The following is a 144179-nucleotide window of genomic DNA, read 5'->3' as shown; positions in this document are numbered from 1 at the left end:
TGAACAGCTGGGGCCCATCACTTCTCATTGCAGGTCTTGGGGAGATGTGGTTGACAGAGTGATGCACAGAGCCTGTCCCAGTTAATGACTTCACCATTCTCCATCATTATCCCCATCATTAGGAAATTAGGAGGACAGAAGGTATTTACTGTAAACCTGCCACCTCCCAAGGAGAGATAAATAGAAACTGATAAATGGGCTCTTCTGGTGCTGTTCGTCTATTAACCTTCTGCTTCCCAACTCTGGCATATGCATGCCATCCTGCCATTAATATCCAGTAATTGGCATGGCAGCGGGCAATACGATCATACCTTTACTCGGAACGCTCCCTGTGTGGTGTGCCTGTGCAAGCACACAATTACAATCATAATGAAGCTTTGCTAAGCAATCCAGTTGAAAGGCATTAGGCAGTTGTTCTCCAGCTACAGCACCAGCCTCCCACCATTGTTCATCTCTTAACTCACTGCTGCCCTAGGCAGTAGCTGCTGTGGCCAATGGCTTCGTGTACCTGCTACTCTTTAAAGACACACTTGGTTTCTGGCATTATAAACACATTATTCCCCAACGTTGGTGCTCTTCACAAACAAAGGTATGGCAAACCTATGGACTGAAGCCACCTTACCTAATTAACTGCCTACACCTCATGAGGGCATAAAAGAATTTCACCCGTATTGTGGCTACTGAAGACCTCTCATTTGTCTCTGCTTAACAGCAGAACTGTTCTGCTATGAGATGCTGGTTCATTAGCACATTTCTAGGTAAATAAAAGGAAGACAGGCTGTAGTTCTCAAGTTGAGTCTCTGCATGATAACGGGACTGACAGGAGGGTGACAGCCATGGCCCTAGTCTTACCCTCTACTCCAGAAGAGCCTGAAGACATCACAGAAAACCAAGTCCCACAAGTACAGCCACCTCACCCAGTCATCCATCCTCGCGTTGTGTCTGCAAAATGATGATTTGGTCCTCACTTCCCCGGTCTGTGTCTCCCCAGTTAAACTGTAGTGTTTGCTACCCTGACTGCAGGAGGCTGGTGGCTTTAAAGCATAGCATGGGTTGTGTCAGATGAATCAGTCTTATCCTAAACATAGCTCTAAGAGAGGAAAATAAAATCAAAGGTCGGTTCTATTGGGGTGTGGGGGCAGGGTGAGAAGAAGTGAAAGCAGCAAAGAAATAAAAAGCAATAAAAAGCACAAGAAGAAAATGACATGACAACCTTATTACTGGTGTTCAGGAACCATAGCCTCTCTGTCAGAATAATACCAGATCACCCATTTGAGAACTTCATAAAACTAAATGACCAATAGATTATAGCTCAAGCCCTCCTCGCACATGGCATAAAACAAATAATAATATATCCAATAAATATAACAAATAGGGTGATCTTCCCATCTCCTGCAGACTCAGGACAAAACATGCTACAAAATCTTACACTTCCTCTTCAGGAGGATTCTAGCAGCCCGCCAACCCCTAAGTCCAGTTCAGTCTGCCCATCACCTGTATTTAAATATAGAATAATCTGCATACATCTAGATAGTCTTGTACATCTGGAGGCTTTTATTCTGTATGTATACCTGAGGATAGAGTCTTAAGACAGCCCATACCTGTACTGGAAATTTTGGGTTCTTTAACCACTCAGGTATGTTGTGTAAATGTTTTTGTTTTAATCCCAAGTGTGGGCTGTGGGACTGCCTTAGTTTATCCACAGCTGATAATTGCTGGTGTGGCATGTGGTCTTTGCCAGGTTTAGAGCCCAGAGAAGAGAGGAGGGTAGGGTTTCAAGGAGACAGGCAGGGGAGGAAGGAGGCTGCTTGTTTGTCCTGCAGCATTTGCCTTTTGTTGTGGCTGGACTGCTAGATAGACTGATGACTGAGACTGGTATTTTCCCAAAGAACCGGACGACCCTAATCAGCCAGAACTAAGTCTAAAGAAACCTATATCACCTTTCCCTTCTAACCTTCTTTCTCTCCTACCTAGGGTTGGGGGGTTGGGGGTAAAGGATTAAGGAACCCCAAATAAGGTAGAGTTTAAAAACAGCGCCTACACATACCTTTCATACTCTGATAATAGTATTTGCAGTAGTGACCCAGTACCCGGCAGAGGTTGCTGCCAATTCTGTGCTTCTTATGTCTCTCTGCTTTTATGTTTTCACAGAGATTGTTCACACGATATCCTCTCAGTCACAACAAGGCCTGGAGGAACAGTCAAGAGCTACTACATCCCGTCTGAACAGCATGAGAACCAAGTCACCTCCACACTCACAAACCAAACACTCAGATCTTTACTCTCTCTAGAAGGTGTCACTGGCAGTGTGTCCCCCGTGAACAGCCCTCCTGCAACAACTGTGTTGCCCTGTGAGACGCACAATGTTTCAGAAATGAAGGTGTTTTCCTCTCTGGGAATTGAATCAACTCTCATGAATGAGAAGGGAACATTTAGCTAAACAAAAAAGTGAGGAGAAAGAAAAAGATGAGAAACATTTACAGTGTAAGTTACCAAGACTGTTAAACACGATGGGAAGGCCATAGGAAAAAAAGGACAAAAAAGAGAGCAAGGAACATGAGGAAGACGGGCATGGTGTGTGATGAGCTAAATGCTGGTGCACTGAGGCTACCCAGGAAGACACAAAAAGCATGCATTAAGTACTCAAGTGTGAAACTCACCTGAAATTAGAACTGTGTAGTGAGTGTTGGAATGCTGAAAATGTAATTCATGGACTTCCCCAGGAAACAGTACGAATGGAGGTTCTCGACCCTGGTGGATTAGAGTAAAAAATAAACACTTAAGACCTGGGCATTGCCCCAGGCCCCTTACATCAGAGTTTATGGGCCTGGCAGTGGCTAGAATTACGAAGTTAGATTTAAAAAAAAAAAAAAAGTGTTCCTCCCCCCCAAAAAAAAATAAATGGTTAAAGATGTAAGAAGAAACTTAGAAGAAAAAAATACAGCACCCCTTTTGTACTCTCATAGTCACTAGGACGAGATGACTATGGCAACTGTCATTGTATTAGAAGAAGTCCAAAGCTACAGAACTTCACTGCCATTCAGAAACAGCTGTCCAGCTGCTACAGAAGCATTGCCTATGACAGTTCCAGTTCCGGTTACCAAGATAGAAGCCACAGGCTGGTTATACACCCTTAAAAATAGATTCCTGAAAGTTAATTCCTTCTAAAACTTGGTGGTGAAACATACGGTATTCCTACAAGTCAGGTATTTTCAACACTTGAAAGAATTTCAGGATAATAAAATTTTTCTTCTTGAAGATTTATCTAATAGCTTTTTCCCCCATGTTTTTTTTTCTTAAAGGAATGTTAATAACATAATGGGAGAGAGAACTTGGACACATATTACAGATTGGAAGTTAAAGCATAATGCATGCATTTACATGTCTATTTATAATATTCCATAGCTGGTGTATTAAAAGCATTTTTGTTCCTCCAAAATTATCAGATATTTTATTGACTGGGGTGATATAAATACTCTGCTTTTGGATGCGACTGGAAATGTGATTATGACCTCTAACAATGGTAATTTAAGTATTAATTTCCATCCATCTCAGCAACTGGCAGCATCCATCAATTACACTATTAGCTGCCCGGTGATTGCAGCTGCAAAAATCAGAATTAGCGTCGAAGCTACTGTCACTCACCTGAAATTTTACAGTCCTAATTAGGGAGCCAGGAAACCTGTCAACAACTAAATGTCGAATGATTGGCCTGGAAGGACAGCCTTTCCCAGCCCTTGCCTGGAATCACTCACCCAGCAGTCGTGTGTCATTTCCTCCTAATTTAGAACTGAGAGTGTCAGAGAGAGAATTCTCCATTTTGGCAGCACCCCCGGTAAGATGGCCACTGGGCAGACCCCACAGTATCCAGGAAAGCTGTTCCACGCTCCCTTCATCTTCTCTCTATTCCACTTGCTTTTACAAACTCTGGCATGGCGAGTATTTTACCCATTTGCGGGAACAGCTTTTGAAAACTTTAGCATGCCAGACACTTAATGTCTTAGTTTCTTTTTTCAAAGAGTTTATCTGATACACAACTCCAGGTTACATACAGTCCACGAGTGCACGGAAGTCAGGCAGGAACTTAGAGCATTAGCTCCACCATCTTGTGCAGAGAGAGAATAATTAAGACCATGGCTCCCTGCTTACTTTCCTGTCCTCAGCTACCTTCCTCTATTCCTACAGTGGCCTAGGGTGGGTCTTCTCGCCCCAATTAATAATCCAGAAAACCCCCTGTAGACTCAACCATGGGCCAACCTGATCTCTGTAATTCCTCACTAACAGTTTTTTCCCCTTGTGATTCTAGGTTTTTATCAAGTTGCAGTTAAAACCAACCAGCCCAGAAGGGTGTTGTAGCTATACCAGCAAGCAGTAGAATACAACTGCTCTCAGGGCAGTTACATCCAAAGTGAGGAGTAAGCACACTGGCAGGCAACGGATCAGAGAAGAGAACTGGAATTTTTAACAGGATCCATGAAAATCACTAGCACAGTCATGTAACAGGAAGTAAATGTTAAATGACTCCAGAGATCCATTTGCTAGAGCAGGTTGCCCAGGGTTATCTGAGGTCAGTTGCGCGATAAGGTGGAGTCAACATTCAGAGGCCATCATTAAGAGAGAAAGTGTTAGAAATAGAGTAAGAAAGCAAATGAAAAACTGTGAATATGAAGACCAAAAAAAGAAAAAGAAAAAAAAAAGAAACGTGGAACAAAATGGACAAAGTGAAAAATGACATCACAGATGAAGGAGAGTGAGATGTCTCTGGAGAATTTTTAACTGATTGACATTTTTAAAAGATGACTTACCCTGGACGCTCTGTAATGAACGGGTTATAATCCTTGAGAATTTACACATTTACAGCAAGACTATAGGCAAGAATGCTGATAGTAATGTTTTTGTGGCTGCAAAAACTGGAACTAGAATAAATCGTTATCAGCAGTAGAATAATAAATTGATACATGACAACATGATATATTGTAACAGATGACTGTATAGAAACGAAAATTACAACTGCGGTTGGGGCCTACGTCTGAACACGAGTGAAGGAAAACATTAAGTTATGTGTACAAAACTCAGATTGCAGGACAATCTATGCATCATGATTCCATTTATGTAAATTCAAAAGTATATGCAGTCTGCACAATGCATACATAATGCATTAAAATGCATACATACATTGGTGAAAAGGTAAATTAGTGTAAGTTACAGAGGTCACATCATCGTAGAATCTCCTGTGCAGGGTGGCCCCCAGCCACTGCCAACCAACAAGACGAACTGCTTCTCCCATACTTCCACTGCCCTGGGTAAGAGTCTATCATAGCAAGTTAAAGTGAGACCCTTTCTTTTCTGACCCTGAAATAACTTTACATGCCATGAGAGATTCTTTGAGAAAGCATGTATGAGAAAGAATTTTCAGGAGCTGAGGGCAGCCCCAAGCCTGGGAACCAGCATAGATCAGAACTCCAGTCCTGTGGCCAGAAGATGAACGGAGCTGGCAAGCTGCAGGATATGGAAGGGGCCCTGTGCTCACGGGGTCTCTGATGAGAACACAGCCCAGCAAAGGAACCCTTAATTTAATCTTTGTCAAACAGCAAAGAACCCAGCTAAGGTACCCCTTGTACCCTCAACACAGCCATTTTAATGTAATGAATATTGTGTTTTAATCACTTGACTTTATAGTAATCTGTTATATAATAAAAAAATACATAAATAACATACACAAGCTATAGAGCAGTGATTATTGTTAGGAGAGTCAGGGGAAGGAAGAGGATGTAATCAGAGGGTCAAAGTATAAGCATCAGACTTACTAATAGTGTGTTATTAGTATCTATATGAATTACCATATTATATATTCATGTCCTCTGGGCATAACACATAGGTACATAACTGTCTGTCTCTTTGTTCCTTTATTAAATACACAAAATTTTTCTAGGACCCTTGGTGGATGCTAAGGTGGTCAAATGCTGACACCCTGTATATGAAATGATATCATATTTACATGTAAACTGTGTACATTCTTCTACACACCCTGTATCATCTCCAGATTACTCACGGTTCCTTAAAATGCTAGTATTATATAAGTAGGTACTAGACTGCATTGTTTAGGAAATAATGACAAAAATATGTACACGATCAGTACAAATTATTTTTTTTCAAATATTTTTGCTCTATGGTTGGTTGAATCCTTGCATGTGAATCCTGCAAATACGAAGGACTTGTTCTTATGATCTTATCTTCAATATTTCTTTTCAAAAATTAGATATCTTGTAGAAAGTGTGGTGTTTAGTATTTTAAATCAAGTCTTAGAGCATATAACTTCAATTCACCCAACTCATCCATTTATAATTATATTATAGTTTCCACTCTTTGGGGATATAATATTGCTATCATTTTTTAAAATATATTTTGCATTATCTATACAGGCTTTGTACTTCTTTACACTATTCTTCCTTTCCATTGAGTAGAATCTTATTCCTTTAAGTCCAATTTTAAGACTTGCTCCTCTAACAGGGAGACTTTCTTAGGGTTCCTTTACATGTCTGCTGTTAGAGACAAGTGCTTTAATATGCTGACTTACTACTTTGGTCTCTTCCAGCCCAGTTGTCTAGAGTTGTAGTTCTACATATTCAAGTGTCTCCAGAGCTGAAAGAGGACCCAGTTGTCCAATTGGGTTTCCATTTAGTCAGAATTTTAAAAGCCTTAATTATAATGCTTAGTCATGTATTATGTATCATGACCCATGTAACTATGCGGTCAAGTAATAATTGACCCCCAGTATTTATACAAATCATTTACTCAACTTCTATAGTGAGAAATAGTGTCTGGTGGAAGTACGTATTCAGTCAATGTTCACAAAATAATAAGTAGAGTACACAGAACTATGCCATCACTATCGTGATAACCAAGAAGTTATTCCAACAGGAAGAGAGCATGTCCACGCTTTCCTTTTATCCAGAACCAACATGTTTCCCATCACTCATCACTAGTCAGAACCCCAGTTGTGACTCCATCAGTTCAGGAAACGTGTTTGCTTCTCCCAGGCACCTGCTGCTACTTCAAGCATAATTAAGCCCCATTGCACGCACAATGCTGTGATCACTAATAAGGAGGATGCGAAATTCCAGTCGGCAGAACCCAGAGTGAGCTTATCTCCTAGTAATGGGAGATGCATATGCTCACAAATAACTGCAATAGTTTTAAGGTGGTGCACAAAAAAGGGAGAATGACTAGATAAAAGGTGATGATTGAAGACGGTTTCTGAAAGATTTGGGGCCTGGGCTTTGAAGCAGGTTCAGATTTGAATTTCATAACCACATGTGTTCCTTGACTTTCACAAGTACTTTTTAGCTGTCTACCCATCGCTTTAGCATAGCTACTGCTTTCTCATTTTTATTCTCTCAGCTTTGCTGTCCAGTGAGTCATCTGGGTTCCTCACTCTCGCTGCCCAGAGCCAGCTTTGCAGGCAAACTTTTAAGTGAACTCTAACTTCACTAGTATTCTATAGCAACTTCCTGCTGATCTGCAGTTGAACAGGTAGTGTGTTTCTGTACCTCCTGAATTGCTAGCTAAAGGTTCATGGGCATCTGTTTGTGTGAATTATTTGAATTGAGCACGGACAACTGTAACAAGGAATATTTTTTTAGAAAGGACAGGAAAGAGAAAGTAATAAAGAACAGAATGTTATGTCTATTTTCCTCCTTACCTCAGGGGATAGAGCAGATATTACTTAGTGAAGCATGGGACATCAGCAGTGCCACCTTAGCAACTGACGTGGCCAAGGGTGACACAAAGGTCTAGCTCAGTGCATTTGTCACATTCAGACAAAAACAGCCTGTGATTACACCAGCCCAGTGGCAACATAGTATTCTGAGGATGTTAAATACAGGATGTTGGGCTATGTTGGACAACTACATTTAGGGGCATAATTAGCAGTGGTGATGTCATCACACATGTCCCAGAAGGATACAGGTGTGCAGGAGCCCACAGAAAAGCATTTGAGTATATCTTTGGGTATTTTTAGCAAGCCTCGGTGATCACAGAGTAACTAAACTCCTAGACTTAATTAGAATTGAGGCAAGAAATTGCACCCAAAATTGAAGCATTGAGAATTCTCGACAGAGGAATATCGAATGGCAGAAAAACACTTAAAGAAATGCTCATCCTCATTAGCCATCAGGGAAATGCAAATCAAAACGACCCTGAGATATCACCTTACACCCATCAGAATGGCCAAGATGAAAAACTCAAGTGATAACACATGCTGGAGAGGTTGTGGAGAAAGGGGAACCCTGCTCCACTGCTGGTGGGAATGTAAACTGGTACAACCACTCTGGAAAGCTATCTGGCGCTTTCTAAGACAAATAGGAATAGTGCTTCCTCCAGACCCAGCTATACCACTGCTAGGTATATACCCAAAGTTTGTTCAAGTACACAAAAAGGACACTTGCTCAACCATGTTTATAGCAGCTCTATTTGTAATAGCCAGAACCTGGAAACAACCCAGATGTCCATCAACGGTGGAATGGGTACAGAAATTGTGGTATTTTTATACAATGGAATACTACTCAGCAATCAAAAAGGAGGAAATCATGAAATTTGCAGGCAAATGGTGGGATCTAGAAAAGATCATTCTGAGTGAAATATCCCAGAAGGAGAAAGACAAACATGGGATATACTCACTTATATAGACCTATAAGATATGATAAACATAATGAAATCTATACACCTAAAAAAGATAATCAATTGAGCGAACATGGGGTAAGATGATCAATCCTCGTTTAGAAAGACAGATGGGATGTGCATTGAACGTATGACAGGAGTCTACTGAGCGCATCTGAAAGACTCTAACTAGCAGTGTTTTCAAAGCAAAGACTCATGACCAAACCTTTGGCAGAGTACAGGGAATCATAAGAAAGAAGGGGAGTTAGTCTGATGGGGAAAGGATAGGAGCTCCACAAGGACCAAATATATCTGGGCACAGGGTCTTTTCTGAGACTGACATTCAACCAAGGACCATGTATGGATATAACCTAGAACCTCCACTCAGATGTAGCCTGTGGTAGCTCAGTAACCAATTGGTTTCCCAAAGTGAGGGGAACAGGGACTATTTCTAACAGGAACTCGATGACTGGCTCTTTGGTCTCCCCACCCCCGAAGGGAGGAGCAGTCCTGTTAGGCCACAGAGGAGGGCTTTGCAGCCAGTCCTGAAGATACCTGATAAAACAGGATCAGATGAATGGGGAGGAGGTCCCCCCCATCAGTGGACTTGGAAAGGGGCACGGTGGAGATGAGGGAGGGAGGGAGGGAGGGACTGGGAGGGAATGAGGGATCGGGACACGGCTGGGATACAGAGTTAATAAAATGTAACTGATAAAAAAAAATAAAATAAAAAAAAAAGATTAGCATAACTTCATCAAAATCTAAAGAGATGGTATCTTAGTTAGGATTTTATTGCTGTGAAGAGAAACCATGACTTTAGCAACTCTTATAAAGGAAAACATTTCACTGGGGCTGGCTTACAGTTTCAGATGTTTAGTCCATTATTACCATGGTGGGAAGCAATGGCTGCATACAGGCAGACAATGTGCTGGAGAAAGGGCTAAGGGTTCTACATCTGGATTGGCAGTCAGCAGGAAGAGAAAGAGAGACATTGGGTCTGGCTTGAGCATGTGAAAACTCAAAACCTAACCCAGTGACATACTTTCTTCAACAAGGCCACACCTACTCCAACAAGGCTACACCTCCCAATAGTGCCATTCCCTATGGGCCTATGGAGGCCATTTTCATTCAAACCAGCACAGATGGTAACGGCTAGAGACTTCTGTAGGTGTCCTCCTATATTTGTATCAGATTTAGTAGATTGCTGCTCCTTGAGAGCAGAGAAATACTTTGTACACCCTACAGTTACTAGAGCTTTCACCACCACATTGAACTGACGCCTGACTTCATTTCTAAAATAGTTTTCATTGAGCCTGTGAAAAAGTAGAATTTGTGCTGCTGCTTCTCTTCTTTTTCTTTCTCCTCCTCCTCTTCCTTCTGCTCCTCCTCTTTTTATTCATCTTCTTTCTCTTCTTCTTCTCCTCCTCCTCCTCTCCTCCTCCTCCACCTATCCTGATTCTCCTTCTGTTTGTTTTATGAGACAAGGCCTCACTGTGCAGCCATGGCTGGCCTGGAGCTTACTCTGTAGACCAGACTGTCCTCAAACACACATAAATCCACCCGCCCCTGCCTTCCAAGCACTAGAGCTAGGGGTGTGCACCACCATGCCTGGCAGGTTTGTGTGTCTTGGATGCATGCGTTCCCTCTTAGGTAACTCGGTTCTTAGTGCAGGAAATAAAGATCAATAGAGGTTTTCACTGGCCAACCAGTCTAACCAAGCTAGGGTCAGTAAGAAGCATTGTCTCGTAAAAGAAGTGGACAGGGATTAGAAAGACACAGAAGACACCTAATACCTAACTATGGCCTCCACATGTACACACATGTGCATGTGTACACACACATGGTGGGGGAAGTTTCTTGTGATGTATAGAGACCAAGGTGATTAATTTACTAAAATTGTGTACCATGAAATAATAGGTATAGACCTACTTATAGCTATACCCTTCAGGGCTACAATCTTGCCCTGAAGAAGTAACTCCACAGATAGCTTTACAGGATTTTACAAGATGATATGCCCCTGCTGTGGAGTTACTCATGGAATTCCAGAGTTTCTGGATGCTCTAAGCCATATGTCTTCCCTAGGAGCCTATATAAAAATTAATTTATATAAATGTTTATGAACAAAGTGTGTAGCATAGATAACAAGATACATTTTGTACCCCTACTGCTGAAAGAAAGAGGAATACTAAGAAATCTAACAATATATATTTGTTCTGACTGTGAAATGACTTTTTCAAATGAAAGAATAAGCTGCTAGAATAAAAGAAATTCCCATGTAAAAATCACATAAGCAACATTTTTTTAAAAAATTACAAAATAAAGTAACTCTATGCTTTGAACTAGAGTAGAGTGTCTAACCAGGTTATAAGGCAATAGGGCACCTGTGTGTACCCCTCCATTCCCTGTACCTATGAGACATCCCTGCTTTGCCACACATCCACCAGAAAGTCAAAATATTAAGAATCCACTTACAGAGGAAGGTGACTCATCTGAAAATATTTGCATTACACTTCCCACTGAGCAAGAGAGTAAGGAAGGACTCCAGTTGCTTAGAAATAACTCTACTTTGGCAAAAGCCAACTGAGAGCTCAAGCAAAACCCAGCTTGTCTGTATGGCAACTTCGACCCAAGTATGCAAGTTGATTCCGAGTTCATCCTGAGTGTCTCTGTCCCTGTGTCTTTGCTTTTGGAGAGGTATAACACCTAGATGAACACCCCCATTAATTTTTGTTTTCCAAATCCTAATTCCACTCTTTCATGACCAGGGAAATTCTAATCAGTCTTTCCTTTGGGTTAATTCTTTCTTATTCACTGTCATGACAGTTTTAAAGGCTTAGATGCATCATAATAGATGTCTCTAACTCTGGACCAGATGACTTTTCCAAGCATTTGCTGAGGAGCCAGTAGAGACTCCATGCCAGACTTTGCTTCTTGGATCTTGCACAGAGTATCCTTGCAAACAGAATAAAGTCTTTCTGCTGATCCAGGAAAATACATGTGGAAGATTGGAGTATTTATTTTTCTAAGAAAAGACAAAGGCTTCGAGAAGCTGTTGAAGAGTCTGAATTACCATGGGGCCATGAAGGGCAATGTGCTGAATCCAGAGACAATGGTAGTAGTATAGTAATGGCCCAAGTATCACATTTAAATGAGCTAAATATTAATAAAATAATGACTGGCACTAGTTTAAATTCTTATTTGTTCAATTTTTAGTTATATTTGTGTATTTACTGTGCATGCGCATGTGTGCATATGTGTGGGTATGTGCATGCTGTCTCACATGTGCAGGACTTGGTTCTCTCTCTCCACTTTGTAGGTTCCAGAGTCAGAACTCATCTCCTCCCACTGATTAGGAGTCAAGAGTCTAGAAGCAGAGGTGCCTGAATCTGTTTTTCAAAGATCATGGGACTCAAAAGCATCCGAGAAATAATGTGCCTCAAAGTGCTCTATACAGAGGTGAAGGGAAAGAAGTGGCTAAGGAGACCTTACCCCACAAAAGAACCTCCTGTCTCAAAAAAAAAGTCATTGAGATGAATCCGTGTCTGGAGATGGAGTCAAAGCTTCAGAAGAGTTGCTACGCCCTTAGCCTCAGTCCAAGCCCAGGCTGCATGGCTCTAGTAGAGAGCAGGAAAAGACAAAGAGAGCCTGCTAGGGCAATTCCCAGTTCTGACAATGCCAAGAGGGCCATGCCTGTGCATGGTGTGTCTTCCTCCAGGATACTGAGGGAGATACACGTCTTTGTCTGGTCATCTGCTTGAGCTGTTCCCAGGGTTGGGGATAGATGCCCTTAGCAGGAGCAGCTCACTATAGGTTCTGCAAGAGCCCAGGCTTTTCTCTCAAGGAGGGCAAGAGGTTTGGCAAGTGGGCTGGGAAGTGATGAAGTTAGTCCTTACTCTCGCTCCAGGCTTCCTAGCAGGAATCGGACCTCAGCAGCCCTCTTGCCTCTTATGCCTCCCAGGCAGGCAGCATTTCCTGTGCCCTTTCAGGGCCACCAGGGTTTGCTTGGTTCCTTTTCAATGTTCAGCCTTAGAAGCTTGAAGACTTTGTGTACTTGCTTTTGTTTGGTTGATTGGTTGTTGGTTGGTGTTTGGTTTGGTTTGGTTTGGTTTTGCTTCTTTCTCATAGTATTGGGTAGATTTTTACAATGTCTTCAGACTTCTAGCTACTAAGCAAGTTCTTAAGAGTTGGGCCCAAGAAGATGGAGAAGAGTTGGAGACAGGATCCCCTTATTTCCCAGGATCAATGTTGACCTCTCCTCCTGGCCCCAGAAACTCCCTACTATCCCAACAGGTCTCCCAGAACGGTTCTGAATTGTGTTCTACAACCCAAATGTAAAGAAAAGACAGACCTGATGTCCTTGTCATTGTTGATGGTCCCTGGAACAAAGAAGACATAGTGCTCCCCACTGGCCTGGTTGACTTCCACAGACAAACTGCCACCAGGTGGTTCTGTTCCAACTTTGACCACTTCACAACTAGAACCTCGGCACTGCCTGCAACCCAAATAACATTGCTCCAAACACCTGAAACATTCTCTCATTTCTGTTTGGGACCTGCACTGCCCCCTGGAACCCTACTGCATAAATAGCCACATCTGATTTGCCTCAGCAACAAGCAAAATGAAGTGTTCTCTACTGAGCCTGCTTTTGTCTTGATAACCCTTCTTCCTCTTTCATCCAGTTCTGTTCACTGATAAGAGGTCTTTAATAAATCATATGCTCGCTGCAAAAAAAAAAAAAAAAAAAAAAAAAAAAAAAAAAAAAAAAAAAACAAGCTTCAGCATGCTCTAATGACTTTCTAAATGCTTCATTTTTCTTTTCCAAAACAAATTTCTGCCATGTTTAAACAAAGCTGAAGTTTCTAGCCTCATCACCCTTTTTGTTCTGTTTACCAGCCTCGTTTTACGGTGTTTTTGATTTGTCTGTTCTAGCACTTGTCATCCAGTCTTGCTAATTTGTGGATGGCTATATCACTCAGGTAAATCTTTAACCTCATCTCGAAATGTACAAAACTCAAGTTTGCAGGTCCATCCTTTAGCACTGTGATTCCACATCCCATTCTGCACTATGACACGTTTCTACTAAGGACCTGTTCTTTTTGCCTTTCCTCTCTAAGAAATCTTTGTCCAAGCACATTAAAAAGTTTCTGTGTGTTTGTGAGATGCCATGATCTTACATCTTACTCAGGTGTGACCTGAGTTTCATTAACTTAGCATGGAAGTCTGAGTGCTCATTACATGGACAGTTTTAAACATCACGACAATTCCTCAAATACTATTTTCTCTCCTTTGCAACTTTCTTTACTTTCTACTCCTTTCTTCCCCTCTAAGTAACTGTTAGGCATTCAAACACTGTTGTCATGCCTTTTGATAGCTCCATCATGATTGTATTCCAATCATGTTCTCTTCCCCTCAGTTCCTTGTTAGTTTATTCAAATGTATTAATGCTCTTTTATGTTGAGCCAAGTATAACATTTACTCCATCCGCTAAATAGGTTGTTACAACTACTACATCTTTTCAGTTCTGAGATTTCAAATTTGTGTTTGTTCATATTTAGCTGTTCCGGTTTGCTATATTATGGTTTTATGTTTTCCCTTTCTGGTTTTATCAACATGAGTCTTCCAATTACTCCTTCATGATATTGAACACACTTCTGTTTAAAATTATGACGTCTTTCAATGTGGGCATGTACAAAGAACTCTTCATTGTCTTGTGAGTACATAACTACCAAAAGTTATTAGCTATGTGGTATGAGCAACAAGGTAGGTTTCTGATTGGGAGCTTTGTGACCAACAAGCATTGTTCTCCTCCATTCATCCAAGTTTTCCTTTACAGAGTAGAGAATTCAGTAGTTTTTAATATTATTTATAGACATTGGAAATCAGTCCCACTATCTGATTTTAGGGCATTTTCATTATGTCTAAATTGCAAACCTCATGCCTTCTTTCAATTAGCATAACATTTTCAATGTCTAGTCAGGTTTGGTAAAAATCAGTTTTTCATTTTTTTTGTGTCCAAGTAATAGTCCGTTGTATAGCTACCATGCCTGGCTTACAATTTGAATATTCATTCATTCTTTCTTTCTCTTTTCTTTCTTTCTTTCTTTCTTTCTTTCTTTCTTCCTCTCTCTCTTTCTTTCTTTCTTTCATTCATGCATTTGCAATTTAAGCATCTTTGATGGTGTGCCTTGAGTCAACATTGACTCTTACCATGGACAGTTTTGTTGACAGTCCCTTCTAAAAAGCTGGAAGCTGTCTTGGTTTTATAACTGCATCTTTTGAACAAGACTGCACCAATCTTTGCTGGATGCGACAGCACTCTCACCCAACTCCACAACCACATGATAATATCTTGCCTTATAAATTTTAATGGACTTGGAGTTCATTAATTGTTACTTGCAGACTTTCTGATTAGCACAAAAGAAGCCATAACAATTTTATTGCTTTTATTAAGGTCAAGGGCTACCTAGTTAATCTATAAATCACCCAGCTTAGTATTAGATATAGATCTGCGAGTTTGTAAAAGCACTTCAGAAACATAAAACTCAATAATTAGTCTACATTTTCTTGGACTTATGTTACTAGACCCAGGGCACCATTTTATGAGAGAGCCTTTTATTTTTCATGGAGGAGTTCTTAATATTACGCAGTTATTGTGGTCACAGTTTTGTCTTAAACATCTATGACCATAGTTTTGGGAAAAGGATTATAAACCAAATTTTAGTAGTAACATGATTTGTGCCATTATTCTGCTTTGATTCTTTTAACCATGAAAGAGATCAAAAGTGGAAGCAAAACAATAACAAGAGGAAGAGGCAAATAGAGAATAAAGAGAGCAAGAGAGAAAGAAAAGAAATGAGGATAAACAGAGCATTGCCTTTTCACAGCTCTTAAATAGTTTTATAGTGAAAACTGAAAATGAGGCCACTTTTACATTCCTAGTAGAGCCTTTTAGAATAGACCACAAATGCACATTTTCTTAGAGGCACGTTTTTGCTTGTTGGCATGTGAAACATTGGCCTTTGTTTGTACTAGCCCCATTTCAGAAGAATCAAAGCTGATATCTAACATTCGAAATGACCAACAAAGATTGATTTCTCCTGAATTAATAGCTAAAAGCCAGCCTAGGTTATAATTAAACGCATCTCTTTCAAAAATTAAAACAGAATAAAGGACTATGTGAATTGTACCTAGAAATCAAGCCTAGATATTGAACATAATGCTGACTGGAAAACATATTGGTTATCATTGGTAAGGTATACAGACCTAATGCTTTTAAAATGTTATAATATATTATCAACATGCATCAAGTATTTATGAAAATTTTAAGTCTCCATATGTAACTTATGTACATAAATATATATAATTAGGTATGTAATTTATAAATTTTGCAATATGAAATAAATATTGGCATCATTTCAGTTGCCCTAAAAATGGCTACAAATGCAATGTAGCAAGAGTGTCAGAAGAAAATCTCTAGTGACACAGGGGTATATTGTGAATTTTCTTCAAGCTTAAGATGAAGGGTACTGAAACATTTAAATTGATAAGGGCATTGACATTTAAATCATTCTGTCCACTAGATTATGAATCCACAAGCCTTCAATAGCAACATTGTATATTTTTCTACTTTAATGAAATTCACAGAAAAACAATAAATATTTCTATCTATTTCATTTCTGTTTTTCTCAAGTGCCGAACAGTTCTTTCTATTTTCTATTTCTTAAAATTGTTTACTTACATGCTTGGCCATGTTTTCAACCATCATTGCCATTTTGACTCTACCAAATTTTGTTGGAAATGCCATACACTTGAACAGTTGTGTCCATTATTGATGATGAAAGGGAAGCTAGGCCTCAGTTGAAACCTTCATTTGCAGTGCCTAGTTTTCTCAGCTTGACAACAGATAGAGTCATTTTGGAAGAGGGACTCCCAATTGAGAAAATATCCTCATCAAATTGGCCCACTGACAAGCCTGTGGTGACTTTCTTGACTGGCAATTGGTGTGAGAGGACACATTTCACTGTGGGTAGTGCCAACTCTGGGCTGGTGGTCCTCAGTGCTATGAGAAAGCAGGATAAGCAAGCCATGAGGAGTAAACCAGTAAAACACCATTTTTTCCATGGCCTCTGATTCAGTTCCTGCCTCCAGGGTCCTTGCCTCCATTCCTGCTCTGAATTCTGGACTCCAAGCTGTAAGATTAAATAAACTATTTCTTTTTTTTAATTTATTTATTATTTATACAGTTTTCTGACTGCATGCTAGAAGAGGGTGTCAGATCTCATTATAGATGGTTGTAAGCCACCATGTGGTTTCTGGGAATTGAACTCAGGACCTTTGGAAGAGGAGTCAGGGCTCTTAATCACTGAGCCATCTCTTCAGCCCCAATAACATGTTTTAAAGCACTGTTCTTCAGAGCTCTGAAGACATTGCCTCATTGCCTCCCAGGAACCAGTGTTGGTGATCAGTCTGTTTCCCAACCCCTTCTGATTTTCATTTCCTCCCCTTCATCTCTCTTCTTCCCTTCAGAATGAACATTGTGGCTATTGGCTAGGATTCTCCATTGTTCTATTCTTTTTTATATTTTCTATATCTTCAAGAGTTTTGATGTTTCTGTACAGCCTGTGTGCATTTTTCAATGCAGTTTATTCAGGAACCTTGAACAATCATCTAACCCTGGGGAAAGCCAGCCCACAGCTTAAATAGCCTCTGGGTAGCCAACCCAGGCGTGCCACGTGGGCAATGCAGATAGGTCCACATACATGGAAGCAAGCCAGATCCTCAGCCTTAGCCAAATGTGGAGTTGTTCGTGACAGAGAGCACTCACCATCGGGAAGGTGGAAGGCGGAAACCAGCTCCATCTTTAAGGCACAGCATTCCGCAGCTCTCTGAGTCTCACAACAGTGTGATGCAGCCATGATCATTCAGGCCTTTACCATTGAAGCAGGACATTCGCCCCAAGCATGGTTGGATACCATAAAAAGCTAAAATGATACGCTCAGGATGCGAGGCTAAGCACTGCACTCAGGGTCAGCCGCTTTCGACCCAGAGAAGAGCATGTCTGATTGCATGCGGGTTGATACCCCAGGTCCCGCCTCTGAGAAAAAGGTATCGGACGGGTCTGATGCTCTTTGGGTGGATGACACCTAAATGAACATCGGTACAAAGTCCCAATTTATTTCTAATATCAGAGATCAGACCTCTACTCTTGCCTGATGCGTCTAAAACAAAAAAGGGGGAACTGTAGAGAGCTGCGGAATACTATTTCTTAGCCAATGTTTTTTTAATCACAGTAATAGGAACTGCAACTAAAATAATATCTTTTTATTTTTTTATTATTATTAGTTACATTTTATTAACTCTGTAGCCCAGCTATATCCTGTTCGCTCATTCCCTCCCAATCCCACCCTCCCTCCCTCATCTCCTCCCTGCCCTTTCCAAGTCCACTGCTTGGGGAGGACCTCCTCCCCTTTCATCTGACCCTGTTTTATCAGGTATCTTCAGGACTGGCTGCCAAGTCCTCCTCTGTGGCCTAGCAGGACTGCTCCTCCCTTGGGGGGTGGGGAGGTCAAAGAGCCTGCCATTGAGTTCCTGTCAGAAATAGTCCCTGTTCTCCTTACTATGGGAAACCAACAATATCTTTTTAAATTAATTTATTTTTATTCACTTTACCTCCTGGTTGTAGCCCCAACCCTCTTTCCCTTCCAGTCCCAATCTCCCCCCTCCCCCCGCCACCTAAAAATATTCTAATACAATCAGAGGTTCTAAACAATGAATATAGACATTTATCTGAATTTCACCGTGGCCACCAGACTATGGTGTCATTAGTTATTGTGATTCAAAGGCTTCCTCATTTTGTTTTCCTGGTTGGAACTCAGAGTTACCTTTTGGGCCCTCCAGGACTTAACAGTCATATATTACACTTTCATTCATTCCTGTACATTCCTGCCCTCTTTTATTTTATATATGTAATTACATATCAAATGCCAACATACACCACTAGATGTAGGGAGCAGAGGGATTCCCGAGTGAGTACACTCTAGAGTGAATGTGCTTTGATGACATGGGCATGGTCAAGCCAAAGCCCTTGTAACCTCAGGCTCACAAGGCAGGCATGGCTTTGGGGCAGAGGGAGGCTGTCAAGTGTGAGTGTTGACAGAACATGCAGGAAATGTCCACTATTGCTTCCTACCCCCTGAATATTTATGACATGAATAGGGATCCCCTACAGAGATTAGCTAACCCTGTCTCTTTGTTTCAGCGGAATACTGTAAATTCTGCTTCCTTGTTTATCTGCATGTAATTACTCTGTATACGATAAGCACGCTGAGCTTGCAGGGTGTCAACATTTCTCTATCCAAGAGTCCAGACCACCTAGCCTCAGCTCTTGTGAGCCCATGTGCCTGTTTATCATTTCTTCATTCTCAGGAGTGGCCGGCCCATCCTTGAAGGCCATGAAGGATGCAGCAACTAAAACCACAAAACTGTCTTTAATTTCTCCCCTTAGAATTAGAGATTTATTGAACCATCTTGTTGTCGAATCCTTTTCAACAATAGTTTTACTCAAGTATCCTAGTACCTCGTTACACTGTTTTTAATTCACCATCCCATGATAGCTTCTTTTTGGCTTCCCACTAGAAAGCTAAATTCATGTCATCTGTTTTCACATGTCCTTTTAAATAACAACTTTTGTTTCTGTTATAATACGGTAGGCTATTGTATTAAAAATAACCTCATAGCTTATCACAAAATGGCATATTTCATCTAACAAGTGCTTATAATGGGGCTGTTAAACCAACAGTAATGTATTCATCACAGTCTCTCAAGGACCCAGTACTAGAAAGTGAACCTTAATATATTATTTTAAAATCTTTCTGTCCAGGAAGTTGCCTCCTGTGTCAATGAGTTCAAGGCTCTTCCCCACTTTTTCTTCTATTGGGTTTAGTGTGTCTGGTTTTATATTGCGGTCTTTGATCCACTTGGCCTTTAGTTTTCTGCAGGGTGATAAGTATGGATCTGTTTGCATTTTTCTACCTGTAGACTCCCAGTTAGACCAGCACCATTTGTGGAAGATACTGTCTTTTTCACATTGTATGGTTTTGGCATCTTTGTCAAAACTCAGGTGTCCATAAGTATGTGGGTTTATTTCTGGGTGTTCTATTCGGTTCCATTGATCCACCAGCCAGTTTCTATGCCAGTACCTTGCAGTTTTTATTACTGTTGCTCTATAGTACAACTTGAGATCAGGGATGAAGATACCTCCAGAAGAATTTGCAGGCAAATGATAGGAGCTAGAAAAGATCATCCTGAGTGAGGTATCCCAGAAGCAAAAAAAAAAAAAAATACACATGGTATATACTCACTTATGAGTGTATAATAGATATATAATATAGGATAAACGTACTAAAATCTGTACACTTAAAAAAGCTAATCAAGAAGGAAGACTCTGGGTAAGATGCTTAATCCTCATTCAAGAGGCAAAGAGGATGGAGATCATAGACGGAGAAAACAGGGAACAGGACAGGAACCTACCACAGAGGGCCTCTAAAAGACTTTACCCTGCAGGGTATCAAAGCAGATGCTGAGACTCATAACCAAACTTTGGACAAAGTGCAGGGAATCTTAGGAAAGAAGGGGGAAATAGAAAGACCTCGAGGGAACAGGAGCTCCACAAGGAGAGGAACAGGACAAAAAACTCTGGGCATGGGGTCTTTTCAGAGACTGATAATCCAACGAAGGACCCTGCATAGAGATACCTAGAAACCCTGCACAGATGTAGCCGATGGCAACTCAGTCTCCAAGTGAGTTCCCTAGTAATGGGAACAGGGCCTGTCTCTAACATGAACTCAGTGGCTGGCTCTTTGATCACCTTCCCCTGAAGGGAGTTCAGCCTTACCAGGCCACAGAGGAAGATAATGCAGTGAGACCTGATAAGCTAGGGAGGGGCAGATGGAAGGGGAGGATGACCTCCCCTACCAGTGGACTGGGGGAGGGGCATGGGAGGAGAAGAAGGAAGGAGGGTAGGATTGGGAGGGGATGAGGGAGGAGGCTACAGCTGGGATACAAAGTATATAAACTGTAATAAATAAAAAATAATAAATTATAAAAAAATCTTTGAAATGAGGAGAAAGTATCATAGCAAGACATGTATGGGTTCTTAGGCTTCACAAAGCATGTGACATAAATTACTTAAGTAAAATAATTCTCACAATCATGATCAATAGCTGAGGGGATAGGTCTATGCAATCTTACTGTACCTGAATAATGAAGAAAGCCAGAAATAGTTAGCGGTCTGCATATTCTATTGCTTTTCATAAGGATAAGTACATGAAATAATTATCTCCCTTATTTGAATATCATAAGTTTGCTACAATAGTTTAATATTTATAGTGATATGAGGGTAAAGTAAAGTTGCAAAAATAATGCTAAATTAATCAAAATGGTATGTCTAGCCATTATAAAATACATAAATTAAGTACCATGCATGGAGATAACCTAGAACCCCTGCACAGATGTAGCCCATGGCAGTTCGGTGTCCATGTGGCTTCCATAGTAATGGGAAGAGGGACTGCCTCTGACATATCTGATTGGCCTGCTCTTTGATCACCTCCCCCCGAGGGGGGAGCAGCTTTACCAGGCCACAGAGGATGACAATGCAGCCACTCCTGATGAGATCTGATAGACTAAGATCAGAAGGAAGGAGAAGGGGACCTCCTCTACCAGTGGACTTGGGGAAGGGCAGGCGTGAAGAAGGGGTAGAAAAGGTGGGATTAGGAGAGGAGGAGGGAGAGGTTTATGGGTGGATACAAAGTGAATAAAGTGTAATTAATAAAAAACAAGAACTTGAATTGGCAGCTCCAGCTCCAAAGTCAAAACAGTGCACCTAAAATTAATCTCAAGATTAAAAAATATCACTATGCACATGTATCCCTTGTCAGTGACATGACAGAAGAAAATATATCAAATAACTTTTTAAAGAAAGATGAAGTAGGATTATTTCTATATAATTCTTTCAAGTACCTATCATTTAGGAAACATTCATATAATAGATGACTATTTACATAGCATTCAATCAGCAACTTAATTACAAATATATAGCCATATTCTTTAGTGTTTCATAAATAAAATACTGTACAGAGTAGTAATTACTTGTACATATCACTTACTTATTTCTGTGAAGAGTATAATTCACACACAAAGCAAAGGACTTAACAGACTAATCTCAAATGTTTGAGGACTCTCATTATGTCATTTTTATAGATGTTAGTGGCAGTCAATTATTTAATTATTTAAACTACTAGAATCAAAAGCAGTAAAGTACCAAGGTTACTTGCAATAAACAAATACCAACATTCTTTCATAAAATCATCTGTAGACACAGCTTACAAATCCTATTTAAGAATATCTTGAAGCACAATAAATAGACAACGTAGGAGCAGGAATTTCATGGCTTAGTGAAAAGCTTTATGATTTAAAAGTTGTTTTTAGTTCCAAGATCCCTTTTCTGTCTGAAGAGAGTCATAGCATGAGGGGCATCAATGGGCACAGGCACCCAGTGAGGCATGCGAGTAACCAGGGCATACCTAAATTTACTAGCATTCCAGCATTGGGCAAAAAAGCAAGTATCATTACCACAATTACTTGGCTCTATCTGGCTAATAATGAATAAAAATGGGGGATATAAACAAACAGATGTGGGCTTATAGGAAATATTATGAGAAGCCTTAACCCCTCGTTGGAACATCCTGCGTCAGTTCTAGAACTAGCAGTGGTAGTGTCCGAGGTCTGAGTAGGTTCAGGAGACCATTGCCCCCAGGGGCGAGACGTGCTCCATGCCCATTGACTAACTCCATGTTTTCCTCCAATTTTGAAAGTCATTTAAGGTTCTTAAATTATTTTTCCCTTTTTTTTTTAATTTTTCATCAATTACACTTTATTCATTCTGCATCCCCCCATAAGTCCCTCCCTCCTCCCCTCCCAATCCCACCCTCCCTCCTCCCTCTGCTTGCATGCCACTCCCCAAGTCCACTAATAGGGGAGGTTCTCCTCTCCTTTCTGATCTTAGTCTGTCAGTTCACATCAAAAGTGGCTGCATTGTCCTCTACTATGGCCTGGTAAGGCTGCTCCCCCCCAGGGGGAGGTGATCAAAGAGCAGGCCAGTCAGATTATGTCTGAGGCAGTCCCTCTTCCCATTACTATGTAACCCAATTGGACTCTGAACTGCCACCATTGTTACTACCATCTCATTGGTGGCTGTTGGAGCTACCACCAGGGCATTAGCCATTAGTCATACTGGGCAGACTGCTCAGACCCTGAATAATCATTTAGCCAATGTAGCTCATGCCTTAGTTGTACATAAAGGAATTAATGCTCAACTAAAAGGAAGCTTGATTGTGGTCAATCAGAGGATTGACCTCTTGCAGGAGCAAATTGATACCCTATGGCAAATCGCTCAACCTGGCTGTCAATGAAAGTATGCTGGACTTTGTGTCACTAGCATACAACATGAGAATTTTTCCCGTGCTGCAAATTTGTCTAAACAATTGTCGAGCTATATTTTAGGTAATTGGACTGGAGAATTCGATACTACGATGGAGCAGCTGAGAGTGGCCATTGTCACAGTAAATTCTACCAGAGTGGACGCAGGACTAGCCACAGGATTATCAACATGGATTGCTGCAGCCATGAATCATCTGAAGGAATGGGCGGGCATGGGAGCGTTAGCAGGCCTTCTGGTGTTGGTCTCCTTGGTTTGCCTGTGGTATATATGCAAGATTAGAGTCTCACAACAGTGTGATGCAGCCATGATCATTCAGGCCTTTACAGCCATTGAAGCAGGACATTCTCCCCAAGCATGGTTGGATACCATAAAAAGCTAAAATGATACGCTCAGGATGCGAGGCTAAGCACTGCACTCAGGGTCAGCAGCTTTCGACCCAGAGAAGAGCATGTCTGATTGCATGCGGGTTGATGCCCCAGGTCCCGCCTCTGAGAAAAAGGTATCGGATGGGTCTGATGCTCTTTGGGTGGATGACACCTAAATGAACATCAGTACAAAGTCCCTATTTATTTCTAATATCAGAGATCAGACCTCTACTCTTGCCTGATGCGTCTAAAACAAAAAGGGGGAACTGTAGAGAGCGGTGGAATGCTATGCCTTAAAGATGGAGCTGGTTTCCGCCTTCCACCTTCCCGATGGTGAGTGCTCTCTGTCACGAACAATTCCACATTTGGCTAAGGCTGAGGATCTGCCTTGCTTCCATGTATGTGGACCTATCTGCATTGCACACGTAGCACGCCTGGGTTGGCTACCCAGAGGCTATTTAAGCTGTGGGCTGGCTTTCCCCAGGGTCCGAGGATTGTTCAAGGTTCCTGAATAAACTGCATTGAAAAAAAAAAAAAAAAGAAAAAAAAATTTGTTTACAAGACTCTTAAAGCATTTCATGATGTATATTTTATAAAATATTTTTATAAACTTGTATTATGTCTAAATTAGTTTTATTGATTAGTTCTATATTGTATTTCTTTGTAATCTGTGTCTTTAGATTTGTTTAGATCATTCCATTATAGTTTTCTTTATTGTTTAATATTTCCTATATATAATTTATCAATTATTTGCTTATGTGTTTGTTGCTTAGTTGGGGCTTTTAGAGCATCACCAGTATGTAACAGATGCTCAGTAAACATTGGAGAAGTCAGTTATTAATGTTCTTTCACTTTATATCCCATTTTTTAACAACCCAGCATAAAATTTGGTAGGAATTAATCATGATCTGGAATAGAACAATCATGATACAAATCTATGTATCATGATCCCATTGGGTCCCATGGAATGATGACCTGATGTTCTAATCTCTATAGGTTTGCTGCTACCTGTGTTATAGAGCTTCATTTTTATGTTTCTTTGTAAGCAACACTGTCTTTATTAAATCTAATAAAGATGACAATTTGAACTTAAAAAAATAAATAAATAAATAAATAAAATGTAACTGATAAAAAAAATAATAATAATAAAATTAAAAAAACAAAAAAAAAACAAAAAAAAAGTTGTTTTTAGGAAAAGAAAATCTTTCAAAAACCAGTGTTCGGTTTTATTATAAGCAAAAAAAAAATATGAGTTGTAAATGTGACTGTTGTTTCATTCCCTCAGACGAGGGTTTGAGATGAGAGTTGTAACAAAGCTGTACAAATACAAAGCCTGGGCTGAGCCCAGAGCATTTCTTTCTCTGTTCTAGTTATCCCTAAGCCTAGGCCTGGAAGTGTCTAATCTCTGTACAATCTAATCTTCTATAAACCTGAACCTTGAGGGCTTCAGCTTCCAGCTTCTATCTGCTAAACTAAGCCTAGAATGTTTGAGCCTCTGAGGCTTACTGCTGAATAAGCTTACACTTTATAGCTCTTTCTGAACTCTGGCTAGCTGGTTGAACTCATCTGTTCCGGCCCAAACTCCTCTCCAAGCTGACTGATTCAGTCTGGCTTCTCTATCAGCTTCTAACTGAATTACCCTGCTTGACCTCAAACTAATTCTGGCAATATGTTCTAACATGATGGCTCCTTCTCTTTCTCCAGCTCATTCTCTCTGCTACCTGTCTCTGCAAAACTATCCCAGTAAAAGCTGCCTCACACTTTACTCCCACTAAACTACTTACTTCTCTACTCCCATTTTCTCCCTGTGCTGCTGTTAAGCAGCCTCTCTTTCCTATCCCATTCTCAGGAGAGTTGGGTCTATCCTATCTCTCACCCATTCTGTCAGATCTTTCTCTGATTAGTCACTTTGTTTGCCCTATAATTAGACGTCACTTCCAAACATGGCTGCTTCCTTCTACAAACTAATCCTACCTTCCTCATGTGGGATTAAAGGTATGTAAAAAAGGTGTGTCTGTATTCGAGCCCGATCATTCTGTAACCCACGGCACGTCTACATTCCAGCCATGGGAAGGAAGCCAGGAAGCAGCGTTCCTCCGTGGTTCCTGCATCAGGTCTTGCCTCCAGGTTTTACCATGAGTTCTTACCCTGACTATGATGGTAACAGAGTGTGATCTGAGAGTCATAAAAGTGAGATAAAACCTTTTCATCCCCAAGTTGCTTTTGGTCTTGGTTTTTATCACTACAATTGATGCCCAAAGACACTCAGTGTTCAGTGGGCTAGCAGTATCGCTTTTATGTGTGAATACAGGACATCAAATTAAGTTTTCAACATATACTGTTTACAAAAAAGAAAGCTCTTCTTGATTTTAAGCTCCGCTTGTTCAAATATGTTCTTCACAGTTCAACTGCAGCATTTAGAGAACTTTTGTTACACTTTTTCAAATAATTGGTGGCATAAAACCTGGGGATGCACGTATTTCCAGGTCTTCTAAACTTGTCATTTGGTAGGCATCACTCTCGTCTTCTTTATTCCTCGATGGTGCTGATAATCCAATACCTACACAGACACATCCCTGAGGGGGAAAAAAGCTCTTCCCACTAGATCCTAACAGCAGTACGCTCACAAGGGTTTCCACAAGTACAGCAATCTACACAGAGCTGCCTTTAAATGAAATCCAAGTGTTAGAAATGTATTAAACATGATGAACAACAAAACAACAATAACAAAAAAACACATTTGTTTTCACTATCACACTGAGGCATCAAATGAGAGCTTCTCTCTTGTAGTCTTTTCCAAATGTGACTCTGAATGAGGAAATGAGAAACCAGAAGAAAAGCTCTTGACAATGAATCAACTCTACAGTGCTCTAAATAGTGTGAGAACGGAGACACAGAGCACAAACCTGCATCATGGAGATGCCCCTTTTGCAAAAGTATAGCTTCTGAAACATGGGAACCCTCAGAGGACCAGAAATTGGCTGGATAGGATGGGATCCAAGTGTGTTTGGTCCTCACTCCCTTTCTATCAGATGAAAGCAGAAAAGACCACCATGAGAGAACAGAAAACTCATTCTGCTTGACTGTCCTGTTAATCTATGAGCTCCCTTGCTCTCTTGGTCAGCTTTTTCAGAGCCTGCTGCCTCTGCAGCACTGCTGACCTGGTAGGTCTGATTATGAATGATCAATGTGCCTATTTGCAATAAAACTCTTTGCACAGACCTGGACCCTCAGCCCTTATTCACTCATGCAGATAATAACGGCAGTTCAAGGCACTTGCCCATAACTCCAAGCTTCATTAAACAAAGGGAATGTCACCAAAAGTCTCTTTAACTGCCTTTATGTTGCTACCAAGAAAAAAAAAAAAAGGAAATTCTAAGAAAGTAGAATTTACAGTGATAGTGAAATGAGGATCTGTATATCTTTTGGGTGTTTTGCGTGTCCTTCTTGGACACCTAGCATTAAAAATCCAGCACATCAGTGGTTAGCAGAGAGGAATACGAACAAAGGGAGTGTGTCTGGGTCACATTCTTCTTCAGAAGTTCACAATGGGAATGCTCAGCTCTTTGGCAAAGAATGGGATGTTGCCACCCCCTCCTCATTTATTACGGACACAGGCAGTGTCAGGTGGTGTCTCAAAGAGTTTGAGGTTGGCAAGATGATGGGGGGAGGCTCAAAGGAGCTCCTCACAGACTTGAAATTAGGATCGCTCTTCAGTACCTCACAGCCTGAAGTCTGCTCTCCCCTTTCAGAAAGACCTGAAGGTTCTGGTACCCATTTTTTGCAGATGCACAAGCAGACAAGTACCTGGCATTTGAGGAAGAGATGAGCTACAGCGTTCTAATACAGGATTCTTGTCTTAAGATGCATATGCCAATGTGGACTCTCGTCCGACTCTCTCCTAAGTGGAACTCATGCTCTAATTACCTCTATTCGTACGAATGTTTTCTTAAACTTTCGAAAACATCCATTCCCATCCTCTTATTTTTATATTCCTCTCCCTTAATACTAAACTACAAGGGAATCCTTTATTTCCTGTTTGGATAACTGCTATGATTCAAAACCAAAAAGGAAATATAATCTCAAAGGACAAGACAGTTTTAATATACAAGTCAAGTTCTCAGTTTCTTTTACATCAATGAAATGTTAGTTTCTGGGAAATAATTAGTATTTCTGTTTCAACTCTCAAGCAAAAGGAAATTCAGTAATAATTGTGTCCATGTGTTCATTGTCTGTTGCTATCATTTTTTACTTCTTAGTCTCATTCATTCCTGAACAATGACTAAGCATAGTTTTAGAAGTTAAAGAAGAGACTCTCAGAACAAGTAAACACCTCTTTACTACAGCAAAAACATTAACATGAACCCTGTGAAATGTTTTCCTGCTTTGAGCGCCCAAAGATTACCTATCAGATCTAGGTATAGATGGCCACATAAAACATGATGGATATATCATTTTGTATACACTCACTACTAAATGTTAAGAAAATGAGATGCTGGTGTTTTCTGCCTACTCAGAAACTGGCTGATTAGCAAAAGACCCATTGTAGGACCATAGCACAATCCAATTTAAAAACTACCTTCTCTCTGATCCCTTCTCAAGCCCTGAGACTGTGTGCACTCACCTCAGGCAGAGTCCACCATTCAGCATCTCAAATCAAATCACCCACAACTATTTCTGTATAAAAAGAGAAAAGCAGAGAAGTCTTTTATAAAGTACGGGATAGTAGAGAGGTGATATCAGTATTAATGAAATTGCCCATGGCAAAGATTATCCCTAAGAAAAATATGCCAAAGAGATAATGACTAAAGGATGTGAACATGAGCAACCTGCAAGAACTAAAATAATAATAATAATAAGTTAGAGTTATAGTCAAGCACCTGGAAGAAAGTAAATCCTCAGATGAGGAGTATGGCTCTGGACATCTTCCTGAAGGTCAAAACACCAGACTGATCACTAAAAGCACCAAAACTATGGGCTGCTCCAGAGGTAACAAGCTCCCTGTGATTAGAGGGACACTTTATAAGATACTACCGAAATGGGTGAGAGACTTTTGTTCATTAAAACTATATCATCTATTTCTAACTCATTCTATAATGAGTTAGAAACTAAGAAACTTTATAAGGCAAATGAAAGTGTAAATTTTCTCTTTTGCTTGCAAGCAAACAAATTTATTTTTATTTGACTGCAAGCTGACACTTTCAGGGCAGACTGTAGTCCTGTTGGATAGTTTTGTCATGGAATTTGGTTCTTTTCTATATAAGGAAAAAGAATTAGAACTTTCATTAAGAAACATTTAAAATCTAAAAATGATGTTCTGTTATAACATAAAATGAGTATTTGTAGAAATTCCCTGTGGCATAAAGATGTTCAGGTTTCAAATCACAGAGACTCTCACTTACGTAGAATAAGTTAGGTTTCTCCTTTAAAATAGGACGAGGAACCTATTGTTCCAACTAAAAACTCAGGGATTAAAATATTAATAACATATTAATAAATATTCTCAATCCTTACACACATTCCAGCTGGAAATAGGGTTGAACTATTCAAAGCCACGCCCCCGGGAACTCAGGGCATATGCTACTGCCCAGCTGTATAATACTTCAATGAATTCAGTCTTCTCAGCATGACCCTTCCCCACCCCACCCCCACCAGCTAGAATCTATGTCTTAAGAGCTGTGGTTCCCTTTCCTTTCCTTTATTTTTGATTTGGACAGTTCAAACTTCTGTCTTTGCTCTAGACATTGAGTTATATTTTTGGGTCCCTAGAATTGTAACTTAATTCAACACATGTTACCATGATATAAATTTCTATGAATGAACTTGCTCAGATACGGTATATAGAAACCATTATGTCTTTATCTCTTTTTCTGTTCTGTAGCACTTGCCACAATGACTTCTGATATTGCCTGTTCAACCAACTGGTTGTAAAATTTTAATTAGTCTTTTTTCTACCTGTGTATTTCTCATAAAAGTAAAACAATATGAATATCGAATGGCAGAGAAACACTTAAAGAAATGCTCAACATCCTTAGTCATCAGGGAAATGCAAATCAGAACGACCCTGAGATTTTACCTTACACCCATCAGAATGGCTAAGATCAAAAACTCAAGTAAGAACACATGCTGGAGAGGTTGTGGAAAAAGGGGAACCCTCCTCCAATGCTGGTGGGAATGTAAAAGTGTACAACCACTTTGGAAATCAACCTGCTGCTTTCTCAGACAATTGGGAATATTGCTATCTAAGATCCAGCTATACTACTCTTAGGCATATATCCAGAAAATGCTCAAGTATACAGCAAGGACATTTACCTTTATTCGTAATAGCCAGAATCTGAAAACAACCCAGATGTCCCTCAATCAAGGAATGGATACAAAAATTGTGGTACATTTACATACACAATGGAATACTACTCAGCAATTAAAAACAAGGAAATCATGACATTCGTAGGCAAATGGTTGGAACTAGAAAAGATCATCCTGAGTGAGGTATCTCAGAAGCAGAAAGAAACACCTGGTATATACTCACTTATAAGTGGATATTAGACATAGAATATATGATAATCATACTAAAATCTGTACACCTAAAGAAGCTAAGCAAGAAGGAGGATCCTGGGTAAGATGCTCAATCTTCATTCAAAAAGGCAAATGGGATAGACATCAGAAGAGTGTGAAAACAAGGAACAAGACAGGAGCCTACCCACAGAGGGCCTCTGAAATACTCTACCCAGCAGGGTATTAGAGCAGATGCTGAGATTCATAGCCAAACTTGGGGCAGAGTACAGGGAATCTTCTGAAAGAAAGGTGAGATAGAAAGACCTGGAGGGGACTGGAGCTCCACAAGGAAGACAACAGAACCAAAAATTCTGGGCCCGGAGGTCTTTTCTGAGACTGATACTCCAAATAAGGACCATGCATGGAGATAACCTAAGCCCTGCACAGATGTAGCCCATGGCAGCTCAGTCTCTAAGTGGGTCCCATAGTAATGGGAACAGGGACTGTCTCTGACATGAACTCAGTGTCTGGCTCTTTGATCACCTCTCCTTGATGGGGGAGCAGCCTTACCAGGCCACAGAGAAGACAATGGAGCCAGTCCTGATGAGGCTAGGGTCAGATGGAAGGGGAGGAGGACCTCCCCATCAGTGGACTAGGGAAGGGGCATGGGAGGAGAAGAGGGAAGGAGGGTAGGACTGGGAGAGGGTGACAGAGGAGGCTACAGCTGGGATACAAAGTGAATAAATTGTAATAAATTATTATTTTTTAAGTAAAACAATACCAAAGATGATGCAATTTGTAAAATATCATGCACAAAATATTGATTTTTTTTCATCCATTTCAACAGTGAGTGATCAACTTAATGACTATTAACATATTTGAAATACACAATTACCTACCACTTGAAGCCAACCACCTTAGATTTCGGGGATGAAAGAAGAGATCAAGAAAGCATCACACAAAGGGGGAAGTTCTGGGCAACTTTGTGCTTCCCTTATGCAGACCCTGCCCACCTGCTTCATGGGCAATGCAAGAGTTGCAGGGCATGAGCAGACAGACAATGTCTTCCTGTGTGAGAGCATTTAATCAGTATTGCTACCTCAAACAGGCAGAGTGTCTACTGTGGTAGAGTTGTTCAAAAAGTTACGGGTGGTAAGGATGTACTGTGGGACACAGAATTATTCTGGTTGTTTTCATCTAATAAAGGAATTTCAACTCGATTCCCCAGACAGAAAAGCGGGAAAGAAGGATCACAGCCTCTCCCTCACGGGAAAGACTGGCTTATGCAACTGATAAATTTGGGAGGAGTAAATACATCAACTCAACTTTGTCTGACTTCCTGTCTGTCAGAGGCAGCTTGGGTGCAGAATGCAAGCCTGCGAATCTCCCCATGCTCAAGAATCTGTTTATCACATAGAGTGCGGTTCCTACGATGTAGTTAAGAAGTTCTGGGAAGACTAATTTCTACCTTATAATGAACATTAATTTTCTTGTGACTGGCAGAACTATTCTCACCTACATCATAAAGGAAATGTAAACAAATACTTTCCAGTGTCATCATCTCAATAGTTTTGTTAGATTTCAATTTTTTTTTCTCATTCATTCTTTCATTAAATCCTTTTCATCAATTTCATAAGTTGGGCAGGGCAAATAGTTTTCCCTCTATTTTGATGATAAGAAAGATTATATGCCATCTTTGGGTTACTCAGACAATAGTTAAAAGGCTGATCCTGGTAAACAAATGCTCTTCCTCCTATTCCTAGATAATGTTTGTACACTTAGCACATTCTCATTACATCATATTCTTATAAAAGCTGGATTAACCGCAAGTGGCTAAAACTGCCTGATTTGCCCTTTGTTCGTTTGCCAAGAACATGTTACTATGTGTGATTAAAAGTATTTAGCTGAACATTAATATTTAGGATTTAAATAACAGTAATAAAAAGGTTCTGTGTTAAATAGACGAATAAATGGTGGCTAAGTCTGACATAGGCATAAGGATAGAAGGAAATGTGACTCTTGAGGAAAATAAGACACAAATCTCTAGAATACATGCTTGATATATACCATGGCAGAGGTACATATATTACACCAGAGGTTGAAACAATGGAGCAATTCATAGAGTCATGTTTTGAGGTTATTCTACAAATGTTGTACTCTATACCCATTCTAAGTTTCTTTATGTTGGTAATAATTGGAACTAATGAACCATGAATGGCCCATTGTAAGTATTTTTCAAAGGAAGTCACCTTAGAATCCATGAAAACCAACAAAGAATTTAAGGTTTTAATACTCCAGAGACCTTAAATGTAACACCCATCCTTACACATTTTTATTAGAGCGGTGACATCCAGATGGAGTAGAGGGCAGAGGGGAGGTCCATCGTGCCATACACACATATTCTGGGTAGTAAAAGAAAGCATTGAAGCAAGGCATTAAGTAGACACATTTCTACCCTTGACACAAGTTGCTGATGAAATGTCCCTTAGGATAAACAGCACCATTGGCCTGATTTTGACCTGAGTGATCGGGTCTTTTAGCAATGGGGTACTTGGAGTTCTGTCATGCAAATTAATTCTTCAATAAGAACTGAACACATTGTGCAAGCAACAGACAAAGGAGACAAACAGAGGCTGAACAAGTTGAGGATCTCTGTCAGAAGTGGTGAGCATTAGAGGGAGTTTGCAGAATGAACAGAAACTACTTAGGAAAGACAACATGGAAGTCCAAAATACTTTGGCACTTTAATCGAATATGCTGCTTAGGGGTAAAATCACAGTCTGCACCCCAACACCTGCTGGACCTAATGGACTCTGAAATGTTGTTTCAGAATTAATCAAGTCATTTAAAATCATAGCCACAGTCTCCATTCACTACTCCTGTGCATAAATGTGCTGATCCCGATACTAATCCATGTCGGGTGACTTGAGCAATATATCACCATAATTGCCATTTTAGGGCTGCAAATTGGAGCTAAAATAACCAGATGCAAAAGAGATGGCCATATCATACCCTCAAGATGGATCTTCAAAGTTCAAGGAGAGTTCAAGCATGGGAAAGGCAATAGAAAGGGGTCAAGTGTAAGGGGATTGTTCATGTTCAAGAGGAATTAACTTCACAAATATATTGTTTCTGAGGTGGTAATTGTCCCATCTTACAGTTATTCATACCTCATTTACTCGTTGCATTCTTCTCATGCATTTAATGAAATGAATTTGATTTTGACAAAATATTCTATTTCAAAATTGCCATTAATTTTCAGGATTTTTTTTTATTTTCCTCTAAGTTATCCATTTAAAGGGATTGAAACTGGTGTGGGGAAATCTACTATTTCCATAGGTAATCCTTGACAAGACTCAATGTTAGCTTTAGATCATTCCATCATTATGCAGTAAACTAAGTCATTAATTTTTTTAAATGGGGGCTACCTATACCCCAAATATCTGTAATTCAATAGGCTAAGACCTGTCCCATGTGATCATGTGCAAGAGATTAAAGCAGTTCTCCAGTTGATCTGTTACATTTTTCTCACTGGGAGCATGAAAGTATAACAACAGGGCCTACTGAATAGTTAGTTACTTGTCCATGTAAAACAGGGGCTGATTGGGAAAACTGGATGCAAGGCAGTATCCTGATGATTAAGTTGCTTTAAAAAAAAAAAAGCCATGATTCCACGATTACTTGTTCCTTTGATTGAGGTTTTATCTAATTAACACTCACATAAAATAACTTCCCAATAAAAAGAAAGTCAATTTCTACTTTTATTTCTAATCCACATTTACTAGGACTGTGGTCAAAGTATCCACAATCTGAAGCCACTTGATAAGCATTCCTTTCTTCACTAGCCAAATTGTGTGACAGTAAATGGCTCATCATTTCCCAAGAAGCAAAACTGGTTTACATCTCAGAGCCACTCCAGGGTTCTGCTTTGTCTATGACAAGCCTCTCTTTCTCCTTTCTCTAGCAAGCATACTTATTGTCATTCTTTAATACCCAGCTGAAATGTCACTTCTTTTATCTGACCTGTCACCCACCTACAGAAGTCATTCCACTTTATGCTTTTCAATAATGCAAAATAAAAACTTCAATACTAGGCCTTATTATAATATATTACCAACATTTTCTTGAAACTTCTGAAATACTATATTAAATATAGGTTAAAGCCATTTATAAATAAAATATTGTTAGATAATAATAAAATTATTGTTATTTTGTTATTATCTTTTTTTTCAGGGTGGGCATATCAATATTTACTGAAATACTGGAAAAAATCCATTTTATCAAGAAATTCCTGGCGAGAACTGACATGACAATATGTATTTCACTGATACAGTAAGAAAACATCAACAAGTAAGCGACTTTACACTCTGAACACTGCATGGATCCAAGGCAGTTGTAGAAGAGCCACAATCCAAAGATTGAGACATTACAGATCGTCTGTTTACAGAGACCAACTACAGGAAACCCAGCTCAGCAGAAAACCTTCCCACTCCAGTGTGCCTCTCTTAGCAAATCCCAGAATTGATAAGGCAGCTGGTTAAGTTAAAACTGGCTACCAAATGACATCAGACAACCGGCCAGTTCTGAAAGGGCCCAGAAGCAGGGCCAGCATACACTTGCTCAACTGCTTTTGTCCTTGGTATGGATGTCACTGTTGCCTGTCTTTCTTACCTTGTATTTTACCCTTTCATTCTCAGGGTAAAAGCTAACTAGGTAAACAACATATCAGTATTTGACCATTTTTATGCTTAATATTCAGTGGGGGTGGGGCAGGATACTGTATATTTAAAATAAGGAAACATGGATTTTTTTTTCAATGTTAAAAAAACCCTCCAATAACCATCCTTCTAGCCACATTAACAGGCAGGACAGAGCTCTCTCATTAATCTTGTTATTACCTCTTAAAACAAGCAATATGGGGCAATCTTTGGGCAGAGTGCAGGGAATCTTAGGAAAGAAGTGGGAAACAGTAAGATCTGGAGAGGACAGAAACTCCACAAGGAGAGCAACAGAACCAAAAAATCTGAGCACAGGGGTCTTTCCTCAGACTGATACTCCAACCAAGGACTATACATGGAGATAACCTAAGACCCCTGCACAGATGTAGCCCATAGCAGTTCAGTATCCAAGTGGGTTCCATTGTAATAGGAACAGGGACCGTCTCTGACATGAACTGATTGGCCTGCTCTTTAATTACCTCCCCTTGAGGGGGAAACAGCATTACCAGGCCACAGAAGATGACAATGCAGCCACTCCTGATGAGACCTAACTGACTAGGATCAGAAGGAAGGAAAAGAAGACCTCCTCTATCAGTAGACTTGGGGAGGGGCATGCATGCAGAGGGTGGAGGAAGGGAGGAATTGGGACTGGAGGAGGGAGGGAACCAGGGGGGGGATACAAAGTAAATAAAGTGTAATTAATAAAGAATTATAAATAAATATGTAGATAAATAAATAAATAAAACAATATGTCACAAAATGTTTAATACAAAAATGACTGGTAGGGATGGAATAAAAAATTTGAAGATGTAAGAACATTTGAAGAAATAATTTTTAAATTTTCTCAAGATGAAGGATAATTTTAAGTTTCAGTTCTGAATTTTAAAAAAAAGCAGGATGAAAATGAGTAAAATAACACCAAGGTATATAATAATCTAGTGGCTCAAACTATTGTCATAAAGAATTATGAATCCAGCCAGCATAGGAAGAGAGTATTATATACCACAGAGTGACATAGATCAGAATGAGCTTCAGTGCCAAAACCCTGAGCAACAAAATCAGTGAAAATTTTAAAGTGATAAAAAAAACAAGGTAAAACAAAATTAATTTGGAAAAAAAAACCTAAAGGCAAAAATTATTGTAGCGCTGCATGTAATACCCACTCCAGAGGCTAAGGGTAAATAATGAAGTTTCACAATAACAAAGCAGAGCTGAGAAGACACACACCTACAATAACGTCTGCAAGTTTCAACACTCCAATACAGAGAATAGACAGATATGAAATATTAAGAGTCTACAAGACAGCCAAACAACTTGACATACTTAATGTTACATAACAGAAGCCAGCTGGGCAAGTTTGAATAACCAAGAAAGTGATGAAATAATATACACTATGACCATAATGTAGCTGAACGGAAAGTTGGTGTTTAAAATCTGGAAATTTGAAACTCGGATTAAATTCAGGAGAGCACACACAAAAGGAAGGGATGAAAGTAATAGGTAGATTTGATGAAAGGAGGGTTCCAGCTAAAAAGGAAGAAGATGAATGAGCTAGATGGAAGTAGAAAATGACTATCATTTATTATATAAATGTAAGAAACTGTCAAAGAATAAAAAAACTAAAATTTGTTTTCTTAAAAAATCTGTAAATAGGAAATTATTTGGAAATTAAACAAAATTTACCTAAATAAATTTTTAGATTAAAGACAAAATTGAAAGGAGAAATCATAAACTATTTTCATTTAATGGAATTGAGAGCAAAACACATTTGCCCCAGCAGGATCAAATCAAAGAGTAGAGAGCAAAGGGAACCCCTGTGCATTCCAACTGGTCCTGCAAGGGAGTGAGTGTGCCTTCTAGGGAGAGTTTGCCCCAGACCCAGGGCCTCTCTACACAAGCAACCAGACAAGATCCCTGCCACCCACACCCCTAGTGTGGGCACCATAGGGATTCTTGGGATAGCGACCCCAACGCTGAAGCCTCTGCCTTGTGGGACTACCAGTGTAATCCAGGCAAACAATCCCTGGATCCCAGACAGAACTGCATAGTAGTTTGGCCTGTAGGCCAATGCAATAGTCAGGGAATCCACACATGCACACTGTGTCTGCTAAAAGCACATGCGAATAGCACCAACATCACATTTCTTACTTAGGTAAAACTGAAACCACAACTCATACTCCCAAACCAGTGAACCTCTCTCATCTTCCTGAAAAAACAGTCCAGAAAACAGAAGAGACGACCTTAGCCTGAACTACAAACTCAAGGAGCAAACAGTGAGGGTTATAGATAACCAGATGGCCAGAGGCAGATGTAAGAACACACCCAACAAAAATCAGGACTTAATGACCTCACCAGCAACCCCACAAATCAATGGACACTTCAATTTACTAGATACACAAGAAAACGACTTCAAAACTATGTTTTTCCAGCTATTAGAGGCCCATAAAGATGAAATGAACAAAGCCCTCAGAGAAATAGCCACAGAAATCGAGACGAACAAAGAGGAAATAAATAAAGAAGCGAGGTCAGGGATAAAAGGCACATACCTAAACATAGTAAAGGCAATATACAGCAAGCATATAGCCAGCATCAAACTCAATGGAGAGAAACTTAAATCCATCCTACTGAAATCAGGGACAAGACAAGGCTGACCACTCTCTCCATATCTCTTCAACATAGTACTTGAAGCCCTAGCCAGAGCAATAAGACAACTAAAGGAGATCAAGGGGATACAAATTGGAAAGGAAGAGGTCAAAGTGTCACTATTCGCAGATGATATAATAGCGACCCCAAAAATTCAACCAGAGAACTCCTTCAGCTGATGAACACCTTTAGCAAAGTGGCAGGATACAAAATCAACTAAAAAAAAATCAGAAGCCATCCTGTACACCAAAGACAAAAGGGCCAAGAAAGAAATTAGGGAAACAACACCCTTCACAATAGCAACTAATAACATAAAGTACCTTGGGGTGACACTAACCAAGCAAGTGAAAGACCTGTTTGAGAAAAACTTCAAGTTTCTGAAGAAAGAAATTGAAGAAGATATCAGAAGATGGAAAGATCCCCCATGCTCATGGATTGGTAGGATTAACATTGTGAAAATGGCCATCCTGCCAAAAGCAATCTACAGATTTAATGCACTTCCTATCAAAATACCAACTCACTTCTTTACAGACCTTGAAAGAAAAATTCTCACCTTCATATGGAACAACAAGAAACCCAGAATTGCTAAAACAATTCTCTACAGTAAAAGATCTTCAGGAGGTATCTCCATCCCTGATCTCAAGCTGTACTATAGAGCAACAATACTAAAAAGTGTATGGTACTGGCATAGAAACAGAAAGGAGAATCAATGGAACCAAATAGAAGACCCAGAAATAAACCCACACACCTATGAATACTCAATTTCTGACAAAGAAGCCAAAACCATTCAATGGAAAAAAAGACAGCATCTTCAACAAATGGTACTGGTCCAACTGGATGTCTACATGCAGAAAAATGAAAATAAATCCATATTCATCACCCTGCACAAAACTAAAGTTCAAGTTGATCAAAGACTTCAACACAAAACCAGATACTGTAAATTGGTTAGAAGAAAAAGTAGGAAACAGCCTGAAACTCATTGGCACAGGACACCTGAACAGAACACCAACAGCACAGGCTCTAAGAGCAACAATCAGTAAATGGGACCACATGAAAAGCTTCTGTAAAGCAAAGGCCATTGTCATCAAAACAAAATGAATGCCTACAGATTGGGAAAGAATCTTCACCAACCCTATATGTGACAGAGGGCTGATATCCAGTATATATAAAGAACTAAAGAAGCTAAAAACAACAAACCAAGTAATCCAATTAAAAAATGGAGAACAGAGCTAAACAGAGAATTCTCGATAGAGGAATATCGAATGGCAGAGAAACACTTAAAGCAATGCTCAACCTCATTAGCCATTAGGGAAATGCAAATCAAAACAACCCTGAGATTTCACCTTATACCCATCAGAATGGCGAAGATAAAAAAAACTCAAGTGACAACACATGCTGGAGAGATTGTGGAGAAAGGGGAACCCTCCTCCATTGCTGGTGGGAATGTAAACTGGTACAAACACTTTGGAAGTCAATCTGGCGCTTTCTCAGACAATTAGGAATAGTGCTTCCTCAAGACACAGCTATACCACTGCTAGGTATATACCCAAAATTTGCTCAAGTACACAAGAACATTTGCTCAACCATGTTTGTAGCAGCTTTATTTGTAATAGCCAGAACCTGGAAACAACCCAGATGTCCATCAACAGAGGAATGGATACAGAAATTGTGGTATTTTTACACAATGGAATATTACTCAGCAATCAAAAAATGAGGAAATCATGAAATTTGCAGGCAAATTGTGGGATCTAGAAAAAATCATTCTGAGTGAAGTATCCCAGAAGGAGAAAGACACACATGGTATATACTCACTTATAGACCTACAAGATATGATAAGCATAATGAAATCTATACACCTAAAGAAGATAATCAAGAAAGCAGACATGGGGTAAGATGATCAATCCTCACTTAGAAAGACAAATGGGATGTGCATTGAATGTATGACAGGAGTCTACCACAGAAGGCATTTGAAAGACTCTACCTAGCAGTGTTTCAAAGCAGATACTAAGACTCATAACCAAACCTTCGGCAGAGTACAGGGAATCATGTGAAAGAAGGAGAGTTAGTATGATGTGGGAAGGATAGGAGCTCCAAGGACCAAATATATCTTGGCACAGGGGTCTTTTCTGCAACTGACACTCCACCAAGAACCATGTATGGATATAACCTAGAACCTCTATTCGGATGTATTCCGTGATAGCTCAGTAACCAATTGGTTTCCCATAGTAAGGGGAACAAGGACTATTTCTGACAGGAACTCAATGGCAGGCTCTTTGACCTCTTCCCCTCCCCAAGGGAGGAGCTGTCCTGTTAGGCCACAGAGGAGGACTTTGCAGCCAGTCCTGAAGATACGTGATAAAACAGGGTCAGATGAAAGGGGAGGAGGTCCTCCCCAAGCAGTGGACTTGGAAAGGGGCAGGGAGGAGATGAGGGACGAATGGTGGGATTGGGAGGGAATGAGGGAGCGGGATACAGCTGGGATACAGAGTTAACAAAATGTAACTAATAGTAAAAAGAAAAGAAAGAAATAATTAAATAAATAATTGTTACGGAAGAAATGAAGTCCATGGCTAATTTTATGAAAATCAATTTGATGTCTGAGAAGATGGCTCATTGGGTAAAGTTCTGAATATACAAGCCTCAGTTCAGAACCCACACAAAAGCCTGGCATGGTAGCATGGACCTGCAGGCTCACTGGCCGGCTGGTCTACCCAAACAGTGAGCTTCCTATTGAGTGAGAGACCCTACCTCAAAAAATAGGGTGAAAAGCAAGTGAGCAAAGATAGAAGACATCCTGATGTCATCCTCTGGCCTCTACAAGCATCTAAATGGGCAAACATACATGTACACACCCCTATACACACACACACAAACTATATGCAAAAGAAAATTAATTTCAATATATTCATATTTTTGCCTCATAAGCAAAATGAAAGATGAACATTATTGAAGACACATAGCTCCCAAAGAACAGAAAAAGATACATTTCTAGGTTTCCAGAGGGTTAATTGCTAAGGAGTAAACTTCAGTATTTTGAAGAAATGATCATGTCTGCTCTATAGCACACAAAACACTTTAAGTTTATAAAAACAAGCCAAGAAGAAAAGAAGTTAAAATTTGTAAAGACAACATATTTTGATAATAGCAAATTCAACTTTAAATTCAAATTTACAGTGTTGAAGTCCAGTTCTTAATATGTTAATAGTGTTGCCTGCTCCCAGCAAGCAAAAAATGAGGAAAATATGTATTCTACCTACTGGTTAACAAGGCTGGCTGAAATATGTTAAAGTAAGAAGTAACAGCTTACTTTTTTAATATGAGATCAAATTAGTGAAGAATGAAATGTACTTATTCAGGTCAAATAAGGATGAATGTCCCAATCGTTGCATATTCTATTGAATCTGTGGAAGAAATTTTAACTACTACAGTGAGACAAAATAAATACAAATATGGATAGGGAAAGGGAGACATATCTTTTCTGCACACACACACACACCCACAAAAGGACCTCCGAAAGACAGAAAAGTGGATGAAAGTATTAAGAGAGTTAAATAAGATAGTCAGTTAAACATGTATGTATAATTTATGTATGCACACACACACAGCTGCAGAGACCACTCAGAAGAGAACTGGCTGCTTTTCCAGAGGAACCACACTGAGCTCCCAACACCAATATTGTGATTCACAGCCAGATGTAACCCTAGCTCCAGGGATCCTGACACTCTCTTTTGGACTCTGCAACATTGCACACATGTAGTGCACACAATATGCAGACAAAACAATCATACATATAAAAGATAAATAAATATCGTGTATTTTTACATTTATATGCATTTACAAAAACTGGGTCTTCAATATACAGTCAACACACTTAGAACTATTTTGTGTTCACATTGAATTCTTAAAAATTACAAAGATAGTCAATGTCAGATATTTTAATCACAGTGGGCATGGTGATACATGCCTTTAACTCCAGCTCAGCAGGCCGATCTCTGTGAGTTCAAGGCCAGCCTCATCTACAGAGGGAGTCCAGGACAGGCAGAGCTACACAGAGAAACTCTGTCTCAGAAAAAAAAAATTAAGCACAAAAATATAACTACATAAGGCAATGAAAACACCAATTTCCTGAATTCAGTCATTCCACAACATTTACATATTTTAAGGTATCATGTTCCATATGAAATATGTATGCTTTCTTCTTGTCAAATAAAATTATTCAATTTTAAGTAACAACTAAAAACATCAAATTCTAGAAATGATGTTGACAAGGTCTGGTGAACCCCTCCACATGATGTTTAAAACTTTGCTACATACCTATGTCATGGCAGCATAAAATTTAACATTGTTTAAATCTTTCCATATGCAACGATAAATAAAATTTGATTTTAAAATAATCTCCATGTATTACCTCACTTTTTATTTGTTCATTGTACTCTGCTCTTTGAGGGAACTTTAAAAAACTCAGAGTGTTGATAAAATAAATTAGATAAACTAGAATTGTGAATTTGAAGTCGGCCTGAACCACATAGTAAGTCTTTATCTCAAAACAAACAAAGACGACATTTGAAACAATAAAATTCCTATAAAGAATTTTAGTGAGTATGTGTAGTGACAGAAACAATAATTAAAATGTTCTATTTTAGTGTAGCTATAGTTTAATAAATAAAACAGTATAAGTCAAGGATCGGTGAAAATATATAATTATTTAATAAACTTATATGCAAATTTAAGTCATTGATGAGAAAAAGCAAGCAGAAACTTGGGAAATAATAAAGAAATATTTCTGGTTCTACTTGCTTATTAGACAAAATGAAACATATATATATATATATATATATATATATATATATATACATGTATATATATGTATATATATGCTGTTGGTCTCAGAGGCACTGAAGAAATAAATACAGTGACACACAGCCTAAAACTAGAACTCACAGGATGCTTTCTAGTTGGAAAAGAGTTCTAACCAAATAAAAGTTTGAAATTTCTCACGTTAAAAATTATCTAAGCAGCAGTAAAATACATCCTAAGTCAAGAACTATTTAGCATACTAAATAGAATTCTAATTATAGTCAGAAATTAATTTTTAAGATAATAAATTTATTATTTCTTTTTCTTTTACCCCAGATTTTAATCCAAGCATCCTAGCTTGGCTCTGTTAGTCCCAATGTGTTGTCCCCCTGACTTTCCCCACCAGCACATTTCATTTTCATGTGTTTGTTGGCTAGCAATCTCTTCCCACGGGGCTCTGAGCTCCATGTGGGTACAGTCGGCAGGAAAAAACAGCGCTGTCTGCAACCATTACCTTGCTGGATACCATTCGAGACTCGAGGTGGCAGGACATCCATAATCCCAGAACAACTGTGACAAAATGGGACAATCCCTGGAAGCTTGTGGGCCAGCAACAAACAGGAGACCCTTCCTGAAACAAGATGAAAGCCAAGGGACACATCCGCAGTTGACCTCTGACCTCCTCAAATGAGCACATGCACACTCACGCTCATACACATGAACTTTCACACACATACACATCATACACGCCCATAACTTTTGCTTCTTTGTTTTCTTTTCAAGACAGGGTTTCTCTGTGTAGCCTTGGCTATCCTAGGCTCTCTTTAAACACCAGGCTGGCCTCAAACTCACAGACATCCGTCTGACTCTGCCTCCCCAAGTGTGGGGATTAAAGGAGTGTGCCATCAAATCCAGCTCACAGTTTTGTTTTGTTTTTTGTTTTGTTTTGTTTTGTTTTGTTTTGTTTTTCATGTAAAGGCATTACATTAAGCTGTTGAGCTCAGTGGATAGGAGGCTTTAAGTGCTACCACTATTACTAAGTCAAATAGCTTAAAGTAAGAATCAAGGATCTCAGTGACAGTGAAGTGTGTTTGCATTCATGTAGTAAGAAAGTATCAATATTTTTGTTTAAGTAAATGTAAATTATGAAAACAGTTCTGAAATATATATAATTGATACTCAAAAAAAAAAAAAAAAGAATTAAGGATCTCAACACGACAGGAACCCTGCCTGCTGCACGTGTGTTCTTCTCACATTTAGTCTTCTCTGCATGTTGAGGTCTCTGCTTTCTGTAAAACTTAAGTTTGGAGTGAAATAAGCCTTATATACAACAATAATTCAAAACTGGACTGCCAAATCCCCAGGGACCATTGATAGAAGTGATAGGAGATAAAGGAGAGGGTCAAGAATAACCACAATGCATTACAGACATGTTTAAAACTGTCTAAAATAGTCCAAAGAATTATTTTTAAAAGGAAAGTAAAATCCTCAAATATTTAGAGAGAGAGAGAAATAAAACTTTAAATAATTTTAAGTTTAAATAGTTCAGGTAAATTATCTTCTTTTTCCCCCTGAATTATCCAAATTACTGTGTCAAACATTTACCACTTTGATGACTATTCACATTGCAAACAGTTTGAACCAAGGTATTAACAGTCTCTTACAATGAAAAAAAAAAGAAAAAACAAATATATATATATATATATATATATATATATATATATATATATATACAAAACCTTCCATCATTCCCGCCCACCTCCACACTCACAGTTTCCTAAAAGTAGTAAAAAAAAATAGTTACACCAAGGATTGAGAGTGCTTTAAAAACAATGTATTTGGAAAGGTCTAAACACATTGTAGTATCAATAGTTAAAATTTCTTGAAGGAATGGCCATGGATTCCTGATTGCTTTTCCTGAAACTCATTGTTAGAAGGAGACCATCTTATTTAAAAGGTAACAATGTAACTGTAATTTCCCTGCAATGTCCTGGGAATAAAGAGCCAAGGCTATGACTTAGTCCTAACTGTGTTTACATTATTTTGTGCTTTTAAAACAGTAGCTCAGGCAGCATTTCCCTGGAGTTGGCAAAACCCAGTTGTCATAGCCCACTGGGGAGGAATCTCTGCCTGCGAGGGCAGAAGTGAGGGCAGAAGGGCGACTTGACATAATCGCCACTGCTAAAATGTTTTATTTGCAAATGGTAATTTCTCCTTTCATAAATATCAGCAAATATGCTTCTCTTTCCTGCTCCCTCTCCCTCTCTCTCAGGATAACAGGCAGATAAGACTTATCAGTAAAGGTCATCCTCAATTTCAGCACAGAAATGATCTGTCTCCGCTATGTAATAAACATTTATCCGGGCCTTTATTAGCTATATTGAAGCTGACAGTTCGGTTAAACCATTTTCTTTCATTTTGCTAGGTCATGATGGTTAATGCTGCTAAAAAATCTCATCACTGCTTTTGATCGCTGTATTGTCTTCCCCGTGTTATCAGGATTTTGTGAAGGTAAGCACCGGCAGGAATGACCTATTAAAGTGACATCCCATTGAAATCTTTGGTTAGGATTTTTTGTTTGCCTGCTTGCTCACATTGTTTCATCTTCAAAACAACATATAGGCAAAACATAAATTTTTCTCAGAAGACGTGTGGGCAGTCGCCATGTGGGGTCTACTCTGAATCATGCACAGCAAAGAGTACAACGGATTAAATATAAATGCAAGACACAGGTAATCTTAATTTTATTCACATCGTCTCCCCAGAGCATTCTCAAAAGACAACCTCACATTTGGCCACACCCTGTTCTCCTCTTCAGGGATAAATTTTCAAGCTGTAGGTACAATAAGAAAAGACAAAACAATGAAGAATTCACTGCTAGGCTCCCCATCTGTAGATAGCCAAGAAGGGCAGCAGACACACAGACTAGAAGAGGCAGTTGCATCCCCCTCTGTCCTTTTCGTTCACCCAGACCACCTAACCTCCCCCTCTCACTGAGATCAATTTTTGAGAAGAGAGAAACAACACAATGGCCCTGAAAATATCTCTCTTGGTTAATCGTCTAAAGATTCTCTAAAACTAGCCAAAGATTGGTTGTTAATTTCAAGAAACTACAGTACCAATCCATTAAGAAACATCATATCTATATCTATATACATACATATGAATTTTTAAAGATGTTTTCTTCTGGCTCAAAAGTATTTATGAAGTTCTCAGTCTCTACAAGGCACTGTGGGATGTGGAGGAATATGAGGACATGTGTGACTCATGTAACTGTTCTCACGTAACTCAGAAACAAGGAGGCACAAGTGGAAATTGAAACATCACAGCATGGCATTGAAGCACGCAGAATAACCACCTTTCCTGTCAGGAACAGCACAAAGAACTATAAGGTTCAAAATCTTATTGAGCTGGCAGAGTTAATCAGGTGAGGCAGCAAGAATGGAGGAAAAGGGGTTCAAAGTGAAAGAAAGAGAAGGAACCAGGATGGGCCTGTGACTGGGATTTGTGCATTTGAAAATCCACAGACATCTTTAAGTTTTTGATGCACAGCAATCATAAGCATGGGCAACAAGAAATGGAAGAGATAAAGCAATTTCTAAAACCTGAAAGCCACGAAGATCAGTGCTAGGTCTCAAACCCAGGACAGAAGGCTGTGGAGCCTGCTTACCATATCAAAGCAGACCTGGCTGCCAGGTTCTCCCAGCATCCATCAGTCCCCACCTACTGCAGGACATCTGCAGGGTATGGCTGGCATACCCTGGTCCCCTAGCCTAAAATTCTCCAGCACAGAGCCTGGGCTGCCCTCCCCCAGTTGCCCTTCCCTACATAATTCAACCATTTTGGTTACCCCTCTCTCTTTTGAGGATCCTGGCTGCTGCACCTAGCTCTCCTCTCTCTCCTCTCCTCACACAGCTCGGGTCAAAACCACTCTGGATTGTCCCAGACATCTCTGACACTGACTATCCTCTCCCACCAGACCTAGGAGCAGGCATGTCCTTTCCTTTCTTTCTTCTTTTCGTTCAGTCCGCTCTTCGATGGTTAGGTAAGGAGCCGAAGTGAGCGGTCCTTCCTGTACATGTGATACACAAGAAGCAAGAAGCAAGATGGCACCTGAACACTCGCTCTTAGTCTTTTCTCCTTTTCAGAAACATTTTTAGCATCTCCTGAAAGCAAGGCAGTACGTGAAATGATAAACACAAGGCCCAGGACCAAAGAAGCAAGAAAGACCAGACAGAAGCAATACTGGTCACATGGTGATGAGCTCAGCTTTTCAGAGATCAGTCAAGGCTTATGAAATGGCATCAAACATGAAGTACAGGACTAGGACACAGTGTGCTGCTTGACAGAGTGATGACAGCAAGGACTCCCAGGACAGCGAGATCTGCGAAACCCAAAGGACAGGAATGGCAGCTCATCAAAAACGCAAAGCACTCTGGGAATGTACGTGTCCTGATGAAGGAGAGCAAAGGGACCTGTTTCGAGCAGAGGGAGCAAATGGAAAGATGGGGGTGGGGTGCAGAGAGAATGATATTGTTACTGACGACAAAGGTTTTCAAACCTTCTGGATAATGATCGAAAATAATCACTTTAAACAGTCCCAAGTGACAGTGTGGAACATGAAGTCTCATTGGAATAAGGCACCAACACCTGTCCATGGGCATCCAAATCTGCCTTTGGATCAAAATGAATAAGTTATATATGAGGCTCACAATAACACCTTTTGTCAGAATACAGTAAGATTAATTTCATTAAGGCATCTTCTTAATTTTAGAGAGAGAGGGAGTGTGTGCGTGTCTTTGGGTGTTTTGCCTGCAGGTATATCTGTGTGCCGTGTGTGGCCGCTGGCAGTGAAACAGATCTCCTGGAACTGGAGTGATAGCCACTTGTGGGCCGCTATGTGTGTGATGGGAATAGAACCTCGGTTCTGCTCCAGCAATTGTGACATCTTCAAACTCATATTTTGTCCTTGCTCAACCCACCGCACTGTTCTATCCTGTCCCCTCTCTTGCTGGTCTTTTCTGACCTAAAATATCCCCCTTTTGCTTTCAGGACACATTTATTCAATTGTTCTCTTGTTTCCCATCTTCCCTTCCTTTAGACTGTTTCCCTTCATAACTCCCCTTTCTATGTTAACGCCTCACATGTGGTATGAAGGCTAAGAGTTGGACATTTCTACGCTGAAACAGAAATGTCGGGTCATAAAGTCACCAAGTTTACTGGAATATACTCGAATCAACAGGGAATCAAGTAAGAATGTTGGGAATATGTCCTTTAAATGGTTCATGGTTAGGATTGCCTGCATCCTCCTCCTCTGTGGCCTGGCAAGCTCCCCACCCCCCACAACAGGAGAAAGAGTAGGCAACAGAGTCCATGTCAGAGACAGCTCCTGCTCCCCCTACTAGAGAACCCACATGGGGACTGAGCTGCCTATCGGCTACATCTGAGCAAGGACTCTAGGTCATGTCCATGCATGGTCCTTGGTTGGTCCATCAGTCTCTGCAGGGGTCCCTGGGCCCAAATTTGTTGGCTCTGTTGGTCTTCTTATGAAGCTCCTGTCCCCTCCAGGTCCTTGGGTTCCCCCACTCTTTCTTAGGCTTCCTTGTGCTTTGCCCAAAGTTTGGCTGTGAGTCTTATCATCTGCCTTGGTACCCTGCTGGGGGCACTCTTTCAGAGGACATCTGCGGTAGGCTCCGGTCCTGTTCCCTCTCTAATGAGAGTTGATAGGCTCATGTCAGATGGTAGGAGTGAAGGGCTCCCTCTTTCTGAGGACTAGGGGAAGGGATGTGGGAAAAGGGAAGGAGGGTAGACCTGGGAGGAGACAAAGGAGAGGGCCATATTTGGGATGCAAAGTGAATAAATCATAAAAAATAAATTTAAATTAAAAATAAATAAAAAGGTTCATGGTTGCTTTTGTAAAGCATTGTATGTGAACAGAGCACCCTCCCCCATGGAGTTAGCTGAATAAGTTTCTTAAAAGAACAAAGTTGGAGTTTGAAAAATATCCATCTGTAATTCCACAAGATAATAATTACTAACATTTTATTAAACATGAGGTACACTTCAAAGCATTATTTATGTATGTCATTAATCCATTATCATAGAAATAATTCTGTTAAAAACAGCATTACCAAAAAAACAACAACAACAAAAAAACAGCATTACACTCTCTATTTTGTAGACAAGTTAAATAGAGTACAGACAACTAAGAGACGTAGAGTTGGCCCAATAATCTATCCAAGATCTAGACAACCTTATCAGAAATGTGAGGGTGGGAAGCTGTGTCTTGTACTGAGGATGCACAGGCCACCTTTTCTTATTACTACAGTTATCTTAAACAAGTCAACAAAATGAATGTTAACATTACACTTACAAGTAACCTGAAGGTGATGGTGGACAGGAGGATGGATATGCAAATGCATGGCATGTGGAGAAAAGTGTTTGTGGGATTTAGCATCATCCCAGTATCCATCCCCGATGGAAACCTGGGCATAACAACTAATGTGGTAGGTATGTCACCATTGCCTTGACAGTGTCCTCTTCGATCCTTACAACAACTGCACTTGGTGAAGAAAACTGTGGCACAGGTAGATCTAACCAGATGGACCTGGGAGTGAGCCCAGAACAATCAGGGCCAGAGCCCAGACACTGCTGACTGTGATGTCCCTTAGCTGTAATATCTGTGCCAACTTCACACTGTAAGATGACACTTATTGTCCTAGTTTGCTTTCTATTGTGGTGATAAAACAAACAAACAAACAACAACAACAACAAAAACCTGGCCAAAAAAAAGCTCAGGGAGGCAATGGCTTACTTCATCTTATAGATTACAGTCCTGTTCTGGCGTGAACCCTGGCAGGAACCTGGATAAAGGAGCTAAAGCAGAGACTACAGAGGAATATTGCTTACTGGCTTGCTTCCTCTAGCTTACTCAGCTAGCTTTCTCATGAAAACAAACAAACAAACAAACAAACAAAAACAGGCCCACCTTCCTAGGGATGACAACACCACAGTAGGGTAGGCCCTCCTACATCAATCAATAATTAAGCAGATGCCCCACAAACATGGCCACAGGCCAGTCTGATGGAGGCAATCCTCCACTGAGGTTTCCTTTTCCCAGGTGTGGTGGTTTTAATAGCCTTCATATATTCATCAATTTGAGTTTGGTCACCAGGGAGTGGTACTATTAGGGGGTGTGGCCTTATTGGAGTAGGTGTGGCTTTGTAAAAGGAAGTATGTCACTGAGGGTAGGCATTGTGGTTTCAGACGCTCAAGCCAGGCTCATTAGCTCTCTTTTCCTGCTGCCTGCAGATCTGGATGTAGAACTCTTGGCTCTTTCTCCATTACTATGCCTGCCTGCTTGCTGTCATGCTTCCTGCCATGACAATAATGGACTAAACCTCTGAAACTGTAGGTCAGCCCCAATTAAATGTTTTCCTTTATAACAGTTGCTGTGGCCATGGTGTCTCTTCAGAGCAACGAAGCCCTAACTAACACACCTGGTGACTCTGGGTTGTTACATTGTCAGATGCAGCTGACAGTGACACTTATCAAGTGAGACCTCAACAAAGCCACAAGCTCCTCAGGAAAGAGCAGGGGCCCTCCTGTGTATATTGCAATCACTTATTAAATGAGTGCTTTCACACACTCACTATCAAGGATAGCATAAAACTTACAAAACTTTCATTCTGTACTTTCAACAATAAAATTCTCTACGGGAACTTTTCAATCATCTTAAGCCAAAATCAATTCGAGTATTAGTATAGTTCTGTGCTTGTTTTGCTTCTATCTTGCTTTGCTTAGAGCCAAATATGGAACTCTGAGCTGATAAAGTACAAATGCAAATACTCCATGAAACATGAGTCTATTTCCCATCTCAGCTTTTAGTGGTAATTAGATATCTCTGTGTGTTCATAAATAGGTGTGGGCATTCAGGTCCATGCTTACTTCGGCATTATTATAACTGAGAAGAAAGAATTCACCCCATGCTCTCATGTGCTGTTCTCTGGTTTGGCATATTTATATTAAGGGTGTTTGTCTTGATATTCTGCCCTGAACCTGAACTACGTCATTTATTATCATGATAATGGTCACATTAACCATCAGGACCCACTCCCTAATGAATCTTTGCTCTCCACTGAGGACTCCAAGTGCATAAAGCAATAACAACTCAAACGCTCTGTCAACCCAACTTGAAAATGTAGGTTGGTCCAAGCAGCTCTTTTCACCATCCTCAGCAGAGAGATGCAGATGACAGATGCAGAACATGTTATGACCTCTGACCTTAATGTCAAAGGTCATGGGCTCCAAAGCAAGAAACAAGACATCTGTGGTCATGGGAATCACAAAGGAACATTTCAAACCAAGACCCAGCTTTCCTCTCTGACCTCACAGTGCTTAAACTCTGATCAGAGGTATGTGCAAAAGAAAAAGATCTAATTAATAGGCAAGATTTCAAAAAAATCTGAAAATACATTTGGTGGTTGAAAAGAAGTAATTGAAATATCCACTTTCCTGTGCTGACATGGTATTTTAAGCCAGACATTCTCCATTAGAGCATCGCACTACTTAGAAAATGAATCAAAGCAAAGGAGCAAATGGCTAACAGCCCTACTAATATTTCTTGACCTTTTGAAAGTATATCTCGGAAACAACCCATGAAAATCAAAACCACAGAGTGGTCAGTTCGCCCTAATTTATCACATCGTTCTGCCAGCAGCCACAGCCTACAGTAAGTCCTATATCTCTGACTAGCAGCCACAGCCTACAATAAGTCCTGTATCTCTGACTAACCCAGTTCTAGAGAAAAAAAAAACTGCAACTACATTGATTCACTTCTTTTGCTTTTTCTCTTTTAAAATTACCCAGTGTTTATTTTAATAAGATTCTTACCAATGTTTTTAATCATATGATAGTATGATTATAAGAACACAGTGAAATTTTCCAGGTCATTCAGCAGCTCGTACTAAGAGAGAATCCTACTCAACGAATATTCTATACTGTACTATCCCAAGATTATCTGGGCTCCTAAATTTCTTTCTAGAATGATGGTGAGTTTAAGACTTCTGAGAAGTTAGTTATCTTCTGCATAGATACCACGCATAAGAAAATCCTCTCGTAACAAAGAGCAATTGGCCTCTTCTTGAATGTGATGGCTTTAAATGTTTTCTGATACTGAGCAGAAATTTAGGTGGAAGAGTTAAGCCCACCAGAGAAAGGAGCATCAGCCTCAATGTATTGAGCAAACAGAACGGCTGCCGGCATGTGGCAGCTCCAAGATAGCTCGTCTGTACCATTTAGTGAATATGTCGTCCCTGTGTGGGGGGAGGAGACAAGAAGTCAATGGGAAGAAAAATTATTGATCTACTAACAACTTTAATACAACCTTGAAATAAATTCTGTTCCAAACCCAGAAGCCTGATTATAATAATACTTAAATTACCAACTCCCAGGCAAAACAAAAATCCTACCCTTAGGCAGTTATCAGCATGACCCTTCATTTGAAGTCTTTCAGGCTGTTCAAGAGAGAGCCTGAGAGTTGGGCAAAAGGAAACAATATACTGAGTAGCTCAATGCGGGCCAAGCAAAATGAAGCCTCCCAGTATGACAGTATTAAATTATTATGGCTGCTACAGGGGGCACAGTGTGAGCGGTTCCTTCCCCCCGATGATCCTGCTCCAGTCTTCCCTGCAGTGAGTGTTCCTTGTCATACCTAATATTAAAACGCTTTGATAACAATAAGATTGTCAGGATAATAGCAGGAAACTTTCAGTTAGAAACTCAGCTTTCAAAAACCAGCTGTGTTCAACCTTGATCGAGCTTCCTAAGAAGATGTCTTCAAAAGGCACAAATTTCCCAATGTTCAAATCAGAACAAAGCTTCCCCTCTGTATGAATATACATGTATATATCTAAGTACCAGAGCGGAGGAGATACACGCAGGCTGCTCGGTGTAGTTCATCCTCAACTAGGAGAGTGAATACTCCAACAGAGAGAGCCAGAAGTGGCTGTGTGAGGAACGGGCGGCAATCAGGGACCTTCACCTAAGTTTCCCTCCCTCCGGGTTTGGGAGCTTTCCTCCTCCCTAAAGGCTGTAAGTGGATGTGTGGAGAGACAAGGTCTTAAACCAGACAATGGACTCCTATGTGGGCGTTATTGATGGCACCTTGTTAGGCGAAGCAGTTTTGGCCTTTTTTTATTTCCTTTCATTCTGGACGGCATTCCAGTCAATAGACCCAGTGAGGTGGGGGTAATGCCGTTTTCAGACCAACACCAGTGATGTCAGCATGTTCAGTATCTGTTCTTAAGGCCGATTCAGAAAAATTCGCTCTTTTGTTCCGATAAAATAGTGGTTTTCAGAAAATCTACCCTTTGGCTTTCTTTTCTTAGTCAATGCTGTTGGGTGTGCAGCCATGTTAGATAAAGTGTCTGTGGCCTGTGAGGGGGAGAAAAAAACCAGCAGCTGAATTCTAAAGCTCTGCAGGTGGCTGCTGATAAATACAGTATTGTTGCTGGCTGCCATGAGCCCTCTCACAGCACTCTGAATGTGGGTCAAAGGCTTAACAAATTCAGAAGTCAATTTTATTTTATTTTTTATTCTTTTTTTTCCCTCATTGATTTATTTAGTCACTTCACATCCCCATCGCAGCCCCCTCCCTCCTTCTCTCCCAGTCCCACCCTCAGAGTTCAATTTTAAAGTACAATCTATGTAAAAGTAAATTCTTACCCGTGCTACCCAAGAGGATTCCTTTCTTTTTTTCTTGGTTACAGAGGAATGGACAGGATTTTTATTCATCCTTCATATACCAACTCATATAGTCCTGTGAGCTGGACTGAGGTGTAGTTATTTGGGGTCATTAGCTTACAGCAATGGCGGTCGCTTACTGAAGAAGGAATAATCTCTTCTTAAAAGCATCTACATGAGGAGAATGGGGAAGTAAACATTTTACAACTAAGAAGAGTATCGCTGAAGTATTTTGTCATCATGTGGGGCAGCAGGGACTCCTCAGTTCATCTCATTTGGCCTCATTTGCTTGGCTGGTTTTGTCCTCTAACGTCTCTTTTCCCTATCTTTTGTGAAGTTAATTGGCAATTACCCTTACATTTCTTCGAAGGTCTTATTTCATACACTTACTCCTTATGTGAGTTTTAGACTTCTCAAGGTCAGGTGACTTTTTGCATTTCCTAAGAGTAAGCCTCCCTCTACTTCTGGTGAATGTTTAGCCAAGTAGATGGTTGACAGAGAGATGGAGATCTCAGAAAGCTCCAGAACAGGCTCGATCCATGCTAGTAACTTTCATAGTAGTAGATTCAGAGGAGAGAAAATGTTACATGACTCTGATATGCTTGGTTTTTAATTATGACAATGTATTCTTTTATAACAACAATATAACAAAATAACTCCTTTTAAAAGTAGGAAAATTCCCTGGCAATGGTGGTGTACACCTTTAATCTTAGCACTCCGGAAGCAGAGGCAGGAAGATTTCTCAGTTTAAAGCCAGTCTGGTCTACAGAATGAGTTCCAGGACAGCCAAGCCAAGCTGCACAGAGAAATCCTGTTAAAAAAAAAAAAAACTGAAAAAAAAGGTAAAAAATCTGAAAAGGCATGCTCATGCTCTCCTTGAATTACTCAATTCAAATGCTTTATTAATAAATTAATTTCTACCTCATTAATGAACAGAGAAGTGAGGAGATATGGAGGGACATAGACATGAAAAAGGAGCTAGAAGTTCTAGATGTTCAGTGTAAGAAAGAGGAAATGTCTAGCTTTAAGTTGAACCTTGATTTAGCCACGGAAAGTAGAGGAGGGGATGGTGTTTTTTTTTTAAAGGAAATAGTATGTCGTCTTACCACAGCCCATCTATATAAACATCAGCATTAATCCATTAACAGCAACAATCACACACACACACACAAGAAACAGAGTGTGGGAATTCCATGTGTGGTACTCATGTGACCGCTGGAGAAAGGCGTGAGATGTTTACTTCCATCACTCTCTGCGGGTCTGTCACTCAACCAGAAGCTTGCTCTTTCAGCGTGGCTGATTGGCTGGCCAATGAGATGCCAAGATCCACCTGTTTCCACACCCAATGCTGGCCTTCCTGACCCGTGCAGCCATATCTGGTTCTTTACAAAGATGCTGGGGTTTCTATCCCAGGTCCTCGTGCTTGCACGACAAGCACCCTTACCCCCTGAGCTAGCTCCACTGTTCCAACAATATTTTGGACATTTGCTGTATGTCAGATATCTTTTCCCACCCTCAGGCACTGAGGATATCATAGTGACTAAAATGGGTAAACTATTCATGTCAGACGGGATTACATTTTGTTGAGAGAAACATTTAAGAAAGACAGACCTGCCATGTTGATATGCGCCCTCCGAGAAGGGAAATGGGAAGTTTCCTGGGTAGGTAAGATGGTTGCAGTGAGCAGCTCTGTGAACCCCAGGTCTTACCTCTTTATTGCAAAGGCTCTCCTGACGTTCTCCTTTAGATTCAGCAGCAGGGTGGAGGAAGCCCAGATTCAAACGGAGGTTACAAAGATCACAGATGCACGGGCCAGAGTCTGAAGCAGCTCCGCTGTTGGAACACTTGCTGCTCTTGACTTGGAGCCACAGAGAAAGAACTTGCTCTGCCAAACGCTGTCTTCTTTTGATTGCAGATGATGACACTTAAATAAACTGGAGCCTTTTCTTACAAAGACATGCCATGCATGCAGTTCTAGGGTAGACTGTATTTTTTCATGACTTTGCTTTCTTATTAGCCAAGTAAACCACATTTTAACATAAAGGAGGTCTCAATGCCTTAAATACTTATTCGTACCCTTGTGTAGTAGATATGGGTCCAAACTTTTAAGGCCTAAAGTTTACACAATTTTAGAAGTACCCTGATAGGAAAAGGCAAACTAAATGATGAACAATAATTACCTCTAAAAATAAATATTTAAGTCACAAAAGAAATCAAACCAAATTGTATGAGACAAACATCACAAATGTCTTAAAAATAAACAAAATAATCTAAACTTCTCGTGTGTCAAATCTGCTTCTCCTCCACTATCCACCTATTCCAACGACAGTCATCATAGAATAAGCCCCCCTTCGCCTCTCCTAACAATACAGCACATATCAACAAAACACCAAATGTATATCTATCATGACGTTCGGCATCGTTCACCTTTAGAAATGACCACAAACCTCGATAACTATCATACCAACCCCCAAGATATATGTCTTTATTCTAGAATAATGCTATGGAAACGGTGTATCCCATAGTGGAAAAGGTAAGATTTGAATTTGATTCCCCCAGCATCTCTGTCCACAACCAACGGCCAAGCCTAAATGAGCACACCCCCTTTTATTCTTTACCTCCTAAGCAATTTATATTGGGTTTCCCTGTGTTGTTTCTGTCTGCCTCTTGAGTTGGTCCGTCTGTTCTCTACTGTGCCTTTCTGGAAGCTTGGAATTCTATGGCAATTACACTGTTCATGAAATTCAATGTTTTATTATAGACTTCACAAATTACAATTTACAAAACAATTTGAGGAAGAATCAGCCTAGCAAGCAGTATTTGTTGAGGTCATACTAAAATTTCTGCCTACTATTCTAAACTCTCAGACTATCATTACAAGCCAACAAGGCAAAATGTACCCTCAAGATGTTAATATTTGAAAAAGAAGTGATTATCGACACATAATTATAAACACTTGTAAGGACAGAGTTTTATACTTGGTAAGTAGTACAGAGACATTGGAAGGGGGTTATATGGCTTCCACAGTGTAACGAAGGAACATTTAAGTTGATAACAAGGGGTTAGAAGGAGTGAGCCACATGGAAGCTCGACAGAAGGAAAAGGCACAGTGGACAAGATACTCCTGAAGTAGAAATGGATGTTCCATGAACACAGACCAAGTCATATTTTTCACAGCCAGGATGGACATGGAGGGAGATGACACAGGGAGATGGGCAAGATTCGAATGCATGGGCTGCAAGTGCCATTTAATCAGGGTTTTGCCTGTATGTTTTCAGATGAGAAGAGAAGTGATTAAATGCCTTTAGGCAGCAAGGGATGATTTTAGTTCCACTTTAGCAAACTCATTCTCCTTCATAAGAGAAATTCAAGGGTAGAAGAAGGCTTAGGATCCCGAATCAATACCATGGCGTATGATCTGGTTCTCAGTGTCAGCATCCTGATTAGCAATAAGCATTGCTAGAACTCCAGAGCGATAGCCAGCAAATACTCAATCATTTGCAACAACTCTCATCATCATTTTTACTGCTAAGCATACCACACCTGCATGGACCAGCAAAAATACTGGGTGATCCTGGGAACATTTTATAAAAGGCAACTATTTATGAAGAAACTATTATGAGGATTATCAGAAAGAAAGGAGAAAAGCTGTCATATGACAATAAATTCATGCAAAACTGAATTAAGGAAATAAAAAGACAAAATGATAACAGTTATGAATAAAACTAAAAGTCGGGTAGTATGGGACAAAATGATGATTCTGTACTGAAATCTAAGAGTCTGGTGCCCAGATAAGGCTTAACTTTCCAGGCTGCTGAGCACAAAAAAATAAATAAAAACAAGTTTTCTTGATGTAGGGACCAAGGAAGAACTCTGAGAGGTCTTCATGCCTCTAAAAACTCTCCTGTGCAACACTATCTATGCAAATAGCAGAGGAAGCATGTTTCTGAGAAGACGGCCCGGGCCTCCCATCAAATGATCAGAGATTTGTGAGCTAAAATGTTTCAGTCTTGCTGACCCTGATTCAGATCAGTTAACTGAAGTAATCTCGAGGCTGCGTGTGTACACAGGAGGAGTCTCAGGTTTTCCAAGAATGAGAGTGGCCATCTACTTAAAATAAGGAGGCGAATCTGTAGCTGAACTGTAAAGGACAGGTCCATTCACCAACAGTTTCCAGAACAGGCTTAAGCCTATGGTCTCCCCAGACTTGATAAATAGACCTAGCTAGTGTGTGGCACCAACAGTGCTGTGCCTGCACAAGATTCTACTTAGATACCACAGGAGTGCTTCTTAACGCGGTAATATTCTAAGACCTGGAGGTGAAGGTGAGCAGGTGGGGCTCGGATCCTGCCCCAAACAAGGCCAGTCTTGAGGAAATGGCATGAGGAAGCAAAGGCAGAAATGCTTGAACCCCTGATCTCACAGTGCCTCCTCCTGATCCAAGAGCCAAGAGACACTCCTGGCACCTTCAAATCAAATGTAAGGTGTCTTCCTGGTACACCATCCCAAGGACAGTCAGCCAGCCCCAGGCAGCTTTGCAGAATTACTTAGTTGTGCTTGGGCTAATTTTATTACCATTCAGCACTCCGAAATATGGCATAGATATCACAACTGAAAGAGTAACCTCATTCAGTTAAACTTTCTTGACGTTATTTTCTGTCTCTTAGAAATGAGGATCTTCTCTTGAGGAACCAAGAGAGACAGAATCCAACACACGATGAACATTTTTTTAAACAGAACAGTTTTAGCTTTGTATGTAAATAATAAGCTTCTCAACTACATACATACATATTCTAACTTGTTCAGTCTATAGTGCAGAAGAAAACAGGAGGTCAGATATAGCAATGTATAAGAGAAGTCTAAAAGAATAGGTTTAGCAGTGCCAAACTTAACATTCGGAGTGGCACTCGTGTCAGATCCTTTCCGATTATCACTGAGGCGTCTCCAGGCCCTGGTAACCTACCTTAAAACCCACACTGGAAGGGCTTCCTGCCTAAGGGACTCTTTTCTCTCAGCTCCTCTAGCAGATAACTGATGGAGGCTGCGAGAGGTGCGGTGTGGGACCGAGGAAGGGAAAAATCCCTTCTTCACACTCGCGCTGCTCTGAATACAGACCATCTGTGCCCCCAGCTGGAGCGCCGGCCATGGTCTGGCACTTGAACCACACCATATTTACAGATCTAAACACAAATGGCTACTGCCTGATTGTTTCATGATTCATTAGTCAGACAAGCTCTCCTCTCCCGCCAGCACAGCTGTTACAGAGTAAACCTTTGTCACTTAATAGGCCTGATTATTACTTTCCATCAAAGGTATTGATCTGTGTCACCTCTACTTAAGGGAACAGGGGAGAAGAAAAAGGGAGCATAAAATGTACCAGGAAAACATGAACAAGAAAAAGATGGAGGGCAAGAGGGGCCTCAGACCAGACCGCAGACACTGCCTTCCTCCCATTCACTCTCCTGCATGCCCTAAATATGTGGATCCCTGTCTCCGTCACCATGACTTCCTTGGGAAAAGAAACCATTCTTCACTTGGTGCAAGCCTGACGCCCAGCCCACCAGTCACACGTTCTGACCACACAAATCATTGTCCAACCACGGACGCTGAGTGAACTGAACCAGAAACCTGTATCAATTAATAAACCAAGCCAGTGTGCGGAGAAAGTACAGGCCCTGGAGGGGATGTTTATAGCTTCTTTAATTAGCTCCTTTTGTTTAACAAATAACATGGAGCTATAACCCAAGGCTTCTCTCTACCTATGACTGAGAGCACCCCTTCAGGGCTGCTCCCATCAGCTGCCAGGATTCCAGGTGACACGGAAGCCAGCCTGGGGTGTGGCCATCAGCTTGGCACCCTACCTGACGTCCTAGGGTCTCCTTCTGTCTCAGTCTATCTTCATTGTTGTTGTTTTATTTTTTTTCTTTTCTTTCCAATTCATCATTTCTCTCCCCACCCCCGCTCCCCAAAAAAAGATGTGATAAGATTGCCTGGGAAGAAAAAATAAAAATACTAAGAAAGGTTATTAGAAATTAGAGAGCCTAAATAAAGTGCCAGGTAATGTTTCTCGCCAGCATGGCCATGGCACCGATGCTTTGGGGAGAACAGAGTTTGTAGAGGAGGCCACAGGCCATCGGTGCAGCCTCCTAGCTCACACATCAGCAAACAGCACTGACAGGGAAGGTTCGGACGCCTCTTGCTCATGCTGGGTTTCCTGAATGGCACACCTGAGTTCAAGCTTCTGCTAGATGTGTCTGAGCACTGTGCATGTTATCAGGCAGTCCCCCAAAGCCCTCTCACAGTTCAGACATCAGTAGTTCTGCTGCGGCAGTCCCCGAGGCATTATAAAAGATGAGAAAGGGGAGCGGTGTGCCCACAACCCATCACAATCCTGGACGTTTCATCCCTGTATCCTTATAACAGACCGGTGCTCCACTTTCTACAGTATGCATGTGTACACATGGAGTTCACATGTAGGCAAGGTATACCTTGCTCTTAAAAGCCAGTTAGCACCCGACATTCCAGTGTAGACGGCTACCTCCGCTTCGTCAGTGTAACGTTCACGGCAACTGTTACTCAATGCTGATTACATTCCAGAGCTCGCCGCTGGGTGAAAGCGCCCTGTCATTCAGGTTCCCCTAAGGTCTGCAGCTCCACGAACCGAACTGCACCCCTGCATGCTTTGTGCTGTCTCTTGTAGACTAGAGACTGACAAGCCTGGACCTCGGAACTCACCATTTGTGTGCCTGTCAAAAGAAGAGATCAGCAAGACCTACATCGCCAGCTCGGTCTATTCGGAATAAAAGGGAATGGTCAGAGCCCTGTCTAGTTAGTTTCTACCTTCAAAGACACTGTAGATGAGAACAACACTGAGACAGACCTCTGAGAGCTTCAACCCTAAGCCCATTTCAAACCTATTTTGTTTTGAGTAGGCCTGTGGCCACAGATCGAGTGCTGCTGGCTTGGGATCACTTCTGACTCAGCCCAGATTTTAATCAGTCAATTTGCAATGAAAGACCCTCTGTCCCGTTTCTATGCCCATAGCCCACCAGGTGGTCTCATTATTCCTCTTGATGCCATGTCCAGAACTGTCTAGACCTCTCCTCCTCCCTGTTGGTCAGGCCCAAGGGACACCAGGAATTTTACTTTGGGGAGCAGAATGTAAATAAGGTACCTTGTGCATGTCTCAGTGCCGACCAAAAATATTTTTTAACAGAAACTGCATCCTTAATTCTCCCATCAAAAACAGAACTCCGATTTGGAAGCAAACGTAATCTTCCTGATAGCCAACTTTCAGCTTCTGAGCCTTCCAACCCAGAGTTTCTTTTTCATAAGTTATGTCTATCAGTTGACAGGACCAATATGATTTTACGTGGGCACAGTTTGGCAACCAGGAACTCTACATAATATAGTGCACTTGGAATTCATAAAAAGAAAGCTGTCAGCAAGTGGAAACTGATTAAAATAAAGGGCATTTGTTCTTAACAGGAGACGAAAACCAGCTGATACCCATAACGAGGAAGTGATTGGCAAGAGCTCATGTGAATGTGCAAAGCATTAAAAATACACTCTGGTGTTTGCTTTGTTTATGCATCACTTGATAATTTAGTTTTAAATTTAAATATTCATTTCCCAGCATATCAAAAAAAAAATGAAGCCTACCTAGAAATTTATGTATGGTGATAAAAAATGTTTGGAAGTATCCTCTCAAAAAAAAAAAAAAAACCTTAACTTGACAGACAGTTTGTTATGCTTTGACAAACTGATGAACAAGACATATAAGCATGCCATCTCCATTGTGCAGGCAAGATACTGATGAGTTAACAGGTTACACAGAAATTTGTCAAACAATATTTTGAAAGCTCCTATGTGTGGGAATCCATTGTCTAATATAAAAGTACTGCAGGTTGCAACTCGAAGAAGGCCTACGAGATTTGTACACACACACACACACAGTAGAAAAATGTTCTTGCCTAAGGTCTTACTTTTGGAAAAAGCTTTAAAAAAAAACCTAATTCTAACGCTCACATGTTCTGTGGGCCGAACGGCTTGACTGAGCACTGTTTATGCAGAGGAAATAGAACACGCATGCACAGTAACTAAAACAATGCACCTTTATAAATAGACATAACACCTACTTTTACATAGCTACATTACTTAGCTAAGTATACATAGAACAGCTGGTACTAAAACCAAAAACACTTCTATATAGCAGATTGTAATGAAAAAAATTTGTGGCTGCATTTACTTACCTACATATTTTAATGTACACAATCAAAGCCAACAGTGTTAAGGGTTGAATCATAATTCCTTCTTGCTCCTAGGAGTCTCAACACCACTGGTGTTGATTCTGGTAAGCGATTTTTTTTCTCTACAAAGTAAATACATACAGAAAACATTTAAATGAATTGCACTTACATTTCATTTTCGTTTGTTTATCTGTTGATGGTTTATTGAGGCAGGCCCTCACATGGTAGTTTAGGCTAACCCAGAACTTACTACATAACCCAGTCTGGCCTTGACTCAGCAATTGCCTACCTCAGACTCCCAAGCACTGAAATTACTGGTATTGCCTCAATGTTGAATCCTAAGTGTGATTTTCACTGGACACTGACATGGTTCTGTGTAATTGTTGTCTTACTTCCTCAGAAGAGGGCATGAAATGAGAGCTGTTTCCAAGCCTCTCTAGCTCTTTCCGAATTCTCGCTGGCTGGTTCAACTCAGCTGTTTTGACCCAAATTCCTGTCCAAGCTGACTAATTCAAACTGGCTTCTCACTTAATTGTTCTGCCTGGCCTCAAACTAATTCTGGCAATATGTTCTAATCTTTTGGCTTCTTCTCATTCTCTGGCTTGTTCTGTCTTTACCCGTGTCTAGCTTGTTCTCTCTACAACCTGTCTCTGTAAAACTGTCCTGGTGAAAAACTCTCAATAAAAAAACAAACAAACAAACAAAACCTCCTCTCTCCCTGAAGTGCTTTTAAGCAGCCTCTCTTTTCTGGGCTATTCTAGTGAAAGTTTGGCATATCCTAGCTCTGAATCATTCTGTCAAATCTTTCTCTGATTTGTCACTTTGTCTACCCCTCAACTAGACAGTATTTTCAAACATTATGCTTCCTTCTATAAACTAACCTTGCTTTCATTGTTTGGGATTAAAGGTGTGCACTTAGGGCATGTCTGTATTCTAGCCAGATCATCCTGTATTCCAGAGTGTATCTGCATTCCAGCTGGATCACATAGACCTAGAAGGTCTTTGGATGTGATCCCTTGCCAGAGCAGCCATGTTACTGGATTAAAATTCCACTACAGTTCTGGATTATAACTAATGAATAAGTAAAAAAAAAAAAAAAAAAAACACAACAACAACAAAACAACAATAGCCCACAGTGGGCTCACTCTGCAACAATTCCCACAGTAGCTCTCTTGACCCTCAGGCTGCCTTATAAATTTAGTTAGATCCTTACTCAAATTTTACAGGTTAGTAAACTGAGTCATGAAGATATCTAATAACCTCAAAGATAACATAGAGATGCTAAGTGGAGGTTCTAGGATTCAGATTCAGGTTGTCTCTTTCATGATCATAAACTAAAAGCTACAAATGGAAGGAGAAAAGGAAAGAAAGAAGAGTGGAAAGCAGAGGGGAGCAGGGAGGGAGAGAAGGAGAGAGGGAAAAAAGCAAAGAGGGAGGGAAGGAAGGAGGGAAATAGGAAGAAGGAGAGATGGAGAGAGGAAGAGAGGGAAGGAGTCAGGAAGGGGGTTGGGTAAATGTTCCCTCTATAATGTGAGGAACAAATCTAAAAACTGCTGTACAAGAATGGAAGCTGATCTTTTAAACAGCTGGAACTGATTTTATTTATTGAAGAAGCAGGGCTTGATGCCAACTGAACACCATTATGAGTTTACTGGAGTAGAAAGGACCACAGATCCAGCCTGTCTGTGCCAGCTCTCAAGGCCTCCCTCCCAGGAATACATCCATCTGCCTCAGAATCTCAAATACTTCAAACACTGCTATTCCCTGCTTGGGCTTAAGAAGCTGTCAATGGAGAAGGTACCAGGAAACCTAGAATATAAGAGTGTAGTGATACATTGTCACTTAGCTAGGCTGTGTTCTCAGCTTCATGCCAGTAAGGGGGATGCTACTCCCTCACCTACAGCACAGGCATTAAGCAACCAAGCCATTCAGCATAAACAGCGGATAAGCAGCAGGCACCAAAGCAAAAAGGATCTGTTCCAGAAAAGAGAAAGCTTCCACATATCCACAGGGTCAAAAAAGAGGTAAGACTAGACTTACCAGGAGGACTGGGGCTCTGATTTAAAGTACAGAGCTCCTATCCTTTCCCCATCAGACTAACTCCCCTTCTTTCTTATGATTTCTTTTCTGAGACTGACATTCAACCAAGGACCATGTATGGATATAACCTAGAACCTCCACTCAGATGTAGCCTGTGGTAGCTCAGTAACCAATTGGTTTCCCAAAGTGAGGGGAACAGGGACTATTTCTAACAGGAACTCGATGACTGGCTCTTTGGTCTCCCCACCCCCGAAGGGAGGAGCAGTCCTGTTAGGCCACAGAGGAGGGCTTTGCAGCCAGTCCTGAAGATACCTGATAAATCAGGATCAGATGAATGGGGAGGAGGTCCCCCCCATCAGTGGACTTGGAAAGGGGCACGGTGGAGATGAGGGAGGGAGGGAGGGAGGGAGGGACTGGGAGGGAATGAGGGATCGGGACACGGCTGGGATACAGAGTTAATAAAATGTAACTGATAAAAAAAAAATAAAAAAAAAGAAGAAAAAAAAAATAAAGTACAGAGCTTGTGTCAAATGCATAATACCATAGGTTCAATCCCAGGACTATCAGAGAAAAAGATGGGGGGGGCAACAGGTGGAGGTAGCAGCAGGGAGACATGGGAAAAAACAATTGTAACTTAGCCAAAATGTAGAATAGAAGTATCCTAGAAGCACTCAATTCATTCAATGTAAGTGCTGAGGAGAAGCTCCCCAAAATGCAAAGAGAGACATCAGTCATTGTTTCCTGGACTCAGTCGGAGCCAGAAAAAAAAAATGCCTTAGCTCTGAGGCCTGAAGGGCTGAAGTTTGAGGGAGTGGAGAGTTTGTTTCTTTGTTGATGGCGGTGGCGCTGGTGCTGGTGCTGGTGCTGGTCCATTAGGCTCCTGTGGAATAGCCTGCTCTGGTGTTTCAGGGTAGGATCAAAGTTATGATGAGCAGGGCGACCCTGTTTGCAAGCTCTTTCGTATATTTTAGTACAGGTGTTTGAAAATAAAACTTTCTAATAAAGGATGAACATCACCCTGTAGATGGCGTAATGCCGTTTTCATTGAAAAATGGCCAGTGTAAGAATGAAGATGGCTCCCACTGAGTGAATGCTTACTATGTTCTTTGACATGTAGTGCAAGTGCTTTGTGTCCACTTATTCTATAGTCATCGGGGAGGTGCTGTGACCCCCATTTCACAGAGCAGAAGATAAGAGGGTTGGGTTACAGAAGCCAGGAAAGCCAGAGCCAAGATTTAACCGCAGGGCCACAGACCTTGTCATGGAAGAGGCTGTGTTGAGAAATTTATCAGGAATATTAAGATCACACTCATCAGCACACCTTCACCCTCTTCTCATGCTTCCTACATCAAACCAGCAGGCACAGCTACATCAGCCATGCAGGCTGGGACTGGCCCATCCGCAGTGCAAAGGCGGGTGAGAACAGAGCCGGTTCTGTAGCTCTAGGTTGGGGGGAGGGAGGCACAGTCTGTGCTTCAACTTGGGGATCCTCTGGTTTGCTTGTGCATAGCCTCATGTTTTCTCAATCTCAGTTCCTGAATTTCAACTGAATGGCGATGGAGAAACCTCCGTTAAGTAGTCTCATCATTGAATGAGTCAATGAAAATTAGAAAACACATCAGAAATACGTTTTCTTCATAATGATACTTTCAACCCCTAGAGCAAACATCAGTGGCTTCCCTTTCTCGTGGCTTTTTTCCAAAGGTAGTCAAAAGAAAGTTTTCCAACATCCACAGTCTTGCCCAAGATGTCTGTGAACTGGATGTGAGCACAGCTCTGGATCAAAGACAGACAAGGTCTCCAAGACTCTTGGAGTGCTCGCTTCATGTTGCTTACAGAAGACCAAAAGGTAGAAATGTTTTCTGCTTCCTCAGTGTATGCTGTTCAGATTAACAGGCTGGAGACAGGAATGATAAATTCTGCTGCCCTCGGACTGAATCATTACGCATCATACATCCATGAGGAACTCAGAAGTGCTTATGCCTACCAAAATTCCAGTTTGCCTCTAATTTCGAAATTGCATTCTTTCTTCCCAGAAAACTGCAAAATCTGGACTCTTACTAATTTTCGCAGCTTTACAGCCGTTGGGGTTGAATTTCATTGCAGTTGTGTTTCAAATCCTCAGCTTCCTACCAATGTAATTGAAGTTATTCGGGATCTAACTTTCTAACTTCCCAACTTAAGGATCATTTTTAAAATCTGATAGAAGCCATCAATCTCTCTAGATGACTTTCCGACCTCACCCCACCCAACATGCACAAACTCACAGTTGTCTTTACAAAAGGTTGGAGATGGTTGGAAACCCATCCACCTACCCTTAGGGGAACCCAAGATGAAAAACTGCCAGAACTCACATCTGCTTATGTAGGTTAAAATATTGAATGTCAGGCTTTGCCAGTGGACAGTGTGGAAACTAAAATCCAGCCCCCCCCCCCATTACTCACCAAGTCATTCAGAATCTACCTCAGAGGGGCCTGTAGTTTTTTAATTCATGCAAAGGTACCAAGCGGCACCACGTGGTGTGCTGTGGCAAGCTCACGTTTGTCAAGGTGTGCCTGTTATGTTTATCTCATCCTAACTCTGTATTCAGTAATGCTCACTCTGGTAGCCCCACATCAGCCACGGTGGACTATTACTATTACAGAAGTTCACAGAGCGACTACCCCCACCTTGAGAGCCAATGGCTAAAGATTTGCCATACACCACTGCATCTGAGCTAGTACAGATGTTGCTAAATTATAAACAAAAAGCAGTCTGTGATTTTTAGACACTTCAGATTCCGTTCACTTGACTGGATTGCTTTGAGGTCAAGGTCACATGATCCCTGCATTGTTCTAAGCACAGAAGTTAATAGCTAAAAAGATGCTAGGGGAGGTTTCCGGAGAGACTTCTAAGAATACAGTTCCCATTCCATCCTGTTGAGTCTAAGAATAGGACGCAGAGCTATAACCTACGTCTCAAAGCATCAACCACACAGATAACAGTATCTGTCACGAGAACCATTAAGAAAACAAAACAAATAATGGTTGCCTATAATTCAAAAGATAGGGACCAGGAAGAGGAACTGTGGCGGAGAATTAACCTACAGGTTCATCTGTCTTTAAGATGGAGAGGGAGGAAAGCCCAGTCCATAGCAAATACAAACTGCTGTGGACTGGTGTCAGGCATCTCCTATAGGATTTTTTTTTTTTTAAGAACTGCTCTTTACAACCGAACTCTGACTGGCACGAAGCCATTCTCTCAGCAAGGGGGGGGGGGGAGTCAAGTCAAACGATTGATCCCATTTTTGAAGTACAGAGGGCTATTGATTTTTCATTAAGGTTCTTGTGCTGCTCTCCCGAGAAAGTAGAGAAGGGGGAAAGTAATTCATTGATCAGAGCAGAGGGCCACGTTCATTTATTGGCTTTCTGCCATGTCCCATTATTCCTGGTTCTAAGTGTATATTGAAGTTCGTTTATTTTCATCCTAGCCTCCTGTCACCAGAGTGTCTCCCTGTAACTATTAGTTTAATCACCCTTTTCTCCCAATGGTAATGAGTGATAATCTCCACTGTGTCCCTGGATCTGTGGATATTATTCATTGGGTTTTACTGTTACCCATTACAAGGCTGTGGTAAAGAATTTATCAACACTTGCATAGCCTCAAAGACAAAAATGATTTGAAAACTTCTTTAAATGTATTTAAACTGAAAAAAAAAACTATCCTTTAAATGTTACTATAAATTCATATACATATTCATGTGTGTCATGAAATAAAACTATCTCAGAAGACCTGGTTTTTTGATCTGTCCCTGATGATGACTTTAAATGACCCAAACGAGGCAGCGTATCTCCATACCAAGCCACTGGAAAACATAAAGACCCATGGAGCATGGTCAGAATACATCAAGCATGCCGCCATCATTTTAATTTCATTTGCAAAAATAACCACACTTTTCTGTAAGTCTTAACTCACGCTGGATTGTCTGCTTTATATCTTAGTAAACTGAGGTCCTAAAAGCCTGCCTTGCTGAGGAATACTCAATAGTGGAGAACAGCAGGGAATAGGCTCCTGTTTCGTGGCTTCCCAATAACTACAGGCTCATGCCGACAAGCTCACCTGCCATAGCATTTGCAGTGATAGTTACAGTACATAAAATTGGAGAGTGGTGCAAACTATTCCACTGAATCTCACAAATGCTGCCAAAGATTTTCTTTTCTCCACCTCCTGATAAGAATATATTTCACGCTAACTCCTACCTTGTCCCTTTGTAGACTAACCTCATCCTGCTATATAGTCCATGTGCCTTATCTGTTCACCTCTTTCTGATCTCCAGTCCTCTAGATCCTCTGCTAAGGGACTTACAAACCCTGCCCATGCTGAAAGGATTTTCTGAGCCTTCTGTGAGAGGTTGGAGGAATTCTTCCATTTTATAGATAATCTGGCCAAGGCCACGTGGAAACATGTCTCAAATTCTATTTTGCTCACTTTGGGGGGGCTCTTTCCACATTCCAACTCCACCCCCCCTTCGGTGCTAAAATCAACAATGGGAACTATTAAATCAACTATTAAAAAGACTATGTAAAAGATGTGTACCAGTAAATTGAACTTGAAAATACAATAGAAAAAAACTCAGTTCAGAATAACAGTAAATTTATTTCAAAAATCACATATCACCACAAAAATGTATATAAAATGTACATATTAAAATGGACAACTTTATTGGAAAAAATGTAGAATACAAACAAAATGAGAAGTTACAAAATAATTTGAATATATAGAGTGTTTCTAATGGATATTCTGAAAAGGGGAATTCTGGATGTATAGACAGAACAAACATTAAACACAAAAGCTCCTTCAAAATAATGAAGTTATTTACTGAATATCAAAATGTAACCTAAGACTTCAGTACCTACAATGAGTTTAGAACACGTGCAAAACCAACAGACTGATCAGTGGAAGTAATCAGATGGCCGCCAAGCACAGTGTAACATACACAGTAAAGAAAACAGTAAGTACATACAGTAGGCACTAGTTTTCAAACCCTACTTTATTTGGGGGTTCCTTAAAGCTTATACCTTCTTTCCAATCCGAGAGTTCCAGGTAGGGGGAAAAAAGGAAGCTGGAAGGAATGTAGCCTTCTTTACTTCTTCCTGCTGAGTACGGTTGTAGGATTCTTTGGGGGGCAATACTGATGTTCATCATGAGGATATCCAGAAGTCCAGGTAACCAGCAAGCTAGCAAGCACAGCAAGAAGTCTTCCTCAGGCTCCTTGTCCAAGCCATCATGCTTTCTTCCTTGGGCCTATCATATTTATACGCTTCAAAGTCCTCAGAATTCAGCTAATTGCATCTGGCAAAGACCATTTCCCTGCACTAAGCAATAATCAGCGGTGAACAAACTAAAATCAAACACTTGCAATTATAACAAAAACATGTTCACATATCATAAACAAAAATGTTCACATTTCTTCCTTTATGTTTACAAATAATTGGCTTTTTCTCTAACATTAATAAACTATATGCAATAAGAATTCTGAGAATTATCAGGTTAAGTATTACATTTACAATGTCCAGTCCATTTGTATTTGACAACCTTGAAAAAAGTATTCCGCTATCTATCCTACCCTGGTAAATCCTAAATTTTTTACCTAAATTACTTTCTTGTCATGTCTTGGATCTATCAACCTAAAAACATCTATTTAGACCTTAAAACATATTTTTTAGACATAAACCATTGTCTTAAGATTAATTGTAGTAAAAATATGACTATCTGGTCTTCAACTGCACCAGAGACTTGAGAAGGAAATATTACTTAAGTATGTAGGAAGCATAGAGCAAGCAGCTTCCAGAACTATAGAAATGACAGAGACAGGTGACTGCCTGAAAAGTCACAGATCTTTCAGTGTTACTGGGGCACCCAATCTTCAGGCTACAGGCCCAGAATATTGGACAGGCTCTTGTGTGAAGCAAGGACTTTTAAGGACTGACCACTTAGTCTCTGCAAAGTTGGACAGTATATTTTCCAGGGTTCTGCTTGTTCACAGTTTGCTCAAACAGCCTGCTATCAGCAGTTGAAGAACAGTTTTGTTTTTTGTTTTTTTGTTTTTTGTTTTTTTGATTTTTTTTTCTCTAGTGGTTTTCTTGCCACATTTGTCCTTGCCACATTTGATGCCCATCATCTTCTTTGAAGTGGATTAGAGGTGCTGCAAGGAGCAATTGTGTCTATTAAAGAAGCCTTTTATTGTTAAAATCTTTAAATGCCATATTCTGTAGATCTCTGAAGTGTTTGAAGACCATCTATCTATCTGTCTGTCTATCTATAGAGCTTGTTTCTAGCTATGCACTATCTACTTAACCTTGAAAACATATACAAGAGACTAAATAAAGCTTATTTCAGTAATTAAACTAGTATCTAACAAGACTAAAAGTGAGATTACAGATAACTACTAATTTGCATCTCCAATCACCTTGAAGAGTTTGCATTAGTTTCATAAGACTAAAAATTTACCCCATATTTTCAAGTGAGCTGCATATGTACAATACATTAAGCAAAAGTTGATCAAAATAATCTTAAATTTATATCAATATATAATAAAGGTGTTGCATACATACAATACATTAAACAAAAGTTGAACAAAACAATCTTAAATTTTTATCAGTGTACAATAAATTAGTTACATATGTATAATACATTAATCAAAAGTTGATCAAAATAATCTTAAATTTCTATCAATATTCAATAATCCATAACAATATATATTTGACACAGTATATTCAATAATCTACCTTTTATTCTATCATCCTAAACTCCCCCTTTTTATACCCTTTTTTATCTCCTTTCCCTTAACACTAGCTAAGAGAAAGATAAGAGAAAAAGATAAAGAAGAAAAAAAGAAAGAGATCCCTGACTTTAACTTTGACTTTGCTTTCTCCCTTATCGTGGCCATTCTATAACCCATCAAATGACCAACAACATAAATTATATTTTGTTGTCTTGGGGAAAACAAACAAACAAACATCCTTTTGGTACCTTAAAAACTTAGGGTATTGGCCAAGCACTGGAAAACCTAGCTGTACTTTTTTTTTTTAAGTCTCTGTATCTTCTGTCTAATCTCTGTGTTTTCAGTCCAGTATCTGTTTTTTCTGTCTAGCCTTTGAGTTTTCTGTCTAGTCTCTGTGAGATGATCATTTGAGCTAGACCTTCTGAATTTAACCTGAATGTAGATCCTTGAGGAAACAGTAACTGAGGCAGTCTGTGAGGCAGAATCACCCAGGCTACTCACTTTATCTTCATAGGTATTTGGTCTTTTGTTCTGAAAACAAACAAACTTTTTAAAGGCAATATAGGTACATTTTTACATCATGAATACCATGATCCTTGCTTTTCAATCACTTCCCCCTGGTAGAGCTGCCTCACCAAGCCACAGGGGAAGAAGATGCAGATGTGCTCAGTCCTGAAGTGACTTGATGTGCTGGAGTGGAGTGGTGGGGAAGAGGTTCCCCTTTTCTGAAGAGTAGGGGAGGGTGGGAAAAAGAAAAAGAGAAAAGAAGGAGGGAGGTCCAAGATGGCAACAACCATCATGCACTGTATCTGAGGGGCACAGTATCAGAAACTCCAAAATTGGTGGGTGAGGGGCAGCTGAAGCCAGAACATCGACACTAAGGCTTCCTGGGTAAGAGGGAATGAGAGAGAAAGAGCATAATTAACACCATCTTGTTTTTCAGACATGATTTTGAATGGCCCTGTTCTTTAGGTGTCCCAAGTTCTCCCACCTCAGTTCCAGGAACATGGCAGGTGAAAAATCACAGGAGGAACTTGGCAAGAATAATTAGGCCCTGTACCTGGGGCCAACCAATGAAAGAAAAGTACACACATTAGCCCAGGTCAAAATGTTTTCTTTAGATATCCTGTTTGCCCCTTGCAGTTTGGCCAACTGGCCAGAACCAATCAGCTTAAAGGTTATCTCGCTTGCTAAACCCTCACCCAATCCTGTAACGCCAAGGATTGGAATTCCCCACTTGCGGTTTTTCCCTTTAAAACTCTTCCCTACTGAGGCTTGGGGACCCTCTTTCTGAACATCAGGGACAATTGATGGCCCAAGCTCAAGTTTGAATAAAGACCTGTGTGTTTTTGCATCAGACTCATGTTCCTGGTGGTCTCTTGGGGGTCTCATAATCTAGGCATAACAGGGACAACCCATGACCTGGGCCAGTTTGAATCCAGTTCACCCTTGGACGTCTCCAGGGCCTGAGAGTGGCAAATATTCAACCCCCTGTACTTTCCCTTGTCCCAAGCACTGGCTTGGTGGATGAGAGGGCAGTATGGGACTCTGAGGTCTGTGGCTGTGGCAGGTGGTGGCTTCCCCAAACAGAAGCCTCCATGCTTGGTGACTGAGACTGCAGAGCCAGCAGCGGTATGTGCCTCCCAGGTCTGCAGCTGTGGCAGACTGTGGCTGCCCCAAGTATGGGTCTCCTTGCCCAGTGGACAAATAGTGGACACCACTGAGCTGACAGATCTCTTACCTTTCATTTGCCCCTGTGGGCCCAAATCTGAGAGTAGAAAACTGTGAGCCCATATATGTGCTTCCCATATATGCCTTCGAGTGAGTGCACCTTCAAGTTGAAGAGTTTAAGTTAGCCGGGGTGACTCCATTTTGAAATGAGGAGCCATCTTGACTAGGAGCTGAACTCAGGTACCAGGAAATATCACAGCATGTGCACTTAGCAGAAAACAAATTTAACTCTTCTAGCAACAGCCTCCAGGAAATATCACAGAATAATACTTGATAGAAAATAGAGACAATTTCCCTGGCAACAATCAATGAGAATCGGTTGGGGGGGGATCCAAGATGGCGGCACTGGGAGGACACTCTTTCTGACCAGAAGCACAGTAACCAGCAGACAGAACTCTAGTCCTAAAACACAAGCGATTGTGTTTCCAAGGTGAGAAGATACACCACAGTGTGGCATTCAATCAGCTTCAACTCACCCATCTAAACCGTAAAAGAGGTCCCGGTTCCACCAGGCGCTTGGTCACCAGCCCAAAGCCACACACTGGCGTGCTCTGATCACTATCCCAGACTGAACTGTGGGCCCCACAACACCAGACACTGGGATTTCCAGTCGAGAGAAAACCCCACAGTGCAGGAAACGATTGAGACCAACCTTAGGTCACCCAGACAATCCCTGGAAAAGACCCGGGGTCTGGAAGGTGCCCAGCAGCCAGCCCAGGGGTGGGCACACAGATGCCAGCACAGAGTCCTGCCTACAAACCCAACTCACTGTTCCAGACAGAACTGAGGGCCCCAGGGCACCAAACACTGAGTTTCTCTGTCAGTTGCAAACCCACAGGGAGGGGAATAGCAGGTCTGACCTCAGAGCACTCAGCCGACACCTCCACCCCGAAAAGTTCTCCTGAAAAATTACCCAGTTTCGGCAGATGCCCAGGTGCCAAATCGCCAACAAGGCAGAGCCAGGGCTCTGCCTTGACAGACAGAATGGCCATCTCTAAAACACAGTCTGGGTGTCCCTGTTGGGAGGAAACCCCACAGCCAGGGGAATCATCAGTCCAATGCCACCCAGCTCCAGAAGACTTTCTGGATTCACGCAGGCTCTAGGCTCTAGGCTCTAGCCTTCTGCTACAAGCATGAGTGCTGTGCTCACCTGTCATTGAATACCGGTAGGGTACTGGGGCACAGAGCTGCATCCTCAGACCTACAAAGGCCTGGGAGCCATTAGAGCAGCCCTCAGAAACTGCTCCAAGGTGTGACCAGTTATCCCTAGCTAAACTGACAAAACTGCGGGACTTCCTGGCTCTTCCAGAGGGCTGCACCCAACAATTACACCTTAAGAGCAACAGCTGCTGCTCAATAAATTCAGAGCAAGAAACCCAGCAGCAGGGCAGCCATCTCCAGGACTTCTCCTGATGAGAGGAGAGTCTTCCTGAACTGTGGAGAGCTGCTTGTGTCGCACCCTAAAGATGGCGCCGGTTTCCACTTTCCGCCATCCCGACCGACGGCGAGTGCTCTCGTGATAAACAACTCCTTATTGGCTGTGGTGTGTCTGATGATCTGCTGTCTCTTCTGTGTACCTATCCGCACTTCCCACGTGGCTTCCTGGGATTGGTTGGCTCCGGGGTACTTATTTACTGGGGAGGGCTCTCCTGGGGGTCAGAAGATTGCTGGAACTTCCTGAATAAACTACTTGGAGAAGAGTTCGTGTGCCGTGCCTTCCTTGCTGGTCTAGGTGGTCGCGACACTGAACACCACAGTTACCACACAGGTCCATATGCCTAAGATGAACTATGACAATTCCTGAGAAGCACCACCATTCAGTTGACCATACCCAAAAAGCTGAGGAGATCTCGTTCAGAACCCCACCAAGTGGATTCTCCCCACCCCAGGACCCAGCAGGCACCAGAAATTAAGAGACAACACCTGAGACAACCAGATGGGTAGAGGCCAGCGAAAAAGCACAACCAACAAAAGGCAAAGCAATATGGTGTGGAGAGCCGGGGTTTGGTTGCCATGGCGCTGGCTTCCGCCCTCAAAACTGATAAACCGTTATGACTGTTGGGCAACCGTCATCATGAGCCCAGCCCGGGGCGTCATATGGGGTGATGAGCAACAGCCAATCAGGGACTGACACATCCTAGGCGGAGGACAGTTTCCTATATAAGGGATGGGTATCTGCCATTTGGGGTCTCCGTTTCTACTCGCTGTACGCTTATGCTCTCCCTCTCAAGATGCATTAAAGCTTTACTGCAGAAGGATCCTGTGTGTGCTGCGTCGTTCTTGCTGGCGAGACGATAGCGCAAGCCACAATATGGCATCCCTAGAACCCAGTTATCCAGGGGCAAGTAGCCCTGGACACCCTAACGTAAGTAAAATTCAAGAAGATGACCTTACATCTATGCTTATGAAGAGGTTAATGGAGGAAGCAAATAAAATTCATAAAGAATTAGAGGAAGATATAGTAAAACATGTCGGGAGCCGCATTCGCCATTACAAGATGGCGCTGGCTTCCTGTTTCCTGGTTCTTCTTGTCAGTGCTGTATCTTGCAGCAGCGCATGCGCCACAGGATGCTAATATGGATTTGAGTGCTCTCCCTATCAGAGAACACATGCTAATTGGGTATTGTGCGGAGCACCAATTACAGACGAGCACGTAGCCCTGCGGGCTATTTAAGCAGAGCACTCACAAGGCTTGAGGTCCTTCCCCATCTACTTTCAAGAGCTTCATAATATAGATTCTGCTGGACAAATCTTCGGTTGCCGCGTCATCCTTATCGGCGAAGGCTGCGCGCGACAAGTGGTGCCGAAACCCGGGAACCGCCGACCCCGGGCAGAGGAACGACTCGAAGGACCCCCGACTGCTCGTCGGAGGAAGATTCAAGCCAGCAGAGTGAAAAGCTGCAGCACTTTTCAGCAAGGTATGATTTCTGTGGTCTGGTGTATTCCGTTTCTCGTTGTTAGTTTCGTTTTTGTTTTACTGTGTTGTTTGTGTCTTAATTGTGGGAAACGGGGTAAAACTTGCATCTGCTTATGTTGCGATAGTGAATAAGTGGCCTTAAGACTCAGGTAGATAACTGAGCTGCCGCACCCTCTCCTGTAGATAAAGGAGCCATGGGTAACCAACTAACTAAAATCTTGCATTAAGGATGAAAGATGTAAGGAAAAAATCAAGGAAGGCCAACGGGCATTGTCAGACCATCAGGATAGTCTATCAGAAGCTGAGAAGGGAAAAAAGGCTAAGCAGGAAAGAAAGCCAATAAAAAAGAAAGTAAAAGGTAAAGATAAGCTAGCTGAACTTGAAAAAAGGGCAAAGCAACTTGCAAAGAAGGAAGAAGAGCTCGAACAGCGAGCAAAAAACTTAAAGCTGCTGCCTGCCTCTGAGAAAGGGGTAAGTAAAGGTGAGGAGGACCCTAAATTGTATCCTCTCCTCACTGAGTTTAAAAATTATACAATATCGTCCTCTTCCGAGGAGGAGACGTCCTCCGAAGGAGAGGATCAGCAAGAGTCATCTGACTCTGAGGAAGAGACAGGGCTTGATCCTGATGAACAAGCAGAATTAAAATGGAAGGATGTGCTTGATAATCAGTGGAAAGGACCGGATCCTATTTTAATAAGATCCAGGGGAGCTGTCTGTGTTTTTCCACAGGACAATCCATTCTGGGTACCGGAGTGCCTCACGCGAAAGCTCGTGACAGCTGAAGATGATCTTTCAACAGACACACCTGCTACTGCTTAAAGAATCAAGGACAGCGAGGAGGACCACTAATTCTACTCGAGTGGATTCATTGCCCACAGACTGGCTTTACCCTGGGTTTTGCCTTTTCTTACTTCAGATTGGGTGGGGGTGGGAATGTAACCTTGGTTGCAAGACTGCTCCTCTGTTTTTGGTTGCTTCGCAAATTCAAAAGACAACAACATGCAAAGAATGTGGCCATAGTTCAGGCTATGCTGGCTGTCGAACAGGGAACATCCCCTCAAGTTTGGTTAAACATGCTTAGCCGTTGAGACACTGTCAGAACTCATGGCACTCCTGACGGGCACAGGTTCCCATTGCACCGGGATGCTGTTCTGAACAGACCTTTGCATCTCCCAGGGCTCAGGTTCCCATTGCACGGGGTTCAAGGTGCAAAGGGTCTCTTATACTATGTAACCTCCTTGATCGCTTATGCTGTTGAGTCAGTGAGCCGATCGGAAATCTCATAGTATTACATTTTGGCTTGGCTTGTAATTTTAAAGAAAGGGGGAGATGTCGGGAGCCGCATTCGCCATTACAAGATGGCGCTGGCTTCCTGTTTCCTGGTTCTTCTTGTCAGTGCTGTATCTTGCAGCAGCGCATGCGCCACAGGATGCTAATATGGATTTGAGTGCTCTCCCTATCAGAGAACACATGCTAATTGGGTATTGTGCGGAGCACCAATTACAGACGAGCACGTAGCCCTGCGGGCTATTTAAGCAGAGCACTCACAAGGCTTGAGGTCCTTCCCCATCTACTTTCAAGAGCTTCATAATAAAGATTCTGCTGGACAAATCTTCGGTTGCCGCGTCATCCTTATCGGCGAAGGCTGCGCGCGACAAAAACAGATTATGGCCATTCGTAAAGAAATACAGGAAGATGCAACCAAACAGTTTGTGGCTTTCAGAGAGGAAATGATTAAATCACTGAAAAAAAAAAGAAACAGAGGAATGTTCAAACAAATAGGTGAAGGAATTGAAGGAAAATACAGTCAGACAGATGAAGGAAATCAACAAAACAGTTGAAGATCTGAAGATAGAATTAGAAAAATTAAAGAAAACACAAATGGAGGAAATCATGGAGAGGGAGAACCTAGGAAAAAAAACAGCAACTACAGAGGTAAGCATAACCAACAGACTATAAGAGATGGAAGAAAGAATCTCAGGTGTGGAAGATACAATGGAAGAAATGGATGTATTCGTCAAAGAAAATAAATGTAAAAAATTCCTGACACAAGCCCTCCAAGAATCGGTTGGAAAAATTCTCCCCAACATACCAGGTGTGGTTTAGATGAACAACCATTTTAAGTTAGATTTCAGCTAGAAGGTCATCTCTCTCCTCTGACTCTTAACCAATCCTGTAATGCCAAGGCACAAACCTCCTGCTTGCTGTCATGGAAACCCCCTACTTGCAGATTTTCCCTTTAAAACCCCTGCTCATCCAGGGATCTGGGTCCCTGGATTCTCTACTCCTGCATCAGTGAAACTTGGGTCCTGAGTTTGATCGCTCTCAAAATAAAGCTCTTTTACTCTTGCATCAAGGCGTCGAGTGGTCTCTAAGGGTCTCGTGATCCTGGCATAACAAAGTGAGTGCGTGCGGAGCTCCAGATACAGGGTCCCTCTGCTAGCAGCCAGATATCAGATGCCTCCCACCCACATGCCCACTGTGGGCAACACAGAGATCCCTGGGACAGCATTCCCAGGGCCTGAAGCCCCTGTTCTGTGGGTCTCCCAGTGGCATCCCAGGCAAATACCTGGAGCAAAGAAGGTGCAACCCAGACAAATCAGAATACCTGGAGGACAATAGGACAGGCCTGTGGGCCACTGTGGCATTCGGGGCACCTGCTTATGTGTATTGCAACCACAAACGGTGCCCAACTGCATTTATGCTTTCACTTCCAGGCATCTACATGCTCTAGTGCCCTGTCCTTCAAGGCACACTTCCACGTACACTTCCATGCTTGTGCAAACACGCCAGCAACATTTCTCCCCTAGCTACAGCTGAAACACCAACATCCACTCTTGAACCAGTGGACCTCTCTCATCTTCCTGAAGAATACTCCAGACACCAGAGACAGATGGACACAGTCTGAAGTACAGATTCCGGGAACAGTGAAGGTTACAGATAACCAGATGGCTAGAGGTTGGCATAAGAACACATGCCCTCCCCCCCCCCAAAAAAAAAAAACAAAATCAGGACATCATGGCTTCACCAGCAACCCCAAAAAACAATGGATATTTTAAGTCATCGGAAACACAGTGTATTGAAGCAGAAGCTGAGACTCATAGCCAAACTTAGGGCAGAGTGCAGGGAATCTTATGGAAGAAGGGGGAGATAGAAAGACCTAAAGGGGACAGGAGCTCCACAAGGAGACCAAGAGAACCAAAATGCCCAGGGGTCTTTGAAGAGACTGATACTGCCACCAAGAACCATGCATGGAGATAACCTAGAACCCTTGCTCAGATGTAGCCCATGGCAACTCAGTTTCCAAGTGGGTTCCCTACTAAGGAGAGCAGGGGCTGTCTTTGACATGAACTCAGTGGCTGGCTCTTTGATCAACTCCTCCTGGTGGGGGTGTGGGGAAGGTACCCATGCCAGGCCACAGAAGAAGACAATGCAGCCAGTCCTGATGAGACCTGATAGGCTAGGGTCAGATAGAAGGAGCAGAGAACCTCCCCTATCAGTGGACTAAGGGAGGGCATAGGAGGAGAAGAGGAAGAAAGGGTGGGATTGGGAGGAGACAAGGGAGGGAGCTATAGATGGGATACAAAGTGAATAAATTATAATAAATTTTAAAAAAATGTAGAAATGTTTGGGTTTCTAATAACCATAAAATAGGAATAATATATAGGTATATTCTTAAGACTATAAACAAATCAATTGACCATATGCAGTGTATCCAAAATGGTGGCAACCAGTGCGCACCGTATCTCAGAGGCAGAGGATCTGAAACCCCGAAATTGGTGAGTGGAGGGGCAACTGAAGCCAGAAAATCAACATTTAGGCTTCCTGAACCAGAGGGGACATCACATGCACTGAGACCACTTAGATGCAGGTCAACCGTGGACTTCTCTGGGGACAGAGAGAAGCAAACATTCAAACTGCTTGCACTTCCCCATTACTGGCCTCCCTCCTCCTCTGTGGAACTGGCCCACGGAGATTCTTAGAGACACTTGGAGACTCCAGGAACTCTCAGAACAAAATTCGATGCCTGGGGACTGTGACAGCAGAGGCAGAGCTCCCAGCTCTACAGCGGCAGCTGCCAGCTATACCAACCTTGTGAGTCTCAGATCCACAGTACCATCCTTCTGGGTCCCTGGTCTGCGAGCAGCTATATGGACTCCACAGGGTCTCCCAGCCAGTGATTACATGGGCCGCCTATCCCTCAGTGGCGGACAGCTGGCTATACAGCCACGAAAGTCCACAAGACCCGCCAAACCACCCAGGAACACCAGGTGCTGGACCACCTACCTCTGTGGACCACTGCAGTGGCTCCCCAGGACTACCCAGCAGGCACCTGGACTGGCATCCCAGTTCTGCTGCTGCAGCTGGACTCCCAAGTTTGGCAGCTGCAGCAACATTTAGCTGACAGAGCTCGTCCTCCTGCATTTGACACAGCAGGCCCAAAACTGAGAGTAGAGAACAAGGGGAACCCTGTGCTTTCCGATTTGACCTGCCAGAGAGTGAGTGTGCCTTCAAGTGCCTGCAGAGCCCCAGATCCAGGGTCCTTCTAAGCCAGCAGCCAGACAGCAGATCCCTCCCACCCAAGCACCCACTGTGGGAAACAGAGGGACGGTGTTCTCAACATTGAAGCCCCTGTTCTGCAGGTCTACCAGTGGAGTTCAGGCAAATAACTCCATGAGCTCAGACAGAGCTGAATACCAGTGACCTGCAGGTCGCTGAGGTAGTCAGGGGATCTGCAAATGGGAATTGTGCCTGCAAAGACCTGAAGCGCCTGCAGTCACTTTGGTGCCTGCACAGTGCCCCTGGCCACACTTCAGGTGTCTACATTCTCTAATACCCTGTCAGTCAAGGCCCACTTCCACACACACTCACATTCACATGCTCGCCAGCATTTGTCCTTCTGCACCCTCAAATCTTCCTCCCTTAGGTACAGCTGAATCACCAATGCACACTCTCAGACCTCTGGACCTCTCTTATCTTCCTGAAGAATTCTCTAGACACCAGAGAAAGACAGTACCACTCTGAACTGCAGAATCCAGGAACAGTGAAAGTTACAGATAAGCAATTGGCCAGAGGTTGGCATAAGAACGCATCCAACAAAAATCAGGACATCATCCATCACCAGCAACCCCAAAAGTCAGTGTATACTCCAATCCATCAGAAACACAGGGAAAATATTTTAAAGCTATACTTATCCAGTTATTAGAGGCACATAAGAAGGAAACAAACCTCTTAAAGAAATAGCCACACAAATGGAAGCAAATAAAGAGGAAATGAACAAAGCTTTCAAAGAAGCACAGGCAAATATAGCCAAACAAACAGAGGCACAAGTAGAGCACAGTTTCTAGAATATAGAGAGAAAACCAACCAAAAAAATAGAGACCAACATAGACAGACAGGAATTCACATTCAAACAAATGAAGGAAATGGTGCAAGGCATGAAAACACAATTGGAATCAATAAAGAAAACACCAACAGAGAAAACCTGGAGCTGGAGAACTTAGAAAAAAGATCAGGAACCACAAAGGGAAGCATCACCAATAGAATACAAGAGATGGAAGAGAGAATCTCTGATGCTGAACATACATTGCAGAAATTGATACTTCTCTCAAAGAAAAAGCAAAATCAGAAAAGTCCCAAACACAAAACATCCAAGAAATCAAGGCCACAATGAAAAGATGAAATCTAAGAATAATAGGAATTGATGAAAAAGAAGGTACCAGGCTCCAATGTCCAGAAAATATCTTCGAGAAAAATCATAGAAGAAAATGTTCTCAACTTAAAGAAAGAGATGTCCATAAACATACAAGAGGTCTACAGAACACCAAATAGACTAGACCAGAAAAGAAACTCCTTACATCACATCATAATCAAAACACTAATTCTACAGAACAAAGAAAAACTATTAAAAGAAGCAAGGGAAAAAGGTCAAGTAACATATGAAGATAGACCAATCAGAATCATACCAGACATCTCAACAGAAACTATGAAAGCCAGAAGGGCCTGGGTAGATGTTATGCAGACTTTAAGGGACTACAGATGCCAACCCAGACTACTCTATCCCGCAAAGCTTTCAATCAAGATAGATGGAGAAAACAAAATATTCCATGACAAAACTAAATTTAAGCAATATCTACACAGCAAACTAGCCCTACAGAAGATACTAGAAGGAAAACTCATTGATTCTTTGAATAGTTTTATTTGTTTCTAATTGATTGATTTCCACCCCGAGTTTGAGTATTTCCAGCCATGTGCTCCTCTTGGGTGTATTTGTTTGTTTGTTTGTTTGTTTCTAGGGCTTTCAGTTAGGCCATTAAAATGTAAACTGGTACAACCACTTTGGAAATCAATCTGGCACTTTCTCAGACAACTAAGAATAGTGCTTCCTCAAGATCCAGCTATACCACTCCTAGGTATATATACAAAAGTTGCTCAAGTACACAACAAGGACATTTGTTCAACCATGTTCATAGCAGCTTTATTCATAATAGCCGGAACCTGGAAACAACCCAGATGTCCCTCTGTTGGGCCTGATAAGGCCTGCTGCATCTACCTGAGCCTGGCTCGAATTTGGAGACCAGTCTTTAGCTTCCGATTTAAAAGGCGCCACTTCTGGGCAAAAGTGACTCAGCATAGCTGCCTTAAAATCAACCCTGCCTGGTAACTGTTAAGTGGAGTTTTGTCGCTGGCCTACCTCTCCCTGCACCATTTCACCTCGCCCTCTACGTCATCTTACCTCACTTCCTTTACCCTGCCCCTTGACCCAAACCTATAGAAAGGACCGCTTATTCAATAAACCAAGTTCCTGCTTCGACAGATCTTCCAGCTCGGGTGTTTTATTCCCTGGGGCATCCAGGGAGGTTTGGGCCACTGACATTTGCCATCCCACTCAGCCACGGGGGGGGGGGAGGGGAAGGTGTCCAGCTGGACTGGCCACCCTCCTCTCAGCTCTACCTGCTGGATACCTACCCGGCATCCCTCAACTGAGGAATGGATACAGAAATTGTGGTATTTTTACACAATGGAATACTTCTCAGTAATCAAAATTGAAGAAATCACAAAATTTGCAGGCAAATGATGGGGTCTAGAAAAGATCATTCTGAGTGAAGTATCCCAGAAGAAGAAAGACACACATGGTATATACTTACTTATAAAGACCTACAAGATATGATAAACATAATGAAATCTATACACCTAAAGAAGATAAACAAGAAAGAGGACCCAGGGTAAGATGATCAATCCTCACTTAGAAAGACAAATGGAATGGATGTTGGAAGTAGGAGAAACAGGACAGGAGCCTACCATAGAGGGCCTCTAAAAGACCTACCTAGCAGTGTATCAAAGCAGATGCTGAGACTCATAACCAAACTTTGGACAGAGTGCAGGGAATCATATGAAAGAAGGGGGACTTAGTATGACCAAGGACAGGAGCTCCACAAGGACCAAATATATCTGGGCAGAGGGATCTTTCCTAAGACTGATTCTCCAACCAAGGACCATGCATGGATATAACCTAGAACCCCTGCTTAGACATAGCCAACAGCAGCTCAGTATCCAAGTGGGTTCCCTAGTAAGAGGAAAAGGGACTGTCTCTGACAGAAACTCAGTGGCTAGCTCTTTGACCTCCCTTCCCCCCCAAGGGAGGAGCAGCCTTGCTAGGCCACAGAGGAGGACACTGCAGCCAATCCTGATAAAACATGATAAGCTAGGGTCAGATGGAAGGGGAGGAGGACTTCCTCTATCAGTGGACTTAGAGAGGGGCAGGGGGGAGATGAGGGAGGGAGGGAGGAATTGTGAGGGAATGAGGTAGGGGGCTACAGCTTGGATACAAAGTAAATAAACTGTAATTAATATCAAAAATAAAAATTTAATTAAAGATTAAAAACCAATCAATTGGTATTAAAGCCATGACATTCGGAAAAGTTTCATCATTAAAATATAAAATATATTTATATTTATATGTTTATATAAAATATATTTTCAAAGCATCACAATAAACCACACACATACAAAAATGTTCACCCTCACTATCACTTAAAACTAACATCATACACCTTACACCTCATATGGTGGTCACAGCTTAGAGGATCTAGCATTGAAGGCCAGCATTGGCTACATTATGATCCATATTTAAGGGAAAAACATCATTGTAGCAATGATTGAGTTGACAAAATTATTTTAGATTATGATCAGTCTCTAGCAAGATAAATACTATCATATTAGTGATGGGAGAATAAATTGGTAAACTCAAAAGTAAACATGCTGTTATGTATATATCTTAAGCCTTTAAATTATATGGAGACCACATGGCAGAAATCCCATACCTAGAAAAATTCTGCTTATGGAAATGAGCATAGATGTTTAAGAATTTATATAGGGATGTTATTTATATTAGCCAAAGAAATAATCTAAAAAAAAAAAAAAAACAACAACAACAAAGAAATGTTTCATTGACTCTATCATATACTAAAGAAATCCCAAACAGGAAAGTTAATAATATAAAGAAATTTATAAAAGGTAAAAACTGAAATAGCATGAAAATTAGGCAACAGGGTTGAAGGGGAAAACAACTGAAGACTCAAGGTAGTAAGATAACTGGTCATTAAAACTTTGTGTAAATTTACATGAGCCAACAATTGTTTAAAAGAAACCAACTCAGTTGTCTTGAGGAAAGAAAGGCACAGGAGACAAGGTATCACACAAGAAAAGTGCATAACTTAGCCTGGCTGTCTCAAATATAAAGATATTATAACACATTCTGCCACCTTCCCGACTTTCAAAAGTCACATTAGACTTTAGCCATCAGGACCATCATGGGGATACCCTAGGTCTGGGGAAAGTCTCCCTGTCTTGTTTCTTTCTGACAGCATAGACAATGTGCGCATTGTGAGTATCGTGATTTTGCTCAGTGCCAAACTACAGCTACATGGAGTTAAGCGGGAGGGAGCTATCGCGAGCTCAGGTGGCTGTGATTCTAAACGGTTAGAAATGTACAGAGTAAAGAAAAGACACCAGCCCTGTCCAACACACAGAGCTCAAGCAGACAGGGAGAGAAGTGTTTGAGAAGCTGTTTTGGTGGGTTTCCCATCAGGGGTTTGAGAAGTCTAGGGGGCAGTGATGAAGAGAGAGAATCCCTCTCTCCAAAAGGGAAAGAAGCAAGATGTGCATTAACATTACTGAGCACTTAAAGTAAGATTTCCCAGAACTAATAGATTGGGTAATCTGTGTGCGCACATGATTAAAACTGGCTCCAGAGTGTGTGACAGTTTGTGTGCAATATCCATGCTCATAAAATCCTTCCAATTTTCTCCAAATTACAATAAATTCCAATTTAACCATATTGCATAAATTTTACACTTATGCCTCTGTAATAACATTAATCCTCCCCTCACCCTGTAACATGTTTATAGGCTACATACTGTTTTTTTCTTTCCACACAATGTGATGTTTTGTTTATTTGGGGTTAACATCTTTCATGAGAATTAGGCTGAGGTATACCTATGGCATTTACCTTGCAAACTTTCTTGTAAGAAAGGGAGATGAGCTCCAGTTTGGGGTCTGAAACAGCTTAATGGAATGAATGGAAGCCAGCCACACCTTTTGTGTTCAGTTTGTTTTCCTTAGTGTGGTTTTGAGGTATGGTCTTATGATGGGTCCCAGGCTGGCCTCGAACTCAAGATTCCCTCATCCTCTCAGCTTGCTGAATACTTTGTGAGCCCCAGTGGACAGCCAACCATACCTTTCAGTCCCCAGCCTGTGTTCATGATCACAACACTGAGCTTCTTGGAGACCCCATTCCACATCTATATTTTGAGTGGGAAAAACAATTAAGCTATCACGGGAACTCCAGTTATTAGGGGATGATGAGATGGCCCACAGAGGACCTGAGTTCCGGTCCCAGAACCCATAGCAGGTGGCTTACCAGTACCTAGAACTACAGTTGGCATCTCTGGCTTCTGCAACCATTCACATACATAATCATATTGTGCAAGGGCACACACACACACACACACACACACACACATTCACACAAACACATGCACACATACAAATACACATACATTCACATATGCACACAATCTTTTTAAAAAAGAGAACTAGAGCTACTGTAAAATGCAATCATTATAATATGTATTTACCAGTTTATCAGTTTTCTTTGTTATCCCATTTAATCCTGAGAATGACCATATTCTTTACCCCATTCTGAATTTTACAGAACAGAGGTATGAAGGGTCCCACCACTGGGCTGAGGCCATATTACTATGAGGAGGCTGAGATTCAAACCTGGTCACTGACCCCAGAGTCTGGGTTCCTGGTTACCACAGCATCTCCCTCTATAAGAGAGCACATTCAGTCCGGTAAGATGGCTCTGTGGATAAAGGTTGTGCCACCAAGCTGACAACCCCGAGTTCCATCCGTGTGGTGGAAGGAGATAACCGAATCTCTCAAGTCATGTGACATCTGCCGGCAACCTGTGACATGAATTCTCTCCAGATGCAAAAATAACCATAATGAAAGGTGGCTTCTTAGCGGAGGCCATCAGAAAACAGTAAGAACTGTCGCTGAGTAGTTGTGACTCCCCTTTAAAGCGCTGCTTGTCAAGCCTCGACACCAGCTCATGCTCCCAGAGGCAACACCACTTTGTATTTATTTTTCAGCTCAGGACTAGCGTACCATAAATACGTGTGCATTTGTTAAAAATAACGGCTAAATGGTTAAAAGTCTTGCAAAGATAAATCCAGAAGCTAATGCACCCTACAGCTCAAGGTAAGAAAGAATGGCTGGTGTAAATCGTGTCAGTATACCATCAGCATAAAGCATCTGGGCACTATGTATTAGCCAGCAACCTCCACTCTGCACATAAATCTTCATGCAAGCAATACTTTTGACACCAATCACTTCCCGGGATAAAATACAGTTTTGTAGAGGAATAATTTCAACACCACATGAAACGGGATCCTCCCACAAAAGCGGCATTCATTTTTTATATAAAAATAAAATAAAATATGCTCACAGTGTTGGGTGACATAACCACCAAACACAAAATAAATGCGGTTCTGTACTTTCCCCAAATTTTCTGCATTTAGTCTGATTTTTCTCCCCTAAATATTAATGTCTTATGCACATCGGAGAGTAAGTGTTGAGAACTGGTCAGCTTTCAAAGCTTTAATAGCTGTGTATTTCCTTGTGACACCCACCCCACCCCTGCAAGCAGATTGGTGGACATTTTGGTCAAACTAAAGCATCGTTCTAAAGGGCAGATTAACTCTGCTTATTTTCAACAAACACATCATTTCAACAAGCAGGACACACATACATGCATGCATACATATACACATGCACATACATATGATATACACATACATATACATCCATTCTCCTCATCTAAAGCCCCTGTAGATCTGATGGATGATTACCACTTGTTATATATGTAAAAGGCTTCAGGGGGTTAGGTGAACTAGAAGCATCCATGCAGTGAGGTGGGATAAGCAGGCTCTATTCCACAGAGAGTTAAGAAGTGAAGAGAGACTAGCAGCCTACCCCCCAGGGCAACACCTAATTTTCATACCCAAGTTGCATGTTTGGGAGATGATCTCTCCCTGGGTAGGTTAGCAATGGAGAGGAGTCCTGTCATTCACTGTATACAAATCTGAGAAGTCCCTAGGCACCATCTTGAGAGGAATGCTGTTGATTTTAAAAATGAGGTACCTGAATTGGTACCTCGTCCAGTGGTCATCAGAGAGGTGTTGTCCAACAGCAACTAATGGGAGCAGATGCAGAAACGCACAGCCAAACACGAGGCGAAGCCAGGGGAATGGGAGGAAGGATCTAGGAACCAGTGAGTCTGAGGATACCACAAGAACACAGCCCAAAGGAATGAGCTGGGCTTACAGAAAGTGAAGCGGCTATGATGGACCCTCCATAGGTCTGTGCTGGTCCTCTGCACACATATTATGGTTGTACACCTTGGTGTTCTTGTGGAACTCCTAACAGTGGGAGCGGGGGATAACTCTGATGCTTTGGCCTGTACTTGGGACCCTTTTCTTCCTAGTAGGTCTCCTTGTCCAGTTTGATATGAGGGCTTGCTTGTTCCTAGCCTTATTGTAATTTGTTACACCGTATTGGGTTGATATCCCTGGAAGGCCTGCTCTTTTTCTTTCCTTTTTTTTTCTTTTTTAAGGGAAATTAGGAGTGGATCCAGAGGAAAAGGGAGATAAGGAGGGGCACTGGGAGAAGTGGGGGGAGGGAAAACTGCAGTTGATATGTAACATATGTTAATAATAATAATAATAATAATAATAATTGTTGTTGTTGTTGTTAATAAAATGAACAAGAGGAGACATCACATGAGCTGAGACCATTTAGATTCAGGTCACCCGTGGACTTCTCTGGGAACACAGAGTGGCGAACATTCCAACCACTTGCACTTCCCGGTTTCCGGCCTCCCTCCTCCTCCACAGAGCCAGCCCACAGAGACTTTTAGAGACTCTTAGCACAGGATTCACTGCCTGGGACTGAGACAGCAGACACAGGGCTCCGAGCTCCTCAGCCACGGCTGCCAGCTGTACCAGCCTTCAGAGTCCCAGATCTGCCTTATCATCCTTCCAGATCCTGGGTCCGCGAGCAGCCATGCCGACTCTTCAGGGCCTCCCAGCCAGTGACTGTAAGGGTCACCCAATCCCTCAGTGACAGACAGCCCTGTACAGCCACCAAAGTCGCCAGACTCACCAAACCACCTGGAGTACACCAGGTGCCGGGCCACCTAGGTCTGTGGACCACTGTTGTGGCTCCCCAGGACTTCCCAACAGGCACCAGGACCTGCCTCTCAGTTCTACTGCTGCGGCTGGACTCCCCAAGTTTGGCAGCTGCAGCACCACTGAGCTGAAGGAGCTCCTACACCGGCACTGACCCAGCAGGCCCAAAACTGAGAGTAGAGAACAGGGGCAGCCCCTGTGCTTGTGGCAGCCCATCTGGAGTTAATGGCAAGTTGGAGTATGCATCTGAGCAGTGGAATTCGGCCTCTTGGCCCTGGCTCCAATCTAAAGCTTGGTGTCTCAGAGACTGACCCTGGCTGTTCTACAGCAAAGGGCTCCGATCCTGAGAACTAGACAATAAGTTCCATGCAATCATGGTAACCAGATAGCAGGTTCTGTGTAACCTTGAGTGAGCCCTTGTATATTTTGGCTAAGTAAAGTTGCCTCCGTGAGAAAGCACTTTTTCTTTTCTGCTATATCATTGTTGGTTTCACTATTATTACATTGACACCTCCATCAGAGCCTAGACTTGGTGTGCCTCTTTGTGCTGCCCTGTCTCTCTCCCCCCAGCCTTCACTCAGGTGGTATTCAGGTGCCACTGCAGGCCAGGAACAGATGGAGCCGAAACCCTGGGATCCTGAGATTGAGGACCAAAACCCCTGGATCCTGAGATTGAGGACAAGCTGAGGCCAATGATATGGGCCACAGGAGCACACGGGAAGCAACTGACTAAGGTAGAGTCTAGTGGCCATCATGGGGCAGGGAACTAGTAAGATGGGATTTATGAGATCCCTCAAATAGGATAAACTCCCTAATCCCTTTAATATGTAAATAAAGTTTGTTCCTGGTTTCGAGACATAGGTGCCTTTGATCTGGAAATTTGTGAAAAGGAATCTCACAAGCTAAAGAGTTACTAGGGGAAATTAGAGCAGCCAAACAAACAAACAAAGAAAGTACTTCTAAGGTTATTTTAAATGTTCATCCAAGAGCTCAAGCTAATTTATGTAATTTGAGAGCAAAAATTGATTTAGGAGAGAAGCTAGATAATGAGGATGAAAAGGAGTCAGAGAAAAAAGCTGCCAAGTCTCATAGCCTTCCACCCCATGGGTGTGGGTAGCATGGGATCACTGCAGGAAGATATTACTGTTCTCCGAGAGGAAATCCACTTAGAAAGAGAACAGGTTCAATTGTTAAAGAAAAATTAAAAAGTTAAATGTTAATAGTAATGATGATGATAATAATAATAATGATGCTAATTTTAATGTAACACAGAAAGGAAATTCATTCAGTGGACTTTCTTTTCTGCAGCAATTGGTTTTATAAATGCTAATCCAGCCTGTAAAACAGCTATCAGACCCTATCGAGCTAAAGCAAACTTAACTGGTTATATTAAACTTTGTGCTGATATTGGGCCGCTCTTGACTATCATGCTTAAAATTACAGCTAAATCCAGTAAAAAGAGTTTTATCTGTATGTTTAAATATATGGCCATTATATGTTTATTTTTGACTGAATTTAAATTGTTAATATGCTTTATATGTCCAGGTTATACGTCAAAGTCACTGGATATATTGTAAAGTTATATTCAAACTGTTGTTTAAAATATATATATATGCATATATGTTTATAAGGTCTATAAACGCATATGTTTAAAAGATAACCATATGAAATGACTCTGCCATCTTTGCCACATGGTATGGACTAAAAAAAATCATAAAACCTCTTAGTTAACATAAATTTTATTTCCTTTTAGACTAAAAAGACAAGTGTCATTTTAAATTGGTAATGGTTTTGGTAATTAAATTATTTGCACTGGTAAATGTTCAAGTTTGGTTTTGACTTTTAAAATTATAAATATGCTTTATAATTTTACTCCTAAAGAGGATGCTTTGTTTTAATATTGCAAAAACAGGTTTGGAAAATATTTAAATGTTTAAGGCTATGAAACATTTTGGAATTTATCAGGTATTTTAAAATAATAGCCTTTGGGAAGTCTAGCAAAGAACTTGGAACAGTTTCTCAACCCTTTGGGGGAAGAAAAAAAAAACCTTGATATTTATTTTATTAACTTATTTGCCAAATGAAACCAAGCCATGCTGTTTGAGCCAATTAAGAAAACTGCAGTTATTACAGTGTATCATGTCAGGATGGTAAAGACACATGAAATAATTTAAAACATTCTGGACCACTGAAAGAAACCACAAGAAGGATTTTAATGGAAGTTTTATGTAGTCTGAAAAGCAAGAGAGAAGGCAAAAAGACTGGAATAATAAAGAAAAGGGATATTAAAGAAAAGAATAGCTTGTCTAAAATAAGACTGGTTAAACCAGAAGAACAAAGCTAGGAATCTGAAGGTATATAAAAATGTTATAAAAGGTTAGTGTATGTATGGAAAGCAAGAGGGCATTTATGATTTGAGAAATAACTGTAAAATATGTAGTTCTTCATTTAAAAGGATGGAGATTCTTCAATGCAAACTGTAATCTGCCAATGTAATCCATCAATGTAATTGACCATATAAACAAATTGAAAGAAAAAAAAAGCTTCACGATTATTTCCTTAAATGCTGAAAAAGCATTTCACAAAATTCAACACCCATTCATGTTTAAAGTTTTGGAAAGATCAGGGATACAAGGCACATACCTAAACATAGTAAAAGCAATATATAGCTAACCTATAGCCAACATCAAACTCAATGGAGAGAAACTTAAATCAATCCCACTGAAATCAGGGACAAGACAAGGCTGCCCACTGTCTCCACATTTCTTCAACATAGTACTTGAAGTCCTAGCTAAAACAATAAGACAATGAAAGGATATCAAGGGGATACAAATCGGAAAGGAAGAAGTCAAAGTATCACTATTCGCAGATAATATGATAGTATATATGAGCAACCCCAAAAATTCAACCAGAGAACTCCTTCAGCTGATAAACACCTTCAGCAAAGTGGCTAAATACAAAATCAACTCAAAAAAAAAAAAATCAGAAGCCCTCCTGTATACCAAAGACAAAAGGGCTGAGAAAGAAATTAAGGAAACAACACCCTTCACAATAGCCACTAATAACATAAAGTACCTTGGGTGACTCTAACCAAGCAAGTGAAAGACCTGTTTGAAAAAAACTTCAAGTCTCTGAAGAAAGAAATTGAAGAAGATATCAGAAGATGGAAAGATCTCCCATGCTCATGGATCAGTAGGATTAACATACTGAAAATAGCCATTCTGCCAAAAGCAATCTACAGATTCAATGCAATTCCCATCAAAATACGAACACAATTCTTTACAGACCTTGAAAGAAAAATTATCAACTTCATATAGAAAAACAAAAAACCCAGAATTTCCAGAACAATCCTGTACAACAACAGATGGTCTGTAGGTATCTCCATTCCCGATCTCAAGCTGTACTACAGAGCAATAGTAATAAAAACTGCATGGTATTGGAATAGAAACAGAATAGTGGATCAATGGAACCGAATAGAAGACCCAGAAATAAACCCATATGCCTATGGATACTTGATTTTTGACAAAGAAGCCAAAACCATTCAATGGAAAAAAAGACAGCATCTTCAACAAATGGTGCTGGTCCAACTGGATGTCTACATACAGAAAAATGAAAATAGATCCATATTTATCACCCTGCACAAAACTAAAGTCCAAGTGGATCAAAGACCTCAACATAAAACCAGACACATTAAATCAGTTAGAAGAAAAATTGGGGACAACCTAGAACTCATTGGCATAGGAGAATACTTCCTGAACAGAACACCAACAGCACAGGCTCTAAGATCAACAACCAATAAATGGGACTTCATGAAACTGAAAAGTTTCTATAAAGCAAAAGACACTGTCATCAAAAGAAAATGACAGCCTACAGACTGGGAAAGGATCTTCACCAACCTTATATCTGACAGAGGGCTAATATCCAGTATATATAAAGGACTCAAGAAGTTAAAAATCAACAAATCAAGTAATCCAATTAAAAAATGGGGCACGTGTTGTCCTTTGAGTTTTTGATCTTAGCCATTCTGATGGGTGTAAGGTGAAATCTCAGGGTCTTTTTGATTTGTATTTCCCCAATGGCTAATGACGTTGAACATTTCTTTAAGTGTTTTTCTACCATTCTATAATCCTCTACAGAGTTCTCTGTTTAACTCCGTATCCCATTTTTTAATTGGATTACTTGATTTGTTGCTTTTTAACTTCTTGCATTCCTTACATATACTGGATATTATCCTTCTGTCAGATGTAGGGTTGGTGAAGGTCCTTTCCCAGTCTGTAAGCTGTCGTTTTGTTTTGATGACAGTCTCTTTTGCTTTACAGAAGCTTTTGGTAGCTCAGTATCCAAGTGGGTTCTCTAGTAAGGGGAATAGGGACTATTTCTGACATGAACTCAATGGCAGAGCTCTTTGACACCCGCCCCCCCCCCCCGAGGGAGGAACAGCCTTACCAGGCCACAGAAGAGGACATTGTAGCCAGTCCCGAAGAGACCTGATAAGCTAGGGTCATATGGAAAGGGAGGAGGTCCTCCCTTATCAGTGGACTTGGAAAGGGGCAAGGAGGAGATGAGGGAGGGAGAAGGGATTGGGAGGGAATGAGGTAGGGGGCTACAGCTGGGATACAAAGTAAATAACCTGTGATTAATACAAAAATAAAAAATAAAAGAAAATTTTAAAAAAGGGGGGCAGGGCACGGAGCTAAACAAAGAACTCTCTGTAGAGGAATGTGGAATGGCAGAAAAATACCTAAAGAAATGTTCAACATCCTTAGCCATCAGGGAGACACAAATAAAAATGACCCTGAGATTTCACCTCACACCCATCAGAATAGCTAAGATCAAAAACTCAAGTGACAACACATGCTGGAGAGGTTGTGGAGAAAGGGGACCCCTCCTCCATTGCTGGTGTGTTGGTATAATGTTCTTTTGAAATGTATATACCTTACCCTTGTTCATTCAAATGCTGATTCACACACACAAACACGCATATACACACACACACCTCGCACTCTCTGGTTTCAGTCTGGATATTGTATTGTGGTGTTTATCCTAAGCATCACCTGTCTCATCTTTGTGTGAACTTCCAAATAAAGCAACTAACCACAATGTTTGAGCAGGGAAAAAAGTAGACAGGAAAAGGGAGGAGCCAGAGGACAGGAAAGAGGGGAGGAGCTGGAAGACAGGAAAAGAGTGGGAGGGAAAAAGGTGAGAGAAAGCTGGGAGAGAGACCTGGAGGATAAAAGATCTTGGAATGGCGCAGAGAGATGGACTGGACCTAATGTATCACAAAAAGCAAGTATACTGGGTAAAATCTAAATGTTAGGAAACTATAAGGGCTTGGACATTTAAGAGGGAGTAATTATTGCCCAGCATTGTGTTCTAGGTTAACTAAATAAACCCAGTCTCTGTATGGTGATTTGGGTATACAGCTGTTTAGGACTAACAGCAGCTTTACCAGAAGATAGATCAATAGTAAATATTAATCATCACCTACAACACTGGTGGGAATGTAATCTTGTACAACCACTTTGGAAGTCAATCTGGCGCTTTCTCAGACAATTAGGAATAGTGCTACCTCAAGACCCAGCTATAGCACTCCTAGGCATATACCCAAAAGATGCTCAAGTACACAACAAGGACATTTGCTCAACCATGTTTGTAGCAGCTTTATTTGTAATAGCCGGAACCTGGAAACAACCCAGATGTCCCTCAACAGAGGAATGGATACAGAAATTGTGGTACATTTACACAGTGGAAAACTACTCAGCAATTAAAAACAAGGAAATCATGGAATTTGCAGGCAAATGGTGGGATCTAGAAAAGATCATTTTGAGTGAGCTATCCCAGAAGCAGAAAGACACACACGATATATACTCACTTATAAGTGTATACTAGACCTGTAAGACAGGATAAACATACTAACCTCTGTACACCTAAAGAAGATAAACAAGGAGGACCCAGGGTAAGAAGATCAATCGTTACTTAGAAGGACAAATAGGATGGACTTTAGAAGTAGGAGAAAACGAGAAATAGGACAGGAGCCTACCATAGAGGGCCTCCAAAAGACTCTACATAGCAGTGTATCAAAGCAGATGCTGAGACTCATGGCCAAACTTTGGAGAGAGTGCAGAGAATCATACGAAAGAAGAGAAAGTTAGTAAGACCTGGAGAGAACAGGAGCTCCACAAGGACCAAATATATCTGGGCACAGGGGCTTGTCTAAGACTGATTCTCCAACCAGGGACCATGCATGGATATAACCTAGAACCCCTGCTCAGACATAGCCAATGGCAACTCAGTATCCAAGTGGCTACCCTAGTAAGGGGAACAGGGACTGTCTCTGGCATAAATTCAGTGGCTAGCTCTTTGACCTCCCCACTCCTACCCCTGTGGGAAGAGCAGCCTAGCTAGGCCACAGAAGAGGACATTGCAGCCAGTCCTGAAGAGACCTGATAAGCTAGGGTCAGATGGAAGGGGAGGAGGACCTCCCCTATCAGTGGACTTAGAGAGGGGCAGGGAGGAGATGAGGGCATGAGGGTGGGATTGGGAGGAACTAGGGAGGGGGCTACAGCTGGAATACAAAGTAAATAAACTATAATTAATATAAAAAATAAAAATAAGAAAGACACAATGCCAATGTAGGCTAAGGACCTCTGGTGAGCATCCCTGCAACTACAAATAAACTTTAAAGAAGTCAGAGCCAAGAGCCTTTCCTACCTGTGAGACCTGAGCCCAGAGCACTGCTACCCTCCCATTGTAGTAAGGTTGGGGCAACAGTTCCCTTTATAGCGAGTACTAATGAGATCTGAGCATAAGCGAGGTCTTCCTGCCAAACACGATATACCACATTTACATTAACCATGCATCAGAGATATTCTAATATTTTTGTCTTAAATAAACAAAGTTTTTATGTCCTTCTACCAACAACAACAAAAAAAAATGCTTGAGGACCACACTAAAATGCTAAAATTTTAATCTCTGCTTCATAAATCTATTTACTGAATTACAGAACTGGGTCGATTTTTTTTATTATTCAAATACTCGAGATATTCGAGTATTCTTACAGTATGGCATCAAAGTCAATTTTAAAACAAAAGATCAATGTAGGAAATATATGCTGGCAGGCAAAATGGAAGACATTTAGCAGACTGGCTACCCTAAATGACAAGCTAATATCTAGATAACAAGAGACTGCAGAGATGGCTCCGTGAAGGAGTGCTTGCTGTGCAAGCAGGAGGACCAGAGTTGGATTTCCTAGCATCCACATAAAAAGTTGAGCATGACTTAGTGCCTAACACCAGGGGTCAGAGGTCAAAGCAAGAGGATGCCAGAAGCTCACTGGCCAATCAGCCTGGCAGACCTGAAGTAAGACAGGAACAAGATAGGAAGACATTCTCTGTCCTCCTTTGGTTTCTACACAACACACAGGCACTTGTATGACCATACACACGCACACACACACACACTCATGCACACAAATGCACGCATGCACACTCACAGACAAATAAAAAGGAGAAAATGAAATGCTGCAACTGTGAGCAGAGCATTCAAGTGACACACTCAGAGACAGACTGGGTAATTCACACTGAAACCCCTGGATCTTCCCAGCACGAGGCTTGGAAAGCCCATGCTAGGTAGAAGCGGTGTGATTTGTTAAAGAGCGTGATCGATTTAGTGTCAGAGTATCTGTCTCTAAGTAGTAGTGTGACCCAAGGTGAGTCACTTAACCTTGGCCTCAGTTTCATTTTTAAAATAAAGGGTTAGATTAGATTATCTTTAGATTTTCTTCAAAATCCAATATAAACGTTATTCCATTTTTCTTTTTTTGCTGTGTAGCAACTGTAACCAAATCAATGGACAGAAAAGAAACTCAGAAAATTAATAAGGATAAAATGAAATTGAAAAATATAAAAGCTTAAAATGCATTACATGATTTAAAAGGTTATTTCTCCTATTAACACAAAATGTCTAGGAATTTTAAAATAAAAAAAAACCATCACTATAGAAAAAATTTTTTCAAATGTCTGAGAATGAAGCCATGTATCAATTTAAGCAAGTGTCACATCTGAAACATACTTTATCTTTATGAAATCTTTACAAGGGCCTACTTGGAATTTCCTAAGGGAGCAAGAAGCCCCTGCTACATTTGATTGTAATCTGTACGTCAGTGCACAGCTTATAGCTTCACTCATGTGTGCAACCAAAATGATGTGAGAAAATATAGATTAAAGTTATGTGTAAACTATAAAGAAATTCTTTTAACCAGGGGTATGCACATTGTGTCGTAAGTTGTAAAGAAAAGATGCTCGGAAGAAACAGACGTTCAGTGAAGTTTGGTTAAATTCGAACTGTTGGCGTGAAGGATGTAGATAAGAGAACTGTGCAGAGCTAAGAGGCATCTAGCGAACAGTGAGGCTTCTGGGGAAAGCCCTCCTGGGCACAGCACAGTGGATACTGACTTACCAAAGATGTAACCAGCCCAGGGGTTCCCAATCTAAAGAAGTGGAAAGAAGAGACCTCTGTAAGGAAACATTTTCACAGGAAATGGAAAACGCCAGGAGAAAAGACACTGTGTGAGAGGGATGGACAGCAGCTGCTCTCCAGCTGACGAGCTGCCTCCTCTAGGTGTCTGGACAACGCCTCCAAGGAAACGACCAAGCAGGCTGGCTCCTTAGCAGCACGGCGTGTAATCTGCCTTGTTCTCGGCAGCACGGAGCTGTAAATCTGAACTGTTTGGTTTCGCCATCGACATAAAATTCAAACAGGAAGAAAAAAAAAACAGAACAGAATGAAGTTTTGAAAACAAAGTGAAATTCTTCTGATGTATACAAACTCCTTATCTCTGTGTGTGTGTGTGTGCGCGTGCACCTGTGTTGTTTGGCGTGGGGCAGGGGTGAGTGTGTGGAGATTAGACTACAGTTGCGGGAATGGGTTCCATTCTATCCTGAGGGACCCAAGGATGAAACTTAGGTTATCCGATTTGGAAGCAAGTGCCTTTACCCACTGAGCCAACAGCTAAATTTGTATTTCTACACTATTTGTGCAAGTTCTTCTGACTCTTTTCACTGATAATGGCTGTTTGTTGTTGTTTTTCTTCTGATCAATTTCAAGTCTTAGTCTTTCTATCAAAATGCAAAATTAGGTTTTAGAGTGAAAAAAAGGAATGAGGTGACATTATTACTTTTGCAATACACAGAGTCAACTGAACACTTTGACAAGAATTCTGTTTTTCTATTTGCTCTCATGCAAAGGTAGGTGCTCAAAGCAACTTGCTAACAAAATGTCTATTCCAGTCACACACAGCAAGTCAGCAAGTACTTAGGAGGCACAGGGCATCAGGGATTAACTTTGATTGGTATTCTAGATGACACAAGCTTCATGCTCTAGAAGACTTCAAAATGTCACCTGAGAGAGGGCACACAAGATCCGTGAAATGACAACTTATCCATCATCAGTGTCTTCATGTCAACTTTGCCAACTGTTTGTTCACTAGGTTTTTATGTACAAACACTACAGACAGACTCTAAATCATAATACATGCCAGGCTCTACCAAGAACACAGTACAATTGAAATAAGATTTCCAAATCAAAGAGTATAAAGTTAAAAACAAAATAAAATTCAAAATATCAGCTTTTCCTTGAGATGAGCTTTCAGATTCCTCAGTTCCCCAAATACTACTTTTAAAATATATGACCAAAAACTGTTGCCCACCAGACTCCACTGGATAATTCCAAGCCCCTGGTCACACAGACTGCCCTCATTGAACTCAATGGGTCATAAAGTAAAACCAAAAGACAAGACTGTAAGAAAAGGGATCTGTAGGAAAGGAGGGATTGGCATTAAAAATTAACCACCCCAGGCAGCTGGAGAGATGGCACAATGGTTAAGAACACTCATTGCCTGACAAAGACCATTACAGAAAGACACAATTGATCAAAACAGAGAACAACTGACCATAGGGTGCTCAGCCCCACCCATTTACCACACCCTCCCCCACACCTAAGACTCAGGGCACATTGGAGAACAGGGAAGAGAAAGATTGTAAAAACCAGGACTGTGAAATCTGCTGCTAGATTACGTCTCTTAGCAATGATGGGGAGTCACACCCATCAAACCTCACAGTATGTCTACCTAAACAAGAATGATGGCACCAACAGACATGGAACGTGGATGTGGCTATCTCACAGAACCTCACCCTAGGTGTGGACAAGTGTTGGGAGAGGAAGGATTCGTCTTCCCTAGGGATGAGGCCCCTGACTGATTGATTATCCAATACTAAGAAGTTACCTCTGAAAAGAGGTCTGGGCACTCAACCATCATTTATTCTCAGCACCTTAGGCTAGACACTTTAGAAAACAAAACTTGCTACTATGAAAGTCTGAACTACTGAAGTTCATAATTCCTTTGAATTATGGTTTACTTCTGCCATTGGATTGACATCCAATAAGGATGTCCTGTCTGTAACGTCCCGACATCACAGCAACATTGCCCACTAAATAAATTATCAAACATTACCAGCCAAGGCTTCCAGTGGAGGTATTGGGACCACAAAACCTTCCACATACAGTTTGGCCTGCCTGCAAGATGTGCTGGGTTAATGGTTTGCTCCGAGCTTATGGGAGTGGCTAACCAATTGGTCCAAACTGAGGTTTACATCATGAGAGGGAGCCAATGACTGACATTGCCTGGATGGCCAGGAATCAAAGAATGAAAAGCCCAGAAGCCTAGGATAGAACCAAACACGACTGGAAAAAAAAAATCAATGAAATGATTACTAGTGATATTCTGCTATACACATAGATTGGAACCTCACCCGATCATCAGAGAGGCTTTCTTCAGCAACTGAGGGGAACAGATACACCCCAAACATTAAGCAGAGCTCAGGGAACCCCAAGCAAGAAGGGGAGGATTGTAGGACCCGTAGAGGTCAAGGATACCAGGAGAACACCAGCCCACAGAATCAGCTAAGCATGGTTCATAGGGGCCCAGAGACGTTGAAAAACCGAAAATCAAACAACTTGCCTTGTAAAATTTAAAGGACATAGAGCCAATACATGTCGTATGTATAGGCATGTGCATACACTCAAACTTACAAATTTTAACAAAAAATATGTAGTGTTTATTTTTTACCTTCCAAAACCAAGAATTTTTCAGGCCTGTGTGACAAAAGAGAAGAAGAAAAGCATGGAATATTTAATGAACGAAATATCCCAAGTCTCACTTAAGAGTGGAGTGGGATATTTACCTTCTACCAACATCTTCAAGCAACTAGCTAAGCCAAATGTTATCCCCTTTTCCAAGACAAATGATCAAAAATTAAAAGGCCGTTTGCCAAACTCCAGTCTAAGCTAAAAAGAAGCCCTCCTGGTAGAATTTGCTACAAAAATCCCAGACATTTTAGTAGTGACCACATTTCACTAAGCTCCAAGAATTACAGATTTATTTTGTTCTCCTATTTTCAAACTACAAAGACGGGGCATATTTTTTCTTAATGATAAGAAGAGATGATGGATCCAAACCATACCTCAGCCTTTCATTGAGTAAACAAACTTGATAAAACTACCCAGAGCCTTGAGTTTCTCACATGTGCTAATGGAAGAGTCTGTTATTAATAATGGGGTTCAGCAGAATAATACACAGCAGCATTTGCTCCTGGGCCTCTGGATGCCAGAGCTTCCATGCCCTTGGAGAGCTTTGTCCCTTCCCAGTTGTTACACTTCTTAGTTTATCACACATTTATGCTTACAATATGAACACATATATTTAATTCTATTTTTTTTCTTTCAACTTTCACTTTTCTCTCACCCCCCTACTTGTCCTCCTTAGTGGGAGTGTGCAATTAATGAAGAACCAAACATAGCACCACTGTGTTCACACTCCTGTGCATCAAGGACCACGTTTTTCCCCACAGCAGTTCTCCAGGAGCATTGGTTGTAATTCTGTCTGCAACACCAGATTGCGTCATAGAAACTGCATTCATAAGTCATAGCTGGTCTTCAACTTTCTTGTGTTAGTATACCTATGAAACATTCAGTTCTGCTTTGCACCCACCATACTCTTCCCAGGTGTGTCCACTCTATGACCCATGGATAGCTCTAAATGAGGCACAATACAGAAGAGTAACTTCCTTCAACATTGGGAAATTTTGATTTGTCCCTTTATTTATTTATTTATTTATTTATTTATTTAGTTTCCACCATATCCAATTTATGTGAAAAAATCAGGAATCCATCAGCGAATAAATCCATTAACTAAATTAAAGTGTTTATGATGTAATCATTACACACACACACATAGATACAAAACACAGACACATACATAGATACAAAACACAGACACACATATATATACAGACACACACAACACATATACAGAGAGACATACACACACAGACATACATAGACACACAGACATACACATACATACACAGACACATATACATACACATACACAGACACACACACACACACAGACAAATACCACTCTATATTTTGGACCGAGCCTTCACAATCAAATCCTAACAGTATCTGACATAGAAGGCGAGACAAAAGGTTTCGAACATGGATTGGAGATGTAGCTCAGCCGAGGAATACTTGCTTAGCACATTCAAGGTTCGGTTCCTGTATTACTCAAAGACTGTGGTTACGTGCTTGCTGATTTGTAAATTATGAACTGAGTAACTCCTGCAGGCCATCCCCTGGGTTAGATTCTCTCGGAGAGTCCGACTCAGATCCAAGCCCTCTCCGGAATTTGACATTTCAAAAAGGAGCCTTAAAGCTGATACTTGTTTACAATCATTTATCCAATATTGTCAGTAATAAATAATTATCTAAATATTTCTAGATTTACGACTGTGACCATTGTTCTGACAAGATAACTGAGCCTCATAGGCCCATGTCTGTGGAGGATTTCATGGTTATGGCAGGAAATCGTGAATTCAGCCTGGAAGTGCCTAAGAGTTTTCTGAGATCTTGACTGATCATTGCTGCGTGTGATCCACCCAAAATCCAGGCCTCTGCCTGAGACACCCTCTTTTCTCCTTAGATGTGCATTCTTTAAAAATTTTTATTTTTACTTTTATTTTTATTGTGTCTGAGTGTTTTTCATGCATGAATATGTGCACAGTGCTCATGCCTAGCACCCTTGGAGTTCAGAAGAGGGCATCAAATTCCCTGAAACTCTAGGTGTGCTCTCTTTACCACTTTCTAGCACTCTGCTATAAAATGTATCCCATGATCAAAAAAAACTCAGACACACAATCCAGGCATCAAAACCTTCCTTGTAAAGACACTATTAAATTTTTAGCTCATTGCCAGGTATGCATATATTGCTTAGAAAAATATTTTAATAGCTGATGTATTTCCCATTAGAACCGCATCCCAGATCTGTTATCAAAGGAGATGGCAAGAAACATAAATTAGCTTCAATAACTATTTTAAGAAGCTGCCAGGGAAGCTAGGCTCTCCTGTTTTGAGATATATCTGGCTCAATGAGGGAGAGGGTGGGCCGAGGGCAGAGCCCTATGGATATAAAATATGATTTTAAAGTGAGCCAAACTGTTCCTAATGAAGACATCTATTAATAAACCTTCTGAGTTTGATGGATTATATCGGTGGGACAAATAAAAAGATTTTCTTGTGAATCAGGGGTAGCAGCTCCTTTTTCCTCAGAATTCAAAACAACGGAGGGACCAGGCTCAGCTTTGCTGCCTCTCCCGAGCAGGAACGGCACGCCCTAAGCCCTCCAGTGCAATTAAATCTGGGTCTGCTCTCTCAGGAACGGTGGGTCCACATGTGAAAGCCTGAAGCTATGGCAAATCCCTTCTACCAGCCAAAAGCTGATAAAAAGGGCTAGGCCAGGGCTTTCCACACTACAGAATAAAATCAGAAAAGCAGACTGGAGGATATTCTGCAACCTGCCTCCAATCTCCCCCTTCAAGTACCCATCCCCCCAGAAGTATGAGCTAGGAAGAGGCAGGCAATGATAAGCCCACCATTGAGTGTGCACATGAAGATGGGTCGGAAGGGTACACCGTTTCTTTGAGCTCATCTCACATGCAGCCAGCTGAATATAAATTTCCCTCTATCTCATCAAGCTCTCACTGTTTGGCCTCCTCTGACTGATATTGGCTCATCATACTTAATCTAGGGTGAAATTTCCTCGTCTGAGCTAAATTACTCGCAGCCATCAAGGGAAGCGATATTTATTTTTCGTGGGGCTAATGACCTGTCCCCCAGACCCACCCACTGATGGTTATTTACTGGGGCCCAGATGCTTGAGCTCAAAATGAGTGCTAATGTCAGCAGGTGCCATCCCTCATTCAGCTCAGTGATTGAATTGGAGCGATCCCATTGACATTGACTCTGTGACTTTTAAGGCCATTACCCTCAGCCAGCGATGAACCTCTCATCATGCCGATGACAGTGACAGCTGATTAGCGACAAATTACAAGTAGGAAGTTGCGGAGGCTTTACTGGGCTCCAAAGAACCGGGGGTAAGGGTGAGAGGTGTCGGGAGAGAAGAGCAGGGAGAAGAGAGGGCGCAGAGGGGGAAGATCACCCATTCCTTCTCTCCCCAGCGTGTCTGGCCAGCTCTCAGGACAGCCCCTGCGCGTCTTTCTATGTTTTGTTTACGTACTATATTTAAATACCTAGGGAGTCCTATATCATGGCTCAGTGCGGAAACCCTGGACAGGCAGAAGTTGTATCTGGTAAATTAAGCTAGAAAAATAATCTGATGTTTTAGACATAATAATCCGTAGACTATTTGGGCACCAAGACTCCGGCTGAACAAGGGAAAATGCCATCTTCTACTTTTCTTGTATTTGAAATTGCACTGACCAAAAAGTCTTTTAGGATTTATTTTGTAGCTATTTTGTATAGCCAGCTTGCTTGAGTAAAAAGTGGTACATGGGTTGGTATGTGAGGACCATGTGTAGAAAGTCTAAATGTTATCTTAAACCAAAGCTCATTTTAAAAAAGTCATTTAGTTCTGTTCAGTAAGCTTTTTAGCAAAGTCTTTTTCAATGTTTAACTAAAATATAAAAATTATTTTATTAATATTATTGGATTACTTGCTTTATACCACTTTAGATTAATGTATTATCCTTTGATCTCTATGAGGGCATAGTTGTTTGTGTGATTCAGCAGCCTTAATACACAGAATGTAAAGATCTAAGGATCTAGATAATCTGGATTCTGGAAGACATAACCAGAAGGAAGTCAGTGCTGACAGTAACCTTTGAGGTCTGGACACTTGTTACTCAGAATTGAACAAATGCCCCCTGCTCTCAGCTCCACAGTGAACACACTGAGGACAGCACTCCTCAGCAGCAGCCACACTCACACAGCACAAGAGCCTGGCTGCCTGCCTCCCTCAGCAACATGGCAGTTGACCAAACAGTAACTGAGACAATGAGAAGCCTGCAGACCTTTAGCGCCCACTCTGCTGCACAATACAGGGCATTAGGAACAAAATCAAAGGGCAAAATAGCACTTATAATTAATCTCTCCTCTTTCAACTCCCCTGCCTTCCACCACCGCTATCCTCCTCCATTTCACATACTTTCCTAGGACTACCTGTCTGGGATACACTCTCAAAATGCCAGGTAACAAATACTAGAAAAGACCTCTTACAAATTCATCTTTGAAGCAGAGGGAAGCATTCCCAGAACTGTGCTGCAGCCAGAGCTGACCAAGCACACATTTATCCAGCACTGGGGTCAGAATAGAAGCTTGATCTTAGCCAGCATGGGAGTGCCAACATCATCAAAACTGTCAAACAACCCTACATGTCAACACTTTGTTTCCCCTTAGAATCAACTGTTTCACATGGACAATTTACAGTTCCATCACATTTGCAATTGTTTTTACATTATTGTGAGCAATGCTGCCTGTCCTTTCGAAACATCTGAGTATGCAACAAGGCCAGCCTCTAAGAGCTGTGGGTGGATGGAAGGCAGGGCGTAATACACCCTTGCTCTCTGCTCTCCTATCTTCCTGTTGGTAAACCTTCATCATGAGTTTCCAAGGCAGATTACCTACTTATGATAGTCAGGGGAGCCAGAAGCGTGCTTTATGGTTGAGTGTTATTATCCACGTTCCATGATGGACTCAACACATTGCCTTATCTTAATCAAATATGAAATTTATTTGCAGTAGTCTGTAGCGCCTCTCTTTTTAAAGGAGCCATTCCTACAAGCCTGAGAATGTTCAGTGTATTTAGAGAAAAACGTAACCTCGGTTACCTTAGATAAGAAAGGCAACCAAGTGATCTTTTCAAAAGCGCATGATGCTCAAACAAGACTGGGACTGCTTGATTTATAATGAAACACAGAGAAGACTTCATTCAAACAGCAAATTGTATCCTTCGTTACTGAAGACCCAGAAGTGCTGCCTCAGCCTCATGGGTCACGTAGCACTGCTGTAGCTTCATAGTGAAGAACAGTGTGGAGGGCTGCACACCTGTGGGCTTGGCAAAGGCGCCAGTTGTGGAGTGTACTCATCAGTGTAAGGTGTGAGAGTGCTCTGAATGAGAGCGGTAGCTTTTAAAGGGGAAAGGACATGGGGAAAGAGCATCAGGAGATAAGATCTCCAAGACACTGTATTTTCTTTAGTATGCTGAGAGAATGGCCAAAAGGTTTTGGGTTTTTTTGTTTTTGTTGGTTTTGTTTTAAGATAGACTTACTAGGCGGTGCTTAGCTGTTACAGGTAGACCTGTCCAATCTCCATTAGACATGACCGGAGTCAACACGAGTTACAAATGCCGGAGGTCTCGATTCTCGCTTTCCTCTCTACGTCCAGTGTGTGAAATCCTCCCTGTCTAGTCTCTGAGACAGCAATTTCAATAGGCCTCGCTCTTCTTTGCTTGAGCTTTCAAGCATGTGACCTGAAATGTCCTTCCTCTTCTCTCAAAATGTGCACATTCCCAGCTCTTCCATTCTGTAGAGGAAAAGGAAGCACCGTGCTGATGGCTAATTTTGGCTTTGCTGGATGAATGGGAATGTGTACAGATGTTCCCTGTCCTCTACCAAATGGAAGGGCCAATGTCCCTCCACTCTTGGTGTTTCCTCTAGGCTTAACTCCCACACCTTGTTCTGTTTACCTATCTCTCGTGGTTTGTCCACCAGCATATGAATTTTGCTCTCTCTTATACCCTCTACTTGACAGGAATACACATAGTACACAATATATAATCAACAGCTATCCGGATGAGAAATGGGTAAGAAGAAACAGCAAGTCCTCACACCAGAAGATGGATGTCATGCCACCGAGAGACTTGTGCCTTCCACACAGAGTTGAGTCACGTTTTCACAAGAAGTCTGCACCTTTCTCCTGCCTTTCTCATATCCAAATCTCCCTCTTTATCTGCACCTCCCTTAGCTTTGCTAAGCTTTTTCCCTCATGCTGACCCATGAGGAACAGGTTTCTCTGTGGGATTTGCCAACATTGTGTCCAGCCTGGTCACACCCTGACATAGGCTTTTGGTGGCCTCAGTTTCTCCTCGAAAGTCTTACTCGGACTCTGAGTCCTGAGACCTCAGCCTTCCTTTGATTTCTCTGTGTGCGCAAGGACCACTCATGATCATCTGCTAGGCATTTTCCTCCAGAAGTAGAAAAGGCATGACTGCTGTGTGTAGATCGAGGGTTGGAGAGGCTCACATGTGTACAGTCCAGTGCTGATAGGTAGTCATGAGTACCACACAATGTCTGACGCGCTTTGTGTCTTCAGAGCTCCTTTCTCTGCCTTTAGGACTTATGCTCTTCGTGTTTCCTGGTGGCTTAAATATATGTACATTCTAATGTGCTGCTCTGCAACTCCGTTAGACTTCCTCATGATTCTCTTGGGTTTGCTTGGATCGGGTTTGCTTGGATCTTTCTCTGGTTCTCTGAAGTTGAAGAGAGACCTCTAACTCACATCTGTTGTGCTGATCCTGTAAACTCAACCTGTCGCCTTTTATTCTTTTGGTTTCCTGTGTGCCGTGTTTCTCTGTTCATGTCTAACTCTTGGCCTCCACAACTGAAGAGATAGAATCAGTCATCACATATACCTAACAGATTCACTGTAAGAGATGTAAAATTCAACCAGAAGAGATAAAAAAAAAAAAAAAAAAAAAAAAAAAAAAAAAAACACAAAAAAAAAAAAAACAGCAGTTGTAGCACTGGTAAAATATAACTGGAAAACTTGGGCGAAGTTTGCAGCCACAAAACTGATTAATGGGGACTGGAGAGATGGCTTAGTGGTTAAGAGTACTGGCTGCTCTTCCAAAGGACCCAGGTTCAATTCCCAGCACTTACATGGCAGCTCACAATTGTCTGTAACTCCAGTTCTAAAGGATCTGACGCCTTCACACCGATGCCCATAAAATAAAATAAATTATATAAAAAAATTGATTGATACTCTGTGATGGATAGTATTGTCATCCTGACCAGGTCTGCAATACCTAGGTGACAAGCCCCTGTGTACATACAGATGGGAGTTTCTAGATTAGGTTAACTGAGGTGAGGTGGACTGGCATCCCAGTCTGAATACAACAGAGAAAGCATTAAACGCAAGCGCTCTCTCCCTCTCTCTCCCCATGCCCCAGTCACTTCAAGCTCCTGCAGCTGTGACTGTATTGGCAAACTGTGAGCCAAATAAATGCTTCCTTCCTTACGCTGCTCCCATCACGTACTTTGTCACAGTGAGACGAGTGACTGATGTGTGCTCCTGTGGGTCACACTCCTACATCTGGCTACCAACACCTTACGGTCAAACCTGTGCAAGCCTTTGCTTCACTGCCTGCGTCTGGCTGGGAAGAGGCCATCAGATTGGCTCTCCTTCCCCAAGGGTAGAGAGAATTATGATGCGAAAGAAGAGGGGAAGCGTGCTCGCGCACCACAGCTGCAGCCGCTGTGTCCCTATGTGCACGGCTGTGATGCCACCTCAAAAAGTACATTCAGCACGCAAAATCCATGAGTCTTTGCACTTCCATTAACATGGCTTTGCTGTTTTTTTTTTGTTTTTGTTTTTGTTTTGTTTTGTTTTGTTTTGTTTGTTTGTTTTTTTGAGAGGACGTACCCTGTTTTGTCTACCTAAGGGACATGGTTAATCCAGACAACAGTTTCGTATCGCCCGAGATCCACACTGGAACAAGTACTGCTGAAACTGTCTGAACTCCCACCAGTCTCCTGCTCCATCCCTTAGCTTTTTCCAGGCTGAAAATGCCCCCTTCAGGGCTCTGAGCCCAGGGCTCCCAGGCAAAGGCTTGAGCTAATGATGCTCTGTTTAGAGGCAGTTTGGGTTGGTTGGTTGTTTCTGTTCTTTGGTCTTCTCCCTCATTGGTGTTCTCTGCAGGGCTGTGCTAGCAGATCCTCCGGCTCATATTGAAGTCTGATGGCAATGAGTTTTAGGCAGACACACTACATGAACATATTTAACCAAAGTGTCTCAGAAAGTTTAAAATCGTAGGATTAAAAAGGGCCCGTTGTCCATACAAATGAACTAAGTTTCCTCAAATGGTCTCTATGGTCTGATATTATTAACTACCTATTCATTTCCCTCCTACTCAGCAAATTCTGGCAACTGCAGTGTGATTGTAAGCTTGACAAACAAAATTATGTATGTTAGAAAATGTGGCAAGAAATGAAACTCAGAAATGATGAACAATAATATAAGCTTACTTCATCAAAGCAGCATAGTCCATTTAACCAAAACATTCATCTCTTCAAATAAGTCAAAATATGACTTGCTCACAACCCATTTTGTGCAGTAAAAATCAAATGGTAGAAAATGACAATGGCAATAGACTTCATGGTGCTTCAGATAATTGTGCAGACAACCTGTCCCCGAGCCGCTGAGTCCAGCCACTGGAAGTTAAAGCAATGTTCTATGGGAGAACTACAAAAGAGAATGAGTCTGCAGCCCCTTGAGGGGCCATTCACCACAGTAAGTTAGTGAGACCGGGGACCCAGAAAGATAATGCTCTCCTTGCCATTCTGACTGGTCGGTTTGGATGACATATTTTGGGCATCTCTGCCGATTCCACGACTGCAGCTTGTACACCGTCCACAAATCCCCATCTGCAGCTACAGATGGTCCACATTTTTTCCCAGTGTTTATAATAGCACTTGAGGTGGGGGTGGGAAGAATGAAGGTTTCACAGCCAAGCTGCCCTAGTCAGGTGAGCATTCGCTCCTGTTGAACTGCAGTGCAACCAAGCAACACACTTGCAGAGCTCCTTATTCAGCGCTGGGAAACCATTTCTGAGGACTTAGGCTGCAGACGGTCAGGGAAACATCCAAGGTTCATTGCACACTACTGATCTTTAATAACTCTTGAGTGAAGAGATGTGTTTCTTTCAGAATAATTATTCTTTGGGCTATAATTTGGACATTGCGGATAGTCCATCAATCCAGGATCCATCAGCTATGGGTGCTAACATCATAAAATTAAATTCTGTTCAGCATCACGGGCCTAGTGAATGGTATGGTATAGAATTAGAACATGTCTGTTGCCACAGAAATTTCCTCCAAGGAAAACGGGGAAAAACTCAACAATTAATATTTTTGCCATGATTCTTGTTGATTCTTAATATTTTTTTAAATCATATAATCATTTTAAGTTTCTTCTCTCTCTCTCTCTGACCTGTGAACATTCTATAAAGTTGTTTTTTTTTTGTTTTTGTTTTTTTGTTTTTTTTTTTAATGAGAGCATCAGTGATTCCTTTGAGAAGGTGCCAAGTGACTGTCCTAACACACCTTGAAAATCTACGTGTTCTTTTGTTCTTGGGCAGGCTGGCGAGTAAATACTCAATGTAAGCCTCTTGCTTTCTCTGAATGACTGGGGAGACACAGGCATGACACAAACATATTGTTCGCTGACTTTCTCTGCGTAATCTGACTCTACCTAACTCACTCCATGAATAACATTCAGCTGAATGCTGATGGGTCCCTATCCTCATCCTCAAACAGCTCCACAGCAGATGTACTGTTTTTTTATAGCCGTGTCCTCATTCGTGAGAATTAATGTTTAGAGGACTTAGTCAATTAACATGCCAAAACAATTTAACAGAACCAGAACATGGACAATGTCTCTCTTACCATGAACTCTGTGGCCCTCAGTACTGTACCTAGACCATACAGTACTGTTGCATTGGTGCCTCGCGGAAGCTCAGGAGAGCTAATCCAGGGGATGCTGTGCTGTGATCACTTATGTCTTCCATGTTTGTGATATGAGAACTGTGTTCTAGCAGCCACACCGGCCACTGGCTCTAAAATGTGACTCTTTTAGGTGTGCTTGGGATCATAATGAGAGAGGAAAAACCTCCAGCTGATGCAGGGAGAACTTTCACTACTCACCAGGTACTTTAAGTAAAAGCTGTAAAGGTCACTTCATGCCGGTTAAGGGAATGATCCATCACAAGGACAGCACAGCACATACTCAGTAAACACATGCACACTTACTCTAGGAAACAAATTTTCCTCAATATAAAGACATGAAATAACCCTAAAATAATAACAGCTATAACTTCAGTCCCTCTCATTTTTTATATTGATACTAGTAATCCTGACAAAAAAAATCTAAGTTAATGACATCATATGATCATATAAGTCTAATTGAACTCTGATTGAACTCTGACATCTATAGAATACTTCATCCAAACACATCAGAATACACATTTTTCTCATCCCAAAAGTCCATGGAACTTTCACAAATGCAAAAATCAAAAACAAAAAAACTACATGATAAGAGATAATACTTAAATTCTTACTGAATGAGAATTCTAGCTGAATGAAAATGTAAACACAACATAGCCGAATTTCTGATATACAAATTCTAAGTAGTTCCAAGAAGAAAGTTTATACCTACAAGTACTTGCCTTAAATGAAAACAACCCACGCCTAAAATCAGTAGATGGAAAGAAATAATTAAGGTAAGGGAAGAAGTAAATAGAATAGAAACAATCAAGGAAACAAAAAGTTGGTTCTTTGAAAAAAATAAACATGACAAATTAGCAAAACTAAACAAAAGAAATAGAAGGGGGAAAACCCAAATTAATAAAATTAGAGCAGCAGAGGAAGGTGAAAAATCTGAAAATCATTAGCATGTGCCTAAAATTTTCAGTCCACTCAATCAGAAAATCTAAAAGAAACGAGTAAATATCTAGACACATAGGACCTATCAAAATTACAACCACAAGAAACAGACAATTTAAGCAGCTCTATGACAAACAATATTAGAACAGTAATAAAAAGGTTCTCAATTAAAAGAAAGCCCAAGGCAATGTTTACTCACTAATGAATTCCACCAGATGTCTATGGGGGGGTGGGGGGGGCGTCCACCAACTCTTCTCAAGCTACTCCATGAAAGAGGACAGGAATGCTACCAGACTCTCTTCATACAAACATGTAGATGACCCGATGCTATTGAAGCTGCTAGATGCTCATGTGGTGACAAACAAATCTGACTTTAATATCATACTAAACTCTGGAACTGGTAAGTGGAATATAAACGTGAAAATTAATGATGAGCAGTGAAGCTCTAAGAAACAGGACAGCCTACCGCAGAGGGCCTCTGAAAGACTCTACCTAACAGTGTATCAAAGCAGATGCGGAGACTCATAACCAAACCTTCAGCAGAGTTCAGGGAATCATACGATAAAAGGGGGAGTTAATATGACTGGGAGAGGACAGGAGCTCCATAAGGACAAAATATATCAGGGCACAGGGGTCTTCTATGAGACTGTTTCTCCAATCAAGGACCATGTATGGATATAACCTAGAACCCCTGCTCTGATGTAGTCCATGGTAGCTCAGTACCCAAGTGGGTTCCCTAGTAAGGGGAACAGGAACTATTTCTGACACAAACTCAGTGACTGGCTCCTTTATTTCCCCCCGTCCCCCACGGGAGGAAAAGCCTTGCTAGGCCACAGAGGAGGACTTTGCAGCCAGTCCTGAAGATACCTAATAATCTAGGATCAGATGGAGGGGAGGAGGACCTCCCCTAGCAGTGTACTTGGAAAGGGGCAGGGAGATGAGGGAGGAAGGGTAGAATTGAGAGGGAATAAGGGAGGGTGTTAAGGCTGAGATACAAAGTAAATAACCTGTGATTAATATTAAAAAACAAAAATTAATTAGAAAAAGTATTCACCAAACAAAAAAAAAAAAATACTAAAGGCTCTCCTGGTGTTATTGATTAGGGAAAGACCTGCCAAATAAGAGGCCAAAATTAGTAAATGCTATTCATAAAAAATACAGTGTATTTCTTGGTTTTGGCTTCTTTGTCAAAAATCAGGTGTCCATAGATGTGTGGGCTTATTTCTGGGTCTTCTATTCGATTCCATTGATCCACCAGTCTGTTTCCATGCCAGTACCATGCAGTTATTATTACTATTACTCTATAATTAGCTTGAGATCAGGGACAGAGATACCTCCAAAAGATCTTTTATTGTACAGGGCTGTTTTAGCTACTCTGGGTTTTTTGTTTTTCCATATGAAGCTGAGAATTATTTCAAGGTCTATGAAGAATTGTGTTGATATTCTGATGAGAATTGCACTGAATCTATAGATTGCGTTTGGTAGGATGGCCATTTTCTCTGTTATTTCTACCGATCCATGAGCATGGAAAATCTTTCCATCTTCTGATCTCTGACATGGACTCTGTTGCATGCTCCTCCATCACCTCTCTCTGTCCAGGGTGGCTCTGCCAGACCACAGAGGAAGAGGAAGCAGGCATCCCTGAAGAGATTTGATAGTGTGTGGACAGTTGGTAAGGGAGAAGGGCTCCCCTTTTCTGAGGACTTGGGGGAGGGGGAACTGGGAGAAGTGTGAAAATGGGAGGAGATGAGGGAGGGGACTATGATCAGGATGTAAAGCAAATAAATTAAAAAATATAAGTGAAAAAATATATACAACATATTCTAAAGCCACCAAATGGGCTAAAGAAAGATCAAAAGAAAAAAACAAAACAAAACAGGAAATGTCTTGAAACAAAAATGAAAACACTATAATCTGAAACCTATAGCAGGAGGCAAAACCACGCCGGGGAGAATGTTTGCAGTGACTAATACTCACACTAAGAAGGGGAGAAAATCTAAAGCTTTAACAAATTTAAATGTCAGAGATCTAAAAAAGAAAAAATAACTGAAGCAATTCTAAAATTTAACAGAAGAAATGACAAAGATTAGAGCAAAAATGTAATGAATAGAAAATATCAACAACAAACTCATATTGGAAAGATGACAAAAACAGACACTTAACTAGGCTAATGGAAAAATTCAAACAAAATGAGAAGGGAAAGAGACATTTCAAATGATGCCACGGAAATCAAATGATTCGTAAGGAAGTACTAAAAAGGCATATGAGAATAAACTGGTTATCCAGGAGAGATAGATATATTCTTATAGAGATATAATGACTAAATTATGAAGATACAACATGAATATACCTGGAACTAGTGATGAAAACTTGGAATCCAATAAACAGAAACCTACCAAAGAAAAGCCCAGGGCCAGATAGTTTCAATGACCGAGTTTAACACAACCACAAGAATTTACTTTATTTCTATTTAATCTCTTAGAAGTGACTGAAGAAATCAAAACGCTTCCATACTTATTTTATGAAGCCAACATAGAAAACAAATCCAGAAAAAGATACCACAGTTAAAGAAAGTTGTTGATGATTACCATGAAAAATTTCCAGGCTGCCATTAAGGAAAGTCACTTGGATCTACAAACTAGTTATACAATATATTAAAAGGGTGTGAGCATTATTAAGTGTGATTTGCTCCTGGCAACTCTTAAAAAAACAGACAATATGAGACAATATATCATATTAACAGAATGAAGGATAAAAAGTGTATTTCAATGGAGATAGAGAAAAGCATTAAAAAAAGAAATAGTCCTTCATCTAAAAAGAAAAAAAAAATCTCTACCAACTAAGAACAAGGGGAAATTACTTCAACACAACAAAGGCCATTTTTTTAAACCACATAGTACTCAATGGTAAAAGCCTAAAGCTTATTTTCTGAGATGAAGAACAAAGCAAGTACAGTCATGCTCATTGATACTAGTCACCATAGCACTGGGAATTCTGACCAAGCCGATTAGACAAGAAATTTAACAACAACAACAAAAAAAAAAAAGAGGTAAAACTATCCTGATCTTCAGTTGACATGACCCAAAATATTACCCCAAAATCTGTTAGAACTAAAAAAAATTATACAAAATTCAGTTTTGCTTTCCTAGACTCACAATAATTTGAAAAATAAATCAATAAAGCAATCCCTTTTATAATTGCATCAGAATGAACCAAATGTGTGAGAGTAAGCTTAACCGTGGAAGTACAAATTATTAAGAAAATGTTTATTTTTAATTTATGCATGTGTATATGCTTCCATGAGCTTTTGTGTACCATACTGTGTATACTGATGCACTAAATTTGAGAGTGGTAGTATTTGCCTGAAATAATGGCTTAGATAATCTTTATTGGATAATTTATAGCAATGATTGCCAAATCACAGGCCCTTTCCACGTAGGGCCTGAAGGAATGCCTATGCTGAGTCCATATACCCTGGCAAGGGAGTCCCAGGTTCTCTACATGCTATCCAACACTTTCAACTTTTGCCTTTTGAAAGCCAGCTACACTCAGGTGTGCAGTGATACCTGCTTTATTGACATTTCTCTAATAAAGAGTTTCTGCTGAAAACCCTTTCTATAGCTATTTGCCATCTATGTACCTTTTTTGGAGAAATACCCATTCAAATCCTTCAATAGTTTTTCAAGGCTTTATTACTTTTTGTTCATACTATGGATTTGTAAGAATTCATTTCATACTGCAGAAATTAATTACATCCACAAGAAAATGTATCTCGTATTGAATATTCTTGGCACAATTACATTTACAATTTATAAAGGAATACAAGCAGCCATTTTAAAGGATATTTAAAAATGTAATGCCACTCTGTTGCTCAGGCTACCCTCAAAATCATTTCTGATCCAAGCAGTACTGATGAGAACGGAAATGGAGAAAACTGATGCCTTAAATGACTAAGTAGAGTGAAACAGAATTGATAAGAAGTTTTAATGTAGCCTTATAATAAACAGCTCATTACCATAAATGGATAAACCATAGATATGTTTACATGGTCAACACTCAAGCAAAATAGTGCAAATGGAGCCTCTACACACAACATGTTCAATAATGTTCTTCTATCAGGTTTTCAAACATACTAGTAACAGCAAGTGAATATATCCATGTGTGATAAAAAAAAAGTATTTTGAACTGCACTGGAATAATAGATACATGTATCAAACAGTGACTAGCCATGTGATTAAAAGAGAGGAACTCAACAGACGGGGAGCACTCATATCCAGAACACTGTAGTTCTTAAAATATACTGTTACAAGCATACATGTTAAATCATCATTTTAATAACATCAAACTTTTCATCATTAATTTTTCTCCAAAGGGGGAGGTCAATCCTGTGTGTTCAGAGGTGTCATATTTGGTAAACAGATGAAAGCAGTAACCACGGCAATAATAAAAACAAAAATCCTGTACTTCTACTGGGAGGGAGAAAAAATTCAAGAGTAGCAATATGAAGCCATCATAGTCTAGACTTTGGGTGACAAGTATCTCTCAGACTTGGTGGCTTCTGTCCTTTAACTTGGAGTTTTTGTGTCCCTTTGCAGTAAAAAGAAAGAACCTTCTAATGAAAACTCACCTCGAGGACACTGGATAAACTCTATATCAAAATTCTTCAGGGCTGTTTCTTGTCACTTGGGGATACAAAGTTTCTCTAGTCCTTCCTGGGTAAATCTCAAGCTTCAGACAATGCCCTTTCCATTTGGGGTGATAAATATGCTGATTCCGTTGCTGGGATGCCTGACTTCCAGTTCTGCCAAGAGCATATTTATTTATTTTAGATCTAACCAGTTGGCAGTGACTTCTGTTCTCAGCATGGCTGACTAAAATTAAGAGTTCATGCAGAGTGTGTCTCTCCCACCCAGACTAGCCTCTAGCATTCCTGCTGTTCCTTTTGAATTCTGATCTATCAAGAAAATTGTCTGGGTCTTTGCTTTCTCCCTGTCTAGAGAATACAGATGATTAGATGGCTATGACAACATTTGTCAACAAGACTCTAGCAATAAAAATGTAAGCTAAATATGAGATTTCTAGAGGTTGGTTTTGAAATAAAAATATAGTTTTAGTTATCCATAGAGGTGGGAGGGTTTGTTACCAACAATTGTTCTTAAAACTTTACATAAAGGTGTTTACTTTTCTCAGACAGATCACATTGCTTAATATAATAGTCTCTGGTTCTATCCATTTTACTGAAAATTTCATTTTCCTTCAGGACTAAGCAAAATTACATGGTATGTATATGCCACATTTACATTGCTTGTTCTATTGATGGGTAGCAAAATGCCTCTACTTCCTTGACATTATGTACAGAACAAGAAGCATGGATGTGCAAGTGTCTCTGTGGTAGGAAACAGTGACCTTTGTACGCGTGCTCAGGAGTGCTATAGCTGGGTGATTTTCAGGAGCTTCCATATTGGTTCCCTTGGTGATTGCGCTAGATTGCATTCCTGCCAGCAATGGATAAGGGGTCATCTCTCTCCACTGCCTCACCAGCATTTGTTGTCATGTGTTTCCTTGGTCTCATCCATCTTAACTGGAGTGTATAGGAATCTCAAAGTAGTTTTTATTTCCCTTTTTCTGGTTTCTAAGGATGCTGAACATTTCAAAAAAAAAAATGTATTGACCTCTTTTGAAAGCTGTCTGTCCATTTCATTTGTTCTCATGTACAGATCCCAACTTTTAAAGTTTGTGTTCTAATTGGAGAATGAGCGTGGGCAGAATTATGAAACCAGGTAGGAGACCCTGAGAGGGAAAAGAGATGTGAGAAAGGGTGAAGGGCAAAAGGGCTCATGAGACATGAGGAGTAGAAAGGAGGCAACGAGGGAGGAGCGGGAGCTTGCTAAGGAAAGAAGGGGACACCAGGGCAAGGGTAGGGAGAAGCACAAAACAAATTTCATTTGATAATGCCATGATGGAACCTAACTCTTTGTAATATAATATTTAATTAAGTGGATACAGATCTGGGGTGCACCCCTACCTTGTCCATTACACCAGCTCTCCCCATTTCACAGCACGCCAAGCAGCTCTTCAAATGTGTGTTGCCACAGAGACCTGTGCGGTGTCTTAGTGAGCTCAGCCAAGATCACTAAATGGCTCAGAAAGACTGACAGTTAGTGAAGGGACGGGACCTTGATGGAAAGCTGACTGCTCATGACTGGACTTAGTCCGTCCCTACAGCCACGAACCATGAGTTGGTTAGCCCCTAGACAGCGATGATGCGTTGGGCATGCTGCTCAGTGTCCATGCACCGAAAGGGTGGTTTGTTCCACATGGAAGAGGTTTTTAACAATGCCCTTACTGGCTGCAATGATGGCTTCCTCTGACAAATGAGATTTCACTGGGGTCAGCACAAACTCACTTATTCATCAAGCATGCTCTGTGCTGCCTACATGGGGTATTGAAGAAAATTGTGCCCTTTAGAGCTGGTCGACTCTTATCAATAGCAGGTGTACCCATCCTTGTAGCATACGCGGCCTTCCTCTTCTGCACTCTCACTTCACAAGGGAGGTAAGGTCATATTTCAGGCTGATGAGTTCAGAAGGGAAAACTAACACACTTTCCACCCTCTCAAGTAGAACTGTCTAAGGAAAAGGAAAATTCTCTTTACATCAGATAATGTAGCTCTTCAGAGCTATGGAGGTAGCCACTCATGTGGGAGGCCGCGGCTGCTCCTTTCTGTAAATGAAGTATTCTGTCTGACCCTGGGATTTTGTATTAAGAAGTTGATCACCACTGCATTTCACCTTACACCCATCAAAATGGCTAAAATCAAAAACTCAAATAACACGTGTTGGAGAGGTTGTGGAGAAAGGGAAACCCTCCTCCATTGCTGGTAGGAATGTAAATTGGTACAACCACTTTGGAAATCAATCTGGCACTTTCTCAGACAATTAGGAATAGTGCTTCCTCAAGACCCAGCTATACCACTCCTAAACATATAGCCAAAAGTTGCTCAAGTACACAACCAAGGACATTTGCTCAACCATGTTTGTAGCAGCTTTATTTGTAATAGCCAGAACCTGGAAACAACCCAGATGTCCATCAACAGAGGAATGGATACAGAAATTGTGGTATTTTTACACAATGGAATACTACTCAGCAATCAAAATTGAAGAAATCATGAAATTTGCAGGCAAATGGTGGGATGTAGAAAAGATCATTCTGAGTAAAGCATCCCAGAAGGAGAAAGACACACATGGTATATACTCACTTATATAGACCTGTAAGATATGATAAACATACTAAAATCTATACACCTAAAGAAGATAAACAAGAAAGAAGACCCAGGGTAAGATGATCAATCCTCACTTAGAAAGACAAATGGGATGGACATTGGACGTAGGAGAAAACAAGTAACAGGACAGGAGCCTACAACAGAGGGCCCCTGAAAGACTCTACCTAACAGTGTATCAAAGCAGATACTAAGACTCATAACCAAACTTTCCGCAGAGCGCAGGGCATCATATGAAAGAAGGGGGAGTTAGTATGACATGGAGAGGATAGGAGCTCCACAAGGACCAAATGTACCTGGGCACAGGGGTCTTTTCTGAGATTGACACCCCACCAAGGACCATGTATGGATATAACCTAGAACCTCTGCTCAAATGTAGCCTGTGGTAGCTCAATAACCAAGTGGGTTACCCTAGTAAGGAGAACAGGGACTATTTGTGACATGAACTCAATGGCAGGCTCTTTGAGATCCCCCCTTCCCAAGGGAGGAGCAGCCCTGCTAGACCACAGAGGAGGACTTTGCAGCCAGTCCTGAAGATACCTGATAAAACGGGGTCAGATGAAAGGGGAGGTGGTCCTCACCTATCAGTGGACTTGGGAAGGGGCAGAGAGGAGATAAGGGAAGAAATGAGGGAGCAGGATTCAGCTGGGACACAGAATTAATAAAATGTAACTAATAATAAAAATAAAAAATAAAAAAACAGCAAAAAAAAAAAAAGAAGTTGATCACTACTGCACAGGAAAGCCATTTCTTCAGGCCAGCTTTTACCAGTAAAAAACTGAGAAAGACAGAGGAGATGAAGATATATGATAGGTAGGTAGATAGATAGGTAGGTAGACAGACAGACAGATAGATGCTAGACAGATAGATGCTAGATAGACAGGTAGGCATATAATAAATAATTGCTAACACAGTTTGCCCTGAATTGATTCTTCGGCAGGAAATGGTAGTATCCCTTATCAAATACCTTCAACTCCCAGCATCCCACTCTAGGGTTAAAGGGAGGGAAAAGGAGACAGATTTACCATATGCCAAATGAAGCTGCCTCTTGACCAACATCTCACTGAGTGTCCTTGATGATAGGCAAGCAAAGATTCCATGTTTCGATCCTAGGACAAGCAAAGCACAGTTGTGTGCCCAGCACCATAAAGAATAACGGGAATGCCAGATTCAAACCCTGGTCTGCTCGAACCAGTACTGTGTTTCCTGCATTAGGGCACCTCACCACCTCACTAGGCTAAGCAACGGATACTCCCTGCCTCTCAGGAGCTCTGGCTTAATTAGATAGGCCTCTCTGCTAGCTCCCCTTTCTAAAACAAGTGTTTTCTAGCCTCTGACATTTCTGGAATAATCTGGGGAAGCTTCCAGGCTTCACCTTTGTTTCCAGTAACTAAAAATCCAATACTACCTCCATGTAACAAATACTTGGAACGACTTCAGGAATACTGGAGTTCTAAACTAGCCAGGGCTACATGAGAAAACACTGGAGAAAGGAAGAGCGAAAGAGGTGGGCAAAGAAGGAAGAAAAGAAAGGGACAGAATGAGAGAGGGGATGTTATCACCACCCCCTGAAAAGCCATGCAGCCACTGACATCTCCTGGTCTCCTCCCCTCAACCAAGGTGACCACTATTCTGAGGCCTCACAGGCCCCGAGTCACAGGTCAGTTCGTTTGCTTAGGCATACACTGGTACAGTTTTTAGTTTTCCTTACAATGATGGAGAAATGAGACTGCAGTGGCCCTCACCATGTTTACCTAATTCTCCCACCTTCTAGCTTCACTTCTCTTCTCCGCACAATTGGTCCACATTTGCTCACACTGATACCTTTCCTTCAAAGCCCTGGAAAACAGGGATGCTATATGTTACATGTTCATTTAAAGTAAAAAGCAGACACAGTGATCAACCTGGATATGAGTTTCCAAAATACCATTTTTTTTTTTAGCTCTGCCAATTTTATTAAACCTACTAATAGCAATGAAACAAATTTCCGTGGGCGTAACAGTGGTTTAGTTGACATTCCAGGCAGCAAACACCACTCCTCTCTGCCCGATGCACACTGCTTATTGTGAACGAATCTCATCCTTAAAGAGGCGGGAAAGAAAACGTCAAGTCCTCGACAATTTTCAGTCCCTGTGTCACACCCTTAAATGTTACATCTACATCATCTACATCAGCTTAAATGCAACATCGTACTGTTTCAGTCCCAATGTGATCGTTCTGATATTCAGTAAGTGGTGGTGAGTTCAGAGAAAATGGCTGCAAGAGAGAACAGCAGATTGCCACTAGGTTTCAGATAGTGAGGTTAAAATTACACATTTCTTTCCAAAGAAGAAACATTGATCGACACTTCTTTTTCCCTTTCATTGTTTTTCTCTTTGATTTGGGGAAAAGAATGTCACACACTGCCTCCTCCACAAAGTTGTTAAATGGCAACTTCCACTACTGTATCAGAACAAGTAAGTATGGTCCAACAGTCACTGTGAAACATGCTGTTTAAATGCAAAGCAATTCTGATTCAGACCCCAGTATTTTGGTCCACAGATAGAATTTAGATCAACCAGGACATTTTAAGAGAAAAATCAGTGGATACTCTGCTAATACACTTCATTTCATTTACCTACAGATAAGGAGCCTATGCTTATTGAAGACTCCTTAGATGGCACAGAAAACAATCTCACCCTTAAGAAGGCAGAAAAGCAAGCACATTAGCAAGTGACTATAAAATTTTAAAAGTAAAAACAACAACTGATTGAGGTCATGTCAAAACACTATTCCCAAGACTCCCTGAATTATTTAGAAATATAATGAAATTTCAGAAAACATCAGATGCTGCAGGTACAGGAAGATAATTTTGTTTTTATAACCAATTTCGGGCTGATAAATACTAGAATCCTTTCCAATTTCTCCCCTATGAAACTGAAGTGTCACCAAGATTTACAGCCTCCTCAAGTTCCCTTTTCACGGGGATATTCATTTACATAAACACATAATCCTAGATAAAAATTTCCATTAGACAAAGGTGAAATGGATCAATTTTCTCTGCCAAGACAAATCTTAAATCTTGAACAGATAGGGTCATTATTACACCAGCCCTATTTCAGAAATAATGTATTTTTTAAAAATCAGCCGATAGCAGCCATTTCCAGCTTTCCAATTATCTTTAAGAAAAGCTTATTCTGTGGACAATAAAGCACATTACTGCACAATATGATACAGTCCATAAAGATCACAATGCTTTATGAAAGGTTAAGGAAAGCTCAGCACATTTAGGGGAATGTCATAACCCGAAAAGTCTTTCAAGACTTAGGTGAAGCTGAGGGTGTGTTGTGCATACAGGCCTGGGTAAGGTGCCCGGATGTTTGCATTGTGAATCCAGAATTCCTACAGATAGACTGGGACAGGGAATCAAATGAAATAGCTTTCCAATTTTTTTTGGAAACAAGCAAATTCACTCATCAGAGAACTCGCATGGACTGGTATGCAACTTTATCTTCTTGGTTACCAGTCAGTGGCCTGCTTTCTTCTTTTCTCTTCAAGCTACTATTTCTGTGCATTCTTGTAGACACTATTAGTTACTATTAATTACAGAAAGCTGAGATGGTCTCAGTTTCTCTTCGTTCTTTATAAAACGCTCCAGTCATCTTTAAATGACTGAAAACAAGGTGTGCATCCAATGATACTGTTGTAATTAAGTAAAAAAAGTAAAAAAAAAAAAATCTTGGACATATGATACAAAATATAAGAGCATGAAAACTTGAAAGCCACCCAATACTTTCTGCTTGAAAAAGGTTTCTGGGGCTGAAGCTTCTTCATGAAGTTCAGAGAGTAAAAGCTCTCCCTACATTATTTTGAAAATGCACCAAGTTATAGCAGAGCTAAAGAAACACTCCCCCAACCATCCCACATTGTCCAGCAATGCCCAAGATACTTGCTCACCCTCTAGCTTTATCTGGGTATGCCTGAGATACTCACCCACTGTCCTGCATTGTCTAGGGATGGAAAAATGTCTGCATCTTCTAAAACGTTTCCAAAAAGGAGGAATACATCCACAGGATAGAATGTATCCATAAATCTTGGTTTTAAGACAAAATAGTACAATCTTCTAAATCAAGTAAGCAAAAGAAGATTGCTTGCCCTTGGCATAACCGAGTCCAACCAGATACTTAAGCTGTATTTTAATTTTATATTTGCTGAAAATTCAGAAGTGAGTCAAATACTTTTATCTTACTTTTCCAACTGGATAGATCTGGGAGAAGCCAGATGTGGAGTTGAGAAGTAACTGTTCCACATTTCCCAAGTGCAAAGTTCCTACATAGTCAGCCAGGATCGCAATGGATGAAGATGGCCACTCACAGGTCATTTGGATGATAGAGATTTACATTTTTCTTTTTAAGATGGGATTTAGAGTGATTGCTCACGAGGCTCTGGGGCTACACCACTTACCCTGTGTAGAGGCAAATCTCATCTTTGCTAAAGAACTTTATGTTACAGTAGAGACAGGAGACAATACCAGCTTCTCCTTAACAACGGCCCACCCTGAGCTCCTCCTTTCTGCTTACATCCTTTCTGCACATGCCCAGAAAATGTAAAAAGTCAAGAGAACATTGAAGAGAAGTTTCTCAGTATCTATTTAACTGGCTATGAGAGAAATACTTAATGGGGACAGAAAATAAGTCTTCAGTTTTGTAATAAGATGGAAAAAATATTATTATTATCATCATCATTATTATTATAAGCTCAAAATTAACACAGAAGACACTGTGAAACTTTGATAAGTAACTGACAATGAAAAAAATGAGACAAGAACAGGGATTAGTGGGACCAAATTCTGAGTAACATGGGGAGAGAAAGGCAAGTACATAATGAGAGGAATATAAATGGTAAAAGAGGGCAGGCCAGGCCAGAGAGAAGGCAGAAAGCTGAATGTATGCAAAGTAACTTTCAAGTCTCTTGGCAAAATTCACAACAAACTCACCAAATGTTTGATATGAACAAATTTCATGTAGAAATCAGAAGACCAGGACAGTAAACTGAAGGGATGCCATGATGCTACATACAAAGGCCGGAAGAGGCTGTGAGTGAGCAGAAGTCTTTCATGGAGTGTGGAAGTCCAAGGGCAGTGAGGTCAAGACTGCGGGCAACCCCTACCTTGCTGTCAAGGTTAGACAGGTGTTAGGTGCCCACATAGGACAAGTTTTCTAGCTTACTCTTGCTTTTGCAAAGGACCTCTATAGGAAGTCAAGAAGCAAAGCATGGTATTGTTTTACTAGCACACTTTCCTGAGTGAAGTACACCTTAAATGTCATTTTAACTTTTTATGTGCACGTAAATAGCTATTATTTCAGTTGCTGGGATATTAGTCGTAACATCTAATGATGTGGAGATTGTCGCCTTATAAAACTCACAGCTGGGTAGCTACATGGCTCAAGGCAAAAGCTTATTTCAAAATCCATTGCTTTAGGAGGCAAATGTTTATTAAAACATATATCTATTAAAAATATATGATGCATCATTGGGCATTCTCTGTGTTGCTGTGCCAACCAGTCTTTCCAGCAAGGCTTTTTTGAGTTGATACCTGAAAACCTGGCAAGGTCCATGGGCTCCTAATATACCAGTCCATCAAAAAATAAATAAATCCCCATAACCAGAAACTAAGTCACAAAAGGTGCCCACACAGCAGCCCATAAACTTGTGTTTACCCAGCTTGGGGAGGGAGGGGGAGGCGGCTGCTGTCAATTTATTTCCAGCCTTGTAGGGAGGTTACTGTTTAAAAGGAATAACTGCTTGATCTCCTTGTAACAGAAGCTGAATGAATTAATAATAAAGATACAGGAGGTGCAGCTGATAGTTGTAAAATAGAGCAGTGAAGATGAGAGAAAAAAAGAAAGACTAGCAACTAGAATCATGAGGACTTGAGTAAGCAGGTAGGAAGACTAGGACCCTGGACTAGCATGCAAGCAAGCTGGAATTCATCTTTGAAGGGTCTCGTGGTATTGCTTACAGTGTGAAAATAAGACTTTTCACTAATTTAAAATCAGTAAACAAAGAATAACTTCTGGGAACAAATGAATTTTAAATAAAGCCCCCCCCCTAAAAGCATTTCATTTAGCTCCACGACAAATTCTACCCATGTTTAAGCGTTGATTAATTCCCCTGGACTCGGTGGTACAAGCCTGCAACCCCAGCATTCAGATTCTGCATTTGAGGTCAGCCTGGCAGACAAGAAAATAGAACAGTAAACAGACTACATCTCTTGGCATGTTAATGCCCACTGTGTCCACTTGCAATCCTAGCTAGTAACCCGAGGCAGGATTGAGGGTTTGAGGGTAACCTGGATGTGGTGATTTGGATGAGGAAAGCCCTCATAGGCTCACGTTGGTCAGCCGTTGGTGGAATTGTTTGTGAAGCATTAGGAGTGCCTAACTGGAGTAAAGTATGTCTGGGGATGGACGGGGTTTTAAAAGCCCATGCCCTCCCCAGTGAGTTCTCGGCTTCTTGACTGTGGAGCAGGATATAAGCGCTCCAGCCGCTGCTCTGGCGCCGTGCCTGCCTATCTGCTACCATGCTCTCCGCCATGATGGTCATGGACTCACCCTCTGAAACCGTAAGCTCCAATAAACTTTTTATAAGTTACCTTGGTCATGGTGTCTCCTCACAGCAATAGCAAAATAACTAAAACTCTGGAAAACACAGCAAGAACTGGTCTCAAGAACAACAAATAATTTTTTAATTGTTTAACCTTTAGATTTCCAATAACCTAAAATAGATAGTTGGCAAAAATAGGTATTTGGTGTAAACCCAGAAATTTCATAAACATATGTCATACTGAATTAAAAAATCTTTTTAATTGTGTTTATTTTTTTCCTTCTGCCATACAACTTCACACAATTATTTTAATCCTATTTTAATCAGGCTAGGCAAAGAAAGGCAGAGACACAAATGTTCAAAGAAGAAGGGTGCAACTAGACACATGGAAATGCTTTTCCAGCACAGTAAAAATCTGAGGTTTAAAATATGACTTACACATAACTTCTATTTTTTTTAATAGAAGATAACTTCCATAACTTCTCAATCTTTGTTCTTTGCTGTCACTGGACTACAGAAGCAATGAAAAGGGTCAAAGTTAGAGAGTGCTACTGCACAACTAAACCAGAAGTTCTCCCTAAATTAATGACCCAGAGCCTATTACTTACTTAACTTAGTATGTGTGCATGTGTATGCATATGTGAGGTGTGCATGTGTGTGTTTATCTATGTGTGGTGTGTGCATGCATGGTGTGTGTGTGTGTGTGTGTGTGTGTGTGTGTGTAGTATGTGAGAGTATTGTATTTTTCCCTTATTCTGTTGAGAAAGGGTTCTCTCATTGACCCTGGGACTAGGATTGGTGGTCAGCAATTCCCAGTGATTCTCCTGTCTCCACCCTTCACTGTGGATTTTAGAACTTCACATTGAGATTTTAGAACTATGTGGTCGGTCTAGCTTTTTCCTAAGGGTGCTAGGATTGGGACTTAAGACTCCACGCCTGCAATTGCAAACACTTTCTTTTAAATTTTATTTTATTATTTTGTGTGTATGGGTGTTTTCCTGCAACTACGTATGTGTAGCACATTCGTGTGTGTGTGTTGCATAATTTGGGGTAAATATAAGATGATATCTCCTGGTCCCCTTCCCTCCTTCTCCTGCTGTGTTGTTCTCCCTCTGCTTGCTCCCCAGTTACAGTCCCCTCCCCATTATTCTGTCCCCCATTTCTTAGAATCTGTATCTTGCACTTCTAAATTTGTATAGAGACTTTAGAGGGAAATCCCATCTCCTTACTGTTTCTAGATTCTCAGGGCTTTCTGCTCCTCTGGCTTATGGCCTCACCTTCCTGCTTCAAAATCATCAGCATGACATCTTGAAACATTTCTCTCTGTTTTCATCATTTCCTTACTCCAAATCTCTTTGTCAGTATATTTGGTCCACTTGCAAATTTCAGGTAATTCCCTTCTCAGCTTCCTTGATGTTATCATTACTTGTCAAGTTTTCTTACACTTAACTATTTCGAAGCATTACTCATGGGTACCTTGGGAAAGACCATTTTTTGTTTTGTTCTGTTTTGTATTGCTTTGCTTTAATACGGGGTTTCTCTGTGCAGCCTTGGCTGTCCTGGACTCTCTTTGTAAGACCAGGCTGACCTTGAACTTATAGAGATCAGTTTGCCTCTGCCCTCCACAAGTGGTAGGATTATAGGTGGAAAGACCATTTTTTAATCTGCTTTTCAAAGCTGTTCACGTTTCCACAGAGATGGGACATAATTATCCAAATTCCGCAGGAAAACTAATTCCAAAGTTCTGGTTAAAACCCACCTCATCGATGCTGGTCCAGGATCTCTCTGTGAAGTCCCAACGGAACACTCAAACATGGGTGTGTAATACAGCTCACCTGTCTAACTGCCTGGGTTCTTCTAATTCAGCTGAGTGCCTTACACATTTAGTGAATCTGTATGTGAGGGGCTCCTTTCCTAAGCTTTAGTGGTAACATGGTCTGCTTGTGAAAGGACAAAAGAAAAAAAAAAGAAATCCTGTGACTGTGAGTCCAGTACACAACATTTTTGTGCATACTTCAAGAATCAAAGTGTGTGGCAGCCCAGGGAGTTATCACTTGCAGAGCTCTGGGGCTGTAGCAGGGAGGCGTGGTCTATTTGATGAGCGCTTTCTCAGCGAGCAGCAGAAGGATCAAGTCAACTGCACTAACCTCTCAGCCACACACCTGTGACTTCCTCCCCCTCCCCTAACGTGCCATAGACCTTGGAAAAGAAGACAGCTCTGAAGGGAAAGAAAGCAGAAAAACAGTGAGGGGAGAAAAGACAAGACTAAAATGATTCGGGCATCTGGTGCATGCTAGGTTATATAAGATGCTCTCTGGCTAGTATACCCAGCCATCCTTAAAAATAATATGTCCTAAGTTATGTTTGGGGAGTGACAAAATTTGAACCGAGGTTTAAGAAAATAAATAAATAAACACCTGATAAATCCTCCTAGACAACGGATATGGTCATCTCTTGATTTATAGGGATGAAGATTAAGAGGGATGAAAATTATATATAATTGAAATCATTGATTAATACATTCATCCAAAACCTGGTACCAACTACAAACACATTTTCTTATAATTATAACTAATATTTAGGGACACATTTACCACGCCAACAGATGTCCCCAAATGTAAAAATAACCCTGGTGTAACCCATTAGGAACACTAAATACCACGTGTGCTGCTGGGTAGTGAGAAACTGCTGAAAGTCTACTAATAAACAGCCTTCCTTCTATCTGTTCCCTAATCAAGCTCTCTCTTTTAAATGTTACACAAAAACTGAGTTAGAAAGCACTCTCCATCTCTCAGTCTAATTCCTCCTTCCCACTGTTAATGAATTTATTCAGCCCTTGTGGTTCCTGGATCTACAGCTCTCCTCCTCCACTGCCTTTGTTTATAGTGGATTATGCTTTCTGCTATGGATGTCCAGTGGGTCAAATATGTCCCTAGAACTAACTTGAGTGTTAAGGAGGTAGGTCTGTTGGCTATTGCACATTTAAGCAATGGGAGCCACTGGATGGATGGATATTCACACTGCTTTAGGATAGTTTTCGTGTTTTGTGGATTTAATGCTTTTTATATTGATCGAGAGAGAGAGAGAGACAGAGAGAGAGAGAGAGAGAGAGAGACAGAGAGAGAGAGAGAGAGAGAAAACAGAAGCTCAACTAACTGAGCAAAGTCCATGAAAAACGATGGGTGTTGATTTAGATTTCCCGAAGTTCCCAAGGCTCTTCTGCTGACTCTCCACAGCCTTTAAAGCAGCGCATACCAGCAGTGTGTTCAGAAGATGGATCAAAAGCATATGCAATTAAATGGGACTTCAATAGCGATGTGATTTCTGTCTGAGATGGTCCCCGAAAGGTCCCCATCTGTTAACAGCTTGGTCCTCAGCTAATGCCAAGTTGCAGAACCTCTCAGAACAGGGTCCAGTGTGAGGTTGTAGGTCACCAGAAGCATGGCCACTAAGATGTAGAGCACTGGTCTCCTTTTCTCTATCTTCCATGCCTTGGCCATGAGGTGAATATTTTGTTCCACTGACCACACCCACCTTGCTATCAATCCTGAAAGTCAGAGTTTCCAAAACTGGGAAGCTAGGACAGTGATGATTCTGCTGAAGAAAGGAACGAAGAGGAGCTTCTGGCTAGGGGTATCCAGTGATGATTTTGTTTATTTGAGTATAATTTATGTGAAGGTGGGATAGCTAAGCAGAGAGATGGCAGCTACCTTTAAGTGCAGTATAGGCTGGAGAAAGACAGATTTTAAATATGAACTTATAGTAAGTGAAATGGCTTCAAATCTTCTTGTAGAAATAATAAATATATCACTATTGAAAGCTGGAAAAAAAGGCATATGTAAACCCGGCAGCACTTTCCATTCCATCAAAAAACAGAATATAAAGGCTGCACAAAAGATTTACCCCTTCCACAACTAAAGGAAATGAAGCCACAAATTTCAATGAGAGAGGGGAAAAGGGTACATGGGAAGATTTAAAAGGAGAAGAGGAAAGAGGGAAATGATGTAATCAGGTATCTCAAAAAAAAAATTACAAAGTTATTTTTAAAACTGACACCTCCCGGAGAAGAAATCGCAAGTTATGATACTTGAAGACATTTAGGATGTGCTTCACAAATCCCCAAAATAAGTTTCCCTTTGCTTGATGACTCTGCAGGCTGTAAACTCATACCCATGCCTATTCACAGACACACACCCATGTATGTACACACACACACACACACACACACACGCACACACACGCACACGCACACACCCCACGTGTTTTGTCAGGCAAGTGTCTCACAGACTCTCTGGACTGTGCTTGGCCTTAGCTGTCCTCATTCCCCTCCTGTGACCTGCCACAACCCACCACTGATTAACGGAACAAAATGATGCTTAAGCCTGAGATTCTGAAAGCAGCCCTTCTCACCTCAGATGCCAGATCCGTCTCTCTCTGTCGTGGGGATTACGAACAGGCTTTCTGACCTTCTGTCTCTCAGCTTCCTCCAGTGAAGACAAAAGTTTAGGGCCTGAAGAGATGGGTCAGCAGTTGTAAGTGCTGACCTATCATGCCGAGGATCTGAGATCAGTTCCCAGTGACTGCATGGCAGCCTCCGACCTCTGTATGCACATGGTACACAGAAAAAATATTAAATAAATAAAAATGTTACACAAAAGATGTGAGTACCCTCCTTTTGTGACATTTTAATTGAATGACTACATTAATACATATAAAGCATTAGGGAAGTGTCAGGTAGGGAATAGACTCTACTAGTGTTTGCTATCCTGTAGTCTTCCCTTATCTGTTATTCAGTTTTAATTACCTATGGACAATTATAGTATGCAAATATTAAATAGAAAATATCATAGTAAAATATTATCATAAAACGGTATCACAGTATGTATACAGTTCCTAAAACTTTGAACAGTACGCCATTCCAAATAGTGTGATGAAATGGAACGTTCTCTTTCTCTAGACACACCGTATATGCTGCAGCTCTGTTAGGCACAAAGTAGCTCTCTTGGTTATCAAGTGGACTGTGGGGGTTCATAGTGCCTGTATACAAATAATTCTTATAGCACAGGAGAACCCCACAGCACAAGAGCCGTGACTCTAAGGAGGCCTCAGGATATATGTACATGTGTGACAGGGCTCTAGAGCACGTGAGAAAGAAGGCACAGTTAGTGAAAACGAGGGATCACAGAGATGGTGAGGGATACAGTAAACCCTCAGAGTGGACTATGCTAAGATTTTACAGTGAGAGGGACTCCAGGCAGACGCTAACATTATCCTGAAGGATTCTGGAGAGAGTGGTGTGGATACCAAGAGTCAAGGCAGCAAAAGCATGCTGCAGAATACTAATGAGCAAAGAACTTCACAGAAAAAAAAAAATCCAGAGGATCCATAATACATCCTTCTTACATGGGAAGAAAAAAAATAAAAGGACAAATCAGCAGATGTAACCACCTAAAGGCAGGGGAAATCTCACTCTGTGCATGGTGATTCTACACGTTCCAACAAGATTAGGGAACCGTAAGTAAAGTACGTGAAGAGGCTCATATAGAGAACAACCCTACAATGAGCACTGTGTAAGCCCCAACTAGCACTGTGTACTATCGTGCCAAACGACCAGTGTGCCCAAGCAGCTTAACCCTAGAGTAACAGTCAAGAGCACTTACAGGAATGAATGCAAATAGCAGGTTCCAGCAATTCAAACACATCAAAAGCATCTGGTATGAAGTCAAAGTTTCTCAAACGTAGAAGACGACCAGTAAGAAAATATAACTCATATTGGTAAAATAAAACCTTAATTTAAAAGAATGACAGAGATTATGAGTATAACCCACAGACATGGACACCGTAAGAGTTAATCTAAGCCTACACCATATGTTTAAAATATTAAGTAGAGGCATAACAAATATTAAAAAAATACTTTTAGAGAGAAACACAATGTATGAGATAATAAAGAAAAAAACCAACAAAGTGCTCCAGAGAGGACTAATGACCAATTACACATAGCAGGAAGATACATTCATAAGCTGAAAGTTATAGGAATTATTTAAAATAGAAATCTGGAGGGTTTTTTTTTTAAATACAAATTAAGTACCACTGAGCTATGGAGGAACTATAAACTGCCTAGTACACCTGATGGGAAATTCACAATCAAAAAGAGGCACCAGACACAGGAAAAGTTTGAAGAACTATGACAAAATTTTCCTAAGTTTGATAACAAGCAGTAATTCTGTAGATCCAAGAAGAAAATAGGTACCGTAAATAACCCTATAAAGGAATTGCTATTGAAATTGGAAGCCATCCTTTCAACTCCACCTCAGACCCAGATGATTTCAAAAAAGTATTCAACCAAGCAATTAAGAAAGATGCATTGCCACCTCATGCCTGGCAAGGTGTGCGCTTATGAAGATAACAAAGTGCTTTCTCACAGGCTTGAGGCCCACTCCACAGGTGGGAATTTGTGCTTGGTGCTGTAACCGATCAAAGGGCCGGGGATAATTAGGCCAGTAAGAGTGCTTGGGACCAATGTAACAACCTGGTTTTATAAGATGGGCATATAAAGTATTTGATAAAATCGGGTATCTATTCTTGATGAATATAATTCAGCCTAGTAAGATTTCAAAAGAATTTTCTTAACCTGAAAAAAAAGTAGGCCAAGGTAAATGCAAAAGGTATAAAGGATTCCGCAGAGCGATCAGGACGTGATGTTAATCGGCTAAACTGTGTCTTCCACTCCCAAAATCCTGTGCTGAAGTTCTAAGCCCACTATCTCAGAATGTAGGTCTATGTGGAGCTGGAGCCCTTTGAGGGAATTAAGGTAAAGACAGGTTACATTGCTGGGCCCTGATCTAATGGAATTGCTATTGAAATTGCTATTGAAATTGTAACTGGTGTTCGATCATTCTGAGTGAAATATCCCAGAAGGAGAAAGACAAACATGGTATATACTCACTTATATAGACCTATAAGATATGATAAACATAATGAAATCTATACACCTAAAAAAGATAATCAATTGAGCGGACATGGGGTAAGATGATCAATCCTCGTTTAGAAAAACAGATGGGATATGCATTGAACGTATGACAGGAGTCTACTGAGCGCATATGAAAGACTAACTAGCAGTGTTTTCAAAGCAAAGACTCATGACCAAACCTTTGACAGAGTACAGGGAATCATAAGAAAGAAGGGGAGTTAGTCTGATGGGGAAAGGATAGGAGCTCCACAAGGACCAAATATATCTGGGCACAGGGTCTTTTCTGAGACTGACATTCAATCAAGGACCATGTATGGATATAACCTAGAACCTCCACTCAGATGTAGCCTGTGGTAGCTCAGTAACCAATTGGTTTCCCAAAGTGAGGGGAACAAGGACTATTTCTAACAGGAACTGGCTCTTTGGCCTCCCCACCCCCGAAGGGAGGAGCAGTCCTGTTAGGCCACAGAGGAGGGCTTTGCAGCCAGTCCTGAAGATACCTGATAAAACAGGATCAAATGAATGGGGAGGAGGTCCCCCCCTATCAGTGGACTTGAAAAGGGGCACGGTGGAGATGAGGGAGGGAGGGAGCGATGGGGAGGGAATGAGGGAATGAGGGATCGGGACACGGCTGGGATACATAGTTAATAAAATGTAACTGATAAGAAAAAAATAAAATTCAAAAAAAAAATAAAAAAAATAAAAAGAATTAGAGAATGCCGACACAAACATTGGGGCAGCCACGGGGGAGGACATGGTGACAGCCAGCCATCTGCACAACCAAGAGAGAAACCTCAGGATGGAACAACACGGGGGATCCCTTGTCCTGGGCTCTCACCTCCAAGCACGTGAGAAAATGAGTTTTTTCTGCTTTGTCTACTTAGCCTGGGGTATTTGGTTAGGGCAGTCCTGGCATACTAATACAACCAGTTACACCTGAGTTTATACCATTTAAAGCTCAAATAAATGTATAATTCCTTAGAAACATACACAGTATATCTTGTCGTAGCCTTAGATTTTTTTTTCACCAAAACTACTTTATTTAGGATTCTTAAATGCTTATATCTCCCTTCCACCCACTGACCAGAGGTAGGAGAGAAAGAAGGTTTTTAGGCAAAAGGCTGCAGACCTTTTTAGAAGTAGTCCCTTGGGATGAGTTCACTTTTCTTTGTCCAGATGCCAGCAGTCCAGTCCAAACACCAACACCAAAGCAGCAACATGAATCAGCATGATTCAGAAGATCGGACGAGTCAGCAAAAGCCACAGGACTCGGTTGGGTTGCCCCAAGAAGTTCTCTAGAACGTTTCTCTCTGCGAAGTCAAGTGTCAAAACACAAACATCAGCGCGGCGTTGTGGACTGAAACAGAAAAAGCGATGTTTCACTGTGCCTTTGCCTCTATATATCTCCTCTCCTCAGAGTCCACCCACGGATGTTCTCGGCTGACCAAAGTCAAGCCCCTCACATGAGACAGCTCACAGCAAAACACCACGTGCCCTCTCACCAGACAGCAGCTAACAAAACATCATGTGCCCTCTCTCAAGACAAATTCTAGCAAAACATCACATGACTCAACTGAGTCTTCAAAGAAACCAGAAACTTCCAATTTATTTAGTTCCTTTAGCTGAATATAGATGAAAATACATGATTCACCTACAGAAATCCGATACCCACTCAGAATTAAAAATTCTTAAACAAGGAGAAAAAAAGAATTTTCCTCATCTGAAAGACAGTCTACGACAATTCATAGCTAACATCCTTGTGAGCGAGAGAATATTAAACACCTTCCCTAGAACAGTGTCTGAGTCTGTGGGCACAGAAGAGGATGACTTCCCGTTCTCTCTTCCATCTGTGCTAAAAACAAAGAAAAAGGAAAACAGCTGAAGGACATCAGCCAGAGCTAGAGAGACGGCTCAGTGGTTAGGACCACTCACTGCTGTTGCAGAGAGCCTGGCTCAGTTCCTAGTCCCACACAGTGCCTCACAACTGCCTGTAACTCCTGTTCCGTGGGATTTGGTGCTCTCTTCTAGCTCCACAAGCAGTACACATGCACACAAACACACATGCACGCGCAATGCACTGATCCACATGCAGACAAGGCACCCATACATGTAAAATGAAATACAAAACTGAAGAAGCCATCCATAGAGAGGAGCAAGACTGTCTCTCCACAATCAAGATTTTCTGCATATTTTAATACAAGACCTCACTGGCCATCCTACACACAGAAACAAACACATCTAAAGTAACAGAGCACAGGATACAAACTCGGCTGTGTTTCTCTATAGTGCTCACATAATAATCAAAAACCAGAAGTTATGGGTCAGTGCCATGGATAATAGCATAAAATCCATAAACGCCCAGGCCAATTGTGCTGAATGCTATGTGAGCGCTCTCTAGTGAAAAGCACAAGGCACCTAGGACACAATTACAGCTGAATACATCAAGAGGTAGGACAGGCAAAAACCCCCAACAGCTGTTAACCGTTCTCGCCAAGTTCGTCTACACATCCAGCACAAAACCTCATCGAAACCCCAGCCCCGCATCAGAAAGAAACTGACTAACTGTTTCTAAAAGCTGGGTGAAATTACAAAGGATGTAGAATAAGTTCTGCAGATGGGCTTAGGCGTAATGGCACATACCACATATGCATGAACACACACACACACACACACACGTACACACAGGGAGTTTCAGTTAGGCTTTCTAATGATGTAATAATAACCATGACCGAAAACAACTTGGGAATCAGAGAGAAAGAATGACCAAAAAAAAAAAAAAAAAGAGAGAGAGAGAGAGAGAGAAAGAAAAAGAAAAAGAAAATACAAGGCCTCCCATGTGGCCTGCCTCTTCCAACAAGCTCCTTCCCAGCAATCCATACTGCCATGAGCTCATAAATGGTTGACCCATTAAAGAAGCTGATACCCTCTTGAGCCAATCACCCCCTAGAAGTGCACCTAGCCTAGGGACAAAGCCTTTAACACATAAGCCTTTGGAAAGGCACTTCACATCCAAATCACAAGAGCTTCTCGAGAACAAAGAATCTAAATTAAATATTAGGTGCCAGTGTTTTTATTAGGCCATACAAATCAGTCGAGGCAGCAAACATGAGAAAAGAGAAATGAGGCAGGGGGCGGGGAGGATGGAAAAAGCCATAGATAAGGAATGATCCATGGCCCTGCTGGGTACTCACTGCTTCCAAATAAGCCGTTAGAAGAGCAGAGTCACTGACAGGAGGATCTGCTCGGCCATAAAGGGCTTCTCCAAATAAGCTATGTGGTTCCACGGTTGGGATAACCCATGAGCAAAAGAAGAGGAGAGAGGGAGAGAGCGTTTGCTTTCTCCCACCCATGGTCGGCTTCCTATGATCAGAGATTACCCCGAGACAACACAGCACACTTCTGAGTTGAGCCATCAGCTCTTCTGGTGCTGCCTTAAGATTCTAAGTACCACACACACAGCCCCGTGGGCTTCCGGTGTCTTGAGAAGGCTGGGAGAAGTTTAAGTTCTGTGTTAGAGCGGCAAAAGTTAACTGGATGCATTGTGATCCACAAAGACAGTTTGGGCTGAGAAACCAGCAGGCTGAGGAGAAGCTGAGGCGAGCTCTTAGATCTGCCTCACATTCTAAAAACCCCATGGGAAAAGAGACGTTTAATAGAAGTGTATCGTCGGGTTTCTTCCAGTAGACTACAGAACAAGCAATTGCTAAATCTCAGTGGTTTGAAACAAATAAAAATGTCATCCATCTCTCCCTCACCTGTCTGCAGGTCAGAAGTAAGTTGGCAGAGCTTGATTAGTCGAAGACTGGCACAAATTCAAGCTGGTTTGCTGTATCTGTGATTCTGAAACTCAAGTAAAAAGAGCCGTGGCTAACTATGGCATGCTGTAGTCATGACAGATGGCAAGAATATAAGAGAGGCCAATGAAAACTGCCATACCTCTTAAAGCCTTAGTTCAGTGCTGGCAATATATATATTCTCATCTCCTAGTATAACTTACTGTTCATTTCTCCTGGGTAATCCTTATTTACTAGTATCTAACATAACTGGGGTCTTTTAGCAATTACTTTGCTATTTTTAGCCCTCATTCAGAATCCTTTGAGGCAGCTCTTCTTCGGCCTTCTCTTCTTTGTGTTGAAACTTGATGATTGAGCACTTGAATCTTGCTTCATTAGCAGCACCATTTGTTCCTATTAACACTCTGAGAGACTGAGGACGTCTAGAGAAATGCAGAACTGCAAGTACTGTTCATTCATGAACTGGAAGTAAAAGTTCCTATGCTCCGGATACTAAGAATAGCCTCGCTGTTCCTTAGCCTTCTTCTAAGTCCCATGTGTTTGCTTAGTTAACACGCTCAACTTTTTCCTCTTTTTCCCCCCTTCTCTCTCTCTAACTACTGCCAACATTGCAAAGACAAAATAGCGGTGGAGGACAAGCTGTTCTGCCTCATGTCTCAGCAACATTCCTTGTTCAGTGGTATCAAAACACAGGGAGCACACAGCATCACTGCAACAACTCCTCAGAAAGTCCCCTGGTGGGAATTTCCCCCTAGGGAAGCACCGGAAGAAAGCTGGGGCTCCTGCTCCCACACAGTCACAGCTGGAAAGCATAACTTAACACTAGCATTCATTCCTTTGAAAGGACCTTCTGCAGCCTTATTCACTGAGGTCAAGATTGAGACTTGCAAAGCCATTTTCCTTCCAACAGATCAGTTTAAAATCATTAGGAGAAGTTCGCTGGGGAGAAAGTCGGTGGACTAACATTTTAACTCAAAGCCCCTCAGCCTGTTGGGGGAGAATTTTAATTTCAAATAGTAACTATTGTAATAGCTCTGTGTCAGGTCAATTAGATGGTTCAGTACCAAGAAGACCCAGAGGAAGGGTTGATACGATGGTTAAATCTACTTTGTTTCAGAACACAGATCAGAAATCCAACTTAGCTTTTTGAGACTGCGAAAGAGATCACCAAAAGAAGGAATCACCTGTTTGTGTACATTTGAGCCCATGCAAAATTGAAGGCTTTCTCTTCCTCATTTTCTTGTAACTATATTTATGTGTACCCCAATCCAGCATGGAATAAAATACCTTAAGCCTAAAAATGAAATCACAGAACGTTTTCATTCTGGGAACTTATAGCATTAAAAAAAAAAAAAAAAAAACAGGTTAATTTGGAGTGGAATGAGAGTTACTTCTTCTTGCTGGAGTAATGGAAGGCTGTTTTCTGTAATTTTCTGCCTCAGTCATTCATTACGAGATGACTTTCTCAGGAACCTGTAAGTTGTTTTGGGATAAAGGCTCCTTTTGTCAAGACTGACAACTTGAGTTGGATTTACTCCCACCTCCTGGAACCCACATGGGGCTAACTCCTGCTAGCTATCCCTCTGACCAAGGTGTAAATTCTACAGTCCTGTTGTGTGTCAGTCCCTCAGGCATCGATGCTCCCTCCTTTGAGACTGAACTGCTGGAAGTTTCTGCTTCAGAAAGAGGGAGAACAAGAAAATGGACAGTCAGCTTCCAGTCCGTAGCTGCCTGAGATAAACACTTAGCAAGGGAAAGAGAGGGTATGTTTCAGCTGTTTCCAGAACGTGGTTGATTGGCCTCAGAGGTCTGGGGTAAACCATGACAAGAGCCGAAAGCAAAGGGAAAGGGTTCGCTTGGTGGCCAGGAAGTCAAAGACAAGGAGGCCCTAGCGGCACCTTCTCTTTCAGAGGCACTCCCCCACCAATGACTTAAAGACCTCTCGCTTGGCCCCACCTCCTAAGGGTTCCATGACTTCCCGGTAGCAGCACTCTAGGCAGTAAGCCCCTATCACTGAGTCTGTCCAGGACGCTGGGTCTCCAGGCCCCGGCAGAAACACTTTTACAGGCGTCAGCCTGCAATTGGCCCTGGGAGGCCTCACTTCTCCACTCTTCAGCACGTATGGGTGCATGGCAGTCGGGGAAACATGGCTTAGTGAATTAAGGGGAAAAGATAGCATATGTATTATATGTGCATTTGTAGCATAAAAATATAAATATATTATTGGACTGTAGTAGTCCAACAAGAGAACTTCCAAAGAAGGACATTAAAAAGATTTTTATATCAGTGCCTCTGGAGTCTGACTATGAAAAGCTACCTCCATTCACAACATGGCCCTAAATCATAAAGGGAATGCGTAATAGCATTATTTTACCATAACCAAGCATAAGCTAATATGCATTATTAAGAAAATTGACAGCCTGAATAAATAGAGTTGCCAATGAGCCCAGGATTTCTCAGCCTGATGTGGCTCAGCTAAAATACATATTTATCTAAGTCATGGGAGTTAATAAGCAGTTCGGGACCAACTTTGGGAGCCGCTCTCCCAAAAGAGGTGGCTTGGCTTCCTAGCCAACCCAGAAACCACAAATAACTGCTAATGTCTGTTTAAAATTTTTATGTTAAAGGTTTATTTATGTGAAAAGATCTTTAAAAATCTTTCCCTGGAAGTGTCAGACAATTTTTATGTAATAGTCAATGACTCAACAATTTCTTTTTGTCATTAACACACTTTCCAAAATCAGTATATGTAGTATAGTATTTATTCCTTCAAAAAAAGAGGGGGATTGTGATGGAAGAAAGGAAAATGGAAAAAGACACCTGTCTGTCTCCTTTGGTTTGTACACCCTAAGCCCAGGTCTCTCAAGGGAACAATATTGACATTTTGAAACATCATTCTTTTTTGCTGGGGCTCTTCTGAAAGCCAGATGGTGACAGGGCTATCTTCCCTCTAAATTTTCTAAGAAAGTGCCCTGGCTCCGTTAGATTCTAATAGTCTCCAGCAGTTCTTTACATTTCCGGGCCTGTAGAAGCATGTCCCCAGTCTCTGCCTCCGTCTCCGTCTGGCTTTCTCTCAGTGCTTTTGTGCTCAAATTTTTCATTTCTTGTTAGAGCCTGACCTAACTCAGTATGATCGCACCTGAATTTGAATACATCTTGCAAAGGACTCATGTTAAAATGGGGTCACATTCACTGGCTCTCAGTGAACATGAATTGAGGTGAAGGACATTATTTAACCCAGTTCAGGTTGGGTTAATAGAAGTTAGGTAAACTTTAGAAAAATACAGTCATGTCTTTTGCTTATGTGTCTATAGATTAAAGTTTGTGCCAATCATGAGCCAATAAAGAAGTGTTAATATAGTACCAATGGCTTTGAAATTTTATAGGCTAGATCACAAAAAAAAAAAAAACCTTTTCTCTTCTATCATTCTGAAGAAGATTACAGTGACTTCAGTTATATTATGACATAGTATTAATCAAAGAAAATAAGCACCAACTTTTCCACAGGTAAATCCCCAAGAAAGCCCATATTTAAAATAATTTCTGTATTCTTCCATTGTTATCCATAATCTTTAAATAATCACATAAAATGATAATATATTAACCTAAATGTAATATAGAAAATCCTGATGGAAAAAGCATCAGGCTTGCTATAGCATTCAACCTGCCTCACTTTTCTATTAATGGGGGGGGGATGATAAGAAAGATAACACCAAAGAAGACTGAGTTGTGATCTCTCAAAATCAAGTAGAATAGTTAGTGCTGAGCAGAAAGGTCTAACTGGGCCCAACTAGTTAGTGTTGAACAGACTATCTAGGCCCCTGAACCATGTATACTAGTTAATGTTGAGCAGAAAAGACTAACTAGGTCCCTGAACCATGTATACTAGCTAGTGTTGAGCAGAAAGGACTATGGAAGCCCCTGAAGCAGGTATGCTAGTTAGTGTTGAGCAGAAAGGACTATGGAAGCCCCTGAAGCAGGTATGCTAGTGAGTGTTGAGCACTAACTGGGTCAGTGGTGAAGCCAGGGTGGGACACTGACCTTATCACTCTGTACTACCTCTGCCACGAAAGACACGTGTTTAAATACTCATGGGCACAATTCACACAGGGAATTCTTGGAAGAGTTTCTCTATGCACTGGTTTTCTGCCTGCCCAAATCCAGTGAGATAAAGAGAGAGAGAGAGAATATCGAATAAGCTACAAGAAGAGGTACTTTGACTTAGAAACGAACAGCAAAGGACAGTGGTCAGGATTCAAGTCATCCGTCACTGACGATACCCCATGGAAAGATGACCGTCAGTAGAATTCACATTTCAATTGGTCACACAAGTATTCTTAGAATATTTCTTCCTCCTCTTCCTGATCTCTGATTATGTCGCTGTGTTGTTCTAATCACTTGATGTTTCTATCAAAGGGAAAAAGAATATTTTTTTTAATCCAGGCCTGCGTTGTGACTGTGATGTAAAATACTGTACATATTCATGAGGCCCAAGTTTGTTTCCCAGCACCCAAAAAAAGAAATCCTATGCCCTGAGGCTTATATGGAGATCATATCATTTGCCAAGCCCCAGATATGATTATGATAATATTTAAGAAAAATGTATCTTTAAAAGCAGAGTTACATAAAATTTCTCAATCATATTCACTATGTATTTTGTGTTAATCCATCAATCTGGTAGATTGCTTAAACTGTGACAGACTGAATCAGTTTGTAATACATCCCAGGATAACATCTAGATCAGTTACCATAGCCTGGCTTTTCAGATGTGTCCTTAGTACACTCAAATATTTAATAAGAAGCAGCTTAAGATAGCCTCCTGTTCAGAAGGAGCCCAGTCTCACCATGTGTTCTTCTATCTACCTATCTGGCAAACCAAAGAGCCAACAATATATACTGATAATTCATGGCTATATGTCATGCTCAATAATCGGTAACTATCAAAGCAGCCCTGTTTTCAAGAGATGTGTAATATTTGTAATGTTGACTAATATTTTTATTTAGCCATTATCAGGATAATGAATACACTATTTACTTATAAATTATAGGAGAGAGGGGATGTGGAAGGGAGATGGGACTGGGAGGAGAAGAGGGAAGGGCCTATAACTGAGATGTAAATTGAATTAATAAAAAATGAAAAAAAAAAGGAAGGGCAATCAGACAAATGTACTGGGTATGCATAATATGTGTTATTATAGCCTGCTTAGATGTCCAGACACATAAGAAAAGTGCATACAAAAACTGAAGCTAAAAGGAATGATATGAAAAATAAATAGCTGAGTTCAAATCAAGAAACTCTAAAATCAGCACTTTCAAAGGCAGTGTTTGGATACTCCAAATGCAAAGTCTGCTGCTCTCATCAGAGGAGCTTTGTGGTCTCATCTCCTGCATGCCTGAGGTATGCATTTCCTGCATCTCCAGGCATACCCCATCAGACCACCCTGCAGCATACAACACCAAGGCCTTGAGCAGTAACATGGTAATATCAGCTAGCCCTGTTAAATTATCCAAAATACAAACCTTGGGGATAGAAAAAAGAGAGAGAGAGAGAGAGAGAGAGAGAGAGAGAGAGAGAGAGAGAGATTCTGCTTTGGAAAAGTCCAAAATTTCCTTGGTTTTAATTTTGTGTGAAAAACAAAGGCAACTTCAAGGAACTGGCTGAAACTTAAGTAGAAAAAGCCATTCCCATAAGTTCTTTTTTGCTGCCATTAACAACATCACAATGGAACGCCAAATTCTGCCACATTGGCAACTATCCTCCTATCACTAAAAGGAATGATCTTATCATTGACAGATGCTAAGACTCAGTGCTTTGAATCACACCATGTGTTACAAATTAAAATGGCTAAAATCACAATAATGCTAATCTGGAAAGAATGGGAGAGAAACAATTGCTAAGAGTTGCAGGATCAACACTTTGATGCACCTCATACACACCAGATTTTTTTTTCTTTTAAGTGCATAAAGTTAAGTAACATTAACCCAGATAGTCTGTTCGCTAATTTAGGACCACTTGCCATAAATGTGTAAATGAAAAACTATATCTGTAGTGTGTTTTGTCTCTATGTGTTTACACATAGGAAAATACTAAAAGCTATAGTTTATATAAGAAAAGGTTAGAATCATGAGAACTTTTGCCTTTGTAAACATAAATGCTCAGATTAGAAGGCTGATGCAGGAGGATCACTTTGAGTTTAAGGCTAGCCCAGATTATAGAGTGAGACCTTTTCTTAAGAAGAAGTGGGAAAAAGAGGTGGAGGGGGGAGAGAAGATAGTTCTTTAAAGAAAATAAATAAATAAATTTCTACGTTTGAATTTCTGCCATGACAATATACTATTCTTCTGAGGAAACATATGTAACTAGCAAACAACAAACCTATTGGAAAAAAATATTATATTGTACCAGAGAAACATATTGAGCTAACAGTCAGAAAACTTGGGTTCAAAAGAAAGTTAGTGGTGCCACTTGCTAGCCATGAGACAGGTCGCCATTAATAGTGGTAGTGGTTTTGCTACTGACTGCTGTGAAAGAAAGAAGGCTCAATCAACTGACTCCAAGGAGGATTCAAACCTGGACTCCTCGGCTGAAAAAGTTTGGCTTACATTTTGCGTGCCAACATTGCCCTCTACCCACGTTAAGTTGCATTACAGCTGGCTAAGAAGGTTTTGTTACTCTTTTGCTTTGTTTTCCAAAGGCTCTGGCCACAGGATGGCTCCTCTAGATCTAAATAGCCCAGATTCCTATCCTTGAATCTTCCTCTAAGCAGCAGCTGCATCCAGGACAAATTCCATAACTCCATTTGTTCGAATAGTCGAGACACATATGTAAAAGGGAGACTCTCTCTTCTTGATGGACAGGAGGTAACATGGGCTGATTCATGGCAGCTTCTTGACTTTTTTTTCAGTTGGTACTATCATGCGGCAGGTGCTATTCCGAGCTCTGGATATAGATATGAATGATATATGGCCCTTCCCCTTGGCGTGCATAGAGCCTTTCCAGTGTGGAATCAGAAGTAGGAGATGCGCACTTGCATTTGTGAATTCGGTCATGTTCACAGATAAAGACGCTGTAAGTGTTTCCCCCGAGGAGCTCTCTATTACTTGCCCTATCCTTTTGAACAGCAAGAAGGGTGGGAGGTGAGTTTCTTTACCCTCCAATAATCTACACAGATGCAGTGGGCACTTGCTAACTCCTATCTTGGGGCTTCCGGTCAGGTTTTCAGAAAGATGAAAATGAATCCCAGGATGACAGGAAGCGAAGGAGCAGGGTGGCGATGATCTGTGGTGTGACCAGTCTCTTCCTACTGGGGGATTTTAAGAGCTTTTTCTCAAGGAAGGAGTTCTGCCTTTAGCGGACTTCTAAGATCAGGTCCTTAAAGATCCTTTCTTTCCAAGCAAGAAATGGGAGAAAAGAAGGATGATCAGAAGAGGCAAAACCAATAGGAAAACAAGAAAGGGCACTCAGCATGTTCTGTCCATCCCACACTTAATTCAGGGAAATTAGAGAAAGGTTTTAGGATTCCTTGAAGCTAACGGTAGGGTACTTTATTAAACACTCTAAACTCTGAACAGTCTCAGATTATCTTAGGGAATAAAGTCCTTGGGGAATGAGTTTTAATTGAAAACAAAGAGTAAAGAAAATGGAGCTGGAGAGATGGGCTCAGCAGTTTAAGGTGCTGGCTACTCTTTCCAAGAATCCAGACTCAATCCCCAGTACCCATGTGACAGCTCATGATCGCTGTAATTCCAGTGCCAGGACATCCCATGCCCTTCCCTCGGTTCTGCAGGTCCTGCACACACTTGTCACACATACATGGCGTACAAGAGGCTAATATACCCGCGTATATGAAATAATGGAACAATGCTAATATTAAAAATAAAGATTATGACAGAGAACTACAGATATCCCCAATGAAAAGAGAGATCAGGGCAGGCCAGGCCTAATATCAGATCTCAGTGCTCTGAAAACTGCGAGCCCAGGAGCACGCTGTGTTTTCTTGCTCTCAGGCTTTGTTTTCTTAGAACTTCTGCTTCTGTACCTGAGCAGAGAGGTGGGGTTGAGATTTTGCTCCTGTTTTCTTCACAATCATCCTCATTTTTGATGAGCTAATGATTGGCAGGCCACCTCTGAAAGTACCACCTCACCTTTGCAGCTGAGGGAACAGGCAAAAACCCCAGGCCATTTGAGATGGGAACCCCTGTGTGTCAAATGGGTACCAGAAAGCACGTGCAGTCTCTGGGCATGGCATGCTGTCTGGCTAGAGCCATTCAAGAACTAAACAAACACGGCTCCCATACTTGGCCACGGTGGCTGCAGTGCAAACCTAGAAGAGTATTTTGTGATCATCACGGGTAGTGCTTGCAAAGCTGTTAGTCCTGGGCCCTTTGTTACCTGTGCTTAGGATAGGATGTTCCTATCCTAAGCTTGCAGGATCCTGAAGGCCAGGGCTTCCAGGACCAGCTATGGCTTCAGCATGAGAGGAAAAAAAAAACCAACTGAAACCCAGATGGAAGTGAGGCCTGTGAAACTGAGCCACGAACCAAAACACAGTCTTGCTTTATCAGATGTCCATCTGACCTTACACGCTCAGACCATGGCCTGCAATCCTAAGAAAGGCTAAGAAGTCAAAAGCGAAATAGAGGAATGGTTCAAGATGAGGCTGCGAGGGGACAAGCCTTCCCTCTCTCTTCTGAACCTAAGCTTCCAAGGGCTTGTCCTTTCCATTCCCTGAGGAAAATGGAACCAAAATTTAGACTTTTGCAGAAAGTAAATCATTGGGTTTCTACCTTCTTATTAAATATAATTTTCTAATGGGGTGCCTAATTTACGTTTAGTATGTTTAATCATATATTAATAATAGATTGGTTCCCTTTTAAAAGCTGTTTACCAACCTTGAACCCTTTCCTAAAGTGGCAGGGAAGGGGGGGGTGGCCAATGGTAACAGTTCTGCGGGAGAAGAGTGCCATCTTCAGGATGACAGTGTTATTACAGATAAAATGCACAGGCGACTATGGTAAAATATCAACAGATAATGCGCACGTTTGTAGGTCAGAGTCAATGTCCTGGTCTTTCAGCTGTCACTCTGCAATTTTTTTTTGGAGGGGGGAGGGGAAAAGAATGTATCACTGGGCCTGGAGCTCACAGACTCAGCAAAACTAGCGAGTCAGCGAGCTCCAGACCTCTTCCTGTCTCCACCTCCAGGGAGCCGGATTACAGGTGTGTATCATCAGTTTTCCTAGAGCTTACCCCAGGAAGCGCTTCACTGACCGATCAATCTCATTATTAAAGACCTTATAACACGAACTCACAGCGTTCCACCTCCACACACACAGCCACGATCTTCAACAGGGGCAAAGCCAGGGGCATACATTTCCCGCTCTCCTCACTCAGAATAGATACCCACGCCCCCAACCCCCGTTTTTAGAGCATGAATTAGCATTGCCTGTTCAGTATGCTTTGTTGAACACAGCTGCATTCCAGCGCTATTTTTTTTTTCGCCTACTTACAATAAGCCAGCTGTATGCCCTGCCTTTGAAGAGTTTACAGGTGCCCCTGTGTCCTTCCCTCACTGTCTCCCAACTCTGGGCAATTCTGCAGGGGCTGCTGCATCAAAAGGTAATCTGATCACACATTGGTGCAAATTATGTCAAGTGCATCCTGTGCTGGTGGAGACATCTCCCTAAACTTCGCATAGCCAACAGCCAGGTAATCAAGCAGTCCTTGCTCGGTCTCAGCTCTAAAACTTCCACTTAGACCCAAGGAGACTGTTAAGCTGCATTCCCACTGTGAGAGGTGGTGTCTGTGTACCACCCTTGGCCGGTGATCTTGGCCAGTCTTTCATATTGGAATTTGTTTAGCATTTTGAGCTCTTCAGGAAGTGGTCCTGTCACTAATCAAATTTAGTAATTAAAAATAACAACGCATCGATTAGATCAAATTATGAAATACAATTTGTTCACTTACTAGAACCAAATAGTCATGGTTTATGTTCTTTCCCAAGAAATAAGAAATTTCAAAAGATAGTTTTATATCCCCAAATTTTCAACATGTCATGTTTTCTTTATATTAATATTGATCTCTAATTATAAGTGGGCCCATTTACAGACTGC

The 144179-nt window shown here is 41.2% G+C and overlaps 2 long non-coding RNA genes across 2 annotated transcripts; both read right to left on the bottom strand.

Moving 5' to 3' along the window:
• Window positions 1-67820: 67820 nt before the first annotated feature.
• On the bottom strand, window positions 67821-131663 carry LOC132653201 (uncharacterized). The gene is made up of 4 exons (XR_009590969.1): window positions 131405-131663; window positions 128966-129092; window positions 127716-127906; window positions 67821-70855 (listed from the first exon to the last, which is right to left on the bottom strand). It is a non-coding gene; the product is annotated as an uncharacterized LOC132653201 (long non-coding RNA).
• Window positions 116653-119884, bottom strand: LOC132652826 (uncharacterized). Its single transcript, XR_009590375.1, has 2 exons — window positions 118475-119884; window positions 116653-117829 (listed from the first exon to the last, which is right to left on the bottom strand). It is a non-coding gene; the product is annotated as an uncharacterized LOC132652826 (long non-coding RNA).
• Window positions 131664-144179: the final 12516 nt, after the last annotated feature.

Source organism: Meriones unguiculatus, chromosome 3, assembly GCF_030254825.1.
Source record: "Meriones unguiculatus strain TT.TT164.6M chromosome 3, Bangor_MerUng_6.1, whole genome shotgun sequence".
Classification (NCBI taxonomy): Eukaryota; Metazoa; Chordata; class Mammalia; order Rodentia; family Muridae; genus Meriones; species Meriones unguiculatus.
This window is presented reverse-complemented; position numbering and strand designations above follow the sequence as displayed.